The sequence below is a fragment of the Alosa alosa genome, chromosome 21 (genome assembly GCF_017589495.1).
Source record: "Alosa alosa isolate M-15738 ecotype Scorff River chromosome 21, AALO_Geno_1.1, whole genome shotgun sequence".
Lineage (NCBI taxonomy): Eukaryota > Metazoa > Chordata > Actinopteri > Clupeiformes > Clupeidae > Alosa > Alosa alosa.
Window position 1 is genome coordinate 6,747,519 of NC_063209.1, and position 136,969 is coordinate 6,884,487.

The 136,969-nt window shown below is 42.9% G+C and overlaps 15 protein-coding genes and 1 long non-coding RNA gene across 33 annotated transcripts; 7 read left to right on the forward strand and 9 right to left on the reverse strand.

Moving 5' to 3' along the window:
• Positions 1-706: 706 nt before the first annotated feature.
• med19a (mediator complex subunit 19a) lies at positions 707-4,125 on the reverse strand. Its single transcript, XM_048230794.1, has 6 exons — positions 3,771-4,125; positions 3,392-3,514; positions 3,062-3,195; positions 2,850-2,946; positions 2,314-2,408; positions 707-930 (listed from the first exon to the last, which is right to left on the reverse strand). Exons 1-6 carry the CDS (start codon positions 3,988-3,990, stop codon positions 865-867), a joined length of 735 nt encoding a protein of 244 aa, XP_048086751.1. The 5' UTR covers positions 3,991-4,125; the 3' UTR covers positions 707-864.
• Positions 4,126-4,238: 113 nt separating this feature from the next.
• Positions 4,239-16,582, reverse strand: si:dkey-6i22.5 (polyamine-modulated factor 1). Its single transcript, XM_048230796.1, has 5 exons — positions 16,231-16,582; positions 15,964-16,069; positions 15,528-15,628; positions 4,841-5,036; positions 4,239-4,728 (listed from the first exon to the last, which is right to left on the reverse strand). The coding sequence occupies exons 1-5, from the start codon at positions 16,413-16,415 to the stop codon at positions 4,660-4,662; spliced, it is 657 nt and encodes a 218-aa protein (XP_048086753.1). The 5' UTR covers positions 16,416-16,582; the 3' UTR covers positions 4,239-4,659.
• A 151-nt stretch (positions 16,583-16,733) lies between these two features.
• Positions 16,734-20,465, forward strand: tmx2a (thioredoxin-related transmembrane protein 2a). The gene is made up of 8 exons (XM_048230793.1): positions 16,734-16,952; positions 17,155-17,215; positions 17,398-17,511; positions 17,899-17,975; positions 18,078-18,184; positions 18,367-18,432; positions 18,531-18,660; positions 19,575-20,465. Exons 1-8 carry the CDS (start codon positions 16,764-16,766, stop codon positions 19,752-19,754), a joined length of 924 nt encoding a protein of 307 aa, XP_048086750.1. The 5' UTR covers positions 16,734-16,763; the 3' UTR covers positions 19,755-20,465.
• A 1-nt stretch (position 20,466) lies between these two features.
• Positions 20,467-31,575, reverse strand: zdhhc5b (zinc finger DHHC-type palmitoyltransferase 5b). 2 transcript variants are annotated; one of them, XM_048230791.1, is made up of 12 exons: positions 30,989-31,575; positions 28,351-29,494; positions 28,130-28,251; positions 27,778-27,935; positions 27,425-27,597; positions 26,855-26,957; positions 26,321-26,412; positions 25,883-25,991; positions 25,623-25,731; positions 25,408-25,514; positions 24,171-24,895; positions 20,467-23,559 (listed from the first exon to the last, which is right to left on the reverse strand). In XM_048230791.1, exons 2-12 carry the CDS (start codon positions 28,488-28,490, stop codon positions 23,433-23,435), a joined length of 1,965 nt encoding a protein of 654 aa, XP_048086748.1. In that variant the 5' UTR covers positions 28,491-29,494; positions 30,989-31,575; the 3' UTR covers positions 20,467-23,432. The 2 variants fall into 2 exon arrangements, with proteins under 2 accessions (XP_048086748.1, XP_048086749.1); XM_048230792.1 differs by lacking the exon at positions 28,130-28,251.
• Positions 31,576-31,782: 207 nt separating this feature from the next.
• On the reverse strand, positions 31,783-34,857 carry clp1 (cleavage factor polyribonucleotide kinase subunit 1). 2 transcript variants are annotated; one of them, XM_048232286.1, is made up of 6 exons: positions 34,709-34,857; positions 34,076-34,362; positions 33,859-33,966; positions 33,297-33,416; positions 32,942-33,079; positions 31,783-32,661 (listed from the first exon to the last, which is right to left on the reverse strand). In XM_048232286.1, exons 2-6 carry the CDS (start codon positions 34,358-34,360, stop codon positions 31,963-31,965), a joined length of 1,350 nt encoding a protein of 449 aa, XP_048088243.1. In that variant the 5' UTR covers positions 34,361-34,362; positions 34,709-34,857; the 3' UTR covers positions 31,783-31,962. The 2 variants fall into 2 exon arrangements, with proteins under 2 accessions (XP_048088243.1, XP_048088242.1); XM_048232285.1 differs by lacking the exon at positions 34,709-34,857 and adding an exon at positions 34,503-34,677.
• Positions 34,858-35,723: 866 nt separating this feature from the next.
• LOC125286938 (selenoprotein H-like) lies at positions 35,724-38,177 on the reverse strand. The gene is made up of 5 exons (XM_048232287.1): positions 37,945-38,177; positions 36,968-37,097; positions 36,729-36,871; positions 36,461-36,578; positions 35,724-36,082 (listed from the first exon to the last, which is right to left on the reverse strand). Exons 1-4 carry the CDS (start codon positions 38,162-38,164, stop codon positions 36,472-36,474), a joined length of 600 nt encoding a protein of 199 aa, XP_048088244.1. The 5' UTR covers positions 38,165-38,177; the 3' UTR covers positions 35,724-36,082; positions 36,461-36,471.
• Positions 38,178-41,442: 3,265 nt separating this feature from the next.
• LOC125286019 (selenoprotein H-like) lies at positions 41,443-49,809 on the reverse strand. 4 transcript variants are annotated; one of them, XM_048230662.1, is made up of 8 exons: positions 49,255-49,809; positions 47,210-47,938; positions 47,047-47,107; positions 46,516-46,617; positions 44,351-44,447; positions 42,664-42,793; positions 42,350-42,523; positions 42,135-42,252 (listed from the first exon to the last, which is right to left on the reverse strand). In XM_048230662.1, the coding sequence occupies exons 1-6, from the start codon at positions 49,288-49,290 to the stop codon at positions 42,781-42,783; spliced, it is 1,038 nt and encodes a 345-aa protein (XP_048086619.1). In that variant the 5' UTR covers positions 49,291-49,809; the 3' UTR covers positions 42,135-42,252; positions 42,350-42,523; positions 42,664-42,780. The 4 variants fall into 4 exon arrangements, with proteins under 4 accessions (XP_048086620.1, XP_048086619.1, XP_048086618.1 ...); XM_048230663.1 differs by lacking the exons at positions 44,351-44,447; positions 46,516-46,617; positions 47,047-47,107; positions 47,210-47,938; positions 49,255-49,809 and adding exons at positions 41,443-41,674; positions 44,064-44,332 and having other exon boundaries at positions 42,350-42,492; XM_048230661.1 differs by lacking the exons at positions 42,135-42,252; positions 42,350-42,523; positions 42,664-42,793; positions 44,351-44,447 and adding an exon at positions 48,296-48,343 and having other exon boundaries at positions 45,074-46,617; positions 49,255-49,295.
• A 136-nt stretch (positions 49,810-49,945) lies between these two features.
• On the reverse strand, positions 49,946-51,212 carry mif (macrophage migration inhibitory factor). The gene is made up of 3 exons (XM_048230670.1): positions 50,983-51,212; positions 50,602-50,774; positions 49,946-50,140 (listed from the first exon to the last, which is right to left on the reverse strand). The coding sequence occupies exons 1-3, from the start codon at positions 51,088-51,090 to the stop codon at positions 50,074-50,076; spliced, it is 348 nt and encodes a 115-aa protein (XP_048086627.1). The 5' UTR covers positions 51,091-51,212; the 3' UTR covers positions 49,946-50,073.
• A 234-nt stretch (positions 51,213-51,446) lies between these two features.
• Positions 51,447-58,974, forward strand: si:dkeyp-121d2.7 (zinc finger protein with KRAB and SCAN domains 8). 4 transcript variants are annotated; one of them, XM_048230664.1, is made up of 7 exons: positions 51,447-52,662; positions 52,898-53,073; positions 53,284-53,395; positions 53,787-56,417; positions 56,724-56,833; positions 57,375-57,435; positions 57,737-58,974. In XM_048230664.1, exons 1-4 carry the CDS (start codon positions 52,374-52,376, stop codon positions 54,782-54,784), a joined length of 1,575 nt encoding a protein of 524 aa, XP_048086621.1. In that variant the 5' UTR covers positions 51,447-52,373; the 3' UTR covers positions 54,785-56,417; positions 56,724-56,833; positions 57,375-57,435; positions 57,737-58,974. The 4 variants fall into 4 exon arrangements, with proteins under 4 accessions (XP_048086621.1, XP_048086622.1, XP_048086623.1 ...); XM_048230665.1 differs by having other exon boundaries at positions 57,375-57,422; XM_048230668.1 differs by having other exon boundaries at positions 51,448-52,662; positions 53,790-56,417.
• LOC125286023 lies at positions 52,983-60,149 on the reverse strand. Of its 2 annotated transcripts, none has more exons than XR_007192118.1 (4): positions 60,070-60,149; positions 57,331-57,417; positions 56,720-56,794; positions 52,983-53,100 (listed from the first exon to the last, which is right to left on the reverse strand). It is a non-coding gene; the product is annotated as an uncharacterized LOC125286023 (long non-coding RNA). The 2 variants fall into 2 exon arrangements; XR_007192117.1 differs by lacking the exon at positions 60,070-60,149 and adding an exon at positions 57,499-57,693.
• On the forward strand, positions 59,906-64,735 carry LOC125286021 (zinc-binding protein A33-like). The gene is made up of 6 exons (XM_048230669.1): positions 59,906-60,523; positions 61,496-61,591; positions 61,908-62,141; positions 62,288-62,310; positions 62,489-62,604; positions 63,484-64,735. The coding sequence occupies exons 1-6, from the start codon at positions 60,017-60,019 to the stop codon at positions 64,032-64,034; spliced, it is 1,527 nt and encodes a 508-aa protein (XP_048086626.1). The 5' UTR covers positions 59,906-60,016; the 3' UTR covers positions 64,035-64,735.
• A 4,165-nt stretch (positions 64,736-68,900) lies between these two features.
• Positions 68,901-77,560, forward strand: cabp2b (calcium binding protein 2b). 6 transcript variants are annotated; one of them, XM_048231544.1, is made up of 7 exons: positions 68,901-69,002; positions 70,397-70,684; positions 76,493-76,523; positions 76,621-76,755; positions 76,842-76,951; positions 77,056-77,203; positions 77,320-77,560. In XM_048231544.1, the coding sequence occupies exons 1-7, from the start codon at positions 68,916-68,918 to the stop codon at positions 77,343-77,345; spliced, it is 825 nt and encodes a 274-aa protein (XP_048087501.1). In that variant the 5' UTR covers positions 68,901-68,915; the 3' UTR covers positions 77,346-77,560. The 6 variants fall into 6 exon arrangements, with proteins under 6 accessions (XP_048087501.1, XP_048087504.1, XP_048087502.1 ...); XM_048231547.1 differs by lacking the exon at positions 68,901-69,002 and adding an exon at positions 69,065-69,130; XM_048231545.1 differs by lacking the exons at positions 68,901-69,002; positions 70,397-70,684 and adding exons at positions 73,957-74,523; positions 75,011-75,160.
• Positions 77,561-79,434: 1,874 nt separating this feature from the next.
• spdl1 (spindle apparatus coiled-coil protein 1) lies at positions 79,435-85,815 on the forward strand. Its single transcript, XM_048231684.1, has 12 exons — positions 79,435-79,519; positions 80,028-80,202; positions 80,365-80,541; positions 80,869-81,063; positions 81,464-81,613; positions 81,720-81,818; positions 81,956-82,066; positions 82,258-82,398; positions 82,840-82,943; positions 83,207-83,394; positions 84,313-84,592; positions 85,420-85,815. The coding sequence occupies exons 2-12, from the start codon at positions 80,041-80,043 to the stop codon at positions 85,574-85,576; spliced, it is 1,764 nt and encodes a 587-aa protein (XP_048087641.1). The 5' UTR covers positions 79,435-79,519; positions 80,028-80,040; the 3' UTR covers positions 85,577-85,815.
• A 605-nt stretch (positions 85,816-86,420) lies between these two features.
• sil1 (SIL1 nucleotide exchange factor) lies at positions 86,421-92,258 on the forward strand. The gene is made up of 9 exons (XM_048231685.1): positions 86,421-86,995; positions 87,112-87,247; positions 87,364-87,472; positions 88,024-88,129; positions 88,209-88,397; positions 90,205-90,326; positions 90,481-90,577; positions 90,725-90,889; positions 91,457-92,258. Exons 1-9 carry the CDS (start codon positions 86,894-86,896, stop codon positions 91,817-91,819), a joined length of 1,389 nt encoding a protein of 462 aa, XP_048087642.1. The 5' UTR covers positions 86,421-86,893; the 3' UTR covers positions 91,820-92,258.
• Positions 92,259-92,266: 8 nt separating this feature from the next.
• On the reverse strand, positions 92,267-94,493 carry si:ch211-195b11.3 (uncharacterized protein LOC100334344 homolog). The gene is made up of 4 exons (XM_048231690.1): positions 94,361-94,493; positions 93,370-93,407; positions 93,003-93,112; positions 92,267-92,527 (listed from the first exon to the last, which is right to left on the reverse strand). Exons 1-4 carry the CDS (start codon positions 94,407-94,409, stop codon positions 92,473-92,475), a joined length of 252 nt encoding a protein of 83 aa, XP_048087647.1. The 5' UTR covers positions 94,410-94,493; the 3' UTR covers positions 92,267-92,472.
• Positions 94,494-96,570: 2,077 nt separating this feature from the next.
• csnk1a1 (casein kinase 1, alpha 1) lies at positions 96,571-120,844 on the forward strand. Of its 4 annotated transcripts, none has more exons than XM_048231688.1 (11): positions 96,573-97,356; positions 97,729-97,835; positions 103,880-104,006; positions 104,134-104,232; positions 106,850-106,933; positions 109,486-109,625; positions 110,476-110,554; positions 112,413-112,487; positions 113,258-113,364; positions 113,867-113,979; positions 119,296-120,844. In XM_048231688.1, the coding sequence occupies exons 1-11, from the start codon at positions 97,234-97,236 to the stop codon at positions 119,301-119,303; spliced, it is 1,062 nt and encodes a 353-aa protein (XP_048087645.1). In that variant the 5' UTR covers positions 96,573-97,233; the 3' UTR covers positions 119,304-120,844. The 4 variants fall into 4 exon arrangements, with proteins under 4 accessions (XP_048087644.1, XP_048087645.1, XP_048087643.1 ...); XM_048231686.1 differs by having other exon boundaries at positions 96,574-97,356; positions 113,867-114,015; XM_048231687.1 differs by lacking the exon at positions 119,296-120,844 and having other exon boundaries at positions 96,571-97,356; positions 113,867-114,020.
• The last annotated feature ends 16,125 nt before the right edge of the window (positions 120,845-136,969 follow it).

Genomic DNA, 136,969 nt, shown 5'->3' on the forward strand with positions numbered 1-136,969 from the left:
TGCCCCATTGTTGTTCCATTGACGAGCTTCTATGAAAACTTAAGAATAGTGCGGACCAATCCAATGGTCCGGGAGGGCTTTCTACAACAATGTACCGATGAGTAACGGCGCCTTCAGGTAACCTGAGCACGCTTCGGTTGATATTGTGGCTGTTGTACACATAGACTATATATAGAACTTCTAGTTCTATATACATATGAAGTTCTATATACAGTCTATGGTTGTACAAGATAGCCTAGCCTACTGACAGCCCAATAACCTTTAAAGACTAACAGAAAACAGCATTTGTTGAGAATCAGAACCACAATCAGCTTTATTGGTCAGGTTTGCGTAAACAAACAAGAAATTTGTCTCCGGTTAATCTTTGCTCTCAGGATGTGTTGGCCACTAGGATTCACGGTAGGCTATTTTGTTGGTCTGATTGGTTAGGTCTATCCAATTGTGTGCAGAGGCATTTTTCTCTCCTGTATCAGTTGAAAAACGCCCTATAATAACAGCCCAATCAAAGATTCTATAGTTATTCTAGAGCTAGCTTTATCAACCGTCTCTGTCCCAATGCTCCGATTCCAGACTCAAATTCTGAATAGAATTTTGAGTTGGCTACGTCAGGCTAGCGCTTACCCTACCCAAATATCAATTCATTACACTGCACATATTGTACAAAGCCTACCTGAATTAGAGGATATATAAATACATCATCCAAACATTTGTTATCAAAAGTTTATTAAATCGAGTTGACTGTAAATACAGTGATCTGTACAATGATCTATAATGATTCTCTTCATCCATGTCACAAAACAGTCTCATATAATACACACGCATCCTCGCAAACACACACACTAGTCGTCTCCCTCTGGTTTCTGCCTATCTCAGGCTGTTGCTGCCTGGCTGGCAGCTGGTGAGGCCGGGGTGATCAGGGCTATGGCGGTTCTGAGGTGAAAAATCAGCAAGATTAGGCTCACAACAACCTAAAGAACTTAACAGGATTTCAGCAGGGTCTTATAAAGCCTAAAATTCAATAATATGTAAAAAAAATAACAATAATATTATGTACTAGATATTAAATACTTTTATCGCTACCTCTAGTAGTAAATTAAACACTTTAGTGGCATAGGTTGTGTATTATAGTTGCTTTTCTCAACAATACAGATATATAACAATGTAAGCAACTACATATGAGATCAACATGCAGGGCTCCCACCAATTTTCACTGACAATTTCAAAACCTTTCCATGATTCTTCAATAACCTTCAATGGAATTTCAATTGACTTTCCTGCTGAAAAACAGCCTGGCTAAGGCGGTTTGCTGGTTGACCAGCTTATTAACCAGCTTGTTTGACCACCATATGATGGTTGACCAACTAGACCAGCCCAGCAAAACTCTGTTGAAAACATACCCTCAGCTGGCTTACCCAGCTTACAATGGTAATTCTGCTGATTTTGCTCAAGATGGTCATTTTATCTGCTGTTGCTGATCTTACATTGCTGGTTTAACTGGCAGCTTATGTTGGTCATTCTAGCAAACCAACATGACCATCTTACACCAATAATGTCAAGCTTGGCAAGCTGGTCACAAGTATGAGCACCTTAAACCAGCTGTATCCCACATGACGGGCTTGTCACACCAGCATTACCAGCTTTCTCACATGGACGAGCCAGCATGTCCACCTGGTGGCCCAACCAGCTACACCAGCAAAGACCAGCATGAGCTGGAAGAAAACCAGCAAAGACCAGCAACCAGCTGGTTTCTAGCTCTTTTTTTCAGCAGGGTTTTCTTAGAGCGCACAAAATAATTTTCAGGGTACAAAATAATTTACTCTACACCACAGGTGTGGCAAATTATGAAACGTGACTTAAACAACTAGATTGGATAACATGTGTTCTCTCCCCTACCTATGAAGGAAGCGATCAAATTCTGACATGATGTACGCTATTTCCTTCCTACGTCCCTAGTATAACATAATGCAATGTCATGACTTTTCCAAAACTTTTAATGGATTTACTGAATTTCATGATTTCTCCACGCCTGGGAAATGGGATTTCACAATCCCATGACTTTCCCAGTCTTCCATGACCATGGGAACCCTGAACTGACAACTGATGCAAACTTTGTAGCCTGTATAAAATTCAGTTTGTTTGCAAATATGTTTACTTTGTTAGTAATTCGGAAACTATGATTTGATTAACTATGATTGGCCTGAATCGGTCTAAAATGTCATCCATAATTGTCTTAAAAAGTCTTACATATAACTTGTTGAAATCTGCACAAACCTGGATTTAAGAAAGAATAGTTCATATCTGGCATTAGCTCACCTTCTTCTTTTTCTTGTCCTTCTTTTTCTTCTTACGGTCAGGATCATCATCCCTCTTTTTCTTCTTCTTCTTCGGATCAGAATCTGAGGGTGTTTCTATAGAACGCCAACAAAATGTTGATTAGGCCTCTATACTTCGCACAAGTTTGAGACCACTGATCTCTAGTGGTTGCCTGGCAGTACTGCAATTGGTGAGTCAATACAACTGCTAAACAATATTTGTATCAAAATGAAAGCACAGTTGTAAAATCAGTCACATTTCTTGTCTTGCATTATATTTTGCATTACATTTTTTGCTAGGGCAGATGAAAGCCCTTTGAAGACAAAATGGCCTAAGTTTCATTATTATCTTATGAATGAGGTTTGTGTTGTACAGACTTTTTTTGTAAGCAATACAAATTTCATCTTAATTGTCTCAAGAAATAAAACCATCTAAACCTACACTGTCAGCTTAACATAAACGACCAGTCATCAATTGCTACTGCGAAATGCCTTGGATAAGCATGTTGTCTGTGGTAAACTTGAAGGAATAATAACCTGGTGGTATAGGGTCCTGTGGCCGATGGTGTCTGTGCTTGTGCTTGCTCTTTTTCTTTGGAGGTTGAATATGCATCAGTCTGTACTGTTCAGGAAGCTGGACAACACACCAACACAAGCACAAACAGTGAGCAAAAAAACAACAAATAAAAAAGGGTCGTGTAATGTTCCTGCCTGAAGGTAGGAAAGTATGTGTGTGTGTATGTTTTTACCGGGCCAGTGTGAAGTCGGAAGCCAGTTAGTAGATTTCCAGTCAGCGGACTAAAGGAGTTACCACACACTGGTGGCTTCTCTATTAGAGACCTTAGTGAACTTCCATCCTGCACGCCAGGGACATCTATCATACCTGCAAGATATCACAAGTATGACCTAATATGCCTGAACTGCGCATTGCATTCTGTGACAGATGTGTTTTCTCACACACACAGGAAGAAATGTACATGGGTATGCAAAAATAAAAATTAATTTCCATGTAATCTGTCACACAAATTTGACAAGCTTTGTTCTTAGGGATGACTAGACTGTATGGGGATGACACGTACCTGGCAGCTCCGGTAAAAAGTTGCTGAGTTTTTCTTTGACTTTCTTTCCACAAAATTTATTATATGCATGCTCCAAGTTATAATGTGTTATAAGGTTTGTGTTTCCCGTCAGATCGTTGCCGACTAAAAATAAAACACAAGCAAATATGTCACAATTAATTGTATGTTTTGATTACATAGTAGCGGTCTGCACTGGATACTTCCCACGGTTAGCATTTCACATCACAATAGCTGCTAACTAAATGTTCTCACAAAAGCTAACAATCCCTTCTACTACTTCATCGTGCTCAAGTTTACTCACGATAGAACAACGTTTACTTTTAAAATACCGACAGGATTAGGGGAAAGATTACTTCTAGCTGAAGTAGTAAGTCTATACCTGGCAGTTCCCGAAGCAAATAAAAGGGTTCATTCATGACACCAGGTTTCCGCAGAGCAGGCCCTTCATCCCCGTGCTGTGGTTGTATCTGAGCCGGCATTGACACTTGGTTTTGCGGAAGCGGCGGCGGAGGTTTCCCTGGACCAAAACCTATTGCCGAGGAGCCCGGAGGTACTTGAGTTTCGCTTTGGCCAAATAATGTGGAATATATTTCGGTCATAGCTGAAATAATAATACCATTTAACCTGACATAACAAGTAATTACAACCAACACTTCCAGACGATGTCCCACAGACTGCGTTCTCTTGAGCTACACTCTACGGTCTACCAAAGATGCCTCCTCGACGATTCCAATTTTACCGTAATACAACGAATACATAATCATGTTGACCTCATGCTTTGACAAATGTATGATTTCCCCCCATAAACATGTGCACAATGCTCTTATTTGAACTTCATAATAACCTATTTCACCGTAACACAGGTTTAATAATGTAATAGAGCAAAATACAATTATATATTACATGATCTGAACATACAATTTTCTGATCAGAAAAAGTCATTACATTTCTAAAAACCCTAAAGAAAAGACACAATAGGAGTCATGAATCAGGTATGTCCAAAGTCAAACAAAATAGTTAACAAGGAGATATAGAGGAGACATCTTGATTAGTTCAATACATCTTATTCTCATGGACGGATTATGAGCCACTGAATCAAGCAATGACAAAAAACACGTTTTGATCAGTGGCTTTAGATCGAGTTTTTGTAGCTCAGACAGCAATTCAAAATTGGGACACAATCTTAAATTTATTCAACATAAATACAAAAACACAATATACAACATAACAAAAATCTTCCTGCTTCATATTAGAAAAATATTTAAGATTTAGAGTCCCTCAAAGGTCTCCTCTGGGCAAAGAGAAGAAATACAGGTCCCCAGATCTTCAACAGAAGCCTGAAAGGAGATAAGGGAAGGATAACTGTCGTCAGATGTAATATGATAACAATATGATGTCATTATTTTGATAATCCAGTTGGAGGTTGCAAGCTTCTATTTCAGTGCTCACCTTCCAGTCATCCACTGCAGCTGCAATGCGCTGCTCTGTGTTTGCAATGGCGATCCGGCCCTCTCGCACCTTCCCAGCCAGCGCGGCGTTCTCTTTACAAAGCTTCTCCAGCTCTCTCTTCATGTAGAGTTCCTGCTTTTTATAATAAGGAGTCAGGAAGCTACTGATGTCCTGTTCTGGCACACCACTGGGACGCCTGAAACACAGAACCCAAACAGAGTCAGCCAACTGGAACAACAGTTAACTCAAAGAATCAACAAAGGGCTGCTTTCAGTTCACATGACTATAACAGCAAGTCAAGTCAAGTCGGCTTTATTGTCAATTCCTTTACATGCACTGGTCATACAAAGAATTGAAATTTCGTTTCTTACTTTCCCATGCAGACATAGACATACTTTAAATACAGACATAGACATACTTTAGACATAGACCTAGCCATAGACAATAAAAAATAAAAAAATATATACAGACATACCACATACAGACATTAAAGTGCGAGACTGAAATATAGAACATATATCAAAATATAGAACATATATCAAAAAAAGAGGTAGTTGTGTTGTAAATTTACAGTCCTAGCGTAACATTCTGACAGAGTAGTAGTAGCAGCAGCATTGTGGCAGAGTGATAAATAACATTGATAACATTTACATGAAGTTTAAACTTGTGCTTGTGTGTACTGTATATTTACATTGATATGCAGTCATTTCAAGTATATCAGGCTTGATATGAAGCAGCAACACGTTAGGTTGCGCTGTCACAGTGCAGTTCCACAGGGCGGTCCTGGGGGGGGTTAGGGTAGACAGGATCCTAGGTTCCTGGCTGGCTGGTGGGTGGGAGAGTGGGTAGAGTGTTCAGCATCCTGATTGCTTGGTGGATGAAGCTACTTGCAAGTCTGGTGGTGCGGGAGCGGAGGCTCCTGTACCTCTTTCCAGAGGGCAGGAGGCTGAACAGTTCATGTGCAGGGTGAGTTGACAATCATTAGTGCTTTGCGGGTGAGGCGGGTGGTGTAAATGTCCTGCAGGGAGGGGAGTGGTGCTCCAATGATCCTCTTAGCTGTGTTAACAATGCGCTGGAGGGTCTTCCTGTTCTGATCTGTGCAGCTTCCGCCCCACACTGTGATACAGCTGGACACTATGCTCTCGATGGTCCCTCTTTAGAATGTGGTCATGACGGGAGGCGTGGCACTTTCCTTCTTCAATTTCGCCAAGAAGTAGAGGCTGCTGGGCTTTCTTAAGCCAGTGATGCTGTGTTGGTGGTCCAGGAGAGGTCGTCGCTGATGTCCACCCCCAGGAATTTTGTGCTACTCACTCTCTCCACAGCATCTCCGTCGATGGACAGTGGTGGCAGTTGTTTGTGGTCTCTCTGAAAGTTGACAATCTCCTTGGTCTTGCTGACATTCAGCAGGAGGTTGTTGTCTTTGCACCATTTAGCCAGCAGGTCTACTTCTCTGTAGTGAGCCTCATCGCCCTTATTGATGTGGCCCACCAGTGTTGAGCCGTGAGTGGTTGTACAGTCATGTGTTAGCAGTGTGAAGAGCAGGGGGCTGAGCACACACCCTTGCGGGGCTCCTGTGCTTAGGGTCAGAGTGCTTGAGGTGTTGTTCCCGACACGTACTGCTTGTGGTCTCTGCAACAGGAAGTCCAGCAGCCAGTTGCAGAGGGAGGTGCTGAATCCTAGCTTGTCCAGTTTGCTGATGAGTTGTTGTGGTATTATGGTATTGAATGCTGAACTGAAGTCTATGAACAGCTTTCTTCCATGAGTCTTTATTGTCCAAGTGGGTGAGGGCTGGATGGAGGGCAGAGCAGATTGCATCCTCCGTGGATCGTTTGGCTCGGTATGCAAACTGGAAGGGGTCCAGGGTAGGGGGTAGGGTGGCTTTGATGTGTGACATGACTAGCCGTTCGAAGCATTTCATGATTATGGGCGTGAGTGCTACAGGACGGTAGTCATTGAAGCATGATGGTGATGATTTCTTTGGCACGGGTATGATGGTGGCAGCTTTGAAAAGTGATGGGATGACTGCTTGCTCCAGAGAGGTGTTGAAAATGTCTGTAAAAACATCCTTCAGCTCTTCTGTACAGTCCTTCAACACTCGGCCTGGTATGTTGTCTGGGCCTGCTGCTTTGCGTGGGTTAATGGTGGCTAGTGTCCTCTTCACGCTGGCAGAGGACAGGTACAGGGGTTGGTCGTGGGGGGAGGTAGGGTTTTCTGTGGGTGAGTGTCATTTTGTGCTTCAAAACGGGCGAAAAAACTGTTCAGGTCATTTAGCAGAGAGGTGTTGTTCTCACAGCTCCGTGGCACAGGCTTGTAGTCAGCGATGGCCTGTATGCCCTGCCACAGGCTCTGTGCGTCTCTGCTGTCTTTGAAGTGTGTTGTTATTTTGTCTGTGTAATCCTTTTTTGCCTTCCTGATGCCCTGGGACAGGTTAGCCCTCGCTGTTCTTAGGCCAGCTACATCTCCAGCTCTGAAGGCTTTGTCTCTGGCCCTCAGCAGTCTGTGGACGTCTCCTGTCAGCCATGGCTTCTGGTTGGTCCGAGTGGTGATGTGTTTTATTTCTGTAACATCATTGATGCATTTGGTGATGTAGGAGGTCACAGTGTCTGTGTATTCCTCAATGTCAATGTGGTTGTTGTGGGTGGCAGCTGTTTTGAAAATATCCCAGTCTGTTGTTTCAAAGCAGTCCTGAAGTTGTGAGACGGCCCCCTCCGGCCACACTCTCACCTCCTTCAGAACTGGTTTGGTGACTTTTGCTCTTTGTCTGTATCGGGGCAGCAGCAGGATGCTAATGTGGTCTGACTGTCCGATGTGGGGCAGGGGTTTGGCTTTGTAGGCTTTTTTCTGTGGGGTGTAAACAAGGTCCAGGGTGTTTTGTCCTCTTGTTGGAAAGTTTACATGTTGGTGAAATTTTGGTAGTACAGTTTTGAGATTGGCGTGATTGAAATCTCCAGCGATGATTGTGAAGGCATCCGGGTGTTCACTTTGTTGTTCACTGACGGCCCGATACCTCTCATTCAGTGCCATGCTCCTGTCACTGTTTTTGTTGCTGGGGGGGGGGGTGTACACCACGACCAGCAGAATCGCGGTGAATTCCCTGGGGAGGTAGAAGGGTCGGCACTCAATGATCATAAACTCCGCCAGTGGAGAGCAGTGTCTGTGTAGCTACTACCGTAGCGTCTCGGCACCAAGCATCATGTGTGTAAACACAAACTCCTCCACCACGTTTTTTGTCTGCTAGGGCTCTGTCAGCTCGATAGCACGTTAGCTGCTCCAGAGGGGGTATTCCATCAACCTCGCTAAAGGCCAAACCTGGCTTATTTCGATAAGTCTCGCTAATTTTAGTGAGAATTCCGTTCCATTAATGAGGTTAACGTGAATCCCAGTTTGGTAACCATGGGAATTTATGCCACAGAACTAACCTGCTCCGTAGCAGCAGAGAATGTCTAATAAGGGGAGAACTGCCACTCTCGGAAAACTTCCGGTTTCTGAACTGGTTGCAGTTCCTTCTGTGGTTCCACATGAGGGCGCTTGTCCACGAGTGCAGAATGCATGGAGGTCTATGGAGCTATACCCCTCAAAATCCACTTTTCTCAGGATATAATTTTTTTTCAAGTAATTTGAGTATTGTATTCGAAAGGGGAGCCAAAGAAAATACACTTGGTTGAGTATTATATTTTTTTAAAGTCACTTAATTGTTCTTAAAAGCCTTTCAAATGTGTCAATGACTTCATTCATTAGCACAATGCTTGCGTGTTATGTGCAACAACGACCCAACCTGTAAGAAATCAAAAGGACATAAGTACTCGTTCATTCAACTTTTGACCTATAACCCATGTTGAAGTTATACAAGCTACAATCAAATCTGAGATTTGTCAATGACAATCAGGTGAAAGAGACAATTTTAGCCGTCTAGCTCCATTGACTCCCATTCATTCCGCACTCATGGCGATCGCCCCCAGTGGAACTCTGGTGGAACTGCATCCAAAATTCGGTACAATGGGACTTAATACGGAGTGGCAAGGCTCTCCGTAGACGGGCTCTGGTAGCAGGTTAACTTTCAAGCTAAATTAAGCTGTGTTGCAAAAAAAACCAATCAGTCGGAAAACGAGTCCAAAAAGATGGTTCCGTCAACCTGCGCTCTCGTCACCTGTAGCCTATGACTTCAAAAATAGAAGTAGGCCTAAATGTTTTTTTCCGACAGTGCACCAAGCATGGATTTACACATTCACTAGCTCCAAAGAATGTATGAAGATTATTGTTTTGTTCTTCATTTCAATAAAGAAACTGTATTCAGCAATTTGTCATTTATTATTAATCTTCAAGCTAGATGTGACATGCTTGAAATCATAGACTTTTGCGAAGTCTTGCCACTCTTTGCTACTAAAGCATGGTCCATTGTCACTCATTACTGTATGCGGAATGCCATGTCTGGCGAAGATGGATTTGGCATGTTTAATGACACAGTTGGACGATGTACTTGAGAGTAATGCCATCTCAGGGTAATTTGAGAAATAGTCAATTACTACTTAGTCCTTTCCTTTCAGGTGGAACAAGTCCATTCCTACTTTGTGCCATGGTGTTGTTGTCACATCAGCTACAGTCATTGGCTCTTTTGTTTGTTTGTTTCTGTATTTCTGGCATGTCTCGCATCTGCTTATCATGTTGTCAATGTCTTTGTTAAGTCCAGGCCAGAATACTGTGTCTCTTGCCCTTCTTTTACATTTTTCAACACCTAAGTGTCCTTCATGTATTCTCTGCAGTAGCTCTTGTCTAAGTGTACGTGGGATGACTATTCTGTTTTGTTTTAACAACAGTCCATTAACTACACTCAGCTCACCTCTGACATGGTAGAACTGTGGACAGGATCCTGCAGCCCATTCATTCCGCATGTTCTCCATCACGCGCTGTAGCTCTGGGTCTCTTGCCATCTCGTCGATGATCTGCCGGGTCTTGGCGTCGGACACAGGAAGTGTTGCAGACACCGTGTTGACGTGCACCTGGACATCTTCTTCAGTCGTTCTCGCACAACCCTTGACAGGAGCTCTTGACAATGCATCAGCGAGAATGAGGTGTTTGCCTGGTGTGTAGATGAGTTCAATGTCATACCTCTGCATCTTCATCATCATCATCATCATCATCATGCGCTGTATCCGTGGTGACATTTCATTCAGGTTCTTTTTCATTATTGCAACGAGTGGACGATGGTCAGTCTCAACCGTGAAGGTGGGTAGGCCGTATACGTAGCTGTGAAACTTTTCAAGACCAAACATTAATCCGAGACACTCTTTCTCAATTTGTGCATATCTGCACTCAGTCTCTGTCATAGACCTATGCTACAGGTTTCCAGCGCTCACCTTCAGCTTGTAGTAGTATTGCACCGATTCCATCTTTCGAAGCATCTGTAGACACCTTGATTCTTTTGGTTGGGTCGAAGAGTGTCAGCACAGGTGTGGCAGTGAGTGCTTCTTTGAGCTTTTGCCACTCACGCTCATGGTTGACTGTCCAGTCGAAGTTTTCTTTGTGGAGGAGCTCACACAGGGAAGTTGTTTTTGCTGAGAGATTGGGTATGAATTTCCCGATGAAGTTTACCATTCCCATGATGCGTAGAACACCTGGTTTGTCTGTGGGTTTTGGCATGTTCAGTATGGCGTTAATCTTTTCTTCATCTGGCTGTATGCCCTGAGCTGAGAGCTTGTCTCCGAGGAACACGATCTCTTGAGCAGCAAACTGGCATTTGTTTTTGTTGAGCTTTAATCCATTCTTCTGTATTCGCTCTAGAACATTGGTCAGTCTCTGATTGTGCTGCTGGATTGTGGACCCCCATATGATGATGCATCTACATAGGCTCTTACTCCATCCAGGCCTTCGATGATGTGCTCCATTGCCCTATGAAAGATTTCAGAGGAGGATATGATTCCAAAGGGGAGCCTCTGAAAACAGTATCGTCCAAAGGGTGTATTGAACGTACACATCTTGGTACTGCCCTCATCCAGCCTCAGTTGCCAAAAACCTTGTGACGCATCAAGTTTGGAGAAGTATCTGGCGCCTGCCATCTAGCTGGTGATCTCCTCTCGCTTGGGTATTTGGTAGTGTTCACGCTTGATGTTTTCATTGAGGTCTTTTGGATCCTATGGATGCGTATCCTCAGCTCTCCACTCTTTTTCTTTACGCAGACCATGGGATTAACCCACTCTGTCGGTTCTTCGATCTTCTTTATCACTCCAAGCGCCGTCATCCGCTCCAGCTCTTTCTTCAAGCTGTCTCCGAGTGCCAGTGGAACTCTTCTTGCGGCATGAACAACTGACCGTGCGTTGTCTTTCAGCTGAATTTTGTATGTGAATGGCAGCATACCAAAACCTCTGAAGACGTCGGAGAAGTTCTGCACGATCACGTCAGCAGAGTCAGGTGAGTCAGTCATGCTGGTGTTGATTCGATACACCCTTTTCACGAGCTCCAGGCTTTCACAAGCTTTGTCCCCTAGCAGTGAATCGAGTTCATCAGGAACAACTGAGAATAGCAGGTGATGCACTTTGATGCATCCTTGACTGTGACTTTCAGCTTGCATGTGCCTAAGCACTCAATGCTCTGTCCATTGTAGTCTTTCAGTGCGAGTGTTTTCTTCTGTATTTTTGGTTTTTCTCTCATCGCCTTCACATCTGACACCTGTATCTAGCTTCAGTGTAATTATAGTCCCATTAATTTGCAGTGGTGCTATCCATTTGTCTGATTTAACAGCATTTATCTGTGCTTTTGGTTCATCTTCACAGTTCACCATGGAAATAAAGAATGTGTCACCTAATTCTGTATCTTCCACAACATTCACCGATTTTCCTCTCTGTTTCTCTTTTCGTTTTGAAAAACACTGTTTGGCAAAGTGATTCTTGCCCTGGCAGTTGCTGCATTGCTTGCCGAAAGCAGGGCATTCTCTGGGCTTATGCTGTGTGCCGCACCGTTTGCACTGAAACTGTCCCGTTTTCTGTCCACTATAATTTCCTTGACGTGCATTGTGGTGCTTGGATATGGCGCCAACGTCTGCCGTTTCTCTCAGATTTGTATTGCTAGGTGCTGCTTCACTGAACGTCCGTACATGCTTTTTGCTAAGCTCGCTAGCTTGGCCAATCTTCACTGCTGCACATAGCTTTAGTTCAGTCACCCTTAGCAGTCTTTCTCTAACCTTCTTATCCTCAATTCCAGACACGATCTGACCCCTGATCATTGAGTCTTTGAGAGTGCCGAAATCACATGACTGTGCTTTTATTTTCAGGTCTGTGACAAAGTTGTCAAAATTTTCTCCTGACTGCTGTAGCCTCGAACGGAATACATATCTCTCGTATGTCTCATTTTTCTTAAGAGAGCAATGAGCTTCGAACTTGGCTATCACAGTGTCAAACTTTGATCGGTCTTCTCCCTCCTCATATACGAAGGTATTGTACACTTCAATGGCTTGTGGCCCAGCTACAGTTAGCAGTAAAGCTACCTTTCTTGAGTCCGGTTTGTTGTCCAGCCCCGTTGCCTCGATGTATAGCCGAAACTGCTGCTGAAAAGTGCGCCAATTGTTGTCGACATTCCCGGTCAACTTCAGGTGTCCCGGTGGTTTCATCTAACCTGACCCTAGCCAGATGAATTTCGTTCCGCTTAGCTCCGCCTAGCTTCACTCACATCCATCTGGGACCTCTTCCATTGAGAGTGATTTCTGCAACCGACTTTATGGTTCAGCCAATCAGGACGCAGGGCGGGAGTTTCATAGATGTGACATAGCGTAGAAGCGACTGTGACACTGTTATTAGTGTCACGGGTTGGCTTCGATGTGAGTGGTTGAAGTTGAAGACAAGTGGCTTATTCAATCATATGCAAGCATTTTTTGATTAGGCCCAGCCTTCTGAAGCAACACTTCAATGGATCGGTTCCAGATGGATGAGTGGAGCTAGGCGGAGCGAAATTCATCTGGCTAGGGTCAGGTTAGGTTTCATCAACTCCATTGTCGAATTTCTTGGCGATGGCGACCGTCTTTCGAAACCGAAACTCACTCACTTTACGTCTTTCACTCCTGGTACCATGTTTTGTTCTTCATTTCAATAAAGAAACTGTATTCAGCAATTTGTCATTTATTATTAAAAGACGGAGCATCTTACATGCGACTTCACTGTATGATCTCCATGCTAAATCTAATCTGTAATAACAGTAATCACTCATTAATAGAACCGGTACTGACACCTTGTGGTAAGACGTGGAATACAGATATCACCACAATTATACGATTAAAAATGTTTTAACTTCACATGCGTGTGGTTCTAGGAATCGTGCTACTCTGCGTCACTTACGTTGGGTGGTGGTGTAACGTGCAGCGAGACGGCATAGGAAAGGAATTACTTTCTTGTGTGTTCGCTTCCCATACAAAGTATTAAGGCTACGTTGTTTATCACCTTGATAATGGCATTTTTAGATATAATCTTTGATGAAAGACATATGTCTGCTGATAAAGGGTCATGCACATTTGGTAGGCTGTTCAGTGACAGCTTTGCGGGCTATATTATAGGCTATCTGATGCAAGCCAAACGATAATTATTCTGTAGCCTTGGCAGCTAATAATTAAAACTGCTTCATGAGTCGACGATTGTTCATGAATGTCAAATCAACTGTGTGCTACACAGATGAAATACTAGGCATAAATTGAATTGAAAGCCATTGCATTTCAGATAATTTTATTTCAAACACTTTGGGACTTATGGGAGACAATAGGCTATTATGTTGATACTAATTTATTTTCTGACCACCTACACCTAGACAATAATTTGGAGTGAACTCTTTTAATATAAGAACGTAGGCTATAGATAGTTTTGAATATATGCCAAAGTTGTTTTTGAGTTTATACTATTTATTCATTCACTCGTTTTGTTCAAGCATAGACTGTAAAGTCTATGTGTTCAAGAGTGAAGCCAATCAAACTCGCAATTGATTTCAAACCAATAGCATTGTTATTTTAAATGTATGCGTTCATTATTCTCCAATTTCTGTAGGCAATCTATATCTATGTTAAATTTGATGACTTTTGATGAAAATCCTGTAGATGGCGCTTGCCTGTCGAACAGAAATAGTCTAGTATTGTCTTAATTTTACGACATATTTCGTCTTTTCGTCAATCTACTGTTTTGGTCTACTTTTCTACCTCGTGCACGAGCAGAGATGAAGCTGAACTAAACCTCGCTTGAATAAACGAGGCCAAGATGCCGCTAACTTGAGTTAATGGAACGGCTTCAGCCCCAAGTGAAAGTCTACGCTAGTTCAAGTCAGGCTATTTCTGTTAAGCGCCGCCTTCATTAGCGAGGTTGATGGAATAGCCCCCAGGTGTATAGCAGAGTCGGGGATGTTATCGTTGAGCCATGATTCAGTGAAAACAGTCACGCAGCAATTACTCACTGACTTGTTTGCTTATCTTAGCAACCGAATGTCGTCCATCTTATTGTCCAGTGATCTTACGTTCGCCAGGAATATGGATGGTATTGCTGGGCGAGTTGGGTTGCCTCTCTTGGCTTGCCTCTCTTCCATGTCCTGGCACACCACTTGCGGTGACGCCGGCCAGGTGAAGCAGACGGGTCCGATGTTGTGGTAGGCAGGCGAAGTATTCCCAGTTCTGCCAGCGTCTCTGTTTTTATGTCCAAAACATCGATACTGCCGTTTTCCTTCCGTATCTGCAACAGTTGCTGTCGGCTGTACATGCGTTCCGACGTAGTTTCACGCGATAAACATTCCGAAAAACACATTTTAAAAAAAAAAAAAAAAACACTGCACGTTCAGGAGAAGCAAGGAGTCGCTGCATCTACATGCGCCACTCAACGTGGCTGCACATAATAGTATTACATCATTATTGCATTCACTATCAGTACAGGATAATCAACCCCATAATATAATATCAACAACATATGATATGCAGTCACAACAATGTGGCTCCCTAAACCCACCTTTACTTACTGGCTAATAACACCCTTGTGCATAACACCCTTGTGCACAACACACTTGTTTATAACCCAACACCATGCATAACACCCTTGTGCACAACACACTTGTTTATAACCCATTCTGAAAAATGCGAGAAGTGCACTGCAGCCTCCCTTTTCAGTCAAATTAAGTTGTGACATTTCTGTTTCTAAACATTCTACCTTAACATTTTCAGACTGTGACAGAAATTACACTACATCCCTTCTGTTAGTTTAGTTATCCCACCCACTTTATTTTGGTGGTACAAAACTTAAAAACTAAGAAAAAAAAAAAAAATATTATTATTTCATCACATCCTCATAGGGTCAAACGTTTACATACATGTTCTTAATATTAAGTGGCACTGCCTTAAAATTGTGTAACTTTTTTGTGTAAACCAAACGCTTAGGGTAGCCTTCTTCAAAATGTCAACAATATTATGAAGTACCCCAGTCTCCATTTGCAACTCCATAACATCAGATCTTTGTCACAGTGCTCATCTACAAACTTTAGTCTAAGTGTATGTAAACATCAGACAGCATTTGTATCTAAAAACAATAATTTAATCATAATCATACGCAAAAGGTTGTACTTCATATGGTGCTCATAATCTTATTACATTAATCAAATATTACACTTGTTACAACTTTTTATTACATTATGAACTGTATACATCACTAGTGTTTGCTACTTTAAAAGCAACTAGACTCACCAGGCAGTTTGAGTCTTCTCTTTCGCCAAGTCACACAGTGTGTCCAACTCGTCCAATTTACACTGCAGCTCACCTTCCTCAATCACTCTGTTGATGTCATCCTATTCACACACACACACACACACACACACACACACACACACACACACACACACAGCACAGGAAGACTGCCTAAATGAACAGGAGTGAGTCATGTATTTGTGATACCATAACATTAAACCTGAGCATCAGGTTGAGGGGGGGGTTCTGAAAAGGCAAGGCTTCTTTCCAATCGCTAATTGCTTTGAAATCAGTTGTGTTTATATGAACAAAGTAACTGTAGTATAGTTGTTACGTAAACTTAAGTCAAATTTAACCTCTACAGTTGCAGCAAGAACAGATATCTGAATTAGTTGAGAAATAGTGCACTGACAACGAGTAGGCAAGGCGCACAAACCTGTATGTTCTTCTGGAGACTAGCGACAAACTCTTGATGAATCGTTTTAGTCACCTGGGGATTCTGCTTGTAGAATGGGTGGAATGAGTGCGCAAATCTGTGGAAACTTCAAAGACAAAGGAAATCAAAATATGCGCATCTATCAGTGGTGTTTGAATGCAAGACTTCGCCCATGTCAGCTCCATTTTAACGTTAGGTATGCAGCATACACTTTTATTTACAGGCCACACATAGGTAAACTAATTCACTAAATACTCTGCTTCTTACCTAGCGTCAGCTACAAGCCGTTGTAAGCTTTTTTCCATGACTTTGTTGAAAAGCTTCAGTCTCTTCGCTTGCGGCGCCGAACTGGAACATTTATCTGTGGTGTTCGCCGAAACATCGTCGTTGACAGTAGCCTGATTAGACGTATTTTCTGTCGATCGTCCTTGTTCTACTACATCATCATCCATATTTACAGTGTTATGGCAGATCCTGAAGGAAACAATGACTGTAACTGATCGCTGAACTCATAGACAGATAGTAGGCTACTGAACTCCCGTAATCTCGCGCCAAAACAAAAACACCACCTATCTACGGAAAGTCTTGATGGTCAAAACGCGAACTGGAGAAGAGAAAGGCGTGCGCACAGCTGACAGATTGACAACTGCGCTCAAGTGTGGCCCTCAACACTCCACATTTGTGCCACTCATTCAAACTTGGCGACGCAACAGCTGTGTCATGGCAGCCAGCTATATTACCACTTGAGTCGATCATTCCAGTTCCTTTCGACTAGTCTTTCTCACGCTCCACGTTTCTCAATGGGGTTAATCACTGGAGTGTTTGCTTTCTTATATCAATTACCGCAGATTTATACATGGCTTCTAAAACCCTATTATATAGTATCATTCGTCATATCACTTGCTTTTCTCCTGATACGCAAATGTCCTGGCATTTGCGAAAACCTGCCCTCACAGCGAGAAGACGGCGACTCGTGCGCTTTTGACTGGGTCAGTAAACTTATACCTAATGGACGGCCAGGTTAGGCTACTGTTTGCTACCTACTGTACTGCTACCTACATTTCCAAAAACATTTTAGGCAGACTACTTCATTTCACCGAGCATTGTGGCTTTTAAGACATAAAATGTTAAGGATATAGCCCGAATAAAAGGTGCCATGGAGGCCTGCACTAACTTGCATTATTCTCTCAGAGGGAGGTGGAGATCTTGATGTTTCTCAGTGCCATCGTCATGATGAAGAATCGCAGAGCATGTAAGTGTCAACACCGAGGTTGAACTCTTAGGCCCATACATCACTGTGTCTGTTGTGGTGTGTGCATATTTTTTTTGTTATGTGGCTCTTTCGAGTGCCCTGTGGTCTACAACCCTAAGATAAATATTTATTATTAGGTATTTAAAGTTACTATTGTGCCTCACACTCGCTTTATGTTGCAGTTACCGTGGAACATCATATTGGTAACCTCTTACTCTTCAGCAAAGTGGCCAACGTCATCCTATTCTTCAGGGTGGACATTCGATTGGGACTGCTTTATCTCGCTATCTGTGTTGGTAAAGACTTTTATTGATTAGTCTAAATAACATCACATTTGTTTTTATCTTAGTTACTTAATTACATTTGACTTATTACATCTGAATATACATTGTCTTTGACATCTAACTATGGCCCAAAGCATAATGGTGAGTTGAGCATGCAACACTAAGATTATCTGAAAGGTAGTAAACAACTGAGATCATATTTCAAACTCAAGTAAATTTATATAATATTCTGTGATAAATATGCTAAGAACAACTGGCCTTGCTTGACATAACAGATGTCTTGATAATATTTTCAAAAACAGTCACTGTTGCAAATAAGTATTATGATATTTCAAATCACTGTAGACATTTCGTTTCTGCTAAATTCACAGCATAATGTATTGGCCCATCTCTCAACAGTTTTTGTGATGACCTGCAAACCTCCAATATACATGGGGCCTGAGTACATCTCATACTTCAATGACAAGACCATTGAGGTACGTCAGTGCATCAAAAAATGTCCTGATTGGTATATTCAAATTATGCACCATCAGGTGAAATGAAATCTCAAAATCAATCTATCAAACAATCTACCATAGGAGGAGCTAAAGCGAGACAGTCGTGTAACATGGATTGTTGAGTTCTATGCAAACTGGTCCCCAGAGTGTCAATCTTTTGCTCCCGTTTTTGCGGAACTCTCACTCAAGTAAGGCAATCACACAACACACAAAAAACACTTTGAGTTAAACCTTTTAGGCATAGAGAGTAAATTAGGGATGCTCCATGAGACTTTGACAGAGAGACTTTGATCTTTAGCGGTTGGATGATTGCTGTTGAGCAATTTCCACAAACGAATACATACAAACTCTGCTGTCTTATTTCACACAGGTATCACAGTACTTTTCTGAGATTTGGAAAGTTAGACGTTGGTCGTTATGGAGAAATGGCTGAGAGGTAAGTTACATCTCCATGAACTCTCTCTTCAGATGAAAGGGATGTGCTAGTGTGCTGTGTATACTGTGCTGACATGTTGTGTTTGTTTATGTCCACAGCTATAAGGTAAATCCTTCCCCACTTTCCAAACAGATGCCCTCCCTGATTCTTTTTCAAGATGGCCGTGAGATCATGCGGCGTCCTATGGTGGACAAGAAGGAACGAGCCATATCCTGGAGCTTCACTGAGGTAAGCTCCTGTTTGCTTGTGCCAGCTCCTCCATTATCTTAAGGAATCCATATTAGATCAGTTGATATAACTTTTAACATAATTAACATGACAATAAACACATCATGATAAAGTTAAAAGTCTCACGTTTAGATTTTGATTTAATTTAAATATGTTAGTTGTATGATACTAGTTATTTACTCTCATGTTTTCAATAAATGTATTAACACTGAAATGAGCCTATAAGCAATTTTAGATGAATTTGTTCTTCAGTATTAAACATATTCAGCTGGTTTCCTGTACATGGACTTAAAAAGAACTTCAATGGAGGTCTTCATTCAGTAAAAAAACTTCTAGTCTTGGACTAGGCTCAACCCGGCTGGAAAACCGGCTCGTCAGCGTTTACAACGGCTAATTTGTTGACTGTTAATGGTATGCAGATTCATGCATATCTCTTGAAGGAGTATGCTGAGAGTAATGTAAGAGCAATGTAAGAGAGATCATACCCCATTTTATAGAGCAGTGTCTGTCCTGTAGGACATCCTACTGTAGCCTGGTGCCTTTCCTACCAATTTTACTGTGTTGTGTTCACTGACCACGCCGAGGCTTACTAGATTATGATAAGACTATGCCCTTCATAATTATCGCCACCCTTGGTAAAGTTGACTAATAACAGGTATGCAAAATAATCTTTTGATGATTTATTGTAGTCTCACAATGAAAACAATAAGGAAAAATCCAGCCTTGAAGGGAAGCATTGCAGTAGTCGATACCTTTTCGCCGAAAGGTGACTAGTTTGCAGGTATGCAATAATTATGGAGGGTACTGTATATATATGGCCAGATTGTCAGCTTGTGAAACTTGCCAGTTGTCCTCTCTATGTCTTAATGCCAACATACTACACATTTGTTTTCTTGTTCATGTGTATTGTGCAGGACAATATCATCCGAGAGTTCAATTTGAATGAACTTTACCAGAAATCGACGAAGCTCAGCAAGGGGCGAGATGAGCACGCTCCAGAAGCAGAGCAATCCTCAACTCCCGAGGACGGGCCTGTCGACCCAGAGCCAATCAGTGAACAGTTCGAGGACATGGAATCGAAGAAGGACAAGTAAAAAGATGAACACAATATATCTCAAGCAATGCAAGTGGTCAGAGGAAGATTAGCTGAATGATACTTGACTGAAGACTCACAGGAAATGCAGTATTATTGTGTAATCGATACGCTGGACGACGAAACACCTATCTGCCTTTATAGCCTCTCAGTAACAATCAATGCACCGCTGTCTCAGATCTCAACACTCGTAAGGAGTATTTTCTTGTCCCTCTATTGGGTATTAATCTGAGGTCTGAGGGGCGTATGGCAAGATTACTGTGTTATCGAGGTAACTTCAGAAATAACTACTGATCTCAAAACAATATCTCATTTTTTGAACTATAGATACTCAATCAAGTGTTCCTTTAGAGTTCAGTGATTACTCTTTTAAGTTACCTGGATAAGTCTGTAAACCAATAACCACATTTTATAGTAGAGCCCCTGGTATATTTAATGTTTGTGTTTTCACACTAAATTACAAGCGGCCAATTGATGTGCATATCCTGTTTGAGGAAACGTGAACTTTGAGTCATCCCTGATGTTCTGATCTGCCTTTGACCTCTGATGATAAAATCTTTTGCTTGTGAAAACAGCTTAAGTCTTAATCCAGAAACCAAACATGTTTTTATATTTACATGCAACATGTACTAAGATAAAGAGACAGCATCTCCCAAGTGGTTCAATAAATGAACAAATGGAAGTTATTTTAAAAAAAGAGACAACAAGTCAAGTCAATATCTTCTTGTCTTTATTTGTCTGCCTCTGCCTTGTCGTTATTTGTCTCTGCCTCATGAAAAAAAAAACCTTCAGCTCCAGTAAAGGGTGAAACAATCCTTTCAAAATGCCTCCAGTCCATGCTGTCTACCCCCATAAGCTTTGAGTTGGAACCAGAGCAGTGATCACTAACACATACAAAGCTTCACATTTGCCAGTCTCAAATGGAAGTGTGCATCTAACATAAAAACATTTTAAAACACAAAACGTTTCAGTGGTCTCAGCTGTCTTGATCATTGAATGGAATTTGTTTTCCATTTTTGTTCACAACTGTAAAAAGGGATTGCATTTGTGTGTGACCACCACTTGCCAATGATAATGCAACCTCTCATCTTAGTTCACAGCCCTAAGAACACTTATAAGGCGTCATAAGGCCAGGGTGGAGAGGTTATTAAGCTACCATGGAAAAAACAGTCATACAATGTCTAAACAAATATCTTAAGCTTGACTATGTCTTCTGAGGTTATAGGGCTTGAATCACATAATTTTCCTATTGGCCTGAGTCAAACTACACTGATTAAACTCTTCCACCGAGCTTGAATAACGCCATTAACTTCAAAGAAGACTTTGAAAGGTGAGAGTTAAGGGTGAGGCATCTTATCTTTAAAGCTAATGTTAGGTCAGGGGGCCATTTGTGATTGCTGCAGAGTATGTTTTCTTAGAAATGACAGCCTACCAACATTTACCATCCTCACACACAATGCTGGACATTCCACAGGAAAATGCTTCCACAGACTGGACAAACGTTCTGATCGTATCAACAAAGTCAAACAAACACACACTGTGCAAAACACACACCTTTAACGCCACACAAAGTGAGCATTACTCCCACAACGTGTAATGTGCATCAACATTATACACTGTAACAGGGTACCTCAGGAAAAGCAAACCCAGATGAGCTCTCATGCATCTCTCCACCCTGTCTGTCCTTGTTTTGTTCAAGCTCACAGACATGCAGCCTCATACCCCTATACAGTAAAAAGTAACCTCTTAAGTCAGCTGGCAATGTTCCAACATCATACGAAGCACTAGCCCTGCAATGATACAACAGTAAAAAAATACATCTAAAAAGTGCACAGCAACATTATATATTCTACCGTCACCTTCACATTACTATTATTTAATTCACTCTCCAATCAGCAAAGGACCACACAGCATAGCTCACACATCTTATTCTGGCTGTTCATTCTTGTAAAGTAATAGGAAATAATGGCTTAGATTGGGAAACAGCATTGGCCAACCACAATGACAAAGAGTTGATGAGACAGCGTGTTTTTGACACTGGCAAAACAGTTATTCCCCGTCACATAATAACACAACACATAATTTGATGTCTTTTAGTTGAGAATTCATGACGAACCAAAGTACCAAATACTTTCAAAGCCATATTCTGAGGGCTGTGCTGTGACATTTACCACTCAAGTGTTGCACATGCTCCTAAACAAATGCTCAAATTAAGCTCCATTGATTTGTGGGATTCTCTGAAATGAATGAGAATGCTACAGCTGCTAAACCAGGAAGCATTATCTGATTCACAGTTCCAGCATGTTTACCTCAGAATATGGCCATTAAAGTAGGGACCGAGCCCGCTAAGTAGGTGCGGCAGGTCTCCTTTCTCGAAAGCAGAGGAGGAAGAAATGAACTGATGTTAGCAGGACAGGACAAGTGTTCACCTCTAACAATGTCACTTGGGACAATGCACAGGCTAAAACTGTGAAATGGGGAACATGCATCAAACATTGCACACACGTTTTGTTCTCAAAATCAATTTGACCAAATTAGACCAAATTAGACACGCACCATGTACAGTTCTATTCCTTTAAAAGAGCACAGGAGGTACATTGGACACCAACCATGCAGATACAAATGCTGAAATTCAAATAATTCCACTGCTGTTTAGATTGAGAGAGTATGCCAATATATAAAACAAACCCCTTACCCCAAAATCTAGTGTTATATACAGGCATTATGAATATGGATAAGACATGTTAGAACTTTTAACTTCAGGGCAAACATAAATGTGAACAGTGTACGATTTCACCTCACCTATAGTGCTGAGTTCTTTGAGAGCAGCACAATTGTTCTTAATCTTGCAGTTAAGACAAAGGCGCAAATGTTTTTACACATTCTTCAGGACAGACATTTTGCATAAAATCTCCATGACGAACATTCAGTTATATTCCATTAAATCCTTTTTTGTGCTGTTGAGCCATGGATAATATCAGTCCCATTGACTATATGTGCTGTCCGTCAAAATCAAGATCCCTGATCATACCTATCTCTTTGGCTGAGATCTCAAACAGGGTGTACGACAGGCTGATACAGCCATCAATCAAATTATGAAAAGACGACCTACCCTAAAACAATTGCACTCTTTTAACCATTTATCTTCTTTCCTGATTCAGTTGCCACACACAGTAACTCTTTTAGATAGATATTTGTATAAAATAACATTTGAAGACAAAAAAACACATACAATAAAACATAATAAAAATCTAAGAAAAGAAGAAATAAGCAAAAACAGAATTCAAATGAGTGGACCTCCAATCAATCAAAGCTCCTGTGAGCCTGGTCCTCAGCTGATCACTGGCCATGAATCAATGTGCTTGTCCTCATAGCGTCATGCTTCACTTTGGTCGACATCATACTGCTCATCCCATATATGGACCCAATGATCTTAACACAGATATAGATTTCATTTCATATGTATGCATATACCCCACTTCATTTGAACCATTCACTGGCTGAAAAAAAAAAAGTCCTTTTTCTTTTTGGATGAGCGTTGAGTTCACCTCCAACGCCAGTAGGGCAGGAGTCTTTGATCAGCTGTGCCAGTGCAAGTTTACCAGCCTTCCTTCTTCAACAGAAGGACGTCAGAGGCAGGGTAGGAGATCAATCATGTGATGTGACATGGCCCTTGGTGCTACACTGATATCTCATAGGTTGTGCCCCCAATGCCAGTCACCTTCTTCACTTCATCCCCTGTTTTAAGGGCGGGGTTAAACGATGAGAGAGTGCTGTGATTGGCCAGGCTGGGTCGAGTGGTGGAGCTGGTTGGGTGGGTGAGAGACAGACGGGTTTGAGGGTTACCACAAACAAAAACATTGCACCTCCCGTAGTCATGGCGACAACACTGATGCCCCTACTTGTACACACAGACACGCCTCTAAGCACATTCATTTCCTCCCTACAAGGGCACTCACTCCAACTACAACACACTCACACACACATTCACAGATATACAAGGACACACAGATGCGCGCACACACACACACACGCACAGCCAATGCATGCTGTGGAAATAAAGGATGGTAAAAAATAGAGGAGAAAGTAAAATAACGAAAGCCCCACAAAATTGAAGCGCTAGTGCAGATGGTTTGACCACCACTGGCCATACCTGACCAGACTGGAGATGATGGAGGGGGTGCTCTGGCTTGAACGACCAGTCACGGCCAGATGAAAAGAATACAAAACTATAGCTGCGTGTCTGTGTTTTATTGCCATGTTCCAAATTAAGTAATGAAAGTTAATGATGCAGAAAATATTATTAGAAAAGAGTCATAGAAGAAGGCAGACACTGTGAGTGACAGAGCTAGAGAGAGGGAGAGAGGAAGAGTTCACAGAGTGGAAAGAAAGGCTTAGCTTGTTGGCCGCTACTCACTTTGCCACCTGGGTCCCTCCCCCAGCTTTAGGAGGGCGGCGCTGGACCGTGGCTCCGCCCGTGTAGGACAGTGATTTGCCCAGCGCGGACGGGAGGGCGGAGCCTGGCGGAGGAGAGCCCAGGGAGCGAGCACGAGGAGAGTGGGGCAGGGCGAGGGCTTGGACCGGGGGCGGGCTGGTGGGGCGGAACAAAGCGCGGTGGGAGGAGTAGCTTAGGCGGGCGGGGCAGGCCTGGAGAGAGCCTTCCCGCTGCTGAGCGGACAGGAAGGGGGAGGAGTATCCCAGTATGGGCGGGGGCTCCTCGCCGACTGGGGCGGGGCTCAGCGGGCCGCCGGGCGGAGGTTGCGGCCTGGGAGGGGAGAGCTCGGGGGCGGCCGACTCGAACTCGGGGCTCTCGGACGGCGTGAGCAAGCTGTCGTAGGACAGGCTGCCGTTGCGCGTCTGATTGGCCAGGCTCTTGTAGCTGGTGGAGGTGGTGGTGCCCTCCGAGAGCAGCGGGCCCAGGGCGTTGTGCGCCGTGTAGGCCGAGCGCAGGCTCGACGAGCGCGAGGCCGCCGCCGACTGGAGCAGCGTGTCGGTGAAGGAGGGGTAGGAGCGCCCGCCCAAAGTGGAAGCCCCGCCCAGCCCCCCCGGGCCTGCGCCGCCACCCCCGACTCCCCCACGCCCACCCGCCCCCACCCGGCCAGAGAGACTGGGGTCGGAGACACAGCTGTCTCCGCGAGTCATCTACGAGAGACACACATAGACAGACAGAAGAGACAAAGGCAGGCTGAGTAGACAGACTAGGCAGGCAGCTGGAGACCCACAGTACGGGAGGAAAAGAAAAAACAAGAGGAGGGGACACTGGGGGGGCGGGGGGGGCACATCATCCCGGTACAGTAGGAAACAACAGTTAAGGACAGCAGAGCAAACAGGGGGAGAATGGAAAACAACACAAGTCTACCAGATCAGAGTACCCAAACACAAGCACTGGCGCTCTTACAGGTGACGACACACGGACACATCCCACGCACAACAAAACACTGATCACAACCAAACGGGCAACCACACACTGACACTGCTCGAGCCTAGCACTTACTGATCGACAGACTGGCGGTAAAACGATCAAAAAAACAAGAAGACAATAAAAGAATTTAATGATGGGTCTGCGGTGCAATGCAGAAATGTCTCAGTGTACCTGCCTTCAATAATAACAACGATGTTTACATGTTAACATGAGTGCGTGTGTGGCTGTTTACCTTGGTCGAGTGCGCTATGGCAGTGTGGTTCCTTCCTGGGCTGCTCCTAGCCGGCCGGTACTTGTTCAAAGAAGGGGTGGGTGGAGCTTCGTGAAGCAAGCTGCTCTCTGATAGGTAGAAGGAGGAGGACAACTTACCACAGACTGCCTGTACTACCTACTGTGTGTGTTTGAATGCTGGTGCACGTTCCTACATGTGTATGTTCCTCCACCTACCCTCAGTGTGCGTCTGTGACAGCCCTGGGTAGCGGAAATCAGGGGGTGGGGGAGGCGGGGGCTCTGCGTCTGTGGACTGGCTCTCCATCAGCTCCAGACTGCTTTTCGACTGAGCAGCACAGACACATACACACACACACTCAGGTTAGAGAGGGTGCAGAGCAGCAACAGCAACAGTAACAACAACAACAACAACAAAACACATCACATGGAAGTGTTGTGCATGGGCACATGTATGTGTCGGCCTTGTGAGCGCATACCTGTTGAATTCCATTGTCCAGCGCCTTATCGGTTTCATCTTGAGGATGTGGTCGCAAAAATGGCGGCTGTATTTCAAGAGAAACGGACTTCCGCAAGCGACCCAAATACCTACACACATGCACAAACATAGTAAGACAATCCATTCTGAAGAACACTTAAATACTATTATAATATCTGAAAGATTTAATAAACCTAAAACTCTAAATAATTACTCGACACATTACATCTGTCAGAAAAGCTGGCACACACTATGTGACATATATCTTCAACGTACAGATAAGGCAGCACATATCTGAAGAAAGTAGCTAACAAGACTGATCCAATCAATCAAGCAAGTAAGTAAGTAAAGCGCCTAACAAGAACAATGGCACCCTGTATTAGCCGAGTTACAAATGGGAGATGTAAAGTTGGTCACTGGAGCAGAGATGTTAATTGACCTGGGAGCCTGGGAGCTGCACAGCACGTGGGATATATTCCTCAAGCAGCCTTTGGTGAATGGGTTCACTCCACCCTTAAACTTCCCCGTCACCTAATAAGACATGAACAAAGATGGGAGAAAAAACATATAGATTCCATTCAGGGCTGTAATTCCAGTCATGGAACTGGAATTTTACACATAAGCTAACTCTGCTGTTCAGAGGTGTTCATAATTTACTATGTAAAGTATTGTACAACTGATATGACAAAATGCAATTTCAGTTGTTTTCACCAACATTGGTTCATGCGATGATTGTTGATTGCCTGGTATTTTTTTTAAAGGCAAACTTCTCACCCAGCTCTCTTTTAAAAAAGAGGAACAATCCAAATGAAAATCAACATCAAATATGAACTAAAACATTAAATACACCCCTTTTTCCATTCTGACCTCAATTGTTTAATCGCTTCAGGCCTCAAGTTATGATGATGCTGTGGTGTAAGAAACGTAATCAAGTAAACATCTTACACCTTCAAACAACTACACATACACAGACCTGCTCATTGGTGGTTCGTCCTCGTGCTACCAGGACAATATGGAATCCCGTCAGCCCAGCAACTGGGATGAAGAAGAGGCCGGCCACACACATGACTGCTATACTGAGCCACACAGTTAAGGAACATTTTCAAATACAAAAATCAAGTATGCAAGCTTGAAACATCCCTTTCTCAAACTCTCACACAGAAAAACAAACCTAATTAGGGTCTAAAACAAAACAAAATCAAATGGCCTAAATATGGAAAATAATTGAATTGAATTTGGAGGTGATTCATACAGGAAAGTGAACTGAACATAGATTGGGTTTAAGATGGGAAGCATGCCTTATTTGCCACAGATTACATTGGAGCTCACAATCAACCTATTCTCCTAACAAGTAAGGTTTAGGTCACCTCTGTCCAAACAAAATTATGACAAGTAAACATTTATAACAAACTAATGGAACTTTCAAAATACTAGCTTGAACTACATTTCAGGAGCTACATCAAAAACTAAGTCACTAGTCCTTTACTATATTCCCTATATAACATTTGAATATAGAGGGGCAATTCCAGTGGGAAAAGGATACGTGACGGCAGACTGTGGCGTGTCCAGCTTATGAGTGTGGTGGAGGATGTACACGAGGCTGAAGCCAAACACGCCCATGATGTGGACTGTGAGTGACAGCAGGAACAGGAAGAAGTGGCGGTAGTTCCGTCTCCCGATGCAGTTGTTGACCCAGGGGCAGTGGTGGTCGAAATCCTACACACACACACACACGCACACACACACACACACACACACACACACACACACACACACACACACACACACACACACACACACACGCCTGCTCTCACAACAACGGTCTTTGGGGACTTTAATCAGAATGTGGTGTGAGTTTGGGTGTGAAACTGAGTTTGTGTGTGCGCGCGCTCTAACCTCGACGCAGTTGTCACAGACGGAGCAGTGCGAGCAGCGAGGGGGCCTGTAGAAACGGCAGGTAGAGCACCACTTCATGCGCACCTGAATCCCCCGCACCTCCACCGTCTTGTACAGTGGCGCCCGGAAGTCATCCTCCTTGTCCTCATCCTCCTCCGCTAAATGCACACACACACACACACACACACACACACACACACACACAAGGAGACATTACATTCCAAGCAGTGCAAATCAGCTCAGCCTGCAGGAAGAATTAGGAGTTATCTTCTTTTTTCCATCAAAACAGACACATGCCAAACACAAACAAGCACCACACACATATGAACACACACAATGACGCATGCTGTACCTCTGGGGAAGATGCCAGGGTCCATGAATGTGGCCATGCAGAAGTTGGACAAGGTGAAGAGGAAAATAAGTGTATTGTAGAGAGGGATGATGGAGGAGTACACCTCAAACAACCAAGGACACCTTGAGAGAAAGAGACAGGAGTGCACATGAGTGGGACTGAGCCAAGTGTTTAGTCCGGCGATGTGTGACAAGAGTGTGCGTTTACGGCTGAGAACTCACGTGAAACACAGGAAGAGTGTCGTCGAGCCCACCAAGAATATGGTCGCCGCGGATACAGGGACATAGCGACTAGGGCGAAATGGGCGGGAAGGGGAGGAGGGGGCTCCTAAAGCCCCACCCATGCTCAGACCAGCCGGCATGGAGAGAGAGAGTGAGAGGTAGAGAGAGAGAGAGAAGGGATAAAGGGGTAGGATATGTATGTGTGAACGAGAGGGTCAACAAGACAAGAAACTATGCCCTTTGTGTTATGAGAGTGGAGAGTGTTGGCATGGTCAAAATCAAGGAAACACAGAGGACAAAGGAGGGGTGAAGTAATCACTTCAGAAAGGACAGAGAGAAGGATTAAGTGTTTGGGGTAAACAAGGAGAGACTTCACATCCGTGTTTTATGTGTCCAGGAAAGTGAGGTTGTGGCACTATTAGAGTAGGTCAGAATGTGTGCATCTGCAAGTTAGCAGGAGATATACAATGTTAGACAACTATTCAAGATTAAAAAAAAATTAATTGGCAATAAAAGAAATAGCTGCCACTTCATTCAAATAGATTTCTGCATGGCTTCATTGATACTTAGATTGATGTGAGTACAAAAATTAAATATTAGTCTCTCAGCTGATCAAAGACATCACAAAGGTGTGCTGACTTGAGTTTTGCTGTTAGTCAATGCTTGATAGATGTGGTGCATTCATGTATAGATGCATTTGTATACACAAAAAAAAAATGTTTGGCAAAATGACCAAAAAATATATCTTCTTTAAAAAATTACTATAAAACAATAAAATGAAAAAGAAAATAATAATAATAATAATAATTAAAAAAAACGTAAGTTATTCTGCGTCCTTGCTCCAGTGCAATTGCATCAACAAAAAAGACTGTAGTGCGATGCTAGTCATTCCAGCCTGGGACCCCCTCGTCCTCTTCAGAGCTCCATGCTGTGTCTGTGTCCGAGTTTCTGTGGGTCCTCCCCGTCGACCCAGCCAGTCTCCACACACATCACCAACCCATGGGCACACTCCTGGGGCCCAAACCATTTTACATCTGCATTGTATTCCATTGGGGCCTTTCTCTGGCTGGTAAACTAACAGGTCAATGGCTGCTAGGGAACACTGAGGTGACTGTTCCTCCTTGCATTGGCCAAGGACTTAGTCCTGTAACACAGTAAGTATATGAGAGAGTACATTAATGCCAACCTCCATGCAAGGCAATGTGCCCCCAAATCTTGAGCGTTCATATTTCTCAAGAGTTCGGTTGTATGCAAAACAGTATAGGAACATGGTATGGATGGGAACTAGCTCCCCACACAGGTTTTCCAGGTGTCAGTGCCAGTAGGGGGGAGGTGTATCTTTTACACCACGTTCTCAAATAACATACAACTTGCAAAGTTGTTCATTCAAAAACGTTGCAGTAAAACTCTCTTTCCTAATCTTCACAGGACAAAACATGTAAACTGTGACTCTTGTCACAGCATACAAAAAAAAAACAAGAAAGTCTCTGCGTCCAAAATGACATTCAAGTACGCGTTACGAGTCTTTGTTGAAACCTGTCCACATGCTGATACGTTTTCCACTACAGTGACAGTGACTCACCGAGGAAAAGGGTGTGCCTGTGCCGCTCAACATCGCACACTTACTCACACAAACCATGCAATCTTTATCAGACTTTCGATCGCGTTATCTCTTCGTGTCACCTCGGAGTAGGGAAGCTTTGCCTTCGCTTAAAATACATTATCACGCATAACTAGCCTAGATTAACATGTAATTTAATTGGACCAGTCGATTCGACCACCTAGTTTATGAAAAGCGAACTACTCCTTGGGCAAACATGTCGCCTGTCGCCACTGGAGATTAGCCCAGTACCCAGTGGTGGGAGTCAGGTTATCGCCGACACTAATCATTTAGATGGACGAAATCCTGTTCCCCATGGACGCTAATCCTGGCGTGTCTCTTGCAGGTGCTCATCTGAATGACACAGGGGCCAAGGGCAAATCCCACCTCTCATATTTCCTATCTGTTCCTATTAAATCATATAATGAAACATGACAGATCTGTTGTATGGACAGTACTTATATTATTACATCCAGGAAGCTATTCGGCACGTATAAGGTTAAGGTTAAGATGTGCGGCAGAGGGAGCACATCAATCCATCCTAGATGACTAGCTAACGTCAAATTCAGCCGTAACTTCGCTAACATTAGCTAGCAATACCCCCATCGTTAGCAAACAGCTAAACTTCACCTGATTTCCCCCCTAAACGTTGAAGAACCCGAGTAGACGTTTCGTCCCCTGGCCACTGATCTAGGTCCTCAACTCATTTCAGTTAAATAGTTTATCAGTTAAACACCAAATCCTCACTAATAACCATGCTACTGCTAAGACAACCATGCTAATCAACCTTACATTAGCTTCCATTACCGAGGTTTAGATGTTACCCATCTGCCCATCTGGTGCCTTTGCTCTACACATTATCCTAGCCGACAGAGACGTCAGTTGTAATATACTGAATAATGGCCATATGAAAGTAATAACGTTAACTCCAAGATCAAGATTTTATGATGGCAAAATGTCAGTTAGTAGAGTACGTACATGACATGTCAATAAAAAGAGCCGATGGAACAGCAGTTGCATTAATAAGGAAAACATTACCTGACAAGCACCGCAGGTGAGTGAGACAGTCTGTGTTATGCTGGTTGTCTTCTGCAGTTCCGCTAAAGTTAGCTTGCTAGCAGCTAGATATGCTAGCTAACTAGTTGGCCCCAAGTAGACAATCCTGAGACTCGTTCTTCCGATTTCAGTTATCGCCAAGAACTCCCGACCCACGATAACAATTTAAGTCCACAGCAGTATCTGATGTTTGGATCGCAGTGAATTACATCCCGAGTGAAACCAGTTTTCCAGAGAAACTACTAAATCTAGAGAAGCCCGAATTACTCTTCTCGTGTGAGTGGCCCCACGAAATCAACAACTGACGAGGGATGGTAGACCACAGTTCTCAAGTTCAGCGTTACTTCATTAGCATCACGGGCGATATTGCTTCTTCAGATGAAGAAATACATCTAACCCGTTTTTCCTAGGGTAGACCCTAGAACTGGCCTTTTCCGGACTGTGCAGGGGTACTTTCGCTCGCAAAAGTCATCACCACACAACAGGATAATCTACCCCTTCCGGTGGTAATTTAGGAAATTGTTCCTAAATTGTGAAGTTTCGCTACGTAGACCGAGGTCTATGGCTTGAGCGAGCATATGCCCTCATGCGGCAGTGAGAGGCAATGTTACCATCGACTCCTGACGTTCAAACCACAACAGGGGGAAGGTGGGGCACATCTTATTCCCTATGGTACCATTTCTTTTGAGAAATACAAAACAAAAAACACACAGAGACAACATCAAATATCAAAATATTTTAATAAAATCAACTATTAGTAAAAGACACAGAAAAAATACTGTACAAATGTTTTATGCAAATCAAAGAGCATGACAACCCATCACACATGACATGAAGTATTTAACAGAAATGAAGGATTGCTTGACTTAAGCATTTTAAATTCATATCTTAAGTCCCAATATGGGTATTAATCTTTTCCACCTGCTCCATAGTGGACATCCCTTTTCTATTTGTTTCTACTTCAGGTCGATAAAGCGAATGTCCATTATCAGTAGTGTGTGCCTAGGCAGGGGTCTAGGTGCAGGTGAAAGAACAGTCATCACTTGAGCCTGTGTGTCTACTGCAGTCACCACGATGAAGCCACACACAGGACTCTCCAGCACCCCACGGCCCCTTGCTGAGGTCCCGTCTCCTGTGTCGTCCTCAGCGCAGCTCACGCTCAGGACATGGTGTGTCAGGTCACGGCCTGGACTCACTGGGACCAGCTTGAGCTGTGTGTCATCCTGAGACATCCCCAATGGCAGGCATGAGTCCGGGATGGACGGTGCACCGATCTTGTAGATGCGCACGTCTGAGAAGCGTACATCGAAAGCGTGCGGGTAGAACGAGGTACCACGGAAGCCGTAGAAATACTCACGGATCTTCTCGTCGCGTGACTCTCGTCGGCAGTCCTTGGAGCGCTCCACCACACCACCAGACTTGGGGAGCAACACCACACGCACAAAGTGGGGCAGATCACGCTTCAGTTCGTTGTACAACCGCTCCTGGTCCAGCACCAGCACCACGTCCACCTGAAAGGCCGAAGCACAATGCACCAGTGCCTGATAGCCTGAGCCCTTCACCCAGCCACAGGTGTTGATAATGCAGCCGCCCACACTAGCCTTCCGGTTGACCTCACAGCGCTGGGAGAACACCTCAGCCAGGGTGGATGTCAGCTGCCAGAAAACAGGGAATAATTAGAGATCATAACAACCATGAGTGCACAACCCCCCTCCCACCCGTATACATGACCAAACACACATGACTATCAAAGTAAGAGTAACACCATTTCACTACCACCATCACCCAAGTAGGAAAAACAACGAGGATGTAACAAAGGCGTTTACCTACAGAATATTAACTATATAATGTATATATGAAAAGTTCAATGCACACACATTCAGAACATTTTGGAGATAGAAAAATTCAACAATATGGATATTGAACAATATGGACCTTATTATAGAGTTTGATGTTAGTTCCAGGGGTTGTGGAACCAAAGTGATAGACCAGAGGAGCCTGGACTGAGAAGCCTTCTTCCACATCAGCTGGGCGCTCAATGCACAGAGCTGACATCGTTCCTGGCACAGACACCTTTTAACATAAACAGTTTTCATTACACTTGTGTACCATTCAATCAATTTGACAGCCTCATGCCATTGAAAAGCATGTTTACTACAGATATTATGAAGGGCTGATTTAATTGACCTGTACACCCACTCTAATTAGGAATAGGTGAAATAATTCTAGTTCTATCTTCAACCAAAAGCATTTTACACAGTAATGAACTGTGCTGACGTAACATACTTACACCACTTTGGCCCACATCCAGCTCTACTAAGGTTGGTCTTCTGCCAAGTCTTACTGCATAGTTCAGCAACAGACGACATACTGTTGATTTCCCGACATCTGTGGGACCAACCACCATGACCTAGACAATAACATGGACACAAGTTAGACGAATGCACAAATCTGACAGATTGGTTATGGTGAGAAATTGTGATTGCATTGGTCAGTTCTTCTCTTTTTGAAGACTAACAAAGGAAATCTGAATTTTGGCCATCACCACAAACATGATAAAACCGACATCTCTCTCTAAGTGTGCCGAGTTAAGTGTAACTGGCTAATGTATGACTGGAACCATCTAGTCTAGTGTGAAGTTTATATGCAGGTTTAAAACAAAAAAAAATTGATATATCTCCATGTCTTTGGTTATTACCAGACAACATCCTCACAAAAAAATGATGGTAGGGGTTTGAAATGAAATTTGATGATGTAGTTAGCCTGTATGTGGTGTCAACACAGCAAAGGAAGATTCCAGCTCATGTTATCAACTTCATCCTATTACGGATGGACATTTTAGTAGGACTCACTCGTGGGCCTCTCTCATTGTCGCGCTCTGCTTGTTGCCTCATCTGTTCCAATGCAGCATGGGTGTTAAGATACAGAAGCATCGGGGTGTCTCTGGAAATATAGGCAACCTGTGGCAACATGAACCCACAATATTAAAATATAGACACTTGTCAAAAGGCAAACAAACAAATAACTGAAAGCATTAACTTAGTACAACACAGCGCATTCATATCTTACCTCAGTCTTCCCCGAGAGGGATACACTACAGCCCTGCCAAGTGAACACAGCGATTTTCGAGCCTGGACCAAACATGTATTTCTTGTTCCTATTGAGTTCAGAGCCAAATATTTCGGCTAATCCAGAGAGAAGTTCCAGCTGGACTCGTTCACCTGCCTCAACCTCGAACCGAAGTTCAGTCTCTTTCTCTAGGTCAAATCGGGTACCCGTGTTCGCGCTGCCTGTCGCTCCACTCGCGGCTCCGGCGCCCTCCTCGCCCGATTTCTCAGGACCTTCAGTGGTCATGGCTGCAGGGTGAGAGCAACGAAGGTGGGTTACAACTCATTTACGACCAAAAAACAAACAATTGAAACGTTAGAAACAACCACAAATAGCAATCGCAATTCCGGTTCATTGTACTTGTAGCAAAAGAGAAAATACTTTATACTCTCAAGCAAAGAGTTCCATGCTGCCATCGCAACTGCAGTGCTAAAAGTGCTAAAGCTCCCTGAATCCCGAGAAGCGACGCTTCATGAACACCGGCGACTAGGCCTACTTGTATGCAAACCAGTATCAAAACTTAAACTGAAGAAATGTTCTAACAATCTGAACACGTCCGTATAGTTTTATAATTCAATTTAATGAAACACTTACTTGGTTTCTTTCACAGCTAACAAACGAACAGACCACCTGCCACAAACAGAGGGCGCTTCCGTCCAGTGTTGATGACGTCATCACAACGCGAGAAACGCTACCTCTCCAGTTGGATACATTTTTGCTACACTTTCTTGACTTGAGACATGTTTCATATATTTGTGTTGCGCTGTTACAGAGAACAAACCTTTTTTAACAACACAATGATACATTGTAACATTGTTTTTTTCTGTCCCTAATATAACTATCAAATTCAAGACGGGAATTTTGCAAAACATTGACAAGTAGAAACCAAGGCACTAAATCTGAATACAATTTTTATGCAGAAAGTTTTTTTTCTCCATTATTTATTTTGCCTTCTTTGTTTTATTGTGTACCTCTTAGCCAGTGTTCTATATAATTATAACAAATGTTATATAAAAAAAAAGATACACTGGTTTAAAAAGTAAAGTTGTTATACCAACTTAGTAAATCACCATGTAGATATAAGCATAACTTGTGTCCACGTGATACAAAATATTCTCATCCTGTCAATCAGTAGCCTACTGTTGAATGAATATTCTGACAAGAGAAAGGAGAGCGAGAGTGCTGAATGAGATGTAAACACTCACATGATTATAATCAGTTGATTGTATAACATGAGTAGCCCATGTGTCCCATGACAATACTGTTTCTTATCTCCCTCTATTGACTCATTATATTTGCTCATCTTGTTTTGTCAACTTGAACTGTACTGTAGTATGTTGCAAAAATGTTACATCACCACATTTTAATCAAGGCCTTACTACTAGCGTTTCTGGCCTGAATTCAACCTGGGAAAACTCATTTTTGGATCAGTAAGATGTTATATTCTGAGTCAAGTACATCCAACTTTTGTACAAATGCTCATTTAGGTGTTAAGTTACTGCATAATTTCACTTATTGTACACTATACAAATTTAATAATGGGGTGCTATAGCTTTTGTGTACATACAGCGGACATTTAAAAAGAGATAAGGACCTGAATACTGACACATTTAAAGTGAACATTTTATTTAAGTTAAAACACCTTCAGTCACATGTTATACAGGAGGAATTCAGTACTGTTACAAACCTAATACGGAAGTTAAAAGAACTTAATGAGGAGTGTTCAACCCAAGGTTTATCAGGGAGAATAGTCAAGTCTATTCTCTTACAGAACAAAACTAAGCCAAAAACATTACCGCAGACAGCAGCAGTACAAACCAGTAAGGAGGAAATCAGATTGACAACCACATGTTAAATACTCATCAGTTCCGAACACTGCAGCAGGGTTATCAAGGGAGAGACTGGGAAGGCATCCTTTTGGTCATTCCCCATCATTACGCATGCAGGTGCTCTGAATCTCATTAGCAACTGCAAAGGACAGAAATCATTTGACAATTTGGTTTATAAAAACACTGAATAAACTAAATTGAAAAGGCCAATAGTTAGACATTCCTTTGGTTGTTGGTTTAACATGGTACAAGGTATACTGAAGACACCAAAGTTGTCATTTTTGGCCTAAACTGATCCTCTGTATGCCTGAGAATCTCAAATAAAAATTCAGTATGCCTGAACTGAAAGCTCCCAATACCACCACCCAGGGTGACAAGACACTTTATGATTAGGTTACCCCTAAATAGCAAACATTACTATAACTTGAATGATGTCTGGCTACAATACACAGAAAAATAATGATGTTGTAAATAAGAAGTTCCCTTTTCAAAGTTAACAGTGAAAGCCAAGACAAACCTTATTGGTCTCTATTTACTGTCTCTTGCCTCCTTCAAGACAGACAGGACTTCTTCAGGGTCAGGGAACTTCAGTTTACGAGGAGGACCCTTCTTAATGCCAGTCCACAGACACGTTTCTGAGAACAGAGTGCGTGCAAAGTTGAGAGATACTGAGAGGAGACATTATCTATGCCACACTCATTGAAATAATAGGACATAAAAATCGCTAATGTGCTGCACACTTCATCACAACACTGGCTCATATTGAGTCCTCCACTCCACATTACCCTTGCCAGCATCCACCAGGGTGATCTCAAAACTGTTTCGACGAGGTTTCTGGGGGTTCAGTTCCACACACAGATCTGGATGTGCAGCCTGAATTGCCGACTTCACCGCGTCAGCATTCCGACCGTACACTCGTCAGCTTTTACTAGAAGAGAATCTCAATCTCACCCAATATTCTGTGCATCACATAAAGAGCAATCCAAAGTTTGCAGTGATGTTCACATCCAGATTCCCATCTTACCAGTGTTCAATAACAATTTTTTGGTCTTCTTCTTTAACCTCCACATCTTCAGGCTTTTCTTTCTTGTTGTCCAAAGAAGTTGCATCTTCTTTTAGATCATGATCCTCTGCCTTTCGCTTAGAACCACGACCTGAACATCAACATGGTAAACACAGCGATAACCACATACATTAGGTCTGAAGGAAACTCATTGTTGCCTGTGAAATCCCCGATTGAGGCGGTGGTAGTGTTGTGGTAAAGGAGCTGCACTAGCGTGCAGTAACCTGAAAAGTTGTGGGTTCAATTACCAGCTTCCACTGTTGTGCCCTTTGAGCAAGGCACTTAACCCCAAATTGCTCCAGGGACATTGTAAAGCCTTGTAATATAGTTGACATATGTAAGTCACTTTGGATAACGGTGTCAGCTAAATAAATGATATATATACAGTTTACATGTATTGTAGCACCGCCCCCTCCTCCCCTTTCTTGGGACTTCTTATTCTCATCTTATTTTCACCATTATCTCGACACTTTGTGTATATTTGATACCTCGAGAAAATAATGCAATAATAAGAGGACAGTTAGTAAGCTCTACTGGTGTTGGGAGCTGTTGGGAGCTTATGTTGTGGTGGAATGTGTTGACCATTTTGGCACGGGAGACTATGCTATTATTTTGACGAAATTACTAGTGGTACAACTAATTGGGCTGTTGTGGGCAAATTAAGAGTTCCTAGACAAAGTTCATATCCAGATAATAACATATAGCCTATAACACGAGATCATGGGGAAATGGGGTCGAAATCTAAATGTAGGCTATTTTACATGATAGCAGTTTAGGGTTTCCATGACCTGGGCCTACTTTACAAGATTAGCACCACAGATATAGATAGTTATGTCACCGCATTGTGGCGTTCAAAAACATCATGCGTGCACATAATTGAAATGGGCAAAGAATCAGATACTCTGAACATAGAGAGTGAGATATTTAAGGGCACTTACCTGTTTTAGAATTAGGTCTAGCCGCCATTAGGCCTACCGCAAGGCAGCAGATTATTTTCGTGTAGCCTAGCTCAATTTGCAACGCACAGCCAAAAGAAAAGAAACCACCGCTAGTATGTCCGAAGTTGACGGCGTGAGTGACTGACGCTGTTAAAGGGTTTTTTCGCGCGCTTAACATAACAATACATAGAATGTCTATGGTCCTCGTGATTGCTTGCATAATTTCACATTGGACGCAAACGCCATCTACCAATCTGGAGTATAATTGTTTTCCAATAAACCCAACTGCCTCACCTCAACCAAAGCCCTGCAGGTTCTGAATCCTCCTCAGGAGCCCTGCTGTTAAATTAGATTTTTCTCAGATTTTCCTAAATAGTTGATCCAAATGATGGTCAGTATAATTTTCATCATAATTTTCATCATTAAGTCATCAACCCTTAAAGTATAATTCGAATTTTATTGAACAAACCTCCCAATGATAACAGTATTTTTCAAAATACTGTTCATTGGATCATTTGCTTGATGATACTCCAAAGGCTCTCAATAGGGTTGAGGTCAGGGGAAGATCGGGGCCACACCATGAGTTTCTGTCCTTTTATGCCCATAGCAGTCAATGACTCAGAGGTATTCTTTGCAGCATGAGATGGTGCATTGTCATGCATAAAGATGATTTTGCTACAGAAGGCACAGTTCTTCTTTTTGTACCACGGAAGAAAGTGGTCAGTCAGAAACTCTACGTACTCTGCCTAGGTAATTTTCACACTGTCAGAGACCCTAAAGGGGCCTAACAGCTCTCGCCCCATGATTCCGGCCCAAAACATGACCCCGCCACCTCCTTGCTGATGTCTCAGCCTTGTTGGGACATGGTGGCCATTCACCAACCATCCATTACTCAATCCATCTGGACCATCTAGGGTTTCACGGCACTCATCCGTAAACAAAACTGTTTGAAAATTAGTCTTCATGCCCACTGCATTCGTTTCTGCTTGTGAGCAATGTTTAGGGGTGGCTGAATAGTAGGTTTATGCACACTTCAAACTTCTTGAGCATCCTACACTTTGAGGTTCGCGGGACTCCAGAGGCGCCAGCGGCTTCAAATACCTGTTTGCTGCTTTATAATAGCATTCTAGCAGCTGCTCTCTTAATCATATGAATTTGTCTGGCAGAACCCTTCCTTATTATGCCTTTGTCTGCACGAACCCGCCTGTGCTCTGAATCAGCGACAAATTTCTTCACAGTACGATGATAACGCATAACTTTTTGGAAAATATCCAATGTTTTCATACCTTGTCCAAGGTAGTGCACAAGATCACGCTTTTCAGCAGAGATATCCTTTTTCTTTCTCATATTGCTTGAAACCTGTGGCATGCTGCTTAATAATGTGGAGATACTTCTTATGTAGTTTTCCTTTGATTGGGCTGGCAAACTAATTATCACAGGAGTTTGAGATTGATTTCAATGATCCAAAGAGCCCTGAGACACAATACTATCCATGAGTTTAATTGAAAAACAAAAAAATATTTATGACACTTAAATCCAATTTGCATAATAATTTGAAACAATTAGAGGGATGCTGGGCGACTGGACAGGCTGGTAAGGAAAGCTGGCTCTGTTGTGGGAGCTGAACTGGAGTGCTCCACTTCAATATCAGACAGAAGGACCTGAACAAACTGATCAACTGAAAGCTGCTTCACCATGTTTAGTTCTAACAGCAGGTTTTACGATCAGATTTTTCTCCTAAGACCTAAGAGGTCTAGAAGGTGTGTACTGCTGAAGCATGTCTGATAGGTATTTAGGTCTTAAGAATTGGAGTAATGTGGTCAGTTCTTTTAGTTTTGGTGAAAACTATAGCTGCTGCATTTTGTATCACCTGAAGCTGTTTGATAGTGTTTTTAAGGCGGCCTGTAACAAGCCCATTTTGCAGTTATCAACCCTGCTGGAGATAAATGCACAAGTTTTTCTATATTACGTTTTGACATCAGTCTAAATTCCAAATGGAAATCTTTATGTAGTCATTAATTTCAAGAATGAATTGCAATCATTGCAAATGTATTTTCCTTATAATAAATTGTATGATTTAATGAAAGGGGGTGGGATTAAACAAGTGTAAACTTCTTCGCAATCCTTTTCAAATATGTTGCTTGGTGCTTTCTGTTTGTCCTTATAACTTTCTTGAATTATAATGTAGCAATGTCATCCATGATATTTGCCATTTTTTAATTAAAATGATCCAATACATCTTCTACAGAGTCTGACAGCTGACGTCTGTGAAAGTGCTTGCTCAAAGAGAGCACTTGTCTGATCATTTATGATTCTCCTTTTTACCATCATAGATCTGTTCTGAGTGTGAGGGGACATAGACACTTCAAAGAACACACAGAAATGATCGGATATAATACGGACCTATAATATGGCCAGGTCTTTAACAGTTGTAGAGACATTCATCACGTTTTCATGCAGCCAATAAACGGTTTCAAATCAGTTTATTGGGAATAAACCAAATATGCATGTGTCTTGTAAACTCCTTATTCTGATTGAAATAAACCGAAAAAGGCCATATTCGGTTTACTAATAAACCGTTTGCACACCCTAGCATAGCCTGTTTTAAATGGAATATTGGGTCATGAAAACACCTTAACCCTTAAAGGAGTACCGTCACACCGGTGTGACGGGAATGTTGGGAAATTAACATTCTAAAGAATATCTGGGTTCATTGAATTCAACATAGAATTTTAGAACCTTCAATTGTTGCGGAACTTAGAACGTTCAAAAACCTACACCTTTAAGGGTTAAACAGAATATGCTCCCAGAAGGAAGAGTATTGTAGGCCTGCGCATGCTCAATTCCCACAGAATTAGGATAAAATGAACCAATTGTCTCACGCACTTTCCTTATCATGGCGAAACAATGGGCACACTTTTGGAAAGACGAGGAGACAATTTTCAGTCAAAGATTTAGCCTACGTCATGATGTTGGGAGTCTAATTTTGTAGGCTGCGTCGCTGACTTATTCGGAATAATGTTGCTATGTAAACAGGAATGTGCTCAAAACGTGACATTCTACTTGCTTGTAAACAGGTTAAACGGAATATTGACATAAACGGAATTTGGGCAATAAACTGATTCAAAACCATTTATTCCCGGCATGAAAACGTAGTGATAAGAGACCCTTTGTGATAACAACATCGAGGGTATGGCCAAGAGACTGTGTTGGCCCCTGTACATGCTGTCTTAGGAAGAAAGTATTGAGTAGTGCAATTATTTCATTGACATAATTGTTTTCAGGATTATCCACATGCAAGTTTAGATCCCCTGATATAATAAGACAGTCAAACTCTATGTAAATAATTGACAGCAGTTCACCTACAGTAGCTCTTCAAGAAAGACTTTAGCTGAATGTTTTGGAGGCCTGTAAATAGTCAGTAATAAAATCTGAAGAGAACACACAAGTATTCAGATGATGTAAAGTCACCAAGTGATGAATGATTGCACTGAAAAGGCATTTTGAAAATGGTTTATTCTCTTCTCTTACTGAACAAAACTAAGCCAAAAACATTACCGCAGACAGCGGCAGTACAAACCAGTGAGCAGAAAATCAGATTGACGACCACATGTTAAATACTCATCAGTTCCAAACACTGCAGCAGGGTTATCAAGGGAGAGACTGGGAAGGCATCCTTTTGGTCATTCCCCATCATTACGCATGCAGGTGCTCAGAATCTGATTAGTAACTGCAAAGGACAGAAATCATTCAACAATTTGGTTTATAAAAACACTGAATAAACTACATTGAAAAAGGCCAGTAGTTAGATATTCCTTTGGCTTAACATGGCACAATATATACTAAACAGACAAAGACGGCATTTTTGGCCAACTGATTCTCTGTGTGCTTGAGAATCTCAAATAAATTCAGTATGCCTGAACTGAAAGCTCCCAATACCACCACTCAGGGTGAAAGTTAACAGTGAAAGCCTACATGGGCGGTGGTAGTGTAGTGGTTAAGAAGCTGGGCTAGCGTGCAGTAGCCTGAAAGTTGTTGGTTCAATTCCCGGTTTCCACCGTTGTGCCCTTGAGTAAGGCACTTAACCCCAAGTTGCTCGGTGGACAATGTGATCCCTTGTAATGTAGCCGACAAATGAAAGTTACTTTGGTCAAAAAGTGTCTGCTAAATGTTATGTAATGTAGACAAACCTCATTGTTCTCTATTTACTGTGTCGTGCCTCCTTCAAGACAGACACGACTTCTTCAGGGTCAGGGAACCTCAGTTTAGCAGGAGGACCCTTCTTAATGCCAGTCCACAGACACGTCTCTGAGAACAGAGTGTGTGCAAAGTTGAGAGATACTGAGAGAGCTGATGTTTCATCACAACTGATTGACTCATTTTGAGTCCTCCACTGTACACTTACCCTTGCCAGCATCCACCAGGGTGACCTCAAAACTGTGGTGACGAGGTTTCTGGGGGTTCAGTTCCACACACAGATCTGGATGTGCTGCCTGAATTGCTGACTTCACTGCGTCAGCATGCCGACGGTACACTCGTCAGCTTTTACTAGAAGAGAGTCTCAATCTCACCCAATATTCTGTGCATCACATAAAGAGCAATCCAAAACAACATGGACATAATAAACATACAGTGACGTTTGGAGAGAGCAATAAGCAAATGGAACACATGTAAACGTCCTCGGCGGCAGTGATGTTCACATCCAGATTCCCAGCTTACCAATGTTCAATAACAATTTTTTGGCCTTCTTCTTTAACCTCCACATCTTCAGGCTTTTCTTTCTTGTTGTCCAAAGAAGGTGCATCTTCTTTTAGATCATGATCCTCTGCCTTTCGCTTAGAACCACGACCTGAACATCAACATGGTAAACACAGTGGTAACCACATACATCAGGTCTGAAGGAAACTCATTGTTGCCTGTGAAATCCCTGATTGGGGCGGTGGTAGTGTTGTGGGGAAGGACACTACGAAACGTAATGTACTCAATTTTACCTTAAATTACCCCTGAAAACACACCAAACCACGTAATTTAAAATAACTGGTCCTTAATTTGTTAAACAGGCCCTTTATTTTTAACTGAAATGCCATTTTAAGGTGTGACCCATTAATCTACATTTAAGGTGTCAAGTCAGAGGTTCCCTTTATTTGTTGCGATTAAGGGGGTAATTAAGGACAATTTAAGTTTATCTTAAGTTTATTTTAAGGTGTTAATTCAGGGATTTCTTGATTAAGGGGGGAAATTAAGGTGAAATTGAAAAAGTAAGGGGTATAGGCTTTTCTCTTTAATCATCTTTAATTTATGCACATTTCTACTTCTCCTTGTAACGACATATGTAAGTCACTTTGGATAAAAGTCTCTGCTAAATATATATATAGGCCTATGTATATGAGGGGTATGTAATTGTATGTGGAATCAAAATAAATAATTTCAAAGTTGGTTCACTCGTAGTGGGCTCAATGAGTTTGACCTCATGTTTGTCAATTATGCTACTGGAGCGATTTAATGAAGTTTTTAATCAAGATTAAATTAAATTCTTTAACACTGGTTTATTTTGGAAGCCCGAAGATACCATTAGTTTACATCCAGTAACAGTCTGTTTACATTAGTAGCACCGCCCCCTCCTCCCCTTTCTTGAGACTTCTTATTCTCCTCTTATTTTCACCATTATCTCGACACTTTGTTCTCCCTCCCTAATGATATATTTGATACCTCCAGAAAACAATGCATTAATAAGAAGACAGCTAGTAAGCTCTACTGGTGGTGGGGCTATTGGGAGCTTTTGTTGTTGTGGAATGTGTTGACCATTTTAGCACGGGAGACTCCGCTATTATTTTGACGAAATTAGTGGTACAACTAATTGGGCTGTTGTGGGCAAATGTTCTTAGACAAAGTTCATATCCAGATAATAACATATAGCCTTTAACACGAGATCATGAGGAAATTGGGTTTAAATGATGGCAGTTTAGGGGTTCCAGCATGACCTACTTTACAAGATTAGCACCACAGGTATAGTTCCGTATTGTGGCGTTCAAAAACCATCATGCGTGCACAACTCTGAATTGAAGTGGGCAAAGAATGAGATACTTTGAACAGAGTGAGATATATTTAAGGGAGCTTACCTGTTTTAGAATTAGGTCTAGCCGCCATGGCCGCTCAGCAACAGATTATTTTTGTGTAGCTTGGCTCAGGCAACGCACAGCCACATGAAAAGAAACAAACGCTAAGCGTATAGAGTTGACGGTGTGCGTGAGTGATGGTTGTTTAAAGGTATTTCTTTGCGCGCCTAACATAAAAATACATAGAATGTCTATGGTACTCATGATTGCTTGCATAATTTTACATTGGACGCAAACGCCATCTACCAATCTGGAGTATAACTGTTTTCCAATAAACCCAACTGTCTCACCTCAACCAAAGCCCTGCAGGTTCTGATTCCTCCACAGGAGCCCTGCTGTTAAGGTGAAAGCATGGACTTCTCAGGGGTATTCCACGGTAGGAGTGGTCTAGAAACAAATTTGTGTAAATTAACTCTGAGTATTGGTTTACCACTTACTCTGAATTAGTTAATTTGCAACAGTTTGTCACTAAACCATGTACTTGGAATACCCCTAAATCCCCAGGGTGCAAAGTTCAAAGTGTTAGAATCTTTGGTTAACATCAAAACTTTGGGCCCAAACCTTGTTGACACTTGCAGCTTTGCAAACGAAAGGTGCACCATGAGCAATATGTTTGAGGCAGAGGGGTGGACATAATACTACATACAAAAAGATGATACATACACCATGAAAACATAAACTAAAACTGCACTAAAAACATTTTAAGAGACTGTGTTCGCCTAGTTACCATCGGTGAGACTTGTCAAGAAATGTGGTGTATCTTGTCAATCACTGTGTGCACATGCAAAAGCAGGGAATATCTCTGTAAGATTCTAACTTGTTAACACAGCAGGAGTGAATATTTCAGTCACACATACAAAGCCCTAGAGACCAATTAATTCCTAGAAATATATATATTTATTTATACATTTATTAAAATAATGTCAAACTGAAAAACTTGATCATTTCCATCAATATTACAACTTTCACACACATACTCTGTCCCCACACTAATAACAACACCGTCTCCATCACACCATACAAAACATTTAATAGAGACACCATCTTGAAATAATCACTGTCTATCCACACATCATACTGAGCAACCAACAAAGTTAGTGGTCAGAACCTTTAAAACATTGCCTATTTAATTTGACCTGTTTTTTTTATTGTTTTTTTAGATGAATCTGTTTGTGCCTTGTCAACCCTCCTTTTGCAGCAAAGGTCTTGTCACAATGAGAGCAGGAATAAGGCTTCAGCCCCGAGTGACAAGTGACATGCTTGACCAGATGACCACGGCGGCTGAAGGCCATTCCACACTGCAGGCAAACATGTGGCTTTTCTCCAGTGTGGTAGGCTAGATGATACTTCAGATTGGAGTTGTATCTAAACCTTTTGCCACACTGATTACACTGGTACGGCCTCTCTTTTGTATGTGACTGCAGATGGATTTTCAGGTGACATTCATACACAAACCCCTTCCCACAATGAGAACATATGTACTTTTTGTTTGGAGAGTGATATTCCCAATGTTTTTTCAGATATGGTAAGGTGGGAAAAGTCTTTGCACAGTGTTTACATTCAAAGACTTTTCCCTTAGAGTGAGGTTCATTTTTCACTTCGAAGCTTTGGTCACTAGGATCACATACTTTCACTTTGGCCGTGTATATCCGTCCACTGCTTTTCTTGGTGAACTCTTTTCTGCTCTTGGTCAAAGTACCTGGACTAATTATGAAGTGTCCTGATCTGTAAACCCTATTTTCAAAATTGTGAACTTTTTTACCTTTTCCAATGTTTCTACTCTTGCCTTGAGGACTATCAGCACAGGTTTTCTTGCTAGTGTTGGCTTCACTGGCACAGACATTTATGTTATGATTCTTTTTAGCTTTTCTTTTGGCTCTAGCTGATACAGTGTTTCCAGTGCTTCTAGTAGCGTAGCCTCTCCGACTTTGCACAACATTCGTCTCATTGGTTTTGGTGCTGATGCTGTTAGTTCTATTAGCTTTATTGCTTCTGGTGATAACTCTGTTTGGCTCCTCCTCCTTAGCAGATGGAGAGTTCAGATTCACCTTATCAAATTCATCACCCATCATTACAGTTATTTGAGCTTCTGTTTGAGTGCTGCTATTTGTGGTCATTTTGACCCCTGTCTCCACAGAATGTGTGCCGTTTATGCTTGGATCAGCACTTGGTCCTTCACCTCCTTCACCATCTTCTCCATCTTCTCCATCTTCTTCATCTTCTTCATCTTCTTCATCTCTTCCCATCCCCTCAGGTTTAAAGTCCAGCTCATCTTTGATGCAAAACTTACCAGTCAGAGGATCCAGAAGGACCCATCCTCTGTCTGGTAGACCTTCCATTTTAGTTAGAGCTACCTTGGCCTTAGCTAGGTATTCTTCACTGATTTCAGTTTGGGGGTCGAAGGTCGCAAGAGAGGAGTAACTTGTGTTGCATTTTATTCCCTCCCTTAACTTACTGTCTGCACCCACAGAGCAGTGTTGAGCAGTGGACTCATTTAGTGAAGTGGGAAGCTTCATCTCCAGTAAATTCGTCACACTTGTGGTATCACAGCAATCCGCTGCACACAAACAATAAAAGCTTATCACAAAGGTATTTATGTCTATTGGCTGGATACTCCTTATTGATAGTCTAAACAAAGCTCTAATACGTATACTACATTTACTCTAATACAAGATGGATCTTCAATGTTTTTACTGCCAATGAAACTATGAAACATCTACAATTCTACTTCAATATACGTTTGTCTTAATCTCTCATAACAGTCCTATAGCTGTCTGTTCAGCGTGTACTCTGAACAAAGAAAACATTGTACAGTCCTAGCATTGTAAAAGGCAAACACACATAATGGGGTCAGACCAAGCCATAAGTGATTTCAGCCAATTGACTGTTGAGGTCAAATATCAATATCCTTTTACCAGAATCGCAGACTCTGCCTTTAACTCTTCAAAATACTGTATCTCCCCTAATTAACAACCCACTCACTCACCATTACATGGATAGTCATGATCCTCAAGGAGATACACCTGGTGTCCAGCTCCCCCTCGGGACTGTAGAGGATTCAAGGAAAGAAGAATGCATGTGATATTACATATACGATATGTCAACAGTTATTACATAGTTACTGTGTCATAGTAGCAATATTAACCCACCTCAGTGACGTCACAAGAATCAGTTCCTTCAACTTGTACAGGATCCTCCAGTTTGAGAACCATGTTGTCAACACTGGTGGTCATCTTCTCATTCATTATGACACCACAATCCTCCATTTCACTTTTCACTCTCACCCTTTTACGTTTTCTTCTTACTTTTTGTCCCTCTTTCTCTGTTTGGTTTTCTTTTCCAGCATTCCCACCATTGTCTGTGAATTCGACCTCCCCTTCAACCCTCACGTCACTTTGGACAGTCTCACTTCCTGTGTCTCGTACTGCTCCAGCTCCTCCAGTCTCAGCATCCCTCTCTGCATTTCCCACTTCATTTACTTGGATGATTTCTAGATCGTCCTCCGTGTTTCCCTTGTTCCCTGCAAACTCTTCAATGAGCTCAGGCTCATTTGTGCTTAGTTGTGTTTCTGTCTCTCTGTTATGTTGCTCGTACTCTGTTACAGTTTCCCTGTGAAATGTCTCTTCATCAGCTTCCTCTGTCTCCTCATCTCCTTCTCTCAGATGTCCAACCATCTTTAGTTTCTCCTGTAATCCATGGATCTCCTGCTCATTCTGTTTTAATTTCTCCAAAAATTCTTTTTGCACTAGCCGTAAAATCTGCATGACAGTGGTATCGAGGAGTGTCGCCATGATATCTTGAAGTTCACAGCGGAATGACATCGTAACATCTGGCATCGTTCCTGTTGCTATCACACAATCTGTCAAATGGCCAGGTCCCTGTCCAGTAAATATAAACAAGTTAGTAAAGATCAACACACCTTATAAATACACACAAATCAGGATAAGTAGTCCAACAGCATCTATCAATTATACAGGTATGTTGCATATTGCAAATACCTTTATCTAATATTGATTCCATTACCCTACTTTCTATTAACTCACAAATGCAAACAAATTTGAAAATGTTATTGAAATCCTCTATACACCAGTGCTGCACACAAATACAAAGACCCATCATAGGGCTGTACAATTAACTGAATTAACTGTGATTATGACTTTCAACAATTATGAAAACAACATAATTAAAATATTATTATTTTGCTACATTCAGTTTCATAACAATGCTGCCCTTACCTATTGAGTTGTCCATACATTATAATTCTGCATAGTAGGCCTGTTTTTCTGTTGGATTATATTTAAAATTCACTTTAAAAATCTAAAGTTTTGAAAGTGGATGAGCTCAAAAATCACAGATTAATCGTGTTTAATAATCGTGATCTCAATATTGAACAAAATAATCATGATAATGACTTTTGCCACAATCGAGCAGCCCTAACCAAAGATGATCTTTCAGTGCAACATAAACTTTGACTTTATACCATAGGCTACAAAAAAACTGATAAAACTGGTATTTTCATCTTTTCTACAACACGAAGTAATTTAATTCTGATACCTTTCACATACAAATCCAAAGTGATTTTTCTTTTCTTGTTTATTTGCCACTATTCAACCGTGACATGTGGACCCTTGACATGTGGACTCAAATCTGCTATAGGGTCCCAATATTCTGATGCTTAAATACACATGGCATATTGAAAACAGATATAGAACCTCCGCGCTAATCCGAAATATTGTCCATGCCATACAGCAAAAACAGACTATTCAAGAGTGTGAACATCTATGTAGACCCAAATGTAGGCTACAAACAAGAAAATTATGGAACATCTATCAAGAACCCTCTCTAGACCATGTTTAATATGTAAAAGCTCCTATTAAAATGAGATTCCGATGACAATAAAGATTGTAGTGTGGCGCTCTAAAAACGTTGGTTAACTTGTTACAAAGAAGTGCGTCAAACACAAAATGTTAGGTGAGTTTGCGTGTGTAAACCATTTCCGGGGAAAATGACACATGTCAGATGTTCATAACGCTATGAAAATAGGCCTACTCGTGCTAATATAACGTCAGAACAAAGGTTGACATGATTCTTTGTTTCTATTTACTAATTAAGTGTTTAAGTCTACTGATTGGTCGAATAACAGAAATGGTGTAGGTGCGGGTACGTCAGGCTACATTAACAGTGACAGGCTTACCGTGTGGCTAGTTTCCTGTTGTAATGATTCTGCCATTAGTTGTGTTGCAACGGTCGACGTAGGCTAGTCGTTATAAAAGTGAGTCAAATAAAATAAAAAAGATTATGGTGTGCAACCAAACACAAACATTGCATTCTAGCAGTTAACAAAGTGGTCTATGGTAGCGTTAAAACGGTAAGTTTGCGCTTTACCGCCGCCAACTGGACAGGAATAGCCTACGACGCTCAAGCGTCTCTGAAATAAATTAATATATGGTAGTGATTAAATTGTACCTGACTTAGTGAAAGGCAGGACTGCATCTTTTTGTAGCAACAGTTAATTCTTCCCTCAACATGTGCAATTCACACACAAAAAGCTAGCGATGTTCCTTTAAACCAATCATCATATTAATTTGTGGACTACAAACGTGCACAACACAGGAATAATATCTGTAGTTTTAAACCTTTTTGTGTTACTTGGCTAAATATAGGCCTATTTCTTGTCTCCAGCTCTTTCTGGAGGAAGTCATACCAATGTGGACAGCGGTTATATTAGTGGAAATTATTTATCTTGCTGTGTCATCATGAGTAGCCAACAAGGTCTAGAGTTCACATTACAACCGTGATCAAACATAAATCAGTTCATCAGAGTGAAGTCTTTTTCATTTTCAAAGCAAGTGCCTTCATCTACTACATTTTACAAAAAGAAATCATTTTGACTCATCATACTTTATTATCATATTCAAGTCTACAGTAAGTGCTGTGTTGTCATTGTGATATCACTGATAATCTATTGCATAACATTTTTGCTTTTAGTCTCATTAAGATGCAGCTTTTTATCTCAGCCAAAGGTGGAGTTGTTCCAAGCAACATTTTCTGCAGCCATATCAGTAAAGTTGATGTAGATCCTGTAAAATAAATGATAAAAGTGCATCAAACGTCTTGCAGTCTACCTTTGCCATAACTGATGCAACTGTGCAAAATACCATCATTACAAAGATTTTTTGACCCATGAAACCTAAAATCTAGGTATTCCTTGAGATGCTTCAATTTCAGAAAGAAACCATAAAAGCATCACTAGCTTCAGAAAAGTGACAACACAACAGTTGTATTCTGAGTCCTCCCTCACCTCCAAGATATGAATTGGCAAAGTGGAGGTCCTAATCCCACTTGACTAATGTGTGTGAAAAATTGTGTAATTTAGCCAATCATCTGCGCAGTGGACAGGGAAACTATTTGCTATCTTATAGTTTGCTTTAGATTATGTTCAAAACAGGTTTGGTTACATTTACATCACATTAGTTTCTATGTATGATTTATCATTTTCATGAACAAGGGTTTTGAAACCCTCCATCTGCCTGTAGCCTACCTGTCAGGCGAGATGCCCAGGTGTTTATTGAGCAGGCCGCACAATAATTTGGAATATTGCTTGTTTTGTGCTCCTCCGATTTTCCCGATGCTGACTAAGGAGCAGAGCGCACAAGGATCTGGCTTTCCACCGAACATCATCATCTGATCCCCGTTAATGTGTACAGCGATATACTGTGAATGAGCACAAACAACCATGAAAAGTCGGTTATAAAGACCGCATGAAAGTTAGCGTATTAGCCTTCATCATGATGAACCAATCATCTCTGTGACCCATCCCAGTTTCTGTAACGCCAACGTGACTGGAGGGATTGGGTTTATGGAGACAGGCCTTCAGCATCTCTACAGATTCTTGTGCGTAATGCATAATCTCAAATCTCACCTGTGCAGGTTTCCCCATCAATTTGGCCAATTCGTCTGTAGCCTCAACCATAAGAGCGGCAGGAATCGCACTTTTAGCCACATTGGTGTTCACCACGAACATCGGCATGATTGCACTGTTGAAACGACTCACAAACTACCGGAATTGTGTTACAAGGCACGGATACACCGCGAGTGACGGTGGTGATCACGGGAACAAACCAAAGGACCAATAGACGTCCTTCTTCGGCTTTTCATACAGGGACTAGACTAGGCTGATATAAACCGACTGCGCCACCATTCGCCTAGGCTGTCACACTTATTTTCCCGCTGACACTATGAGGGGACTATTCATCATCATCCATTCAATATTCATCTATATTATGGGCTATTTGCAGTTTTATGGAACATATTTAAGGATATAAAATAAAATTATATATAAAAAAGAATTAGGCCTAGGCCTAACCATATCTGAATATTAGCCTACATAGTCTATATGCGTATGGATTTATTTAACTTTTTTTTCGATCAATCTAATCTGGTCGTAAGGAATATTTAAAAACTAGCCCACCTCAGAAAATAACACAACAAAGTTGCCAAACGTGCCAGAATTTTCTATCCTTGGGATTTTTATACTGTAGGCATTTTCTCAAATAATTACGGTAACATTTACGCATGCCCACTAGTCAACATCCGGAAGCGAGATTGTTGCGGAGAACGATAAGTGCCTAGAATGAGAAATCCTGAAAAAGGCGAATATATATCGTAGGTTTTGAGGTATTCTCAATTTCGTGAAACATTACTGCATTTTGATGATATCTGCTATCTCGGAGAACACGACCAGGCTATTTAGACATCCCACGATAGACAAAACGGACAACCACTTCAGCTTCAAGGGTCTTGAGATCTTGAGGATCCAACCAACGTCCGCCTGAACAGCTGTTGTCTAAGCTGCCCTCTTTATTCAGCGTTTGTTTGAGAATTTGTATTTAGCATTCATGAAATACTTTGAAATACCATAGATTGCGATCTACGTACACTTAGTGGGCGTAGCGATCTTTCAAGCATGGTGTATGGATGTGTGTTTAACTTCGACTAGATTTGTTTATCGAACTAGCGATAATGTCCTCTTGTTAGCCTTTGAGTAACGGTGATTTTAGAACATCGTTAATGTAAACTTATTGTCATGGATTAGGCAAATACTACTTACGCAGAGGCTCGTACTCGGCGACTGTTTCGACTGATAAGGTGTATTTATGATAAGTGGACGAATCGAGGACCAAAATTCGTAGCTACAATTAGCTCCACGACAACATAGGCTATTGTATTCATACACCGCATAATTTCATAACTCTCTAGACGCTTTGCAGAGGAGCACTTCTGTTCAAATCTGTCAGATATCACAACAGGAGAATGGCAGACTCTCTGAAGACCTTCCAGGTGCATCTCACAGCGGTCATGGACAGTTTAGTCCGTGCGTCGGTGTGTGAGATCACCAAACTCTTCCAGGACACCGTCAACGACTATTTAGTGGAAATATCTTTGAATAGAAAAGAGAATGAAGCCTTGAAACTCAGACTGAGACTGACCGAGAATAAGCTAAGGAATGAGCGCAAGTATGGTCTCAGTTGGGCGAGCCGCCGGGCTGGCCTTATGGCTTCGGATGATGGTGGGCGAAAGAAGCGTAAAGCGGACATGGCCAGTAAGCGCAAGTTTTGTTTTGCATATTAATGATTTTATTGATGAAACTATTTAATTAATTTTCAAAGTACTCTAGGCTTTATTATAACGATTTCTTCAGAAATTGTACTCTTACTGCACAGGAAACTGTTCATAAGTCATAAAATTGTAGGAGAGCTTATTCAGTCTTTCTTTTATTCTCTTTCGCTCGTTCTCCTGATCTCCTCACCACTCCTGCATTTTCTCCCCTCCCCCAGGAGGAAAGGCAGGGAAGGAGTGGAGTGGTAGAGCGTGGGAGGAGGGGGTTGGAGAAGCGAGGGAGGAGGGTAGGGACGTGTACCTCGTTCATCTGCCTGAAGGAGAAGAGGAGGAGAGGGAGGAGAGAAGACGTGCCTCTGGGGAGGGAAAGGAGCCAGCCAACATCAAAGAGGAGGTGAGGAGCCAATCAGGAGGCTAGAAACTAGAGTGTGAGGGAGGGAGGGAGAGAGAGGAGGAGGAGGAGAACCAAGTGAGAGGGGGAGATAGAACGGCTTAGATGCATCACTCCAAGCCCACATAAATCACATTTATATCGTCCAAATAGTTTTGATGTCAGTTATCAGTCAATTCTCATTCTGTTTGACTCCTTGTTTATCTGTGCTAGTCTTCTGAGCGGGAGTCTGGTTACAGACCGGACTCTCTTCGGCTGATCCAAGAAGCTCTACAGATGGAGCCTAACGAGCCAAAATCTACTGGCCCTCACAGTCATACAAATGGTGAGATATGATTACAGTAGGGACGAATGCTGAAAGAATGAGATGCCAAGTAACAAATGTCCAGAAGAAAGACAGCACCTCAGACACACATTCAAAGTCACTCTTGTCTGTCCAACCTCAGCTAAATCTGTTAACTGTCCAACCTCTGCTAAATCTGTCTATAATTCAAAATTACCATTAGTTTTTTGTGGCAACATGGGTTGATTCATGTTATTGGAACTAATGAATAACAATTATAAGGCCAATGAGAATCGCTGGTATTTTTGTCATCTGATAAATTCACAGTGACGGATGACCTCTAAGAATATGTTTTAATGTAGAACATGTGCATTGCTTATGTCCACTTTAATACTATTTTCAGCTGTGAAATCTCCTGTCGTTCTCTCCATAGTAGATCTGGACCCAGCCAGCGGCTCTGTTGGATTGGCTTCTGATAATCGCAGCCCCTCTGGCCTGTCCGGTGCCCAGGAAGACTGGAAGGGAGAACCGGCTTGTGCTGATGGAGCTGAGGAGGGTGGGGCCAGCGTGGACGAGCTAAGTGGCCTCGAGACGGCCTTACGGGCAGAGCGGGAGAGGGAGAAGGCCAGGTCAGGGCTCAACAGCCCAACTCAGTTAGACATGACCGACACCAGGGGTGACATGGAGTATGTGATGAGCCCCAAGTACATCGGCCTGGATGGACTCTGCAGCTCCCAGCAGCAGCCCGCCTCCCCACACAGAGCAGCAGGCCCAGCCACCACAGGCTGGACCAAGAGAACCCGAGAGGCAGTCAGCAGCTCGCCGCCTCTCCTAGAGCAGGGAGAGGGACTACAACTCCCATCAGCCACTGGGAGCCTGGAAGAGGAGTCTGGTGGCGAGGGCGGGGACTTCCTGCATTTTTGCACACACTGTGGTGGCGGCTTCAACTCCACTGAGGACCTGGAGGACCACGCGTGCCCCGTTGGCGGCGACGAGGAGCAGCCATTCCAGTGTGCCACCTGCGGCCGTGCCTTCAGCCAAGCGTGGGCCTTGAAGAACCACGAGTGCGTGCCCAGCGGCGAGAGGCCCCACCGCTGCGAACTGTGCGGCAAGCGCTTCATGCACTCACGCTCTCTGGAGCGCCATCAGCTGGTGCACACAGGCGAGAGGCCGCACCGGTGCCCGCAGTGCGGCCGCAGCTTCAGTCGCCTGGGCAACCTGGAGCGTCACCAGCGCATCCACACAGGCGAGCGGCCGTACGAGTGCGGCGCCTGCGGCAAGCGGTTCAGCCGCGTGGAGTACCTCAAGAGGCACCAGCACATCCACAGCAGCGACCGTGCCGAGGGCCAGGGCCTGCAGTGCCAGCAGTGTGGCAAGACCTGCAGTGACCCGGAACAACTCAAACAGCACCAGTGTTTCTACAACATATAATGCAGCATAACAAACAGGCACAGACACAATCTGCTCCCAAAAAAAAAAAAAAATAAATACAAAAAATGTTGGACATAATGGCAGCCTAATGACCTCAGACATTTCAAAGACCATCTGTACTCTGAAATGGTAATCATACACAGAAAAGGACACAGACTCTCACGCAATTCAAAGGCAACCAGTGCTGTCAAGTTCAGTTTATTAACCAATAATAGTTAAGGACCTGCATCACCTTAAGACCATAGCATACAGAAGTCAAGTGGTTACACGACTGTTGTTTCTTGTATGTAACATACAATTGCTTTAAATCTGTACACTCCATGTAGTAGTACATGTTTCTGACATGCCATAGCATCTTCAGCTTCTGTCGAGAGAGGCAAAAAACTGAAAGAGATTTTTTTCCCCCTTTGAAATTATGAATTTATCGGTCTTGTACAAACCATTAGAATGTGTTGGACTTTAACTTGTGTTTTGTGTTCTATTCAAAAAGACCCTAAGACCCTGTTTGAAAAAAAATAAGATTTTGAAAATTACTTTTCTTGTAAGAGGCTCTGCATTTTAAGCATACTTTCACAAGAAGTTACTGATAATGTTCATTCTTTTTCCTGGATAAAGGCCTTTTCTTGGTATAAATGGATGCTTTATTCATACCCTATCAATGTCATCTCTCTTATCTCTTCTAGTAGGCCATAGAGCCTTATGGAGTGACTACAACTTTCTCTTTTTGTACAAGTTTACATAATGTACTTTGTGTCAATAATAAATGAACACACATTAATAAAGAATGCTACTCTTTTGTGTGGATTTTCAACACTTGTGATGTCAAGCTCAGTAAGTAGTCCAAAAGTTTTAAGAAATATGCTCTGTCTAATTTTTTTCATATTCTATGGGTCCATGTTCAGGCACTTTAGATGATTAAAGTATGTTAATAAGAAATAGTAACGCTGTAGGGTACTGCTAATGTTTGTACACAAAACTTGCATAAGCCTGTCACCAAACCTTAGGCTACATGTAATATTCAATTCAATGTTGCTGTATTAGCATAACTGTAGCCTACAGTGTTGCCAAAGCACAAAACAAAACATAAAAAAATGTACAGTATCAATTAGAACATTGAGGAAAACGAGAAGACAAGACTACAGTGCAACACCAAATTATGTTTTTATATATTTTTCTTGTCTTTATCTGTCATAGTTTTATCATCTATCTATTTTTCTTTTGTTTATAATCTAGTCTGAAAAAGGTCAACGCGAATTACACCGGAAGTCATCGTGATCGTGATGTCAACAAGGTTGAACAAACTGTCGAGTTTTATGTAGCGATTCTCTTGGTGCTCAAATACGTAGGCCTACGCAGGGCATCCATTAACAAACAAACAGCTCATTTGGCACAAACATGAACGAAGACCTTCGTGTTTTTCAGACGCAGTTTGCATCTATAATGGAGATTCTTTTTAGTGCAGCCATGGCTGAAACAGCTAAACTCTACGAGTCCTGTGTTATGGAGCTCCGCGCTGAGATCAGTCGGGTCCAGGCAGAGAACAACACACTGAAATGTCGCATAATCCAAACACAGGAGGGTGCGGTAGACAACTCAGTGCACAGCGAAGAATGGATCTCAGAAAACTGTCACAGTAAGATTTGAAAAGTCATGCTGCTACTGTTACGCTGTACTAGCAGCGACGTTCAGAGATCTTGTTACATTGTATCAGCCTACGAGAGACGACGGGTCTCAAAAAGCAGCTTAGATAGATAGATAGATACTTTATTGATCCCCAGGTTAAATTCAAGAAGAATTCAAAGCTTATGTTTTGAGATAGATTGCTCGAATATTTTTGTTCAATTTGAATGTTCTGAGACAGTAGGTGGTCCGAGTACGCTACGTAACTGGATCGATAACATTGATTTATCATTCCTCGTTTGCCATTTCACTTACCCAGTTGTAGGAAGAAGACCACCGTCAAAGACAACAGAGTCTAGGCTCGCTGAAATTATCATCACACAGGAGCACCTGGAGGGCAAGGAGGGAGTCCCTCTCATTAAAGAGGAGGTGAGGGTGAAAATGATAGGCTGCCTATTATATCACGATTGATTAACCTGCAAATAATACATGCTCCTGTAGTTCATAGCACCAGGTCAGACAGTTGTCAGGGAACACTGAAGAGTTCAGATGCAAACCCCTCTAAATCCGTCTGATAACTTTTCTTTTAAATAAGCATGTTTTATCAGGCTCCTATATGTTTTTGCCTATAAATCGATATTTCAGACCAGGAAGAGAGTTGTATTTAGCGGGTTTTCTAGTAAAATTAGTTGATTAAGGTATACCATGTATGGAGAGCATTCACTCACCATCGTTATCTCATTTTCACAAGATGGCTTTTAGAGGCTTTTGCATCTGAACTCTTGGTATAGACCTTTCTTGTATGTTACTGGATAAAGACATCCTTTGTAATGAAAGCCAAAAAGTACTTTGTTTTTCCTTAATGTGTAACATTACATAATATGACCTTTGACTGGATCTGATGTGTAACATTACGTAATATTTACCTGGAACTGAGAACTGCTCTGGCTATGTGGTCCTCTGTTTTTAGGCTACAGACTCCAAGGAACTCGAAGGAATTTCTCGGACTTCACCTGAGGTACACACAGAGAGTGAGTATGTACACACACATTACAGACACGTGCTAGCAACACCCACAAATGTCCTACACCCACCTCCCTGGTTGCAAGTTCATGTCTGATCTGGGACTGTGTTGTTGAGACAACGCAGGTTATGCTTATACGCACGCACACTCACGCACACGGACGCACACACACACACACACACACACACACCCTCCCTTAGCAATAAATGAGCACCCAGCACGTTGACAATTATTGACAAAAAGAGTAATTATTTCCTACATTGTGTTAATTTATATCACAGGATACTATTCTCTCTGCTTCTCTCCAGCTCAAATACAGTTAACAGCTGAACAAAATGGGGCGTGTAGACCTCCACCAAGTCCCACTGGCGCAGAGTGCAAGACGGAGATCAAAGTGGAATCATCTCCCCAGCCTGTCAGTATGGAAATGAGGACTGTGACGCTGGAGCAAAGCAGCGCTAGTGCAGCGGCTCTCCAAAAAGTCTCCCATAAAGCACATGTGTCAACAGACCCGTCTGACCGTGCTCACCCTTCATACCGGCAGCACAGTGTCAGCCGTGGCCAACCTCAGGCTGCATGCATGGCCCCTGTCTCTCCCACTGGCAACAAACTCACCGTGGATATTTCAACATGCCACTTTGACCATCAGAGTGAGGAGCAGAGTAATTATAACACGAGCTTGCCTTTACCCAACAGACCAGCGTGCACACCTCCTACCTTTAATGGAAGTGCTACCAGGACATTACAGAAGACAATGCCAGTGCGGCATCTTCCCATGAGCTCTTTCCCTGGTGGCGGCCAACACCGCTGTGTGAACTGTGGTAAGACATTTCACAGCCAGCAAGGTCTCTGTGGACACCAGCAAGTGCACCAGAATGAGAAGAGACACCAGTGTTCTCAGTGTGGCAAGAGCTTCCTGTATCAGTCCCGCCTAGCACATCACCTGAAGAGTCACAGCGGAAAGGATGGCTACAGCTGCAGCTTCTGCCACCGCAAGTTTATCTCCAAAGCGAACTTAAACCTCCACCTCGTCTCACACTCTAAAGAGCATCCTTTCGAGTGCAGTGTCTGTGGTTTGACTTTTGGGAACCGTGCCGTGTTCCACGCGCATCTGAAGACCCATTCTGGGGAACCACGCTACACTTGCGCCCACTGCGGTAAGAAGTTTTTGGACCTTGGGAATTTTTCCCGGCACAAGCGCATCCACACCGGTGAAAGGCCATACAGTTGTGAGGTGTGTGGAAAGTCCTTTATCCAGTCGGCTCATCTGAAGAAGCACATCCTCATACACAGATGAGGTTAAATAAACTCACAGCTCAGACTGATAAACTGAGGCTCGCACTTCTAAGATCATCTCACAAATACATACATACACTGACATCATCAGCAACATTTTTCTAAATAACACTAGTAATTTTGATTATAAAATATACAGTACAATTGATTCAGAACTGATTCTATTTTGCATAGCTGTGTTTTTTTTCTTTCTACATTGATATTTGGAGTTGGGACACTTGAATGGCAAAATAAACTAAAGAGAAACTGACATTTTGTGGCATGCTGGTATAGTGGCATTTAGTTAAAAAATGCTGAATTAAAAGGTGGCGAATAATCTATATTTGTATCTGTCATATTAACACTTATGTTGAGTTATGTCATGAAAATAGGCTAAGTCCCTTAAACTGCAACTGCAATTTTAACTCTGGGCATGGCCCCAAAAGTGCACTTACAAAGGGGGTAAATACACAAGTGGAAAAGTGGCTGAGATTCCTGATAAAGGTCTTTAGTGCTAATGTAAATGTAAAAAAAATGATGACTGAGTTTAATGTTTCTTCCTGTGCATCTGGCACGAGGTGAACATCCATCAACATTACTATTACAGGATTATATGATGGCCATTTTCAAAAACAAACATTTCCACTCAGACTCTTAACTCGGTCACAAAAGGTCAACTGACATTCCAACAACTCCTGAGAAAGCTTCTTTGTTGAAAAAGTAGCCTTTAACCTCTGCATGGAGGTGTGACCTTTAAAAACTTGAAGGAGAGAGGTAATGCCCAATCCACAGATGTGAGCAGGTCTATTTGACTTGAGTGTGTACTGACAGAGGTATGACTTTGGAGGATGTAGATCAGGCACACTTTTCACAAAGAATCCCACACTCACCCTCATAACTGACCTAAGATGAATGAGATTGAAGACTACCTGAGCTTAATACAGTTTATCATACAACATCCAGCATTATTCTTTTTTTTTCGTAGTGTAGAAATTATACATTTAAAGTTATTTAAAATGTATTCTTTTAAAGTCTTCTTCAGCTAACTCAGCATAGGTCGGTAGGGTAAAACTGTTCTCATCCGCGTTTTAATGATCTCGTCTGATTTACAACTATATAAATGAAAAAGTCCCCAAAAGACACAGAGACATACTGTAGCCGCTGGGATTGTCTGTTCTTACTCTACATGACGCACGCCCTCCTTCTGTCAGAGATAGTGGCACGAACTCCGCCCCAGGAGGCGGTCTGAAAGTCATGCTAGCAAGCCTGAAGTAATATTTCTCACTGTGAGTATACACATTTCTCAGACGAATATGGATACGGACTTGGAGGGCGCTGCGCTAGAGGAGCTTCATAAAGAACTTACCTGTCCCGTATGCCTTGACTTGTTCCGCGAACCGGTTATCCTAGAGTGCGGTCATCACTTTTGTCGTGCTTGTATTGGTAGGTGTTGGGAGGCAAAGTCTGAAGACGAATCGACTTGCCCTCAGTGCCGTAAGACATGCTCCAAAAGACTGAGACCAAATTCACTTCTTTGTAACGTTGTGGACAGTGTGCGCCGCGCGAGAGCAATGGACGACGCGCGGCCGAAGGACCCCCAACCAGCACAGAGGAATCAATCACCGGAGGCGTCCACCTCCAGTTGTAGCGGTGAGGACTCCGAAACCAAAATTGAACCTGACATGTGTCTTGAACACGAGGAGAAATTAAAGCTCTACTGTGAAGATGACCAGGTGGCAATCTGTCTTGTTTGCGGGATGTCCCGGGACCACAAGACTCACAACGTAATTCCCATCAACGAGGCTTTTGAAAATTACAAGGTAAGAGGCAACTAAAATAACCCTGCACAATTTCTCCTGCATCACTAAACAAATTGGCACACCTTTTATATAGGGAGGATGACATAATAAATACCGACTCGGAGCTTACTTTTAACCATAGCCTATGTCTGGACCCTAAACATATCCAAAGTACTCAGGTGAGAGACCTTTCATGGGCGTGACATGAAATAAGATGTGAATATACAAATCACAAAATCACCTTCAGTGGAGAGCACACATTCTTAAAACAAATGTGTTGAAAACAACACAACTTATGTTGTTTTTAACACATCTCTGTGACCAGATAGGGACAACACAGTTTGTGTTGTGTCTTTTTTTTCCTTTTGTTACACAACATGTGTTGAAAATAACACAACTTGTGTTGAAACCGCTTACCTTGTTTGTTTTTGTTTAACACATCTCAGTGTCCAGATAGGGACAACACATTCGTTTTAAGAGTGCAACAGATTCTCTTCAAAAAAAGTTTTCAAACAAAGTTAAACCACTAATTGGAATAGGCTATGCTACCTGATGTGTCACTTTCAGGGGGTAGCATACATGGAGGAATTTAGTGAGTGTGTGACACTGATCAGTTTCAAAAGATTTTCACCTCTATCACAAGGCCAGTGGATGTTGGTTATATAATATAAACCGTTGGTTGCAAACAAGAGGCTATCACATTAAACTGTTTTTCAAACCACAATTGGATCTGAGCAGTCATCACGCAAATCTTGTTACATTTTATTGGATAAAGTCAGTTACTCTGTTCATTGGACTGCTGCCCAGTATGTAGGCTACGCCAACCTGACAGTCTAGGTCATTGGCTCCCTTTCTGAAGCAGTCTTGTGGCCCACTGAAGCATCTTAAATATTACTCTTTTAGTTGAAATTCCAGTTCTAGAGAATGATTTACGAGTTTGTTAATACAGGCTCTTAGATGATAACTTGTCTTCTGTGTGTCTTAATGTGTTAGGAAAAGCTGTGTCTTGCGCTTGAACGAGTCGGGGAACAGAGGAAGGAGGCCGCTGCTTATCAATTCCAGACAAATGACACCATCTTGCTCCTCAAGGTTGGACCAGAAATGTCTTCAGGGAGTGTTTTTGGGAACCAGAATGTCTGGTTGTTGGATAAGTGTGACATTCTCTGAGCTCATTTTAACCTTAATGGCAGTCCCACGCTGCCTGTCATGCTGCAATGGCAAATGCCTGGCGCTCACTCTATTTTACAGCTGACTTGAAGTAAACAAAACCCCACCCTATGTTTTCAAACAAAATACACAGACCGTATTGGCAACATCTAATGACACTTTTGTGAGTCAGGCCTCATAAACAAACATTTCAAATACTTGTACAATTATGGTAATTAATTATTAGTCTTCTCCCCAGGAACGAGCTGGGGAACTGGATCACCAGATCAGCACTGAGTTCCAGGAACTTCGTGACTTCCTGTCACGACAGGAAGAGGAAATGAAAGCGCGACTCAGACAAGCCAAAGAGCAGAAACTGGGGCAACTGAATGACTTGCTCACCCAAACCACTGAGCAGATGAGTGAACTGGACTTCGCTGCCAAAACAATACACACCAAACTCAACGAGGAAGAGAACCCCAAACTGCTTACAGTAAGGCAAACACAATGAATAGAGAGAACGCTAGAGACATAACAGGAATAGAGGGTAGTGAATTTAGGTGAAGAAAGGTAGACATTAGTTCAAATTAAAAACACAAAGATTGACCTTTGACTTATCTATTTTGGTTTTCTTTTCAGGGAGTTAAATGTTTCATTGAGAGGTGAGTACAGACATGCAGTATCTGAACTTGCCTGTCTGAGCAGCTGCAATGCTGCACAGTAATGAAGGAACACCAACATGTACCCACATGCTCACTGCATATAGGCCAGTTACTCACTACATGTTGCAGTGACCATATAAAGTTGCTTACTCGGGATTCTGTTGTTCCTTGTGATGAGTGCGGAGTGTGTGTTTGAGAAGCCTCAGGGTGTGTGTGCAGAGCTGCCAGAGGGGGAATTTGTAGGCCCACTGCAGTATCGAGTCTGGAAGAAAATGAACTCAGCCTTGAAGCCAGGTAAACACAGACACACACATTCACACACATACACATACACACACACACACTCTCTCTCTCTCTCTCTCTCTCTCTCTCTCTCTCACCTTTCTCTCTCTCTATCTCTCTCTCACACACAAACACACCCACAGTCAGAGGTCAGCGAGAGAGACAGAGACACACACACACAGTCTCTGACACGTACGTGCAAAAGTCAGTGTCAGATGGGCATTCTCCTTAACAAATCATAGCTGGGATAGTGTGCAGTGTACAGGGTTCCCACTCTTAAGTCAAATGTAAAATTCCATGACTTTTCCCTGACTTCACTGTACAAAAAAACTGAATTTCCATGACTTACTATACAATGAATAGTACAATATACCAACCAACGATTTCAGAGCACCCACATAACAGTCAAGAGTATTGTAATGTATTTTGGCAAGTACATTTTAAACTGCTACAGCAAAATTCCCTCATATTCCATGACTTTGCCCCAAAAATGATAAAATTCCCTGACTTTCCATGTCTGGAATAGACTTTCGGGAAAAAAAACCATGATATTCCAGTAATTCAATGAGTGTAGTACAGAATTTCTGTATCCTGAAATAATTTACTCCAGTACAGTATATGCATTATTACATATACATTGTTTCAGTATGCATATTACTGCAAATTATGAAATGAAAAATTCTCAGCTCATGTGTCATTTTTAAAACATCACTTTTTAGAGTGTACAAACTCTACACAGATATACATGAACTCATGCCACTCTCAGAACGTTGATAAATCCAATATTTTTAAAGCAATCACATCTAATTTAATTTATAGGTTTGAATTTTGACATTTAATTTATGGGTTTGAATGGGTTTGAACTTCTTCCTCCCCCGCCCTTTTCCTCAGTGGTGGAGCCAGTGGTCTTGGACCCCTCCACTGCCTACCCCCGCCTCCACGTCTCCCCGTGTGGGCGGAGCGTGAGAGTTGGGGAGATCCAATCAGGTCTGCCGAACAACCCTGAGCGCTTCACCCTCTACAACATCGTGCTGGGCACGGAGCCCTTCACCGAGGGCCGCCACTACTGGGAGGTGGAGGTGGGGGCCAAGACGGCCTGGGGCCTGGGCGTGGCTGCTGCCTCGGTCAACCGCAAGGAGGAGATCAGCTTGTGCCCGGAGGACGGCTTCTGGACGCTGGTGCTGAGCAATGGCAGCGAGTACGAGGCGTGCACCAGCGCCGAGGATTGCCCACTGAACCCCAGTCGCCAGCCCGACTGCGTTGGCATCTACCTGGACTACGACCGTGGCCTGGTGGCCTTTTACGATGCAGGAGATATGAGTCACCTGTTTACGTTCAGTGACGCACACTTTACTGAGCCAGTCTACCCCTACTTCAACCCCTGGCCCATTATCAACGGCCGCAACCGGGAACCTCTCACCATACGCACACCTCTGTTCTAGTGGGCTGTTGAATAGAGCCTCTGACCATACGCACACCTCTGTTCTAGTCGGCTGTTGAGTAAAAACCCCTCACCATACGCACACCTCTGTTCTAGTGAGCTCTTGAGTGGAACCTCTCACTATATGCACACCTCTGTTCTATTGAGCTGTCGCTAAGCCAGCTGAGTAGTTAAACCATGGCAACCCAAGGAACATAGAGTATATCCAACATATAACTGAAAACTGGTGTAACTCACATTAACTCTACATAGCCCTACCAATATGGTGTAGTATATGGCCACAGGAATGAGAGGTGATTTTGATGAAAAATGGTCTCAAATATAGATCAGGTTGTCACCACTTGTCCACCAGGTGCCCTGGCAGCTTTCATTGATGCAGACACTGATATATGAAGATATAACAATGCACAATACTAACACATTTGACTCTTTTTTTGTGTGTTTGTGACTAATATTTGTCATCTGCAGATCCAGATTAGTGTTAGGTGCTGGGAGATGATGCTGGGAGAGGGGGCTAAAAATTATAAAGATAAGTTTGATCTTCTCTTCCACTAGCACTGCTCCACTAACCTGACTCTTGCCAGATGAATTTCGCTCCGCCTAGCTCCACTCACATCCATCTGGGATCGCTTCCGTTGAGAGTGATTTCGGCACGAGATTGTATGGTAGAGCCAATCAGGATGCAGGGCGGGAATTTCATAGATGTGACGTAGCGTAGAAGCGACTGTGAGACTGTTCTCAGCGTCACGGGTTGGCTTCGATGTGAGTGGTTGAAGTAGCACGTCAATAGATGACGGACAAGTGGCTTATCCAATCATATGCAAGGATTTTTGATAAGGCCCAGCCTTCTGAAGCACCACTCCAATGGATCGATCCCAGATGGATGAGTGGAGCTATTCATCTGGCGAGAGTCAGGTTACTGCTCCACAACACCCAATGAACTTGAAGTCAGTGTTTATTTCAGAAATGTATCTGATCATTGTGAAGCTCTTAAGACAGTACCCAGAGCAGACAAACTGGCTTGGAGACACGATTTGCAGGTAGATTAGGTACCTGTTTGTTCTCATTGGATTAACACTTCAGCAAGAATTTTGTGAAATGTTTTTTTTTTTAGAACAACCTCTTGTGGCACTCCTCTGTGTGTCGAAGACGGTCACATATGTTGGGAGGCACACGACACCCCCTGTTGATGACGCAATTGATGACGCAATCACGCATCGCATGCACGGGACACAGACGCAGGGCTATATTCGGGCCCTTAGGTGGCTTGAATAGCCCTTAGAAACTCTGTCCTATGTGATCCACTAGATGGTGCCAAATATGTGGACTGTGTTGCTCGGGATTTAACCGGATCCCATCCCCGAGCTACCAGATATAAAATCAGAATAAACGTTTGCAAAAATCAAGTGATGCAGCAATGTTTACCAGAATTTAATTAATCATTGTCTCTAAAACGGTTTCGATGATGACTCCTCTAATCTGCCTTCCCATGATCCTGTAATGTCACTTGTTCCGTTCCTTGGTATTCTTTCCTCGCGTCACCAAACTAATCAAACTCAAACTCAAGCCTCTCTTTCTCATCTCTCTATCTCTCCCTTTCCCTCCTCTCCGTAATCTGTGTGTTGTGTGGGATTAGAAAGTAAATTGTTTTGAATATTAACTTCTAATCCTTGAGAGACAGGCTGCCGTAGTGTCTAGCTAAACACTTTCATCTCATGCAGGGCAAGATGAGGATACACACTCAGCGCTGTCTGTTACAGACGTGGGTACCGTCTCTATACCCCACACACACACACAGATGGTAAAGCATAAGGTATCGCTGGTATGCACACAATACACACACAAACACACACACACACACAGATGTACACACAGACGTTAAAACATACCACATCCCTGGTATGCACGCAACACATGGATGCACACACGTTAACCTTTTTTATCCACAATCTAAATGGTTCCCTCAAGTGACGCATGATCGCTCACAGGGGACTATTAATTATCAATGACCACCGTCTACTTTACGCACTCCAATTTCTTTCTTATAGTGTCCAAGACTTATACTCTCTCTCCTCCCCTTCTTGCGCGCTCTCTCTCTCTCTCATTCTCCCTCTCTCTTTCAGGAGGTAATAAGATATCATTGTGAGGTGAACGACATGTAGTAACACAAGACCTCAGTCTTACATTACTGTTTTATCACCCGTCAACTCCAGCATCTCTCTCTCTCTCTCTCTCTCTCTCTCTCTCTCATTCTTCATCTGTCATTGTAATTTAATTCAGCCATGCATTTTCTGACATGACTTAATTCAGGTGTTGAGCATGTGAGCCTTAATTACATCTTTATACAACATGTATCCAACATTTTCAATGAGAGTACAAAGAGGCTTAAAGACTTGAAGAGTGAAGTCCGGGGGGCACATTGATTGAGGTTTAACCTGTTGATCAAACAATATGGTTATGGTTATGGTTATTGTATTTAAAAGAAGCTTTTGTCTAATGCGAACTATAGAGCATTAACAATAACAATAGGCCACTTCCCTGTCTCTGTGTTTTTATCATTCTCTTTCAGACTTTCTGTCTTCTCCTTTGTCCCTCTCTCTTTCTGTCTGAGTGTTCCTCTGATTCTCTCTCTTTCGCTCTCTCTATCTACTAGTCTGACTCTCTTTCTCCTTCCCTGTCCTTTAACCTCCGGGTCAGTCTGCCTTCTTTAAATACCCTCCTGTGTCTCTTATCTCTGCCTGTTTTTTTTTCCAGAGACAGATCTCTTTCTTTGCCTCTGAACTACAGCCTCCACCTGTTAATATTTGATAAGTAGGAAGACGTTTTTGTCATTTGGCTGCCATTCTTCCATTCTAATGAACCATTTAAGCACATATCATAGGCCAATCAAAGGCTAACATCATCAGTGCACGACTCAGAGACGCTAGGCTATAAAAAAAAAAACCTACTACAAAATGATAGCGTGTTCTAATATTGGTTAATCAGAGTAACCTTTGGCTTGCTATCATAAATGGCCATCTGTCTCAGTGCTGCAGAGTACTTCAAACATGCACTTAATCTCTGGATATTTATGTTTGCTTGTCATATACAGCAATAATGGAGGTAATGTGATTTTTTTTAATAATATATGAATAAACACATAGGCCTAATATGACAGCACAAAGTAGAGCTCCTATTTCCCATCAATATAGGATTATTACAGTGCATGATGGCAAATGCAGTGTTCCTGAAATGCTCAGTTTTTACAGTGTACAAGGACAAATTTAGTGTTCTTGAAATGCTCGTTATCAAACAAAATCACAGTGAAATTGAGTTGAGCTGGAATTAGCAAAACTGGCAAATGCCAAAGAGGGAATGGGATTATGTAATCATACATTTTCCACAAAAAAACAAAAAAACATTCAGTTCCAATCAGTTGCCCAGAAGCACATTGTAATTAATATATCAAAGCTGTTATTCATGTGACTGCTGTTGTTTCATGCTCCCTGAGTTTAACATTTGACATTGACTCCTGTGTCAGAGGACTGCCAGGGTAAAATGACCTGACAGTTCACCTCATGTGAACCCATAGACTGATGGCCATGAAACAACTTGACATTCATTTTAAATTAACCCCCATGAGTAATATAGCAGGTTTGAATGTGCTGCTTCATGCCCTTCTCGATGGAAGTGTCTTAATGTCAGTTTGAACTGCTGCCTGTCCATGTCAAGGTACCCCCTACAATTTGAATCACAACTGAAATCACAGATTAGTGAAGGGGGGTTGGGGGGACGTTTTTGGAGAGGTGATGCCAGGACTGAGAAAGAGATTTACTGTGGTATGGGGATAATGAAATAAGCTTAGAAATGACTTGTATGGGACACTCAGAATAACCCAGCGGATATTATCAAGAGTATTATTAAATCAGTTTTTTGGACTACTGGATTGAGCCTCATTGCTAGCATGCCAAGTGAGGATGTGATATGTTAATACCTACTGACGTTTAAAATCTGAGGAGCAGATGTCTGGGTGTGCATTTGTGTGAACTTGTGAGTTTGACTGTGTGCGTGTGTGCATGAATGTGTGTGTGAGTGTGTGTGCGTGCGTGTGTGTGTGTGTCTGTGTGGTGTGTGTGTGTGTTTGTCTGTGTGTGTGTGTGTCTTAGTTTACGAGACAGTTGTCTCCACATACATGGCCATTAAGGCATGTTTCAATCTGTAGCCATGTACTGTATTTCTGCATCAGGCATTCATTAAAAAAAGCTGTTTTTGCTTTGCCACACATAATTAGTAGAATACCTGTCCTTTGCATAAATCAACCTCCCCAAGTTCTGACCACAACTCCAGAGGAAGAGGAACAGAGGTGGAGAGAGGGACGTATAGAGTGTCACCTGTGGGAGAGGGAGATAGGGAGAGGAACCCTATACCTCAGCTGCTGATTCGTCTACAGGATAAAACACTCACGCATACATACACACACACCTGGGTGCACTGGCAAGAGGGGAGAGCGAGCGGCCAAAACAACCGGGCAGTTTACACAAACAGAAACCAGAGCGAAAGATAACAGAGTCGGCAGGTAAACGGAAAACGACATCAAGGAGGGCAACGGGAGCAATGGGCAGAGAGTTTAGGATGATGGAAAGGAGACCCGAGCAAAATCAAAGAAAGTCTTCAGATTTTTGAGATTTGATGTCTGTCTGATTTTGGGACCTTCAATGAGCAATAATTCAACCAAGTTTAACTTTCTCTAAAAGAGTTTTAAAAAAGCTAGAGTTTAATAGAGAAGGATAACAGATTTCAGCGGAGGGTAGAAAAGTTTGACAGCAGGACGAAAAAAGGGAGGGGGGTGGAGAGAGGTTAGCTTACAGAGAGGGAGAGGGAGCGTGCGAGAGAGCGTGGCAGGATGTTCATGCTTATTCGCGAAGGGAACGGCGGTGCAGGAGGCAGCGCATCAGGGATAAGCGCTCCGCAGGAGAAATCTGCTAAACAGGTGGGAGTGTCTGGGTGTGTGGCTGCCTGCCTGCGTGCATGTATGTGTTTGTGTTTGTAAAGAGTATGTCAAGAGCATATCAATGAGCTCAGCTACTGAGTGGACAATCACTGCATGGATCTAAACAGGTGGGTATTTTTCTCAAAATAGTTTTTGAGGACTCTCTCTGTGTGTGTGTGTGTGTGTGCTTGCTTGTGTGTACATTTTCCTCTGAGTATTTGGGATTTTTTGCATGTGGCATAAAAGGAGTTCATGAGAGGTAACTTGCTGAAATGAAAACAAACAGGTACTCGTCTGTGTGTGGAAGCATGCGAGAGAGAGAGGGAAGTAGATTAAACAGGTGCTTCATGTTTTAGGTAATTTCATATACCAATGTATACTGTTTTTATTCTTTCATGTTTCTAAATGAGTTTCTGAGGTGTCTGTTAATGTTTGAATATGCATGAATAGCTATTGTATATGTGCCTAAATTCAAATGACATGAGATTAGATCACACATTTGGTAAAAAGTTGCTGTGCAAATGAAAGTGCCAAGGCAGGACATCAACTTAAACTAGTCTAAATTTGTTATAAAGTACTTTTATCATGAGCATTGCAAAATCGGAAATCACATCATAGAATAACTGACCAGAATGAATATATTTCTCTAATCTGTTTATCATGTTTCAAGGTGTATTTCACATAACACATAGAAACTATGGTTGCAGTGATGGATTCTTTATCATAAATGATGTGTAAATAACATTTAACACTAATCATGAAAGTTAATCATGTATTACTTGGATTCTAACAACAGTGACCAGGGGTTCTAACAACAGTGACCAGGAGTGATCAATCCTTGTTACACCAGCCATATTCATACCTAAAATTGAGGCTAGGATTTAGCCTATCAAATTTGATGTTTACAAGAATGTCCTTTGTTTTGCCTGGTTATGTCATCTTGACAAGATTAATTGTCTCTCTCTCTCCTTGCATCTGAGATGATCCAATAATTTTTGTGATGAAGCATCTTGAGAGGGCCTATGTTGTGATTACAGAGCAAGAATAGCTACAGCTATAATTCATAGCCACAGTATGTGAGGCCACCTGACAATGTGAGTCCCACCACTGGTATTTCAGTTAGATGTGAGCAGTAATCATAAATGTTTTTCTACACTTTATACAAATGATTAAAATACTCAGGACACCAGTTTGTAACTACAAAAAGGTTACAATACTCAAAACACCTGAAACAGGTGTTTTTTATTTTAACTATTGGTTGAATCATTTTTGGATCATTTTTTTTTTCCGTTGAGAACTCTGTTGAGAACCCAGCCGTCCTGTCTCTCTCTCTCTTTCTCTCTTGCACTCTCTCTTACTCTCTCTCTCTCACTCTCTCTCGCTGTCTCTCATAGGTTCAAGCCGCCATCAAGAGAAAGGTGGAGAAACAGAGAAGGCGGGAGAGTGAGAGCGCATCAGCCATTGAGGCATTCGTAAGTGGTGCCAGGACGCCAGAGAGAAGACTGAGCCAGTTCTTCCCTGTTGAGAGAGTGAGAGACGAAGAAGAGGAGGAAGAAGAAGTAGAAGACGTAGAAGAAGAAGAGGAAGAAGAGATAATGCAAAACGAGGGAGGACAAGCGGGGGATCAGGGGAAGCCTGACCAATCCGACCTGGTGCCTATTGTGGACTCCGTTTTTGGCCAGGTGAGCGTTTCATTCTAGGAAAGCACAATGTATAATCATAATAGATACGAATTCGCTCATGCTCATCATGTTATCGTGGACAGTTATAACAGTGGTCACCTGTAAAAAATGTGTGCTTTATGTGAATAATGTGTAAATAAGGTGTATTTTAATGGGCCTAAAGTGCAGTTCTCGAACTACATGCACTTTTTCCATGAAGCTTTATAAATTATATCAACAAGGAGCGTATGCTCATCCCTGGATGCTATTGATGTGTAGACCACAGCTTTGCAGGTGCAGATCAGGTTGATAAGGTTAGATACATGGCCCCAAAAACGATGCCTCCCCCAGGGATATTGACAGGGGTAGCTGGAGCCTGTTACATCATCACTAACTTGGCCAAAACTTCATTATGGGCTTGATCCTCCCTTAAGCAGATAAATCCTCTAGGCATCATTTTCATTTCCTAAAGCCTTAATGAAATGTTGTGAGGCGCTCATTATCTAACGCAATGGAAGTTCCTGGAGGTGTTTAACAATTTATACTCTTTGCTTCACACAATAGATCCTTCACACAAAACGCTCCTCCGCATTAAAACACATCTGTCCAAGCCACCTGTGGACTCAGACGAGATGGCATAACTTAATGTCTTGGTTTGACTAACACTATTCAAGAGAATTATAAATACCATGTGAAATGTATCCGTTGTTGTGTCTTTTCACATCAAAGTCTTTCTCTTAGACAAACATTGTAGGGCCTCAATGAGGCAACCTTCTCAGTTTTTCCAACTATTGAGGGAATTAAACTATGTGCCTGCCCTGCCTCAGTCCAGGGAGCTTAGCATCTGTGATACCCTGCATCATTAACCTTTAATCTGTAACTGATATCATGGGTAGACTTGCAAACCAGAGGGAAAGGAAGGTTAGAAAGACTTTTTGAAAAGGAAAAAGGAACTATGAAAGAAGAAAATGTCTAGATGTTTCTATATCAAACCAGAAAAATGTAGAATGGATTAATTAGATTTATTCTATAGATTATTATTAATGGATAAAAATGAAACATACACAAACAAAGTCACATGCATTCATACACCTTTTGACACACATACAGACACATACACACACACATACAGACACATACACACACACATACATACACATACAGACACATACATATACACATACAGACACACACTCATACACATAGGTTACATACAGCTGTGAGAGGTCATATAACATTGAAGACATTGAAGAGAGGCGATGTCAAAGATCAATGCATGGGTTGAAGTTAAAGGCCTCGTGCGACTCATCCCCCTGTGCTAGACATACTCAGATCTCAGTCCCAGATCGGATGTCACTGGGTGTAGCGTTGCCGCGCGAGAGCAGGCTAATCTTACATCAAGCCTGAATCATTAGAGATTAAAAAACTGATAGCTCAACCCACAACGGTTCCCAGCAGAAACCCCATCACGTACACTTATGGTGGATGAGTTCTCCTCCCCATCATTTATTCAGCAGGCTAAACAGGCACGCCAAAGCAAGTGGCTAAAGTGAGCCCATGTTAGAATTAAATGTCAGGTAAACAAATTCTGCAGGCCAGGAAAACATTTTTAAACTTGATCACACGAATAAGCCATTACTGCTTAATTTATGTGATAGAATCCTCATTCCATTCCTTAGAATGAATGTATGCATTTCAATACCATGTTTTAAAATTATGGAGTGAAGGGAGCGTCTGGTACATCAGCAAAAATGTTTGAATGACTTGAGAGACCATCAAATCAACAATGTTGTCCTTTTTATAAAATTACCAGAGGCCATCACCTCAAATGTCAAAATAATGTTACTGTCAGATATGTATGACTCTTCATGTTTTGAACAACATTCACAACAGTCACAGGTTTTTGGTTACAGTAATTGAGGTTACTAATGTAATATTGTGAATAATATAAGTATTGATGCATTAATTTACTGGATCTCTTGACCTTATTCAACCTCAACTTGTTATTGTAAACATGAGGCATAGTAGGATCTTTTTTTTACCTGCTGTGTTGAACTGCTAGAGGATCATTACGTAATAGATGCTTGGGTCTAAAAATGTTGTTTGCCTGCAGAGTGAGTGAGTCGTTCATCTCTCTCATAGTGCCACCTGCTGTCCATCTGTGGCTATCTCTGGCACCTCCTTCCTTCCTTTCTTCCTGCTTTCTCTCTCTATCCTGTCTGGTTGTCTGTGTTTCTAAGTGTATGTTCTTGTCATACTCCATTTTACTAAATATGATGGTTGTTTATATTACAGGCAGTATGGTGAAACTTTACTTAAAGGTTTTTTTTTTTTTTTTTTTTTGGCAGGTTTAAGCAAACGTATCAACACACACACACACACACACACACACACACTGAGTCACCAAACAACCCAAAACAAAAGCAGACTATGTCTGATTACTACTGAGGCAGAGCTGGCAAGGCGAGAGCTTAGATAACAGCTGGTCATCTCTCTGATCCTCAAAATGCATCCCACAATTCCATTTGGTTCCAAGGGTGACCTCTCTGACATATTTTGTTTTTGTTTTGAGCTTAGCTAGGGTGAAAGAAACATAAACACAGATGACCAGGTTACAGAAAATGCATGTATATGTACAGACATATGTAAAACATGTGAAGCTGACAACACACTCAATTTCATTTAAATTCATTTCAATGTCTGTGTTATATCATAGGCCATGTGTGTGTGTGTGTGTGTGTGTGGGTGTGTGTGTGGGTGTGGGTGTGGGTGCGTATGTGCGTGTGTGTGTGTGTGTGTGTGTGAGGGAGAGAGAGAGAGAGTACATTTCTGTCAGTAAGTGTTGGCTTCTCTGTGTGCGTCTGTGTACGTGTGTGGATTACTGTGGATTACAGACATGCTGGGCAGGTTATACGGAATAAACCAGTAGCATAACAGTAGACCTGGACCAAGGTCTACACACACACACACACACTAGTCACTTACGCACATATGCAACTAGTCCCCTCTTACTCTCTTTACTCTCTTTCTCCCTCCTTTACTCTCTCTCTCCCTCCCTCTCTCTCCCTCCCTCTCTGTCTCTCTCCCTCTTTCTATCTCCCTCATCTTCCTTCCCTCCCTTTCTTGGCACTCCCCTCCATGCTTTTCTCTCCCTTCTTTTTACACTTCTGTTTCAATCTCCTTATCTCCCCCTCTCCACCCCCTCCCTCCACCTCTTTAATCTGAGATGTGAGGATTAAAAAAGCCTCTCGTTTTCTCCTTTAATTCTCTCTCCCTCTCTCTTTCCCCAAGCTCTTACCCACAGCTATTTCACCCATCTTGTGAAAGCAGTAATTTCCAATAACCCTCGAGTAACACAACAAGAGAATGAGATAGAGAGAGAGAGAAAGAGAGTGAGAGAGAGAGATTATTCAGTGGGGCAAAAGAAGAGATCGTTGAATAAGTGGAGAGGAGGATGAAGAGTGACTGTGAAAGCTGTTGTGCAGTGAGGCATAGTGTCAGGATAAATACATTTGATATGTCGGAAAATAGGTCACAGGTCTGTAATTAGGGGATTGATTGGTGGCGTGGCGTGGCGGAGTCGGGACATTTTCAGTCAATAGAGGTTTGTATGGTTACTTTGGTCTGTTAGTGGTCAATAGATGAGTGTGTGTGAGCTTCATTAGCGCTGGACTACGAGGTCTTTGCTCAGTTCAGAGGCTAGATCTTGAGGCTGCCAGTGTATTTGATCTTTGAGTTTGGCATAGAACAAAATTAAGACAAATTAAGACAGCGGCAAAGTGCAGGGAGGAGTTACCTCTAGGATTTGTGGCATGGGTAACTGCACAAAACCTTCAATGAAAGACAAAATTCTCAAGAAGGTAAGGAACAATTCATATATATAATATTTATATGGTAAACTGTATGATTCAGTATGTGATTAGGCAGGTGGTATACAACCTGCAAAGGCACACAAAATACTGAACTACTGTATATTTTGGAACTTTATGAATTGGAATTGGAACTTGGTACTGCAGTACGGAATGTACAACTGTTAATGTACATGCGGGCATGTATGCAACTATGCGTGTGTGTTTGACTGTTTGTCATTCTATCTGTGTGTCTTTATGCCTTTTCACATTTATACACATTTATGAATTCTTGGATTTGGCAGCATTGGAGGCATCACACAAGACAAGGCAATACAGTTTCTCCATGTAACAGTCTGTCTGGCCTTGTCTTTGACTTTCATCTTTTGCTGTTAGCAGTGTATGAGAAGGAGCGGTCAGCTTTTTCACTAGTGTTGGTGAGCTGGGTGTGACTGGTTGTTGTGTGTTGATGTGTGTACTGCTGCTCCCGTGCCGAAAGGGGTCGGTGGAAGGGAGCAGGTCCAGCAGTGGGCCACACCCCCAGGGCCAGGAGCCCCTGTGTGCTCTGGTGCAAAACTGCACAATGCTCCACAACATCGTAGGACCAGCATGCATCTTCCTCAGGCAGGGATTCGCCCAGGCCCAGCTCGTATGTAAACAGCCATAGAAACGCCACGTACACTCCCGCAGACAAACACACACACACACACGATCAATCATAGTTTTCAATCTCATACATCTCATAGCTCTCTCGTTCTCTCTCTATCTATCTGTCTATATCTCTCTTTCTCTCTCTCAAACACACACACACACACACAAACAAACAAACACAGAGACACTGTTTGTCCCCTGTCATCATCTCATGTAAAAATGAACAACCATGACATTATCTCATCATCATCACGTCAACCATCACATTGCCATCTATTAGTGGAGTCCCCTGAATAAATGAGTCAGGAAAGGTTCCTGGTCAAGCAAAAGAACTGAATCACTAAGAAATGTATCGGGAGATTTTGGAGACTAAACGCCTCAGGAAAGGACATTTATCACCGCAATCTTCTGCATTCACATGTTTGTCTGTGTGTTTTTAATTCAATGGTCCTTTAAAAGTCATCAGTGCAATCCTCCTAATGCCTGTTGTTTTTCCAGTCATGCTTTGTTGAATGGACATAGGTAAAATGATCTGTTCTGTGTTTGTCATTCTCTTTACTGTGACCATGCTCCTCCTCCTCCAGGGGTCTGTCAATGTGATTGTCAACTAAATGCTGTATATTTGTCAGACTGTTTCAGAATTTGACTCATACGGATCAGTTAAAGTTCCACTCCAGCTTAATAATACTTATAATACTGTTAAAGCTCTGCTACCTTTGGTTATATTAAACCATAAGTCAACAAAGTTTACTAATGAAAGACCTGTTCTGTGATATCACTGGACAATCAGAGGTGGGTCTCAGCATTTGGTGCTCCTGCGCCCTTTATTACAATAGCAAAATACAAATATTTATTTTGAAAATATACAGTGTGAACTGTGTGACCTGTGTTACCACATACTGTGAACGAATACAGTAGAAGAGTATATGGACAAATAGGCAAAGAGACGGCAGAGTGAATTCCTCAGAGGCAAACGGTTTGGAATGAGCATCACTGGGTCATGCCCTTCCACAAGCTTTGCTTGCAATATTCCCAAATCTGGGATTATCTAGTATGTTTATGACTGTGTGTGGAGTACACCGTGGCGTTTGTCATGATGATGATGGTGGTTTGAGATTATGAGATTGGCTGAGCCCACCTTCCGTGCCCCTGCTCCCAAGGCCTCCGTGTTTTATATGAAATTGGAATGAGCTCGCTAGAGTGGAACTTTAACTGAGGGACGGAGAGAAAGAGATCGAGCAAAAGAGATAGATGTGTGTTTTATTAAAAGGAGACAAGGAACGTAGTGTATAGCTAATCCTTTTGCCCTGTCTTTTTTCATTCTCTGAAGGACAGAGACTTACGGCCAGAGGAAATTGAAGGTACAACACAACAGCCCCTCTCTCGCTCTCATTTCCTTTTTGTCCTTGAATCAACAAGCCTCACTGTACTGTCCATGTGTGTGTGTACTGTGTTTAGAACTAAGGGAGGCCTTCACAGAGTTTGATAAGAACAAGACCGGCTTCGTCAACTGTAAGGACCTGGGAGAGTGCATGAGGACCATGGGGTACATGCCCACCGAAATGGAACTCATTGAGCTCAGCCAGCAGATCTGTGAGTGACATCATCTTTATGAGACACAAAACATTGCTCGTTTAACCTGCACTTTGACAGGGCTTGACTTATGTTTGATTGTGCAGCTGGAGGTAAGATCGACTTTGAGGACTTTGTGGAGCTCATGGGGCCTAAGATGCTGGCTGAGACGGCAGATATGATAGGGGTGAAGGAGCTCAGAGATGCCTTTAAAGAGGTGATGCACACACACACACACACACACACACAACTTACAGCTTTAGGCCTGTAGAAGCTTGCATGCATTTGTACAATATATGCTGACCATTGCTCTCACTTCAGTTTGATTCCAATGGTGATGGAATGATCAGCCTGACTGAGCTCAGAGAGGCCATGAAGAAGCTGATGGGCGAAACACTGAGCCCGCGAGACATCGATGATATCCTACGAGACGGCGATCTGAACGGAGACGGACTTGTGGACTTTGAGGGTATGCAGAGCAGGGAAACCCGTAGACACTCATTTAGTATTATACCGCCGCCACGGTGCCTCTCTTTTAGTGCATGACAAAAAGTGTGTTTATGACTCCCCTCTTTCTGATTTCAGAATTTGTCCGGATGATGTCTCGTTGACTGTATCAGTCTATATCAAGATTAATATATTCTTTATAACCATCGCTGATGGAACATGTCTTAATCACTGGACAGAGAAGTATCTCTCCTGGTTCTTTGGTGTCAGCATCAGCAATAAACCAAGCTTTAACTCCGGAAGAAATGGAGGGAATGTGACGATGTGTCGGACTGTTATGTCATCCTTGATAAGTGTTTGGCATACTGTAAATAAAGAATGCTGCTTGTAATTTATATCCCGTTGCCATGTGATCAGTCAATTAGATTAATACTGAAAGAATATTCAGCAACACTAAGCTGTATCAGTGCTACTAAAAACCATGCTGTAAAACTGACTTCTCAACCTTTTCATTTGCACAGACATCTCAGACCAGGTCACCTTCATTTGATTATGCCAAATCCAGTTACGTGACATTTAATTCCATTTGATTTATTCAATCATGAACTGTTGTACTATTATTAGAAATGTCCACATGAGACATTGTATTTGACCTTTTCTTCAGGTTTCTCCGTAACACTTGTATCTATAATGACATGAACAGGTAAAGACAACAACCCTAGAAGATTCACTATGCTTGGGCAAAAAGGACATCACATTTATAAATGTTTAACAAAAGTATGTTTTCACAGAGACTAATTCTTGAGTAATCAAATTTCAGAAAAGGAGGGAGTCAAGTTATCGGTCTGGTGAGACATGTTATTCTTTAAAGACATAGTTCAGATGTGTAGCCTACTTATACTCAACTTATTTCGGGTGGCATGCTGCTATGTGTTAGTACATCTTTGACCAGCAGGTGGCAGTCACACCATTTAATAAAGACTCTTTAAATAAAAATAAAAAAAGTTAAAAATAAAAAGTCAACAATAAGGAACCGGTGAATGACTATTCAGTAGGCTATAATCTATTCCAAATATATTATTAACAATATATTCTACTATACTATAAGACACAGGGACTTATACTGTATGTCCAGTAGAAGAAAATATGTGTTCAACAGACTAATAGTAGGCTATAGCTATGGCCTACTCTTTGGGCAACACATCCAGAGCAAATAAAGACTGGGATGAATGCAACTGACACAGGATCTTACCATACTGCTTACATGAGTTGTCAATCCTTTTATTTATGGTGAATGTGGACATGTCAGCCAATGCGGTCCTCTGATGAGTGTTTCCTTTGTCGGCCTTCCATCAACCATCCATTTAAAGGGAAGAAATCACATTGAGGTATGTCTTTTTCAGGTGAACCCTAGTCAAGAAGGCAGCATACAAAACACAAAAGACTTACACAAAATCAAAACAATCAAAATCAAACTAAAAACTGCACTAGACAGAGTAAGCTTGATTTATAAATGACTTAAGGATCAATTAAAGAGATGAAGAGCTCCAGGTTCAAGTGTTTCTGTAGCTCATTCCATGCAGCTGGAGCACTCCTCGGCCTGCAAGGATCAAACAGTGTGTCTTCCCACATAAAGGGAAGACCAACAGTTATTTCTGCAACTGGCACGACTTATACATCTCAGTGCAGAATGATACACAAAATCACATTACTGAACTGTCTTTGGGGCATGTTTATATCAGATAAACATCCCCATAATCTAATAGGCAAAATGTAGACTCAATTAGCTTTGTTGTGCTTGCTATAATAAAACAGAAACTATTCCTAAAATAAAAACACTTTCACTTTTGTTATTTTGAGTAGTCGTACGATGTGCAGTTTAAAAGATAGGTCGTCCTCCAAAATCAGATCCAACGGGGCTTATCTGTATTAGACCATAGACTGTTTAAAATAGGATTAAACCAGTTCTTGATTAAACCTGTTCTATTTGTCTAAACTAAGTTAAAGGTTTTGGTCTTTTTCTTCAGGTTCGTACCAGGTTAGTACAGGTCCATATCAAATGTATTGCATTGCATGATGAAGAATTTAAGCATGTTAGATAAGCATTTAGGCATTTACAAAATAACAAATTTGAGTGCACAATGTTCTCCGGGAACCAATCACGTCGGAGATCTGAACACGCGAGAACATCAGTCGCTGTGCCCTGCACTTTTATCTTCTCGCGATAGTTATGAGACTGGTGCTGAATTCAAATTGAACCTTCAACTTTTTGATTGCCTTCCGAGCGAATCGCCAAAAGCAGCAGCTGACAATAAACCACCACATTGCTGCTGAAAGTGTAAGTAACCTTTATTGTATAATGGCAAAAACATACAGTTTTATGAAAAATCGTATGGCTAGATTTTGACTAAGTTATGGACGTTAGCGAGAGAACTTAATGGGCTCTTGTCCAGCTGTAAGTAACGTTACTAATATTGACGTTAACGTTAACGTTTGCTAACTTGACTAGAAAAGGCTAATATTAACCTCACTTTGTCTAAAACAAACTATTTAAAACATTTTGTCGTTGCTACTGAGAGCTCCATTTCCCAACCTATTTTACTTATGTAGCACAACAGGTTGTGTCCGCGCGATGCCTACCTACCTCTTCTATTCCCACATGAGGTGGCATGAACGGTGATGTTTTCACTGGGGAAAATGTTTTAGGTTGTATTTATAACTTCAATGATATGCTTATAAGAGTGAGGTTGGTTGCATAATTTCATGTGAGGTGATGTCACACCATTACCTCACTGGCGACCTTTATCAATATTATCCTTTTGCCATGATACTGTTATTCTTTCAAGGCTCTCCTCAAAGATGGCATGCAGCTCAGATGTGCAGCGGCTTCAGCGGAAGCTGAACGAGAAGGAGGAGGAAGTGCAGAAGGCTGCCCAGTATGGCCTTCAGCTCCTGGATGACCAACTCAATTTGCAGAGCAAGTTGGAGGACCAGCGGGTAGAAATGACCAATGCTATGGAGGTGACGTTTCGTTGAAAACATATCAACTGCTTTTGCAGAGAGTTGCTATAAATAAGAAAAAATGCTGAAGTGTTATGAATGTCAATTATGCTGTAGGAATCTGATTGTAGCTCATACCAAGGAGAGAGGCTAACTGTTTCTTTTCACCATTCTTTAATCCAGACTCTGGAGCAGGAGAAATATTCCCTCCAGCGGGAGGTGGAGCTGAAGGCACGCATGCTGGCCAGTCTCCAGTCCGAGTTTGATGAGGTCAAGAAACAGCATAGGCACCTCCTGGAGCAGCAAGAATCTCAGCTTGAAAGGAGCCATGCCCATGAACTCAGTGACTACAAGAACAAGGTCCGAATCCTCCACCCAGTTTTCTTTTTTGCAGACAGTTCCTAATGCAGTATGACATATTTCAATGATCCTCTGTGCAGAGTGAGAGGCTATCCTACTCATAGATTGCATTGTGTACATATTACTGTTTACAGAAATTAGGAATGTAACGATACGTTCAACTGACGATTCAGTGCGACTCATGATTTTCAAGTCACGATAAGATTTATCACAACAGAATAAGCTGCAGACAAATTATGACTAAAAAAATGTCCGTTATGGCACTGTATTGCGCATACACTGACCAATGCATCAGCCATTAAGAACGCCCTAATGGCTTTCCTTTAGATGGAGCGCATGATAGTGGAGCGGGACGAGGCACAGCTGGCAGAGAAGCAGCTGCGACACAAGCTGGAGGTGCAGGCCGAGGCCCTGAGCAACAAGACCGAGGAGCTGCGCGCCCTGACCGAGCGAGCCCACGAGACCATGTCCTCTGAGATCTTGGAGCTGCAGGTCCAGAGGATGGACATGGAGGCTGCCATGGTGAGGACCTGAGAAAAATGCTCTAAAGGTTTGCCAACCTGAGGATGGACATGTGTTTTTGAATATGTTTAGTCACTATAGTTTGATCATGTTGGCTCATATGGCCTGATTCTTCATACTCATGTCCCCTCTTCTGTGACCTCAGATGAGCAAACTCGGCACACTCAGATTCTAGAGAGCTAGAGATTCTAGTTCGTCCAGATGTTTAATGAATCTTGAAGGTAGTCTTGCCAACTTTTTAGAAGTGTTCACTGTTAATTTTTAACTATTGTATTGATTTGTTTTGTAAGTCGCTTTGGACAAAAGTGTGTGCTAAATTCCATAACCGTAACCATAAGTAAGCAGTGAGGTCAATGCAGGCCCCTATCTGTATGTAAACTGTGTGCTTTATGCTTCGCAGGCTGACTTGAAGATGGAGCTCCAGGAGTGCCAGTACAAAGAGCAGCAGCTGCAGCTGGCGAACACCAGTCTGCAGCGGCAGGTGGAGCAGCTGACGGAGGAGAAGGAGGAACGCCAGAAGGAAGCTGTCTCTTGCTACAACGCTCTGGAGGTACACGGCACAGAATGACGATTGCTGATTTAAGTATTTTAATTCTGATCATTCTGAAGTGTGCTCACCACAGTATTTGTTCATAAAACTCATTGTCGGTGTGTAGAAAGCACGTGAAATCAATCAGGAGCTACAGATCCAGCTGGACCAGCTGCTTCAAAAGGAACAGGATCCAAATAGCAGAGGAAACTCTCTCTTTGCTGAGGTAGAGCTTAACTGAGGATGTCTTTTTTTCTTTCTTCTTCTTCTTCTTCTTCTTCTTCTTCTTCTTTGCTGAGCCTTCATGTTGCTTGGTGTGCATTGGTGATTGTGGTCATGAGTGTGCTATTGGCCATCCCTCAGGTGGAGGACAAGCGAGCGGAGATGGAGAAGCAGTTGATCAGCGTGAAGGTTCAGTACAAGTCCCTGCAGCAGCAGCATGCTTTCTCTAAGCAGCAGATGCATCGCATGAAGGTACACTTCACAAAGTGCTGTAGCTTTGCTGTGTGGTCCTCTCTGTGTACACTGAAATGGTCTGTGGTGGAGTGTCTGCCCAGGAATAGCAATTTTGTGACCATCCACAGCTGAAAAATGTCATTGCTGTGCCATGATCTGTTTCGACTCACTTTACTAAGGAAGGTTTCCCCATTGTTGATGCGCCACAGGTGCAGATTGCTGCCCTGATGCAGCTTCAGGGGTCGGGGGCAGACCCTGAGCAGCTTGAGCGCATGCAGTCCATGCTGTCGCAGAAGAACAAAGAGATCGAAGCACTCATGACCAAAGTGCGGCAGCTGGAATCTGATCAGGTTAGACTGCTTTTGGCTGACAGCTGTCTCTTGATTCCTGAATGTGAAGTGCCCCTGTGCGAATGACGATTCGATATACCCCTTCATGTTCAGCAGCAGAGTAGTTACTTTCAGTTAAGACAGTGCTTGACACAATAAAGCAGATTAGTAATACGAATGTAATAGAACAGCCTAGAAACTACACTGTTGTCACTAAAGTTTGCATGACATTTAAACAGACAGAAGGTGTTGGTAGATGGTATACAATAAAAGATCTGTTTGTTGAAAGACTTCACATTTTAGCAGTTAGTGATGGCCAGCTAGGCTATTCTTTCCTTATAGGTGTCAACAGTTATTGTATAGGTGGACAGGGTGGAGGTAGCAAACATTCCCAGACAGACGTGACTCCTGGCTCCTTACTGAAGTGTGTGTCTTGTCTGGTGTTTTTTTTTTTTTTAACAGATTAGTCTGAAGGCTATGTGCCCATCTGGCCCACCTGCAGACGGTGAAACGCATGACGACACCTACTACACAGATCTTCTTCAGATGAAACTATCCAATTCTGTGTGAGTTACGAATGTCACCCAATTTCCATACATTTATCCAACTTAAATGGGTCAAGTGTCAAGTTAAATGTACCTGCCATTTGCTTGTTGTATAATCTGACATTATAATTGACAATAGAGATGCTGAAATTGTACTTGTACTTTCACATTATTGTACTTTAACTGTAACTTTATTGTATCTTTAGTCACTTTGGATAAAAGCCTCAGCTAAAAGACTAAATGTAAACAATGTTAATGTAAATAGAATGTGTTTATTGTTGTAGTAAGGATTCTGATCAGCTGAAAAAAGAGCTGTCCCTGGAGAGGATGAAGTCTCTGTCGGAGAGCCAGAGGGTGCTAGAGATGGAGAGAAAATTGTTCGCCACACAGCAGGCCCTCAAACAGAGCCAGGGGGACAACATCAGGCTGCAGGTCAAAGTGGAAGAACTGCGTCTCAAATACGAGCCAAGTGGTAACTTGCTTGCTTTGATAACATTCATTTTTGTTTGAGCTTGACCTCAGGAGGTCACTGCTAGCACACTGCTGTTTAGAAAAGCATATGCACAGCCGGAACTTTATATAACATTCTGCAAGTATTGTTTACCACAGCGTTTTTCGCCTGGTAACACGTCTGCTTATGTGCTTTACTACACCACAATTTGTAACTGAAGCACTTCCTGCTGTGGTGTTAAACTGTGGGGAACAAAACAGTCTCATGGTTGTGAAAAAAGAACTGATGAACTCTGAATAGCAGCGTGTGAAAAGGTTACACAAATAGCAATCACTTTATGAATATCTCTCCCTCTCCATGATGTGCATAATACATTCATTAATGTTGCAAAGGTGACTGGGTTTTGCTGTCATGTGGCAGAGTCATATGTTTGTTTCTTTGCCAGTGTTGTTATAGATGGAATAATGAAACCACACTCAGAGACTGCTGCTGAAATAGTGTTGTAGTAAGATAATCCAAAACACTGCCTTAGGTGGACAGACACTGAGAGACAAACATTTTGGACTTGGACAGCCCGTCTTCAGTGTTTTTAAGTTAGAAACTAAAGCATGGGAACGCTGAAGATGAGCTAAGTCCGAAACATTTTTATCTCTGTCAAGGCGTCCATTCTAACGCCTCGTACACTGTTTTGGCTTATTTTAATATAACACTGTTTGAGCATCAGCCAACACAAATACGAATACACAAGCTGTAAAAAAAAAGGAGCAGACACTAACCTCAAATGAACCCTTCTCAGTTTTATTGAAACATTTTATTTGGTATTGTAATTGTTAGTATAGTATACAGGATAGTATACACACCAATTTTGCCTCTAAGTCTATTTAACAAATTGCTAAAGCGGCATGACTTGGAACTAATGGAAGATCTGTGTGTATTCAGAGGTGGGTAAAGGCCGCGTCCAGAAGCGCAGGCGAGAGAAGCTTCCAGTCGATCTCCACGCTGAAGGCCCTGTGCCGAGCCAAGACGCCCCCCCTGCCATGGAGACCGAGCTGGCCAGCCGCCCAGAGGCTGACCCCTCTAAGCCAGAGCCAGCACCAGGGCCCCCCCAGTGTCCTCTGCAGCCTGCCAATGCCCCGCTCCTAAACCCCACGCAGCCCCGGGACAGCAAGTGTGTGCGCATCTCCGACGAGCCGCCAGTTACCATCCCAAAACCGCCCAGGTCAGTGCCCCTCTCCTCCTCTTCATCAAACTCTTCCTCCTCCTCCTCCAGCCAGGCTCTCTGCCAGCCGATGTCTTTCCTGTCACGGTGTGTCCACTTCGCCCTCTTTGTCTTCTTCCTCTTCCTGGGATTTGTGAGGACCCTCGCTCCGCGTCCTTCACTGCCCTCCCTGCCCCTGCCTTTCAAGGGCCCTGCTGTTGTAGGGAAGAATACTTGCTAGTTGTCCCGCTGAGCCCCTGCAAAGACTGCTGCCAGGACAGGGGTTTGAGTGACTGAACCATTGGCCCATCTTTAAATGGGAATCTGAAGATCAGGTGGTAAACTGAAATATAATCCAGAGTTCACTAACAGCGCATGTTTTAACATTTGGAATGTTGCCGTCTTTCTTCCCCCTCAGTTGTTTGTACAATGTATTTGTATCTACATTTGGTGTAGAATTGTTTCTTTTAGCACAAAGGTACAATGTATAATATTGTACACAGTGCATGTTACTGATCTAAAAGCTGTTACTTATACTCTAAAGTAAACCCATTAATGTGAACTACCTTTTGAGTCTATTTGGAAAAGTAGTACACATAAAGGCATATGTGTATTACTTAATTAATACTACTTAGTACCATGAAAGATCATATTACTCTCTGAAAAGGCATAATCAGTTTTTCATCCTTATGTCCATATACATTTTGCTTGTATGTGCACCTGTGTAATTTGCATCTGTTGGGGTGGTGGTTTAAAGGGGCCTGCAACAGTGACCCTTTGAGGCATCAGTCTGTTGGAGAAAGGACTTTGGTTATTGCCTCAACACAAATTAGGTGGTTTTTCTGTAGGTCCCCATCAGAAGAGAGCAGTGTGACAGAAGAGATGGACACCAGGCAGGGAGAGGGGGAGAACTGGCATGGCGAGAGGAAAAAGAAATCAAAGTATCCCACCCCCATCCATGCTGTCCCACATAATACAATGCAAAACCAATGTGCCCAGCAGTAGTTCTGAACTATAACTGATATTGGCTTTTTTACTTATTAGATATAATAAATTAATAAAACAACTACAAAATTGTTGTGCTTCATGTGTTATTTCAGAAAATTCAGTTTGTGGATCACAATCACAAACGGCTGTCTTTCAGTACTGATGCAATGGGACAACCACATTGCCAAGCGAAAGGCTGCATGCAAGGAAATTAGTAATTCATTGTGTTTGCTGATTATTGCTGCAAAATGACACGATAGAACACGAACACGATGGTCAGATCCAGAGAATGTCTAATAAGGGGAGAACTGCCACTCGGAAAACGTCCTTTTTCTGAACTGGTTGCAGTTCCTCCTGTGGTTCCACATGAGGGCGCTCGTCCACGAGTGCAGAATGCATGGAGGTCTATGGAGCTGTACCCCTCAAAATCCACTTTTCTCGGGTTATAATTTTGAATATTGTATTCGAAAGGGGAGGTAAAGAAAATACACTTGGTTGAGTATTATATTTTTTAAAGTCACTTAATTGTTCTAAAAAGCCTTTCAAACGTGTCAATGACGTCATTCATTAGCACAATGCTAGCGTGTAATGGGCAACAACGACCCAACCTGTAAGAAATCAAAAGGACATAAGTATTCGTTCATTTAACTTTTGACCTATTACCCATGTTGAAGTTATACAAACTACAATCAAATCTGAGATTTGTCAACGACAATCAGGTGAAAGAGACAAATTTAGCCGTCTAGCTCCATTGACTCCCATTCTGCACTCATGGCGATCGCCCCCAGTGGAACTGCAACCAAAATTCGGTACAATGGGACTTAATACGGAGTGGCCAGGCTCTCCGTAGACGGGCTCTGGTCAGATCGGAAAGTGATAGAAACACGCGCAGTCATTGCGTCATTTAAGGGGGAAGTTCGGTTTTTGTAACCAATACCAGAGCCCGTCTACTATCCTATTAGACATTCTCTGCCAACACTGAAGCACGCACGACAAAGTGTACACTCCTCCACTTGTGATTGGTCCTTGCGTTTTGTGATGACTGGCGGTGTGCTACGTCTGTTTGATTCGCTATTCAACTGCAACCCTAAAGAAAAAATAAGTTTTATCTAATCCATATAGTGAGTAGTTGGGTCTACTGAGGAATTTGATGTAAGTAAACTGACGTTAACAGGTTATGTATGTGTAATTTCATCACAGGATCGCTTCCGTCATGCAACAGCTGTCATCTCGAACTGCATGGTTAGCTTCACGTTAGCTTAATTAGTGCCACATCTTAATCTAGATATATATTTTAAAGCATTAGTTATCTAGAAATCCTCCTTTCCTGACATCATGCCACTCGTTTGTGGGAGACCGAGTAGTTGTAGTAAACTGAGGAAATTGCTGGTCTTCTGGATACTGGGCCTGCTAGTCGTCTTCGTCGTCAGTGATAACGTAAGTTAAACCTGTAATTAAATGACTCCTTCTCCTCCTTCCTGACCATCGAAGCCTCGATAACATCTCTCAAATAAATATGACCATGCTCAGCGCGACATTTATCTACACTGCAGTCTCCTTCAGCCTTGTCAGTCGTGGAGGATTCAGGGTCAGACGGTGGTGATGAGGAGGCCCACGTGAACGATGAATTTGACACTGAAGATCTTGAGGTGTTTCAGCCCACCAACCAATGGCAGACTCTCAAACCAGGCATGTTCTCTACAAGGCCAAAGTCAGATTGCAGCTTCTTGAAACGAAATCGTCATACCTGCTTTTTTGGTGGTGGGAATGTCACAAATTTGATTTGTGTTTCACATTGTATTCAGGTCAAGCAGTTCCAGCAGGCTCTCACGTCAGGCTGAATCTTCAGACAGGACAAAGGGAAGCCAAGCTGTCAGAGGAACAGCAGGCCAAATACCTCAGAGATGGACAGAGGTATGGTGACTAATTGCTGAAATTGTCTTTCCAAAAAGTGAAGAGAGTCTTGAAGACTACAAAGGGGCAGCATTGGCCTACTGGTTAGGGCTTAGGGCTTGGAACCGAAGGGTTGCTGGTTTGATCCCCGACCTGGAGGAAAAATGTGGGCGGGGGAAGTGGTTGAGCACTACTCTTCCATGCCCATATCCACGGCTGAAGTACCCTTGTGCAAGGCACCTAACCCCCTCACTGTACCCCGAGTGCCACTGTTGCAAGGCAGCTCACTGCTCCTGGTTAGTGTGTGCTCATTGTGTGCTTCACCTCACTGTGTGCTCTGTGTATCTCACTAATTCACGGATGGGATAAATGCAGAGACCAATTTCCTTGTATACACAAGTATACTTGGCCTATAAACCTGATTTACATTTACAAAGCACTTTGATTGTAATCACTCCTTTGTAATTGTAGTTTCACAAAAACAAACATAACTGGTATGGTATTATGGAACATTATTGCTTTTAAGTGGCATGGAGCAAGATCTAATGGACATGATTCATTTCTTTCCTCAGGGTGGTTAACACTAAGGCCCCATCCTTTACTGCACAGGAGTTGAAGGAAGCCCTGAAGATGCTCAAAGAGGGGGTGGATGACTCCACCAGCCCACAGAGGCAGAAGGTATGACTATGAGTAGAATTGTGAAGTCTTTTCAGTTCCCTTGTGGGCAACAGGAAGCTCTTTAACTGTTGCTATGTAGGAAGAAGAGGCACTGAAGGCGAAATTCCGTCCCCTGGATGAGCTGAAGAGAGACCTGGCTGAGCTTGAGATGCTCGTGGAGACCGACGTGCAGATCATGCGCAGGTTCATCACCCAATTCAACAGTTCCAATGCTACAGTGGAGCAACGGGTCAAAGCTCTTCTTGAGCTGGAATACCTTGTCCACCAGGTGAGCTCCAGCAATGTTGTCAGGATGTCCAAAAAAGGACAGAAGGCTCTTTTACAAACTTTTTAACTCTTCGAGCACAGCCAAGTCTAGTCTAGTAAAAAAATATGCAAACTTTGTAATAAAACAGGATAGATCCAAAGGTACAGTATAAGTAATTTGAAAACATTAAGACAATTGTAAGATATTGCTGATGACAAACTTGCAGAGGGATAAGAACCTACTTCACAAGGGAGTTTTAACTGCCTAACAACAGTATCATTCATCCACACAAGGAGGCATTGCAGTTGTATAAACTTGGCCTGAAAAGACCAAAAATAACAATTGAGTTAGTTTGTTAAGTGATGTGTTTTTGTAATCTGTTTGATAACACACAGTGTCATAAGCCATTTGAGTTTGTTTTATATCTGCACTATAACAAGAAACATTAAACACTTTCAGATGTGTTATATGTCCCAGACACAAATTTCTTTGGAAAAACATGATTGTGAAAATGTTGTACAAGATTATTCTTACCCCTAGCAAATATTGATTTAATGTTGATTTTTCTCTTGACCGATATGTTTGTTCTGACTGAAAACGACACTGCCACATGCCAAAAGGTCGTAAGCATTTTTATCTTTTTTAACATTTTTATGAAAAATGGCGTGTCCAAAATTATTCATACCCTTTTTAAATAATCAATGGAAACATCTTTATTTGCCATCAAATCTCTCAAAATGGTTCTTATAATACCAATCAGGCAGTCTGCCAAGAGACCTGCCTCAATAGGCGGCATTGGACCATTAAACCACACAATGATCCAAAACATACAGCCAAACAAGGCAAGAAATGGTTAACCGAGAACAATATCCAGACCTCAATCCGTCAAAAAAGTGAGGCCAGAGTGATGGCAAATAATCGTTCCTGACTCAAAACGCGGATTGCTGTTAAAAAGCTGCGGTCTAGAATCAAAGCTTTGCTTTGGACAAAAGCGTCTGCTAAATCCCATAACCATAACCATAACATGACGAGACTTGGTAGGTATTATAAGAACCATTTTGAGAGTTGTGAATGCAAATAAAGGTGTTTCCATTGATTATTTAAAAAGGGTATGAATAATTTTGGACATGCCATTTTTCATAAAAATGTTTAAAAAGATAAAACCGCTTTTTTTTTTATTCCATGTTTGTCCCACATTGTCTTGCAACTTTTTGTCATGTGACAGTGTTATTTTCAGTCAGAACAAACATATTGATAAAGAGAAAATCAGCATTAAATCAATATTTGCAAGGGGTATGAATAATTTTGTTCTTAACTGTATATTATAATATATTTGTTGCATGCGCATGAGGACCATGTCCTGTTGTAAAGCTGTCTCCCGCCTTTTGCAGTTGCAGCTTCTGGTGGTGAAACCCACTGCTGCTTTGCTCCCACGAGATTACGATGTCCCATATTAGTGTGACGTCCTGATAACGCCACAGCAAAGAGTGACACAATCTCTAATTGGTGTGCAGTCTGTAGAGTTGTGTGGTAAACACCGCCAGTCAGTTCTGCACAGGCCTAGTTTATGTTGAAGGAACCCATTCACTTTACACATAATTGGGTTGGATACCGAATTGACGGCCATTTATAGATGCCCTGTTGTCCTAATTGGCTGACTTTAAATGGTCCAGACATTTTCCCCCTCAGATTAGACTCCGGTACAGGCACAGAGAAAATATATTTTAGTCAGAACATCTAGTTTTATCATTAGTTTCTCCATTCAAAAGAAGAAGGTTTCAAATTCTCGGTCGGTACATCACTGATCAGCCATCTCTTATTTTGGTAGGTGGACAATGCACAAAATTTGGTATCTATGGGTGGAATGAAACTGGTGCTCAACGCTTTAAATGGCTCAGACTTAAGCTTACAAGAGAATGCAGCTTTCGTGTTGGGGTCAGCTGTGTCCAGGTGAGGAGGAGTTTCATTTGCGTGTGTCATGTAAATTATCTCTCATCATTTGAGTATTTGAACAAGAAGCATGCTATTCTTAAGCTGTCATTTTTGTGTAATGGCTCTGGGGGCGTGTTGGGTGTGTGTTTGAGCGGGCTTGTCCTGTTTTCAGTAACCCAGCTGTCCAAGTAGAGGCCGTAGAGGGTGGGGCTTTACAGAAGTTATTGACTTTACTTGCCACTCCTCGTCCCATCTCTGTCAAGAAAAAGGTATGTTTTTTGGATATGGGTGGCTATTGCTTTTACGTAAATATTTGGACCAAAATGTAAGACATGTATGTTAATGTCTATGTCATGTCTACATCATGTTTCCTAGTTTGCCACTCTTTTCACTGCTGTCTTTCCTTATAATTTTAGGCGTTGTTTGCTGTTGCTTCACTATTGCGTCACTTCCCCCATGCCCAAAACCATTTCCTTAAGCTGGGTGGAATGCAGGTGCTTGTCGACCTGTTTCAAATGCCTGGAGGAGAGTCTCTGCGCATAAGAATCATCACCCTAATCTACGACATGATCATTGAGAAGGTGAGGTGGAATCTGATCCAGACTACCCCGGAAATAAAAAACATACTAATTCCCACAAGTGCTAGCCTGACGAGCCAGACCCACATTAAAATGTAGGGTCTGGGCACTTACCGTTCACAGTGCTCAGTCCGAGGGGCGGGATAATCAGTTGTCTTTCAAATTCCCTCTGCACGCAATAGGACAGCGGCAGCGTTATGAGTCCCATGCGTTTCCCACCAGCGGAGCTAGTTGGCTAGTTCAAACGTTTGCCAACTTAATAAAAGCTTAACTCGTGTCACACTTTTCGCCAACAGCAACATCCATCTTATTTGTTTTCAAGTAGCAGGGAATTCAAGCCAAACCGTTGCAACTCTGCCATCAATCATTATGTTAAGCCCACCTAACAACTCTATACACGATTTCATTGGCCTGGTTAAGTTTCGATTTCTGGAGCTCACAAGCCAACAGAGAGTTGCTAGACTAGCCCTGGCAGCAAATGTAATCTGCTGCCGCTAGGGGCACGTCTAGATTTCTAGGCTACACAAGGGCTGCTCCTAACTACACAGTCTGGTTTTTGTACTCTTCTAGGAATTGATGTTACAAAGTGGCATGGACCAGATTCCTGACTCCTCTTATCAGGAACGTCTGCAGCAGTACGCCCAGGTGTCCTTGTTACCTGTCCTGGCGGAGCAGGGATGGTGCCGCTTCGTGCCTGAGCTGCTGGACTCCTCGGAGCACGATTGGCGGGAGAAGGCGCTGAGAACCCTTCTGGCCATGATGCCCCACTGTCAGGCCGATTTTCGCCAGAACTATGCCCTAAGCCATGTGCTCAGTGACTTGCAGAGGCAGTACCGAGAGCTGGCCCTTACAGAAAAGGACTTGGGAGAGGAGGAGGGCTACTTTGGTGAAATCCTGATCCTACTGGACACGGTTGTGCTGAACGTACAGTGACCCTAAGCTGGAAAGTGGACATCACTGATTGACAATTTCTTTAACCTCATGGCCACAGTTGCTGCTAAAAACCACTATCTTAGAATGAGCATCTGTGGTTTTCCCACGCGTCAGATTCCAGCCATTCTGAAAATAACTGCAATCCCACTCTTCTTCTGGGAGTGTGATTTTCATGGAATGGCTAACGCATAAAAAGTCATAAAGCATACATTTGCTGGCCTCAGATTGTTTCATTTAACTGAATGTATGTTGTATGAATGTAATGTATGTACTGTACATTTTCTCTCATACATTTGGACAGAGAGAGGACTCCTCTACTTTTCTGTAAGTCTTTTGTTTGTAATGGAGAGAAGGACATTTCTTGTATGTTGCCTGTCTCCCTCTGACTGTGAAATACATGTCACATTTTCAGACAGTAAAGTAATGAGTGAAAACATTGTGGAGTGCTACTGTTAAGTAAATTTATTGCACCTTACCATACATGTCTTCTTAGACATGCTCAATGAGGTTACAGAGCTAAATCGAAAAGCAGAGGACTTTGGAAGACATAAGAGGACTTGAACTAAAAAGGATGCTGTCATTTCCAAGAAACTTCAGTAGTAAGCGTTTGCAGTTATGGCCTTCATCATTGCTGTCCATCAGGAGACAGATGTTTATTCAGCCACGCATGCCCCCTTGTACATGACACGGACATCCTGCCTCTTCTCCCTGGATAAAAGATAGACGTGGGTGAATCAAATATTTAAACATGCCACTGAAAGGGTCCCATCAAGGCTTTTCAAAATGAACCAAACTGTGTCAGACGTGTGTCATGATGACTTATTGAGATCATGAGACCTCTCCCTCCTGAAACTGGGAGTCTCATGGGTGTTGTCTGCCATTGGAGCAGCTGTACCAGCACCTCCCACTCTCACACTTATTTCCCAAAATAGGACACCGTACACTTATAAAAGAACTTATGGCAAACTAGTGATGAAAAGTCAACAACTCCAGATAAAAAAAAACTTCCAGACAATGGTGTTTTGATGTAATTAAAGTAGTGATGATTTGACAGCAGGGGGAATGATGAATAATTCTCTCTGTTTATGACATGTTTATTTAATGTCTGTTCCTGTTTCTACTTCATGTGCTATGCCACAGTAGCTGTGCTTCAGTGGGGTGATTTTTTAATTGAAAGGCTTACTTGTTGTCTTGGCAGAGCATGCACTCGGTGCTGTATGTGTGGCCATCGTCTCCACACACAGGGTTGTATTCCCGTGAGCATGCATCGCTTAGGTATTGAGCACAGTCTGCCTGTGGAAGACAAACATCTTTTTTGACGCAGACAATATGGTGCGAGTGGTCTACTTCATTTCCTTTCTGCCCATATTTACTTGGCAGAGTAGGAACACATCAAACAGTGACAAGTGTGTTTACGGAAATCAAACAACCTTGAACCAATATATTAACTTTGTGTCTCTAAAAACAGGTCTTTCTAGTGGAAAAAACGTCTATATTATGTATGACATCAGATGTCCAGTTGAAATGTTGCTCGGCGTGTTTACACTCACCTCTCTGGGCTCTGGCACAACATTCTGGGCCAAAGCAACTATTAAGGCAAAAAAGAGGGAAAGAGACTGAGTTGTATCAAGACTGAAGGATGACGTATGTTTTCCCCTTTAATGTGGCAATATAGTTCTACAACAAAAGACAGGGGATGATGTCAGTGACTCCAAGGAATGTTGTTGGACAAACTGTCTATTGTTAACTGATCTGTTGCATGATAATGATAATCAGATTCTATTTTAACACTCCAAAATAACCCTCATGACACACCAACACTTTTTTTTCAAAACCTGATCTTCAGGAAGTCAGTTTTGTGATGCCATAACATGTGTTGTGTAAATGTTTATTATACTATAGCCAAGTAAATATTAATCACTGAGACTAATAATGTGCCCATGAAATTACAATGTCTGATGGTAAACTTTATCTTCTTAATAATGCTCTATAGAGTAATGTATACATTGTTATGATCTTTGATGTGATTTTGCGAGACCATTGTTTTTTTCTCACTAGTGATCTATACGATACAAACCAATGTGACACTTTTGGTAAACAAGGGATTTTGACAATGTGACAGGTGGCTATGATGGGGAAAATATATAATCTTACAAACCTTTGTTAAAATCACTGTTCCTACCCATCATTGTCTGTAGGCCACTTGAAACAACAAGTACCTGCGACAAAACCTAGCCATGTAACTTTTACATGAACAAACTCACTAGGAAGTAAAGTCTAGAAACTCACACCTGCCTACTAACTTCTTGTTAATCCCTTTACTTCTACAGTGTAATTGTTTTAGCATTTCCAGTGACCAATTTATTTATCATACAAAATAAATTACACATCAATGAGGTGAAAATACCATATAAAGCAAATAGTTTGTTCTTAGATAGACAGATAGATAGATACGTTATTGATCCCCAGGGGAAATTCAAGGTCTCAGCAGCATACATACAACACAAACACATTCTTTAACAGCAGAAAACACATTCTTACCAGACAGGTAAAGGATCATTGAAGCACAGAGTACGATTGTGAGCTTCATGTTGGCTTTCAGGTTGTGATACAGATACTGTGAGATTCAGCAGGTGTGTCTTGTATGTCTTCCTGCAACACTATTTAAAATAGTGTGGACTGAAGTCCAGTTGTTGCTCCTCCCACCACCTCCGCTTTGAAAACCTGCTTGGTGACATAACCCACAGCATATTGTTTCACACCATTGCCTTAGTTTAGGACGCTTTAGACACAATAGTTTGTGATGAGTGAGGAGAAAGCTGACAGTGCTATGAGGTGTGCTTTTTTTTTATCGCTCTAGCTTGTTCTTTTGAATATTTCACCATATCATAGTGTTGAGAGTGTTTAAAATTAAATAAATAAAAAAACAGAGCTTATCTTTCATAAATAAACCATGAAAAAAAGAACTTCTTCCTGTTGTGAAAGATTGCAATTGGCAAATATGTAACGCAGAAGAATAACTTCCCTCAAGCATACAAAAGGTTCATAACTTTGACCAAATGGTAAAGAGAACAATAGCCATTAAAGAGAAATATTTTACTTGACATTTGACAGGACTTGACAAGAACAAACAACATAGGCTACCAATTATGCTTATCTTAGGGCCTCATAAAGGTTTCCTTTTAAAACATAATGAGACATTCCATCCTGAAATGTTGAGAGGAGGAAATATTTTGATCCTTTGATTTTTTCTCCAGGAAATAACTACAGAGTCTTTTGTTATGTTCAAAATAATGATGTCTTTATATGGCTATATTGCCTGAGCCTATAACAGGGAAATGATCGGTCAATAAACTCAGTGATATGAAATGTTTTCATGTTGACAGTTGACAAGTCTTTTAGGTTCAGGAAGCATTTTCAGTGAGTCTCTGGGTTCACTGAAACTCGTGTGTATTATACAGAAGTCAGTTTCGGTTTCTCAGGGATTGCACTGGTTTTGCCTCTGTGAGCCCATCAGAGCAGATAACATTATCATATCTATTTCCCCCTTCTTTAACCACTAGCTATTAGTGTCATGTTTTGACTTAGTTGTCCATTTTTGGTAGGCTTAGAGTATATCTCAATTTTTACTTCAACCTCTGTTTATAGGAAACTGTTTTTTAGTGTGAGTAGGCCTATCACCTACCCTATTTTTCAGAGGGAGCTATATTGTATGCTATTTGTATCTAATTGTGAAAGATTTATTTTAAAAGTTATTTGGACTTGATCCACCTTCTGTATGACCACTCAATTTGTAATTTGCAAAAGTAATGTAATCAAATCCATGTACTGTTATACCGTTTCTTGACATAGCCTACATAAATAGCAACCTATCTCACAGGTTATCATCGTTATAACAATATTATTCACTATCACTGCCAAGTGTTGTTGGGGGGAACCCAAGCAAATAGATCTGCCTTCCGTGTGCTGAATGATGACTCACCCCAGCTTAATGTTGTTAACAGCAACACCTTGTTGTGCAAGTGGAAGGTCAGCAGAGCACATGACAAGGCCGCCACCTAACAATCTATAGGTGGCAGCAGTGCTCTTCGTTAAACTACCACGTTAAATATTTTGCTGTCCGTGAGACACTCAGCTACAAACTGCTTACAGATTAAATGTAGTGGATCGAGAAGGACTAGGCCTCGCCTCCATCATCCTATCATTTTCCATTAACTAAACGTCTGTCTTACAGATTATTAACTTTCTGCACTAGGCTTTCGTGTTTCAGGATGTAGCTTTTCAGAGGGCTCAGTTTAATTCAACTAGCCTGTGTCAGATAAAAGTTTTTAGTTTAAATTCTAAGTGAATTTATCGGCTTTAATTACATTCATCTTTTTATGCTGACCCTGGAAGGCATTTGCAATAGGTCTTCTCCAATTGCCAAACCATGTTTATGCAGTTTGTGTGAACATTTGGCAATAGAATGTCTTATTGATTTTTTTTAAGAACGGGAGTGACCGTGTTCGAAGTTCGAATATTCTGCAACTTTGTTTTGCTTGCAGAGATCACCCATTATTAAGAGGCAGTTTCAGGCCTACTACATACAGTGAACACAGGGTGGACAAGACTATGTAAAACTGGCTTATTGAACACAACAATTACAAAGAAAAGCTTTCGCTCTTTTTTTACATTTCATGCGCGCTCTTGTCTGCTTGCTTCCGCAGGCCAATGACGCCACAACCCCTCCCCTGCCTGCAGCTGCTTGGCTGACTCCCTCTCTGCTCCCCCGCGCGCTCCACCTTCGGTGAGAAGAAGTCAAATCACCTCGAGACGGTCGGTGGAGTGACAAGATGGCGGAGTGAGTGGGTTGCTCTTTGGAAGGAAGAAGCGACTCGTTTAATTCATAAAAATATTAATCGAAGAGGGAAGATTAAGTTTAGTTCGTGGGTAACATCGGACTTTCGACAAACAAAGGGAAGGCATCGCCCCTCACACCGAGGTGGTTCATGAAGGAAGAGTCGTTGTCGAATTGCGAATTGCAGTTCTGCTGGTGTCCTTTCGATTTCTCGCTAGCAGGCTAGCTAGCTGGCTATCTTGAAACTGGAAATACTGGACTTCTGACAAAGCCATCCGTTTGGAGCATTTTCAGGGAACCTTGATGTTTTGCTCGATTTTGACGGACTATTACAAATATAAATGATATTAATGTTTTGTGTTTCTAGAAATAGTTGGCTAGTTACTCGGTAACAAATATAGAACTGGCTAGCTAGGTCGTTTGCTAACGCTAGCTAGCTACATTGTTTCAAGTGAGAGTCGTCCACGACAAACAAGGACTGAATGTTCTGATTACCGAAAGGCCTAAGGGAAGCACCGGTTCAGTCCCATAATAACAAAATTTTAAACTGATCGAGTGTTGCTCGTGACTCGAGGACATGGCAAGCAGCAGCGGCTCTAAAGCCGAATTCATAGTCGGTGGGAAATACAAGCTTGTTCGGAAAATCGGATCTGGATCGTTTGGTGACATATACCTGGCAATCAATATTACAAATGGAGAGGTAAGCCTGCTGGTCTCATCATTACTATAAATAAAAAAATAAAAATCTAGTTATTGTACTATGTCTGGGTGGAAACGATGGATCTGGTGACCTGTGCTAATGGTAACGTTACCTGAGAGGCTCTTGGTAACGTTACGGTACATCTCAGCTAACATGAAGTTAATGTTAGCTTGCAAAAAACAGCGAACTCACAGTTCGCTGTATTTGAACACATTTGCTTCTGTCGACTGTGTTGACGAAATTATTTATTAACATTTAATGTTTTTAGTTAAAGTGAAACGTTTAACCATCACAATGTTCTGCATGTTCGATTGTTAAGTTTCTCGATCAACCACTTGTAAGCAGGTTTCGATGTTAATCTTTTTGTTGTAGGAGGTAGCAGTAAAGTTGGAATCCCAGAAGGCCAGACACCCACAGCTGTTATATGAAAGCAAATTGTATAAAATACTTCAAGGTGGTGTCGGAATTCCACACATCAGGTAAGACATAAAATTGGATTTACAAATTGGACGTCGAATTCCTCTGGATTGCGATATCGTTCAGCTAGCGTGCCTAACGTTAGCAGTCGTTTAGTGAAATTGCATAGTTCAGGTGGGATTATATAGTTCGGCTGGTTTCGGTAAAAGTGTACCATTTAATATTTGTGGTTATTTGATTATTTACTTTGCCTGAGTTATCAGGATTTTGCTATGCTTCTATGCTTGCTATACGAAGCTATGAGACTTGGGAAGGTTATAACGTCATTAGGTTGACTTGCTTGGGTATATTAGATCAGTTGCAGTGGAGCACTGAAACAACGGAATATTTTTGCGTCTAATGTGTTTTCGAGTGTTCCACATGATGAAAGTGTGACACTAACGTTGTTGTTGCACGTCCAGTTGTGCCAAGTGGATGTCTTGCTAACGTTAACGTTACTCTGGTTGGAAATGGCCGCTCCTCTTTTGTTGTGTTTGTTCCAACATGTCCTCCTACTCGGTTAGAAAATGGCGGCGGCCCAGTGCGAGCGAAAACAACTTTCGGGGCCTATCCGCATTGTCTCTCAAGGTTACTGAAGACTGGAATCTATGTTTATTTAATGCTAAAATTACTGTGTGGTTAATAGTTTGTTCTGTCTTATGTATTGCAATGGATGCAAGATATTCGAATTTCTGCATTCGAAACCCCGTCAATCGTGATTATCTTCCGGGATTAAACGTTACGCGTAGGCTAATCCACAGCGCTACCGCTAAAACGTATGTTACATAGAATTGATGTCCTCTGTCTTGGTGTTTGCTCTCCTGTTCCTGTCCTATTGATACAACTGATTTGTGTGTGTGTGTTTTTAATACATAGCAAGATTAAAGTGTGTAGACGCCTTATATCTGAACACACTTGACGTGAATATGTCGGAAGTGTTCCTCGCAGAATTCAAATTTCCGTGGGATCCTTTTTGGGTTCATTACAAGTGAATAACAAACCCCACCTTATCCAGGCCAGGTGAAGACTTCAGTTACGGTCTCTGTCGCATTGGTTAGCCTCCATAATTTCTCACAAGCTAATAGCTGGTAATACGTGTCTGTATTGTTACTAATGTTTAATTTAATGAGGTATACAAATGTAAATGTGTCTGACTTTTAGTGAATGTCGTCCTAAGACACGTTATTTAGGTTAGTTTTGAGGAACTGATGGGAAATGACTGACTAAACATATTGCCATCTTACTCTAGTTTGGCCTATATTTGTAAGTATACATTTATTTAATCTCCAGAGAACAGAATTTGCACCCTTAATTCATCCAGTATTAAAGCATACTGCAGTCAGTGTCTGCATCTGGGTTCACTGATAACAAATCCACATCAAGTATTGACATGGGGGAGGGGGGGGACCCCACCTACTGTGTGCTTGCACTTTGGAAATCCACTAGGATACTGCCCCAACCCAATGGTACTCTGTGCTTAATTACTAACTGCTAGTGGGTCACAGATCATGTCCTAAGTATCATCATTGAAAATATAAGTATATTTTCCCCCTTTTGTCATTTAAACTTTTATGTGTAAGAAACATCAATCATCTGCTTTAAACAAAATGGCTAGCAACCATTAAAGTAATTGCCACAAACTTTTGTTGTGGTTGTTGACTTTACAGCTGGCTTTAGGCTCAACATACCACTTTGGCCCACATCTCCTCAGATAGTCAATAGACACAGACTTCAAGAAGTTATACACTGTGTTGAGCAGTTGAACTTCAATCTCAGCCTTCCTACTGTGGATAGTTAGCTTGCCAACGCAAGCTAATATGATAACCTGCCACTTAAGGTTATACATTGCCTCTTTCTTGGCAACTTTAACAAATTCCAAGCAAACAAATTAGATTATCTAAAGATAATGCTTGCTCCTGGGACATATACGAAAAACCAAGTCCCCTTGTGTTTTTTCAAGTTTAGCATAGTCTTAGTACCAAAATATTGGTTCTTGTGACATCCATAGTATGTTGTATTAATTGTGACTGAGGCTTTAGGTACCTCCTTCATATGCTTGTCTGTGTTCTAGCACAGTGTTTCACTTAGAATGAGAGATGTCTGTTCTGCGGCTAAGACTCAAAAATATTTAGCCAATGTATATTAAACATGGTTTAAAAGGATGTTAAGCGAAGTTCAGTAGATTGGTGGCTTTGTGAAAATTAGAAATTGAGCTTATCCTCCCTGTAATGTTCTGTGATGAGTGCAGGTGTTCTGAAAACCTGTAAAAGTCTGTTTCTTTTCATGTCAGATGGTTGGACAAAGTGAGATACAGGAGGTATGATTTGGCATTTAAGTTACTTGTTCAGCCAGCACATTGCAGACAGTTAAGCTAGGTTCAAAGGCCAGTGACGACATATTAAGAGTCCTGCTAGTATGGAGAAGTCAGTTAGAAGCATAGAAGTTTAGCCCGGAGAGGTGTTGGGGCCCCTTTGGGCAAGACCTATTTTCTGTCTGTAAATGTACATCAATTCATGGACTGTATCCTTTTTAGAAGGCATTTCAAGACAATTTAATCAAATTTATTGGACTACCTAGTTCAAATTGAGTAGTTTGTTGGCTATGCTGGAACAGTCTTTCATATTCACTTCCTCTAATGCACAACACTTTTTGCAAAAGCTTTGTTTGAGGTTAGGCCATCCTTAAAAATATTTTCGTTTGCCGTAACCCGACCGACCCTATCAATTTAGAACCGACCCAAATATTTATTTATTTTTCCTCATTTAGTCCGACCGACTTGCCGGTTGTAAACTTGCGTTAATACCGACCGATTGTTTTTTTTTACTCTAAACAACCAATGCAATAAAATAAATTTCTTTTAGTAGGCCCAAGTATTGTGAATATAAATTGCCTACATGCAAATGTGGCTCACTTAAAAAAAAAACCTGTGGCGTCATCTCTACACCATTGGTTTTACGCATGTCACACTATGGCCTACAGCTTCGTTTCATTCACACAAACTGAACGCTTTTACTTGGCACGAAGTTCTGGAAGAACTGTGGCCAGATCTTTTCTCATCCCTTCTCCCCCTAGTCTAACGGTGACGGAGTATTGAAATTGGTTGTGGTCTATTCAGCATTTCTCAAAATATGGGTCCGCAACATGGAGACTGCTGGTCCGCGGAGTCGTGGAGTGAAATTAGGGCCGGTGCTTCATCTGATAATTTTCTGCGCAGTTGATCAAGAAACCACGTATCGACGAAAAAAGAAAACAAACGTTTCTGCTATCGATGTCATTAAACATGGAGCCCTACAATTAAGTGGTGGTATGAGCATTCATTCAATCTTGGCGTCTCTTGCAAGGAGAGAAACTGAAACTAATCGATAACGTTGGTATCAAAGCTCCGCTTCAACCTGTTGGAAGGCTATTTATTTATTTAATGAAACCTGATAGAATGACGTTGTTTTTTGGAACTTCCTTAGAAACAGAGCAGAGACTGTATAATACACTGTATAGCATTGAGTATTGTATAGTCAAATTTCAATATAACGTGGCCAAGAGCTATTGTAGCCTTCTTTCTGGGTACATGTAGATGAGCCCTATGACCCAAAAGTCTGCCATGACCGGGCCTCAGGTCAAAGAAGTTTGAGAAAGGCTGGTCTATATAACCTGCATCAGAATGAGGTTTGCAATGGTGCGCCTGAAGGCACGGGTTGAAGACCCAGTCAGTTACGTCACGATATGCACATTTGTGTAAATTCCTTCCTATGTAATCACCATGACCAAAATTGTACTTTTTTTTTTTTACTTTGAATCTTGGAAAAAAAAAAAAAAAAAAATATTGACCTACCTACCGACCCATTTTTAAAAAATTTTGGCTGTTACTGCAAACAAAAATATTTTTAAGGATGGCCTTACTTGTCGTCACTGAATACTCTCTATAGTATGGCAGATTTCCTTCCTCAAGCAGAAAAGGAACCCTAACTTCAGCGCAGTGAGCATTGTGCTTTACATACAGCACATTGTTCAGAGCAGACCAGAAGGCTGATCAGGGAAGAATGTGTCGCTGCACTCGATTTTAAAGGAGCAGGAAACATGTCGGTGCTGGGAGAACCTGCTAAACAGGCTGCCCCTCCTCCACTCATGAATCATTGCGCTGCTTGTGTGCATGGAAAGGAGCACATTGAGGCTGTGCTCTTTCAAGGCTTAATCAGGCCAGCCTACTTCACTTCCAAGCTATAGTATAACCAGTTCCACATTGGTAGTTAAGGGTTTACAAAACCCTATCTTTCTTTTTTTTTTTTTTCTCTGATGGGCCCTGGTAGTTGATAGTTGGTGGCCTCTTTTTCGGCGGGAGGGGGGAGACGTTGAAGGAAATGAGTGTCCCACAGAGAGGTCTGCTGTTTCCTCCAGAAAAATCTTTTCAAGTTAGAACTACTCAGTTTGTTTACTCTCAGGCAATTGTTAATTGTCCAGTGGCATGGACATTATTGCATGGTGGTCCTCAATGCTTGGCCTCTATTCCAAGTTTGGATTTTTTAAACCAGTATTGCAAAAGGTGCCATGTCATATTTCAAAATTGGCCTTTTATAAAATGATTACAATTGGCAAAAACAATACTCTTCTTGTCCTAACATTTTAATGAAAAATTGTCATGTACTCATCAAACACTGGAACACAAGGTTATGACCATCCATATATTGCGTATGATTCTGTGCAACAGCATTGCTGTAGTTGATGCCCATGTTACCCAGTTACTAGGTCTGTCTTAATGAGCGTTGAATTTGAAATGGCTGCCATTCCAGGCATTTGGTTAATGTTCTTCCCTTCACTGGCTATAACGAGAATACAAGACCGTTTTACAAATTCTATGTATGACCGGAAAGATGGGATTTAATCATAGCAGTATAGCAGGGAATTAAAAGTGAAATTTTACATTGAGCTCTGTTGATTGATGACATTTGTGTGAATGCTTACCGCTCTGTTGCTAATGGACTTTGAGGCATTTTACACGTAAGCTTAGCCTTTTGATGTTTGTCTTTGAGCTTCAGTGCAAAAGGTGTGGCCATGGGAATGCAAGTGAAGGCGACTGCGTCGGTTGGGAGTGTCTGTTTGCCTGGTCAAAGTACTGTCAGTTTCCTGCCTTACCAGTGCAGACATGAGATGGCCACTGATGCTCTTTCAGTTTGGTTAATGAAATGTGTATTGACGTGACGGGAGAGACTTGTTGCCATCACGTTACCTTGTCTACCCTGGCTCCTCCCCCCCCATAATAATGCTTTTGCCTGCGAGGCCTTGCTGGTTGCCTGGCGACCGTGCTAGCACGGCGTGCGATGGGAGGTGTGGGGACTAGCGCTGACCTCTGGAAGCAGTGCTTAGCGGAGGAGCGGCACGGCGAGGACGCCTGGAAACTAAAACCTCTTGGTTAATGATGAATGAGTCCCGGCCCCTGCTCCACCCCTCAGCTGCACTGCCTCTCCCATAAACCTGCTACGTCAGCACACTGCTGTCAGCACGCTAGCTCAGGAGAACTCGACTCAACAGACAGGTGTTTTTTTTTTGTTTGTTTTTGGGAGGACTTCTGCTTGGTGCTATGTACACTTTATGGCTAGACTGGCATGTTGGCAGAGTATTGTGGGAAGAGGAGAGGTGTGGTACTCTTGAGCCCTCTTATATTCTATCCTGAGGGGTCAGTCAGACAGGGGTTTTTTCCCCTTGGGGCTATGCCCAAGAATCTCCACTTCAGTGCTGCATCATTACTGTGTGTGTTACATGACTCTTAATCTGATTCTATACTTTAGGACATATTCTGTCCATTTCTATGTCCTGATGTATTTTTCAGTCAGTTTGCCATTTTAGTATTTTTCAAATTAAGGCAAACAGTCACACTTTGGTCAAAGAAAGGCTGCAGTTTTAGCCTGGTTGGGACAGCTATCCTAGCCAGTTCACCACACCAATAAGCCGTTGTCTGACAAAGTGAATGTATTTTTAGTGCTGGTCATCGTAGGATCAATAGTGTTTTAATTGATGCAGCTGTCCAGGAGAGCGATGGTATTGGGGAAATGACCATGGTGCTGGTGTGTTGCAGGTGGTATGGGCAAGAAAAGGACTACAATGTCCTAGTGATGGACCTGCTGGGGCCCAGCCTGGAGGATCTCTTCAACTTCTGCTCCCGCAGGTTCACAATGAAAACTGTTCTAATGCTCGCAGATCAGGTAAGTAACACTTCTGGGTCGGCCGTTTGGGGTGGGGGGGGTGGATGTCACACTGGCTCGAACAGTTGGTGTCAACACACAGATTTTGGTTTGAAATGTAAATCTTTGTCCTCTTGTGTCTTTGCAGATGATCAGCAGAATTGAATATGTGCACACAAAAAACTTCATCCACAGAGATATCAAGCCAGACAACTTTTTAATGGGCATCGGCCGCCACTGTAATAAGGTAAAATAAGAACCAACTTTCACCCCTTCAACCGTTCAGCTACACAAGGACCAGTCTCTGATCAGGATAGTCACTATTTTCAGCTGACTATCGTGATCACCTATATGATCACAATTAAGGCATTGCTTACGGGTTCAAGTCCCTTTAACCTAACATGGCATACCACCAGGATTAAAATCAGACACCTGAATCATAAAGGTACACCGTGATACAGGGACACCGTGATACCCAGTTTGCGGTTATCCAAGGTATCGGCAAGTGTCCGTGTGACGTCCTGCGCTTCAACAGCGGCTTCTCTGGAAACAAACAGGTTGCAGTGGGATTAAACAAGAAGGCTTTTGCATGTGACTGTCATTTTATTTGTTCTCCCTCTCGAAGTTGTTTTGTTCCGAATGTACCTGAGGTTGCCTGATTTGTATTTTGTTACTCATTACTTTGAGCCCTTGCAGACAGGCAACATTTGGCAAAGTTAAAGCATGATGATGCACATTTAAATGTGGCATACCAGCACCATCTCTGGTGGTCACCCTGTGGGTCACTTAGTATGAAATGAAACGCACTGGTACTCTTTTCGTACCAAAGCAGTGAAGCCTGTATTACCATTTTTGGCAGTGCTGTTTGGAGTAAGTGTTTACCATTGTGTGTCTGTGTGAATGCCAGCCTCAAGCTTGTTTTATTTTTGTTAATTTGTTCGATCTTTTTTTTTTTTAAATTTATTGCATACACTTATGAATCTCACCCCTTTGTCACACTAAATATCACTGGTCAGAGAAGAAGCACACGTACACCCTCTCTCACACCACCTGATAGGAAGGCCTTGGTCTTGGCTCCACTGAAGCCTTGAGCGGGCAGTGCTCTGGACGCCGCAGACAGGGGGGACCTGATTAGACTTAGGCTTTCTCTTTTTATGTCTGTCTTTTTGTGTAAAATCCCACACACTATCCTCTGAAGTCAAAGGCCTTTCGCTCAAGCGCACTCCAACCCTCTCTGCTTTTTACCTGCTGTCCCTCACATTGGTGCTTACCATAGCCTATGTGTCGCCCAGAAAGATGTGTGTAGTTTCTGTGGACAGATCAGATATTTACTTAAACATAACCAAGATTCTTAGATTCATCTTAACGGTGGTTCTTTGGGGTTATACAGTTCTTAGATTCATAGATTTCCAAATTAGAGCCAGAGCCACCATTTCTCTCCAATTTGAAGTAATTGTGGCAGCTGCTTGTAAGTTATACAATTTGGTAATATTAATGGTATGTGGTATTGCTAAATAACCCAGTATTTATTCAGTATTCTCAACCCAGGGTTGATACTCCTATGGAATAGTGTGGAGTTCCTCTAGTGAATATGCCTAGCTCTTCACCCCTCTTTCCCACTTCTGCCAACGTTGTCTGGTTTGACTTTGATAAGGGCACCCAGCTTGGCATCATTAGGCTAACTTTGCTTGTTGTGTTGCTTTACCCAGGGCCGCTCTGTAGGAACATTTTCCCCTCCTACCCCACCCCACCCCACCCCAAATGCAAAGCCGCAATTTTAAAAGCTGTCCTCGTATGTCTTGCACAGCTGCTGAATCCACAGAGCATATCGACGGCTACTGCACACTTTTCTTTCTCTCTTCCACTCTCTTTCTTTCCCTCTCTCACTCTCCCTCTCTTTCCCTCCCTCCCCTTCTCCATAATCCTCACTCTACTCCTGTCTTTATTTTCTGTCAAGCTTCTCCCTTCCCGATTTGGCCTTGCCAAATGCCAGCAGTATTCTAGCCTCTTCCTTACTGAAGGTGTGTCTTTAGCCCATGGCCCATGAAAAGCTTTCATTTGACCCCATTTGCTTCCTCTGTTGTCACAGGGACTTGGTTGGGCAAAAGCAAGTTTGTTGATGGCCACAGTTTTGTTCTTTTGTTTTTGGTTTGGTTTCTGTTAAAAGCTTCTCATGCCTTAAAAGAAATAGTGACTAATAGAGGGACTGGCTGTAGAATTTGCCCTGTTTTAACCCTAGTTGTGCCAGCGAAGTGGACCTCATGCCATCTTTCTCTTAGGCATACACTTTTGCTCTACACCTGAAGTGACGGTCCCTTATAGTTTTGTCATATGTGGCATGGCTAGTGTTAAAGTCTGCAAAGTCAAAAAAGTGAATCAGGCTTGGAAACAGTTTGTCAGATAGAACAGCATTGGAGGGGGGGTGGGAGGTAGGGGTAACCATAAATAACACATGTGCCACTATGGCTTTGGGGGGTGGGGGGGTGGGGGTAACCCAACGAGGCAAGCGGGGGTGGGCGCTCGCATTTGTTGGAGGGCATCTCTTCCCCCACTTCCCCTCCCTCCCTCTCTCTCGCTCCCTAGCCTACATGCGGGCTAAGCCAGGGCTGTAACTCAGCCAAGGCCGACTTCCAGGAAGGGGTCCGGTAGTGGAGCAGAGCTCTCTCTCCCTCTCGAATCTGTAGTCAGTATCCCTAGCTGGTGGACGAAGGATGGCCGTGGGCTTTCTCTTCCCCCTCCCTACGACCTTCTGCTGCTCCTTCTCCCGTTCTTTTTCTGAGCCTTGGTGTTGCCTGTCTGCGCTGGCCGTGTGGGGTTGTCAGCAATACTGTTTTGATGCACTGCACCCTCTATTGTTTGTTCAGTGTTTAGAAACTCCAGTGGGGAAGAGGAAAAGAAGCTTGGCTGTTAGTTCTTCTCAGGACCCATCTTTCTCAGGATTAAACCAGGTCTGAACCCTCCACCGCCTCCTAATACAACCCCACCAAAGTCTTTTCTATTATTTTGGTTTCCTTTTTGGAATCCCCCCTTCCTTCTACATCATAGCAGTGTTTTATTTTTTTCGGTTTTTTTTTTCCTTTCTTTTTTTATTTGATCTGTAACCATTAACACTTGTTGGCATTAAACCAGACACACATGCTAAACCAAAATAGATTAACTCCTAATCCAGATTGAAGGAGTCTGCAGAGGAAGAGCGTTGTGCCTTGTGTACAGAAAAGGTGAAGTTTTTTTTATTTATTTATTTTTTGTTGCATTTTTGTTTTCCGTTTTTATGAGTGACCAAGTTTTTCATGTTAAAGACGCACTACTTCACTTGTTCGTACTTGTCCATGCACATCAACTCCACTGTGATGTCACCATGTCCAGCTAGTTCTAGGTTCGGATGTCCTGTAAAAGCAGAACATGGCGATCACTGCTGCCCCCAGAACAGTAGGTTCGAACCGTACATGAACAAGAGCGAAGGGAAACCGGGTACTAGCACACATGCAGGCAGCAGAGTCCCATCTGTTGAAAGGCTGATAAAACAATGCCATCCCCTATGAGTCCAGCCAGGCTGAAGAAGCCCCTTAAACCAATAATCCGTGTGGCATGGGCTGTTTTCTCTCCACTACCTGTAGAGCACACAAAGAACTGGGCCGAGCCGTTATAAAAAAAAAATAAATAAAAAAAAGACCTCGCCATGACTTGCGCATTGGGTCCTTCTGTGGGTGCAAGAGGAGGCGAGCGGATGGGGGTGGGGTCGGGGGGGAGCCTGCTTTGAGGTGATCCTTCTCACCCACCTCCCCAAACCCCCCAATAGGGAACGAGTGCAGTGGAGCTGGTCTGAGCCAGCTGCTGAGTGCCAGAGAGGGAGAGTCGGGCGGGCGAGTGAGCACACTGACGTCATTGTCTGCCGCTGGCCTGTGGCCAGAGGCTCAGAGCAGAAAATGGAGTGTGTTTGGAAAACACAGGCCTGCAAAGTCAGAATGGGCACTGGCTAAAGGGTGTGGTGAGGTTTGCGCTCGTTTCCTGATTACATGGCCTCAAAAGATTTTCTTTCTCGCCATGTTTTTTTTTTCTCTGTTTTAAACTAAGTCATTACTCCTTATTATTACAGATTTTTAAACACTGGGGGTTCTTGTGATGTGTGTTTTTTTGGATTCTTCTGAGACAGACTACCACTGCTACAGCGCTGTTATATGCGATTGTGAACGCTCTGCTTGTATTTGGCTCCATTCTGATTGGTTTCAGAAGTTTCTAATGCAAACCACTTTTCCATGTAATTTTTCTTTTAGTTTTCAGAAGTTGTTTTACTAGCAGTTTCTTGGGCTGCTTCTCTGAAGGCCTTTTGCCGGAAGTGAAACTTTTGGTTACAGCTGAACCTATTTGATATACTTAAGCTTATCTAAACTAATAGCCTCACAATTGATCATAAATGGGGTTTTTTTTTGCGCAGCTCATTGACCTTTTTCTCTGCGTAGATTTACAAACAGATTTTATTTTTAGCTTTGTCTGAATGAGGGCGAACCAGTTTGCAGGCTCAGTGTTCAAAAAACACATGACAGTCCAGTCTTAAGAGATCTTTCTGTATTTGACCCACTTCAATAGTGGACCTTATTGTTAAGAGGGAGCTCCTTAAATACAAACTCCTCTACCCCGACACTCATGTTCTTCTGCTTGGAAAGTGCTATTTTGGTTGCCCTTGTAACATTATTTTTAGCTGCAGGAAGGCTCCATACTTCATTTGTGTTTCTATGAGAATTGTTAAAAACAAGGCAAAAGCAAGTGATGTTGGAGCTGGTCATCCAGAGTGAATAAAATGTGCATTTCATGTCTGGTGGTGGTGGCTTGTGGCACACTTGAGCGTGTTGGGACCTTTTTATTTTTTTATGTATATACCCCCCACCCCACCTCGATAGAAGCACCCAAATGGAACTTCACGGATGGCGTAACTAATTTTCTTGACAAGAGGAAATAAGGTCTGGATCGCCCTGGCTGAGCCGAGCAAGCACAGCACGCTTGACTGAGTCCATTTCAATACGGTAGCGGCCCCCACTGCTGTCTCGGTGGAAATGAATGAGTTGGGCCAATCGAGGTTCTTTTTTTCCAAGGTCAGTTGGAAGAATGAGTTGGGCCAAGGTGTCCTCTCCCAAGGGCCTGTGGCCTGATGGAACGTTCAGATTGCAACCTGTAGACATCCATTGCTGATGAATGCCACTACAACACTGAGATGGGTTTGCATAGAATCTAGGGGGTGTTTACCATCAATCTTATTCTTTGTTGTAAGACCCCAGGACTGACGATTATGAAACCATTATGTGCCTGAGTGGTATGCTAACAGATTGGGATTGGGGGCCTGGCTGTCAGTGAACTTGGTTCTGGGCCCTGCAGGGCAGAAAGCCTAGAGAGGAGACTCCGCTTGACCCCATTACTAGAAATAAAATTATTTATAGTTTGTTTTTCTCTTTTGAGGTCGAGCTCCATGTCTTAAACATCAGATATTATGTTGCTTTTGTTACAGTTGTTCCTCATCGACTTTGGTTTGGCCAAAAAATACCGCGACAACCGGACGCGACAGCACATACCCTACAGAGAAGACAAAAATCTCACAGGCACAGCTCGTTATGCCAGCATCAACGCACATCTGGGCATTGAGCAGAGGTAAACACTTTTCTTAAGGTGATGATGCATGGGGCAACTTTTTCAGCAATGTTGCTGGGTAACCACATAAATGATTCCATGTTTTGTGATTGGATGATCTGATCATGGTCATTTTCCTACTGGTGATTTAAAGTAACATGCCAATGACAAACAATACTCAGGAAAGTAGTTCGTCAAAGGTTCAAAAGATTGCCTTGCCTCAGCTTGATACTGTATGGAGTATTTTCCCTCAGGTAGTGACTCATGAATCCCTCACAAAGGCTCTCTGGAAATTCTACTCGGCACTACAAGACATGCATATTTTAGTCATAACTGATGCGTTTCTTATACGGGCACTGACCGAAATTTTTAATCAAACATTGATGGCACAAATCTGGTGTTCTGTCTGTGATGTTCTTATGACCAATCTCACTTAGAGGCTGTTGCAGCAGACAGCAGCTCATCCAATTGCTCTCAATCCTCTATTTGAGGAACTACTGTCCCAGCACTGTGGTGATCTGATGCCACAGTATTAGGTCAGCAGTGTCACGGCTTGATGCTCCGGCAGAAGGCGATGACTCTCCAAACTCCGCAGACCAGGGCTCCTTGTGAGCATTTCTGTGATTTATGGGCAAGCGGTGCTGGCATGCCCTTTACCAGCAGAGTGGCATGTCGCTGGTCAGCAAGTTAATTTAGGGCTCTGAGCTGCTCTGTTGCAGCCTCTTTGCCCAACCGCCACCCTGTGCGTTATCAGTCATATTTCAGTGGGATGTTAATAAGCACATTTCAAATGCCTTGCCCTTCAGCCCGGACTATGTTGTTCATGGTGTGTGTGGTGAGGTGCATCATTAACGGTATATGTTTCCAACAGTCGCCGAGATGACATGGAGTCGCTAGGATATGTGCTGATGTACTTCAACAGAACCAGCCTGCCCTGGCAGGGACTGAAGGTATGTCAGGCCGGTACTCCAGGGCTTCCTGTCCATTATATGAGGAGACCACTGGAGCTCTTACTGCTGATGTCTGTCGTGTGTGTGTGTGTGTTCGAATGTGTTTTTAATAGGGCTGTAACTTTACACCAACCTCACGATCCGGTTTGTATCACAATTTTTGACCCACGGTTCGATACGAATCTCAAATTTTTTTTTGGTGGGGGCTAGACATTTTATTAAATAACATTTTAATAGTCTCCCTTAGAACACCAGAAGATTACAATATATCTTTTATTTTATATCCTTTATATTTTTTTGAATGACTGATATTTATGATGGCACATTTTATGCCGATTAGCCTATAGCCTAGGCCTACTATTTTTTTTATTACAACTCTACCTCTTTAATTCAGCTGTCTGGTTGAAGCCTGGAAATTTTGTAAACAAAGTAGCATAGTTGGCTAGCTTAGCCTATCATAGTCTACTGATTGGACTGTTCAGTTTCCCCATGTGTGTTTTAAGTTTCAAGATGATACTTGTTCTCTTTGGGACAGGCCCTTTTTGGAAACGTTGGTATTGAGATGATCAGTCAACTTTCAATGCAAGAGTTTTAAACATGTGCAGCAATGATAGCTAATGATGCTAAACGGATTTAATAGTAATTTAGCTAGTCGTCTTCTATGCGTCCTTGCTTTCACGATTGTGAATGTTTTATTTAAGTCGCGCGTGTTCATTGAGTGAGAGTGAGAGTGAGAGTGAGGGAGGGAGCGTGAGCGAGAGCGGGGCAAGGAGAGGAGGTTTACTTCTATACTGTTTGGTAAAGTTGCGCACACAGTCTACAATGAAAGCAAGGAGAGGTATGAAATTATTATTTTATTTTTTTTTGGACAACGTAGGCTACCGATAAGTAAAGCGGGAGATGTGGATTGCTTTTGCGGCCGTGTAAGCTGCAAAGCAGTGCGTGAAACACTAGAAAGGGTGTGTCGCGATTCTGCCTTTTCACACTGCGACACAGTATCGTGGATATGAACGTCGCGATTTCGGGTTCGAATCGTATATCGTTACAGCCCTAGTTTTTAATCTGCTTGAAAATTATTAAAAGAACACTAAACATTTTTGAGGCAACATGCTTTTTTTCAGAGGATTAATTGCCCTGGCTCTTTTGAACATGTGTGTGTGTGTGTGAGATTGTCCTTAATTAAGCAGTTAGGGTAAATTAAGTCATGCCTGCAGGTAAGAATTAGGCTGTAACTGATCATCATAGAGACGATCAGTTGATAGCTGCAGGACTTGGGTTTATCATAGTGTTGTGTAACTTTAAGTTGAGCGGTGCTGAAATGGTAACTGGAGACAGGCTTTCCCGTTTTCCGGCTTTGCACTCCCCTGTGCTGTGAAATCGTCCTGATGGGGGGAGGCTCTATTTAGCACAGGCAAGGTTAAATAATGGCGCAGTAGAGCCCCGTACTGTGTCTTAATGTAATTAAATGGAACATCAGCTAGCCTGCATACCTTGGCCTGATATTCAGAGCTGGAGGAAGGTCATATCCAGCAGCGCTGGGGTGGTGGAAGGAAAGGCTGTGGTTGTAAAACAGAGTGCTTAAGCCCACCTAGCCAACACTGAGCACAGAATTAGGGTGGAGAGAATAAAGTAAAAAGGCAATTACAATAGCAGTTTCCCTCTAGGTTTCCAGGAATCCAGATCACCCCAGCGGGTGGTGATTTAAGTAATCTAAGGTTATTTGTGGGATGCGGTACTTAGCATTTCGCCCTGCTCTCAAATGCTGTCTCTATATTGCTAATGCTGTGATGTGCTGCTCCACTGGTGCTCCGAGACTGTGCTGGTAAACACATTCATTTCTCGCCCATATGTTCCACAGGCTGCCACAAAGAAACAGAAGTACGAGAAGATTAGCGAGAAAAAGATGTCAACCCCTGTGGAGGTGTTGTGTAAGGTAAGGACCCGCAGGCCTTGAGCCCACCCCCGTTGCTGACGACTCCAATCCCGAGAGCCGATTACAATGGGCTGTCACCGTGACCGACGGAAGTGAACAGACCTTTGGAAGCCTCCTGAATTTTGCCCACACTCGGTGATTGCAGTGTAGTTTTTGCTCTTTTGGAATGGAATGACTTAGAAATGTCAATGAATGTAAGGGAATGTGAGAGCTTCACTGTCACGGCCCAGTGTGAGTAAAGGGATCAGTTGAGGGATGGCCCAAAGGGGTTGCTCTAAACCCCTGAGAAGTCGCAGGCCATTCCTGCATGACAGTTAAAAATGGAGGGTATAAATGTCAGCCTAATCCAGGCTGTAAATAGGCTTTAGGGTTTCTGGAGGCCCTCCTAGTTAAAACATGGCAGCCATGACCTGCAAAGCACTTTAGCCGAGACTCCATCTCCTCTGTGTGAACCGCTCAGGCCAACACCTCACGGCCCCACTGGCAGGGACACCTTGCGTAATCTCGTTCACTTTCTCGAGCTCTGCGAATAGTGTCTCTCTGGGTTTACTAATCCAATATAATGCTGTTAAGAATGGAGTTGCCTTATTCTTACTCAGCGTTTCACAATGTGCCAAGGAAACATGTTCTCATTTTTGCCCACTCATTTGAACCCAACACCAAGACTGCGAAAGAATATTTTTTTGAAGCTGAAACGAAAGTTGATTTATGTTGGTGATGTTTTACAGACCAAAAGCAGAGGAACAAATGTGTCTTTGTCTGGTTTACAGGGTTTCCCAGCAGAATTTGCCATGTACCTGAACTACTGCCGTGGGCTGCGGTTCGAGGAGGCGCCAGACTACATGTACCTGCGTCAGCTCTTCCGCATTCTCTTCAGGTGCTCATCACCTCCTGCCCTTCCAGGCCTGATTCTAAGGCCATGCTCCAACACGCATTTAGTTTGACACAGCTCACTAGTGTGGGAAAAGGGTGAATTCTTTATGATGGGGAATAAGGAACTCCATAGAGAACTGAAGAAGTAGTCATTCAACTGAATGTGTGTGTGTGTGTGTGTGGTCTCTACCCAGCTTTCCTGACTTGACCTACCTTTCCTGGCCCTGGTACTTTAAAGGATATAAGCTTTTTAGTCAGTGACACATTTTTAGACCACAAGAACACCACAGGGCAAAGGGTGCATTTGTGAACATGAAATTAATTTTTGAATACGTCTGTTCTCTGCACCAGTGGGACAAAAAGTGTTTTCTGTGTTCTCTCCCCCTTGATGGGCATTTTTGATGTTGCATTCTATACGTGTTGACATTCTTGATTTGCTTTTCTATGTGTAGTTTACGTATCGACGTTCTTTCTCAATGGGTGTGTGTGTTGTTGTGCTTCCGCAGGACTCTGAACCACCAGTATGACTACACATTCGACTGGACCATGCTGAAGCAGAAAGCGGCCCAGCAGGCAGCGTCCTCAGGGGGACAGGGGCAGCAGGCACAAACCCCCACAGGCAAGCAAACTGACAAACCCAAGAGTAACATGAAAGGTTAGTAGCAAACAGCCAAGCGACGTTTTGAGTGCAAAAACAGAAGACACCAATTGCTTTCATTTGTTTGCGCAAAGAGGTTAAATGCAGAGAAAAAAATATATTTATAAATATATATATATATCTAGAAATGGGGATTCGGAAACACCCACAGCCAAAAAAAAAAGTACTGTAAGATATAAGACGTGGTGTTCTAAGAAGGCACCCAAAAAAAAAGCAAAAAAAAAAAAATTCAATTGGTCTGTCTTGCAAATGCAATGACGTCCTTGGGAAATTTGACTACTAACTTTGTGCCAAAGTGTCTATTCTTCTGGGCCAATGGGGTGACTTCATCAACCTTCTTATGTGGATGTAAAACAATCATATAACGATCCCCTCTGTGAATTAACCCCTTTCCAAATGGGATATGCGATTTGACTTGAGATTTCTGGCAACCATTGTTTCTGGATCTAACACTTGTTAATCTGCTTTTTTGATTTTTGCTTTTTTGATTTTTGCTTTTTTCTGCCATGGCATATATTTTTTTTATTTCTTTTAAAATTATAGTGACATTCTAACTACTTTCTAACACTCATCTGTTTGTTGGTTGGTTGGTTTGTTTGTCTCGTTAATCTTCATGTCTGGCTATGGGGTCTTCATCAGTTCTATCTTCAAACTTTGTCAGAGATGCTGTTGTGATTGTGTTTCATAATGTGATGTGTTTTTTGATTGCAGTCTCAGGTGCTTGTGTTGTAAGAGCAAGCTGGAAGGAGAGTCCTGGGTAAACTGTTATGGAGCCATTTTCGAGACTGTAATATAAATGAATGAATTGGATTACATCAAATTGTGCATAATTTTATTCGTAACACTTCTGCACACACAGAGAAGTCTCTTATCAGGGCTCTACAGTGCGCCCATTTCACTCGCACATGCGAGTAAAAATGATGCCGTGCGAGTGCAAAAAAATAATTAGGCGCACTGGTGCGAATGACTTCTAACCAGGTCAATGTTTGTCTGCAAAATACACCGCAACATCGAGAAACATTACTGGTGCAAACCATAGAATCACGTCGCAAGTGCAGCATAAAAACTACACCTCCTATCAACGTTAGCAGTTTCGCTAGTAGTCGCTTCTATCAAATCCAAGAGCGCGCAGAAAAAGCGGCAAGTTAGACTAGCCAGCCAAGATGCAAAGATTGAAGAAATTAGTTCTTCTATCCACCGAATTCATCGGATATCGGAGGAACAGGATGAGATTCTGGGCTTTACCTATGCATGACTGTCTCCCCTCATGCAAAAGGCTGAAGTTGTACGCACAGTGTTTGGGTGAGAGAATTCAGAGTTGACATTCAGCACCTACCCTTGTTGCTCTGCATACAGTGGATGAAGGGGCAGCTAAGGCAACAATAGAAGCTGTGGTCATCTTAAAGGAGCTACAGCATATGCAGGTCTGGCTAGCGCTTGCAATGATTTCATACTGTCCACTCCAAGATCATCAGCAACAGCTTATGGTCTTGGTTGTCCACACTTGCCCCCTCTCCCTTCACTGAAGTACAGAATGTTTGGCTAAGGTGATGGAGGCCGTAAGCTATATGTAGCATAAATACATTGATGTGATATTTACGATATTCATGTAAGATATTTAGGCTACCATTAGTGTGTCCATGGTTGTCTCTGGCTGCTAACTTAAGTAGGTATATGTGTAAGACAGTACACCGGTGTACGGCATAGGTGTTGACATCACATCAAAATGGTCTTTCTCACATTTTGAACATTTTAAACTGTAATTCTTGCACATAGCACCTTTTAATGTCACGTCTGTTGGGCTGATTAAAATGGCTTAATCTCGTCTGAATGAAAGCAGCCTACCGTGTGTTGACTGGGTATGTTAATCCCCCTGTGTGGGGGGGGTTCTGCTTTTCCCAAGAGGAATGATAACCCTGACAATAGTGATGTCAGGCAGTCACTGAATTCCTTATCCTGTAGGCAAAGCTAAAGCTAACAAAGACATCTATGATCTAGTGACGTGACTTCACAGACAGAAAGGTTTCCGCATTAAATTATACTGTAGGTGATTAGGCCCTAAATCCATTTTGCTTATCAGCCAGTGCCGTCACCTCCAGAGAAAGGCTTTGAGAAGCATGAAATATGAATGTGGGAGCCAAATGGGGAGTTCAGGGTTTTTTGCACTCTCCCTCCCCCTCCCCTGTCCTCCTAAGACTCATCCCAATTGATGGCAGCACACAAGTGCAGTGAGGAAAGGCTTGTCTATAAATAGGATTTGCTGATGACGTGGTATGAAGTCTAATCCTTTGTATGGACCCTTTCAAGAGTTCCATTATCAGCATCATAGTTGGCCCCACAAGACTTCCTTTTTAACATTCCATATGTTATCTTAATGCAGAGGAAGTAGATTGGGGCCCAAATAGAACGTTCAAGCATTGTTTTTGTTTACCTTGTTGAAAGGGTCCATACACTGCCTCTGTAGGAGTCCATGGCCCCCATGCGCACACTGAAGCAAAGGCTTGCTTAGCATCTTGTCTCTTTAGTGCAGAATTTATAACCAGCCATAGGAAGGCTTTTTCGAGACATTTTAGCTGGCTAATAAACAAAACCTGACCACCTTGTTTTGTTGGTAGCTTGTGTGCAACACTGCTCTGGCTCTAAAGGCTGCAAAATGCCCTCAGTCAGGAGTTGAAGTGGCAAAGCTCTTGAGTACTGGAGCTTGAAAGAATTTTATTTGCAGGGGATTGCTGGTTTCTTGGATACCAATTTGGCTTGGCCATTCTGTGAGTCTGTTAACAATGGAGACATTGTTGATGTGAGCTCGCGTTTCAGCCCCCTCTGCGTTACACAATTACCAGGCATTTAAATTATATTTGTTTGGAGTTGGCCACATCAGCATTATTTGGCAAGGCCAGAGGAGTGCCTACAGTAGTCTGCTTGCTTCAGTATAATGGATTTTCCTGCCCTCTTTCAACATCACGTATCATCTGAGTCTTGCAGAGCCTCCATGTTTGCGTGCTGCCTGGCTCAGTGAATTGATATCCCCTGACCTTTCTGTGTGTGATGGGGCAGCCCTTTGAAAATGCTTTTAATTTGATTTGGAATTCAGGTACATAGATCACTTCCTGTGCACGGACTAACTCGCTGCACTCAGATATATTATCAATTAAGCATTCGACTGGTTTGGATTTTTCAAACTGAAGGGCAGTATTTTTTTTTTGTTATCCAACATGTTGTATTTACCTGTTGAATGCTGCCAAAGGCAATATGCTAAATTGCCTGCCGGAAGCTAATAATAAACCAACATGGCGCGCTTAGGTGGCCTTTTACCTCCTTCAGAATGTCGGGACTATTACATCAGAAGGGCTCTCCTCACCCATGAAATGGAACCCAGACACTTGAAACGTCCAGGATCTGGTGGCCGAGGGAAAAGCCTCCTCTTGACGTAGTGAAGGGGAGTATCCAAGTGCATGATCCACGTTGGCACACAAGTCTCCCGAGCAAATGCGTGAAAATAATTCGCCTGAACCCTTAACAAGCCCCTTGAAGGCTCTGCTCTCTCATACATCAGGCTTAGCTCTGTCATTGGCTAGGCTTTCATTGCCTCTGCTTTTTTGTTGACTTTGTACAGTCTTTGCCTGCAGCAAAAAAAAAGAGAAAAGGAGCTCCTTTGAAATTTCACCACATTTGAGGGAGCTGCTGCTGCAACTGCTGCTGCCTTTGTGGTTGCTGGAACAGCACAGAGGAGTGATCCAGTCATTAAAGCACCCCGGCATAGATGCCGTCATGCTCAGGCCTGACTGGGCCGGGGAGGGGGGGGTTGCACAGCTGAAGGTTTCTTCCTTCAGAAGTGCCAGTACGTTGGAGGAACTGGAGAGTTATTAGAAAAGTTACTGCAGCAGCACTACTTGTGTATTAATATCGGCTGTAAAGCTCTTATCACGCACGTGAGTCGCTCTACGAGCACAGCCTGCTTAGGCTTATCTGCCCCATTGACTTTATAAGGCTGGTCAATTTGCAAAGCTGTGGTTCTGTGAAAAATGTATTCCGCTTGGTTTTGCTGTGAACAGAAATGCATAGATTTTGCCATTAGTGTTTTACTGTTAGTGGAAAGAAGAGTAAGAGTTTGAATATATATATATATATATATATATATATATATATATATATATATATATATATATATATATATATATATCAGTTGACTTGGTTTATTTGACCTTTTTTTTTACTTACTGACTGTCCCTTCCCAATGAATAGAAGCCCTCTGTGCTAATACTTTGTCTACACACCACAGACTAATTAATGTCAGTATGGGGCCACGGAGTGTGATCCATTTTGAGGCTCAATTCCTTTCCCCAGATTGGAACATTGTTCCAAGTCTGTTTGTAGAACCACCTAAAGCAGGCACAGAGTTTCTGGCAGAAGGAAAAGCTCCTGTTTAAAACCTACTTAACCCACTGAAGAGCAGGGTAAGAGATTGCTTGAAAGGGTGAACGTATCTACTTATACACCTCAGTGTACAAGGCTAATATTGTTCTAAATGTTCATGTAGTTTTTATGGTCATAATTGTTGAATCAAGTGAAACGATTTGTATGAAACTGACAGGATATATTACCAAGGCATGTGACTAAGACTGTCCAGCCATGAATTGTCTCTGCTGAAGCATGGAGACATGTGGGCCATTAGTGTGCTTGGATGTTGCGATGGAGAGTGTGCAATGGTAATGGAGACCTCACACTCACGGAACTGGCTCCACTGGTCAAGGTGACCTCTCCACTGTGGTAGTTCATGGAGAGTGCACCATTTGTAGAATTCTGGCTTAGGCCTCAGTATTGTTTGTTTATCCATTCTTTCTTGTAGCTTTTTGAGCAGGTTTTATCAGTGGCCGTAGAGTTTCTATGGTATGTTTCTGCTCAGACGTAGTTATTCATTATGAGTTTTTTTTGTTAAACTTGACTGGGTGGGTTTTTGGATTTTAACCAATCATTGAGCTTGTGTGGTGAGCCATGTCATGGACGTTGTGGGCCTAACTTGACCGTGTAAATGTTTGATCCTCCCCAGCGGCCGCTCTGCAGCACACTCCCAGGCTTTGCTGCAGAGTGAGACTGATGACTCTGCACTTTTTTTATTACAGGAGCAAACGATGCTCTGCTGGGAGGGGTTTGGCCCTCGCCAATAAGAGAGGCTCAACCCTGTTAAGATGCTTGTGATCGCCTGACACTTACCCTTGTCCTCCCTTTCTCTCTCTCTCTCTCTTTCTGTCTTTCTCCATTCTTGTTCTTGTTTTGCAGGTTTCTGAGCATTAAGACAATGTATTGAAGCAGAGCAGAGAGGTCGTAGCAGGATTTGCCTTCCAATCACACCCCGGCATCTAGGATCAAATTCACCAGACCCTGCCAGGCATTGTGGGCAACCCTTTCCTGTTAAAATGAACATTGTTGTTCCATATACTATATATGTAATCGGTATATATAGATAACATGCTCAGCATATATCTATATATTGGTATGTATATACTATATTCACACAGAGAGAGCAGGCTTGGTATGGAGTTCAAAGCTGTAGCCTTTTCTATTGTCCTGTCCCTGAAGACTTCTTTTTTTCTTGTGTTTTATCAAAACTTGCAAAGGAAAAAAACTTAGAAAATGGTTGACTCACAGAGGATATAATTGTGCACATGCCAATGTTTTCCCCGAGCTCTCTCCTTCAGGATGCGGCTGGTGGGAGGCGGAAGCGGGGCTTTCCTCACCTGTCAGCTGCACATCACGGCGCCCCCCCTTCCCCCGTAGTCACGCCGTGTGGCTCCACCCAACACTTATACATCTGAGATTTAATTTTTCTTCCTTAATTCTTTTTTTTTTTCTACATCCTCAAGTAAAATGAGAACATGTAAACTTAAACCTGTTTCTGTCACAAATGAATCCTGGGTATTACTAAGCAAAACATTGGGTTTCTGTTTTCTTAATTAAAAAAGGTAATTAAATTTTGCCTGCTGATATGTGCTAGAAAAGCTTCTAATGTGAAGAAAAAAAATTCTAGTGACTACTAGGTTTCTCTTTAGAACGCTGCATTAACTATATTGTACTTGGTATTCTGAAGTCTAAAAAAGAAAAAAGAATAAAAAAATAAACTCCACAAAAGGATATTCATTACAAATTAGGCATCTCAACTAAACCTGTATGTTAATTGCTTAGATGAAAATTGTATGCATTGATATTTTTTTCTCCCCTGTCATTTGGAAGTATGGGTGTTTAATTGATGCGCATAACCATCCTCCTGTTCATTTGATTTGCAACAATGGCCTCCATATTCTGTTTTGAGACACTGATGTGCTCACGTCACCCCTACCCGTTATCATTTTTATATGCATATATATACACTTTTTTATCAGAGGAAAAATTACTTTTTCAGTTTTATAGAGTTGTCTTTCCCTGTTTTGAATTGATCATTTGGGGAAAGGGTGTTTTTGTTGCTTCTTCCTGCAGTGAAGCAGATCCTCTTGTAAAATATCTCTGGGACTTTCTCTGCTAAACTAAATTTGTTTTCTCTCGCTGCTTTTTAGAGTAAGCGACCTTTTGCTCTTTTCTGTTAGTCTTTTTTTTTATTGCAAGAAAAAGTTGAGGGTTTCTTTTCTATATATTTTGGGGATCTTGCAAAAGAAGGAAGATCCATTTTGAGTTTCTCAGCCTTTAGTCACAACCAGATGCACACTTGGCTGTCTTCTTTTTCTCCTTATTACCCCCCTGACCCAGCTGAAGGCATCTACTGCTGGACATTCTATAAAAGTGTAATTTATTCCCTTTTAGCATGTCAGAATAAATTAAAAATGACTTCTCAGAACCACTGTCCCAGTCTCTGTAATTTGAAGAGAAAACCTAGAGTTCTCACCTTAAGCCCTAACAGCATTTTTTGTTTTTGTCTTTATTTTTCTTACTCCATTTGTTCCAGTCTTGATATGTTTACCTCTCAAACCACAACACAGCCCCAGGCATGGTAAAGCCTGTATCAACTGAACGAGAGAATTGTGAGCCTTGCCACATTGAGCGCTAATGCTTTGACCTGAAATGTATTTTCTTTTTACATTTTTCATTTTTCTTCCCCCATGAGGTTTTGGTTGCCAGCGATACAGAGGGGTTTTTGGAAATGGTCTAAAGGTGTTCCTGTTAACTAGATCAGTTCCTGTAAACTGATTGTAGGGGTGGTGGGTAGTTGTTAGGTGCTTGTGGTGATGTTTTAATCTTATGGGATTTATATCTGTAAATATTAAAAAGGCTTCAAGTGGCTATCGTGGTAATTGGTTCAATTAATTATACCACATTGATATATTTAACCTCCCAGGTTACAGCAAGGACAGATCATTCATGGCTTTAAAAAAAAAATGTGCACAAATGCTGTTTCACTGGTGGTGTTTGCCTGAAGTTGGGGCTGCTTAGCACAAAGGGGGATTCCCTGTTTGGTAGCAAATTATGATCCATACTTACATTTGGATATGCAGAGAGTACAATGGCACAGGCATGCTCCCTTTAGGGAGTTTGCGAAACAATGGATGTAGTGGCGTTATACAAGGAAATTCTTTTAACACACACACACACACATAAATGAATGCTGTGTTGTCCTAAAGCATTTGTCGTGTTGTGCTTACCACCTTCCTGTGAACTACAATTCACCTTTCAGTTGTATTGTTTAGTCGGCTGCAGCCATCACAAACCCGTCAATTGAATTCATGGTGCTCAAAGCGCACCAACAACAACAGTTCACACGGGGAGTAAAGAGTAAAACATATCTGGGCCTTTGTGGTAAAGAACCTTGGCTAACCATTTGGGAAGATGACCCAACATTTATCCAACTAGGCACTTTTAAGCAAAAGGCAGCAACAGGATGTCAAGACTTCTGTCACAAGTGTCACAATCCATGGGTGTCTAATTTGGGAGCCTAATATGGTTAAGGCTTTGTCATCCCCCAGCAGGCTAGAGAGCATCCCTTGGGAGTGGGGAGGGCGAGGGCCATGACTGGGCAGAACTCTGGCCGTTGGAGGGTGAAAGGGGCTCTGAATGCTCCTTTCATCTATTGTGAGGTCAACCTATGGGGAAGCAGCTGCCAGCAAAGACGAGAGGGAGGCCCCCAGACAGCTTACCAGCTGGACAATAGTGGCCACTGAGACAATCAGCGTCTGGAGGCAAAACACATACCTCCCTGTGTGCACTTCTAGAGCTTTTCCGCCCTCTGCACTTATAGAGCAGGTGGCTGCACGTTTTACTTCAGTGACACTCAGGTAGCCCCACCTCTCCACAACAGGGACGCCATAGCCTGTGTTCTTCACTTGGTAATTACTGCAAACCCAACAGCTTAATTCTCATGTGTCTTGAAGTGGGGATAATCTTGAGTTCACGGCCCTTACGGCAACCTACTATGCCAGCTCAGAGTTGCTCCGAGTGCATCCCAGTGGTAGCCCATTTGAGTGAGGCATCACGTGCACAGCAAGCCTCCTGTCGGCTGCTGGTGAGGCCGCTGCTGTTTCTGCGTAATGTAATCCTATTCCTAAGCCTTAGCTCGCCACAACCCCCATCTATTTTACTCTAAGCAGCACACTATAAGGCACACCCTGCCTCACTCATTTCTCATAGTGCGTCCACACCATTTACTAGATTTATTCAGTGGTCGTTGGAGGGGTAAATCCTGTGATGGGAGCTGTGTGTGAAGTGTCGATACACACAGGCTGCTCAGCTGTGCGTGGGGGAGGGGAGCTGTGACAGGAGGTGGGGTCAGCTGAAAGCACTCTCCAACTGACCATACGTTAGTGACAAAAATGGTTGTGTAGCTTCTGGTTGCCTACCAGGCTGGACAACAGAATACGTCACGTCATAGGCTACCCTCACGAGCATTTCTGTTGTGGATTATCCACTTGTAGGCTACCTGTCAGGAACTATATGCGACATCATTGCTAATGTTCTTTCAGTGTATGATATGCTGCAAACCTCCACGTCAAATTACAGTATTTGGGAATACATCAACCAAGAATGTCATGTCAGAGGACAGTTGTAGCATGGCCTATCAATCATATGGTTTAGGTACTAGCTGTCTCTCCCAGGAAGGTGGCACCGAAGGCACAGAAAGAACAGACTGTTTCGTCATTTAAAAGTACGCAAAGATCCAGCCGTTTATCAGCAGGCCTGCCAGTAGCCTTCCCTAAAGTATACTACTGTCAACACAACACAACACAAGTCTTTTGCGATGCCTTGCCCTTGGCTATATGGCGGTGCGATTATCTAAACAAGACGAATTCCAGTCCGCCTAGGTAGAAATGAGCTAGGGCAAGATAGCATATTTGAGTCATGCAGTAGCATAAGACTAGTTGCAATGCAGTAGATTAACTACGACACGTTTATGAGCATCTAGAACGCAACCGTTCTCATGCGATAGATAGATGAGATAAATAGATACTTTATTGATCCCCAATGGGGAAATTCAAGAACATCCAATATTCATGCGTGGGCATAGTGAGGAGTGGTGGTAGCGCATGATGCAGGCATGACCGCCGGTTCCCTTTTAAACTGTCCATTTGCAGCTGAACTCACTCACCTGAACCGAGCAAAACCTTTCGCCTGCCGTTGACCGCGCCCCAGTGTGGCGCAGATTGGACACTACAGCGGCTTTGTTGCAGCTGTAACAGACAAAACTATCGAGTTTCGTGCCGTTGTCTTTCCGTCAGCTGGTGGCTGACCTCAATACAGTATTCACAGCCATAAAATTAGATGCATAATAAGCCGGCCAAATGAAAACTGGCAAGGAAATCCACTCTAAATTATACATAAGCCTCGTCATAGCACGTAGGTGGGAGATTGTGTTGCATGACCTAGTAGTAGACCTAACAGGCCATCCCTTTATTCTTAGAAATAAAGCAGGGTAGGCTTTATACTGTCCTGTTATTTGAGGTGGCTATAGTAGCCTAGCCTTTACAGTCCTGCTGGTTCATACTTTAAATGTAACTCTGTTCAGAAGGAGTGATTTTCCCTAATGCTTTGACTTCAAATAGGCCTACTCCGGCCTACATCCAAGTATAGACCATAGTGCTGTCTTGCCCTTTTTGAAAGTGCTCTCATTAGGAATAGTTTTAGGAGAGGCTACAAGAAGGTGAGAGCCCCATCCTGACATCATTGGATACATCTACCTAGGGCTAGACCAATGTAAACACCCAAGAGACCTGTGAGGTTTCATTCAGAAGCTACACACTGTTGTTAACCAGTCTACTAACCCTTACAAAATCAGTAGACAGGATTATGTCCTGACAACTTGATTAGAATGGGCTGTGTAGCATTGAGCAAACCCAGTTCATGTGAAACTAAATGAAAAAAAAAAAAAAAAGACTTCAGGCACATGTTTAAACTTTGGCACGCCCTTAAGGCAACAGATACACTGTGTTTCAGACCTGTATGTACTGCTATATATGTGCTGTCAAATTATTATTCATGCTGGGAAAAGCTATTGTCTACATAGGACGAAATATGTAGCTAAAGTACAATAATTTTATGAGTCAGGGTGTGGGAGGATTCATGACCTTTTGCTTTCAGTCTGCATAGTGTGTCAGATTAGTGACTGTCTGCAGAGTTGAGTGACACTTTCTGTATGCCCCCACACACACACACACACACCTCCCCTTACAGCTCTAGTTCTGTTGAATTGTGAAATATCTGAAATTGTTGATGCTGCCCCTGTTCAGAAAAAACAAGGGAAGCAAAGTCATTGGAGAAGTTAATGTAAATCTAATTAATGTCTCATTCAATTCAAACATGACAGCACATGTGTGGAATAAATGTGCCTCAGACAATTGTTCTGCATGTTCTGCAAACCTTAACTCTGACTGGAAAAAAAAACACATGTCCATACAAGGTGAGGTAAGAAACAGCTCTTACACTACTTTGAATGAAAGGATGGTAAGGAGAAGAGAAGTAGGCTTAAAGGCAGAGATTAGGTAAGACCAGACCAGACACACACTGCAATGTACAATGTGGGTCTGATCTGAAATGGACACTGTATGACATCCAGCTTTGGGGAACCCCTCTTCATCTCGTTTTCCTGGTTTTAGAGTAGTTTTTAGTGTTTTAGTAAAAGCAAACTCTTGTATTTCTGGGAATGAGCTTTAGATAGTCAAACAGTGCATTCATACTATTAAATATGTCTTTCTAATGTATGACTGATAGAACACAGAGACATGTATACTCTCTCTCACAAACACGCTTGGCTTGGTGCTGACAGACAATAGTTCACTGAGTCATAAGGTAAGATTTATATCACACCACAGCATTGGACACACCCAGGGCAAGGTGCACTGAAGAATTCAGGTAAGTGTGTATGTGCGTGTACGTGTGAGAGAAAGCGAGAGAGATGATTGGCCTTTTTGAAGTTCTGTGATCCTCCATGACTCCTTCCTGGCCTGCCACTCCCTTCCTGTGCGTCATCTGGTCATGTCTGATCAGATCTCTCCACCAGAGGATTTGTCTGGTGAGAGACGTGTCCATGCCCATGCTGCTCTTTCAGCTGACATTTAGGTGGAAAAGCCTGTTCACCTGGTATGTGAGGCTATACCTCATGCTCACCACTACCACCACCAACAACAAGGTGTAAACTTCAGCCATTAATTGTTGTCGCTTGTTTGCTTCACAACTTCTTTGTGTACTCTGCTGTCCCGGGAAATCTCATTTTCTCTATGTAGACTTTTATACAGTATATGAACTGCACCATTTAGCTTGGTCTTATCAATGGGGAACTCCTGTATTATGTTTGACTATGGCTTCTTTTAACTGTAGATAGAGGCCTAGTTCTTACCTTTTTCTCGGAAAATGGCCTCTTCTTGGTCCTATCTGATATGTGTTTGTGTCCAAATGTTGACAGATCAAATAACTTTTGTAAGATTCAATTGAGATCAGACAAACAAACATTTGCTTTTCAAATATTTGTAAACATGTTGGTTATGAAACCCAACCATCCATCCAACCCACCATCATCACTGCACAAAAAGGAAAGAACACGACCCCCCGCTTATAATCTCCCAGCTTGTTTGTGTTTATTAACCGTTCTCCCGTCGGTCAGGGCAGCGCACACAGAGACGCCCTTTGTGTGCGCTCGGAGGTCAGCTGGCTCCTGGGAACATTGAGAATCAACACCCGAGGATTCCAGTATCGGGTGCTTGAGGTAAACGTGAGGGGGTGGAGATGGTTGGGGGTGGGGGGTTTGGGTGTTGGGGGGACCTCGTGTTCCATCTCCCATTTCCCACCTGCCTGCTTTGAGGAATGGGATTTCATGCTCCAAACAGTGAATGCCAGTGAGGAGCCTCGGGGCCGATCTTGTGAGGAGCATGTGGGACAGGGCCAGTGTGACTGCTCCTTACTCTGGAAAAGTGTATCTATCTGTCTGCTTGTGTGTATGTGTGGGGGCGGGTGGGAGTCTATGTACTACATTCTCTCTCTCTCTCTCTCTCTCTCTCTCTCTGTCTATCCCTCTCTCTCTCTGTCTATCCCTACTTCCCACTGCATGCCCAGAATCCTTCTTTTACTACAAAATTCCAAAGGGAACGCTCACAGATCCACTCAACTGTTCACACTGGGCTGTAATATTCAGCTGTCGGCTGCCCACGCAGCTCCACCGCTGCTACACATTCAATGGTGGTATTGATTGTAGAGGGGCTCTCAAGAATGTGAACATTCTCCCTCTAACTCGCCTCTGTGACTCATTTTGCATGTGCATATGGAACATCTGTAGGGAGAAGCAGGCAGCTATTTTTACTTTTCACAGCAGGGGAATCAGGCGAGCTTCTCTGTCTCACCACTGAACAGTGGAGAGTGCTTGGTGGAAATGTCCGCCACATTTGCCTAAGCCCTTTGAATATATATATATGTATGTTCACACAAAGATATTTGCCTCATTCTCTTCACGTGAGTCATGACAAGCTGTGGTTATGAACAGACAACCACATCCTGTTGAGTCTTCAGTGTTTACACAGACTTATGGGCTACATATATGGTTTCCTCTGTGTATAGCAGGCTATAGGATAGCCACCATGACCATAAGAGAGGGGAAGCATTTCAAGACCTCCGGCTATACCAATCCTGAATTCCAGTCATCTGGCCTAGCACGTGTCAAAAGCTGTTGGACTTCCCTAATGTAGTGTGGAGGAAACCATACTATGCCACCATGTGGACAACATTTGAACGTGTCTGGTTGTGATATTCTCCTATCACCTAGATGGCGCTGTTTTGTCATTTCTTTTAACCAATGAAGAAAATGTACTGGTCATGCTCATGTTTGAACAAGGGCCATAAATACTCAAATGCAAGACTTAACAAAGCTTTGGGGATCATTTATTGTCATTTTTACAAGGAATCCTGTAAATAAATTAATATACAACATATGTAGGCTAAAAGCCTATAACATGCAAAAGTATATGGTGCATACATGGTGCATTCAGACATGATGTCAGGCCCCAACCCCAAGAACAGTATTTCCAGGAATCCCCCTTGTTTATTGCCCAAGGGATTCCTGGGAAAACTGGACCCCGGGGACAGGGAAAATTTATACTCTACACAATTCCATAAATAGAGATATATGACACTGGGAACATAAAATAATCCAAAGAGCAAAGCAAACTATAAGGACAGGGTACAAATCTTTTTTTGTGTCAAGACAAATAACAACAAATACACTTTATTGCTTTCTAACCAATACTTTTTAACTGAGCATGTGGTTATGTCCCAACAATAACGTGGGAACTGACTTAAGCCTTGATCAGGGTCCTGGTGTGTGTGTGTGTGTGTGTGTGTGTGTGTGTGTGTGTGTGTGTCTGTCTGTCTGTCTGTCTGTCTGTCTGTCTGTCTGTCTGTGTGTGTGTCTGTGTCTGGAGCGGCTGCCCTCCCTCCCGAGCTACAGTGCTTCATCTCAGACTCCCAATTGACCAGAGATGCAGCACTGCACCTTGGGCCGGACGACCAGGGAATGGGTCGCCATCTATCCATCCGTTCCACGTCTTCGACATATCTTGGACTGTCCAAACCTACCTGTGTGTATTTTTGCCCTCTGGACACCAGGATTTCCTGGACTTGGCTTTGATCCTCTCTCACTCAGTTCACTTCACACCTGTTTCATCCTGACCAACCCCAGGGCATTTGGACTTCCTAGTAATAAACAAAGACAACATAGATGTAATGTCTACGTTTGCATGGTAACATACCATTTTCAAGAGATGATATGGTTGTGTGACCACTGCTAAGCATTAGTCAGAGCTGACCATATATAAAAGAAGACCAGCAATGTTTACAGAGGAAGTTGAGCCACCTAAAGGAGAGGGAGCTGTCATTGGCGGAGGGAGGAGGGAGTTGTAAACATTGTGAGACAGGACAGGAAATGGCTTTGACCCCTGTTTGCCTGTATGTTTAAGCACTGCTCACTTCCTGTTGCCCGTGCCCCCAGCTCCACACAAACATTCCTCCCCGCTCGCCATTCTCACACTCCTCTTCTCCTGACGCCCCCGTCCCTCTCATCCCTCCTCTAAAATCCATTCCAGTTCTCTCTCTCTCTCTTTCTCTCTCTCCCCCCTCTCTCACACATACACACACACACAGCCAGCAGCACCTGGCTCTCCTTTGTATGAGTATAAAGCTCTTGCAACCGTGTATAAAGCTCTTAAGTCTTAACCAGGCAACCAAAATAAAGATATTCAAGTTAGATTAGATTAGATATTAACAGCACAACAGCAGAGCTAAGAAAGCTAGCTGTTTAACAAAAAGCACTGTATTACAGTTGTCGTCATGGTATTTCTTAACTTGACATTCTCAATTCCCTTGGGCCCAGCGGGAACTGTAACTGTGGACATTTCTCACAGTGGGACATGTGAGAGGCCTAATGGGCTCCCTGAGTGAGTGTGTGTGCTGGACAGCTGCCTGTCCTGCTGAGACACAGAGATGCTCTCCCCAAGGCCGCCTGCGCCACTTTGGCTTGGGTCGGGCCGCCCAGCCCTCTCTCACCAGCCTCAGGGCCGCAGCGTGCCAGACCAGAGCCAGTGGCATCGGCCAAGCGAAACCCCCACACTGCGGGGCGCCAAATTCCACTGAACAAACAAACCGCACGGCCGTGCCCCCGACTGCGCACCCGACCAACTTTCAAAAAGTGCTCGGGGGCCACAGAACAGCTCAACCAGCTCACGCTTCCTCTCAGATCAGTCAGGGATCTCCCCACAGAAAGCCACAAACCTCAGACTATACTAGCCTAAAACCACCATACACAGTCTACCAGCAAGTTTCCCTTACAGCTCACAGGGCCCTGACAAAGTCCTTAATCTGCCCTTCAGGGCTTAACAGTCAGTCAGTGGCACAAAAAGACAAGAGAGGGGTTGTAAGGTCCACATGCTTCTCTGCCCTCACCGCGTCACTCCGCACAACACGCCGCAGAATGCGGGGGCCACGCCTCTTTGTAGCGGGTCATTTAGTAGGAATTTAGAGCAGCCAGGTCCCTATGGGGGGAAGAAGTAATGGGACATCCTGCCTCCTGAAATCAAACAGCATCGGCAATGAAGGCAGAAAGTAAATCAGGGCACCATTCACTCGCTCACTCTCAGCACGGCATTAAGAAACAAAGGGCTTTAGCTTTCATTCACATTCAGGGAGCCACATTTAACTATTGCCTTCAGCCAAAGATATATATTTAAACGACGCAAGGAAAAGCCGAGTGCCACTCAAACAGATAAACCATTCAGAGTCATACTTGTGGTATCTGACTCAGTCAGGAAATGACTTGGATCTGATGGCTTAAGGAAAATTATAAACACATTTCCAGTCGGTTAATTCCACATAAGTGGCACTTCGGCTGAAAAATATCGGGGAGCTGCCAGGTCGGTGAGCCTCACTCTGCCCCGCGTGGTGCAAATGACGCTGTGGTGTCTCGAAACCACAAAATAATATACAACACTGAAAATATACGACTGAGCTTAGCTAGTCAGAGTGGCTCAAGCGTAGCGTATGGTCTGGGTGCTAATGCTGTCGGCTAATCCAGGGAGAGAGGCCCTGTTCCTGGGATTGGTTATTCCAACTTAACTCCGCAGATTCTAATGGCATTCACAGCTGAATGCGGCGGTGCAGCAATGACTTGCAGGAGGAGTGCCTGACGAAGCTGAGACCTCAGCCGCATTGTGCGCGCACACACACACACACACACACACACACACACACATAGAGAGAAAACAGCAACCCAGCTGGCAGGTTAACAGACAAGCCTGGTGGAGCACTTAAGAGCCCCCCTGCTTTCAGATAACGCTGTGCCGCCTTCCTCTGATGCCACCGCAGAGGCGGCAGCGGCGTATTTTTGTCTCCTGGTGACCCGGCGGAGACGAGGGCCTGAAATGGACAGCGCTGAATGGAAGTCTAATGGCTGGCGCTCAGGGCCGCTCCGTCCTGTCCTATCCTGTTCCCGTTAAAAGTGTCCCTATCTCCTCTGAGCTGGGCCAGCTGCCCGTGTATCCAGGCACCCTTCTCTGCTCTGCTCTGCAGGAGGTGTGTGTGTGTGTGTGTGTGTGTGTGTGTGTGTGTGTATGTGTGTGTGTGTGTGTGTGCACACCCTGTTTGAGCGTTGCTCACCTCTGGCCTGGGGCGTGCCGGCTGCTCCAGTTGGTCCTGCTCCCATGGGGCTGCCACTCTTCTGTAACCCCCTGTGAGTGGGTAAGCAGAGAGAGAGAAAGAGAGAGGGAGAGAGAGATGGAGAGAGGGAGAGAGAGAGATGGAGAGAGGGAGAGAGAGATGGAGAGAGGGAGAGAGAAAGTTTTTTAGTCCATTCACACTGTACAGTAACTTTGGTCTACTTTCCTCCCCTCACACACACAGACAATGACAGGCTGAAACCCAAGCTGCATGTTGTTTGTTGGACTTAAATACTTGCTCTCGTTCTCTATCAATAATGTCCACTAAGCTTATCAATTATTGTTGTCAAATTTGCAGTGTCTCGGGGGCTGCTATGATAAGCACAATGATAAACACAATAAATCTCTCAAATTTAATTTTGGCAGAGGCACTTATCCCATAGAAGGAAAGCAAAACAGATATGATGAGAGGGGGAGGGGGAGGGGGTGGGAAAAAAAAGGAAGAATGTGAAAATTCCCAAGTCATTTTGAGCCTTTTCCAAGAAGTGAGAGCTTTAGGTTGTCTCAAAATCCCTCTCTTGGAATCTCCCACCACCTCCACCACTAGTTCCCCTCATACCCCATGACCATATAAGGAGTTTCGAAAGGATTTTATTTTGGGATAACGGAAAATGTAGCTGCGCTTTTGATAAACATTCACTCCTTCAGCCTCTTACGGCCAGTGATTGTGGAAGCAGATAGTTTGTCACTGCTCTGTGCACATTTGCCCCTCCCCACTCCAGCAACCCCCCCTTCTCCTCCCCCAAGCCTGCATACATTCCCTTTTCTAGTCACAGTCTGCCACTGACAGACATAAAAGGGAAAAGAGAGGCTAGGTGAAGAAGAAGCCAGAAAAGTCTGCAGCGGCTCCTGGAAAAAGCCACTCTCTGTCTCCGCAGCCTACTTTAACTAGAGTGCATGGCGGTATGGACAATGTTTAACACCTCTTGGTTGAGAAACTGCTTGGAGTTCTCTTTTTTCGGCTTTGACAGTTTGTTTTCACACAAAGGCCATACACTCTCAGTGAAATTCTGGGATGCTGAGTGTGTGTGTGTGTGTGTGTGTTTGTGAGAGTGTTTGTGTATGTGTATGTGTGTGGCGGCCCTTTGAGGAAGCACAGGAATTCTCTCTCATTTTCTCCACAAAGGGAAGATTCAGCAAACACACAACACTTGTGTATGTGTGTGTGTGTGTGTGTGTGTGTGTGTGGGGGGGTGGTTGTGTGTAGTGTATGTGTGTCCCTGCATGCGTGCGTAAACGTTACTGATACCAGCATGCATGTTTAATAAGCGAGACCCAATAATAAACATCTCTCCCTCCACTCTAAATCCCATTTCCCAGGCCTGAGTTTCCCACGTCGGGTGAGGAGAGGAGCCGCAGCGGTGGGGAGAGGCGGCTTTCATTAGAGCAGCGGGAGGCGCATCCTCCAGGAGTCGGGGTCACTCCAGAGAACACACTGCAGCGAGCGCCGTGCCTCCCGTCCCCCAGGAGCACACTGCAGGGGACGCTGCGTCCCACACACACCAATTAGCCTCTCAGGGGCCTGCTCAGCACCGCACCTATTTACAGGGTCACAGGGGAGGCACATCCCAAATAAGAGGGGACACAGTGGTGTGTGTGTTTGTGTGTGTGAGAGAGTGTATGTGTGTGTGTGAGAGAGAGTGTGTGTGTGTGTGTGTGTGTGTGTGTGTGTGTCTGTGTGTGTGTGTGTGTGTTTCTGCATGTTTTTCTGTGATTTAAGTGGAGGGTTTAGGGTTTACTGATACTGTAGTAATTGCCTCGCGATGCTTTGGTATGCTATACAATGGAACACACTGGGGTAATTTGTCCAGATCAAGTGGAATGTGAACGTAAAACTGTAAGGTGGTCAGCAGATCAAAGCAGCCCTGGCGGAGTCAGAGGCCAACAAACTGTTATGTCAAAAGAATTACCGAATACTTTGAAATGTCAAGAACTACAGTCGGACTCCAGGAGCCAAGATGAAGAGGCCTAATGGTAAACAGCTGATCATGAAAGGAGGGTGTATACACAGTGTTAGCCTGATAGAGGGGAGCCCATCTGACCCGATCGACTGATTACCTAAGCACTACCAGCTTTGCTCACGACACAGGGCCTTGGCTGCTCTTGTAAAGTCTTAACCATTCCAGCAGATGTCCAAAACAAAAAAACGAGATGTGAGTGGACGTGCGTCTCTGAATTGGCCATAAATGTACATGACTGTACATTGTTTCAGGTGGCGGTGACGCGGGCGAGGGCCAAACATTTATACTCTGTTTGGAGCCACTCAGCGAGGAAGCCATCAGTTGCGAGAGGGGGCCTGACGTCTGGGCGACTGTTTATGCTAGCATTTCACAGTTGAGAGAGAGAGAGAGAGAGAGAGAGAGGGAGGGAGAGAGGGAGGGAGAGAGGGAGGGAGGGAGAGAAAGAGTATACAGTATACAGACAGAAAGACAGCAGGAATGAGGAATGTAAGAGTGTTAGCGATAGAGAGAGAGAAAGAAAGAATACAGAGAGAACAGCAGAGAGAGTGAAAATTGTTAGAGAGCTAGAGAGAGAGAGAGAGAGAGAGAGAGAAAGTATACAGAGAGAAAGACATGGAGAATTAGGACTCTAAGAGAGCTAGCCATAGAAAGAGACTGTGATGGTATAAATTGTGCAGCGGAGCTGAGCCGGGCCAGTGGCAGAGTGCTCACCTTCACAGCACAGCATAGCGCAGTTCCGCACGGCAGGCAGACGCTCTGTTTACACAGACACAGACACAGGCTCTGGACCCTGATAATGGAGCGAGCAAATGCTCCCGCACGCCCAAACATTGCCTTTTAAGGCCCCTTCTCATTTCTCCCCATCTACTTAAATCATCTCAACAGGAAACGTGAGGGAAGGAGGGAGGGGGGAGAGAAAAGGAGAGAGGGAGAGAAAGAAGGAGAGAGGGAGGGAGGGAGGGAGGTATGACGGGGAAGGCCTCCCTTGTTAGTTCCCCTTCTCCTCCCCTGACAGACTCGGCCTAGATTAAGGGACCTAATCTGATCCAAAGCCTGGACGCTCGCTCTCTCCCCCTCACCTCTGCTCCTGACCGCTCACGCCGAGAGGAAACTCTAATTGGGCTGTGAAGGACACAGAGCAGCTCTGAACCCGCCAGCCAGCCAACAAAATGGGCCTATTAGGCAGCCTCAGTAATTCCCCCAGTTCAATTACTAACCGAGAAAAAAAAGAGAAATTGCCTTGGTGTAGTCTAATGTAAATTCTCTTGTCATGTAAAGAATGTCTGTCTAGTGAATGCATGTCCATTTCCTCAGGATCAAAATGCACTACATGTACAAAAAGTTGCTGTTGTCTGGAAAGCTTATAACCTTCACGAGAGACACTAGGGGACCTATGAATCCCGCCGACTCCTTGAGGCTGATTTGAAAAAACCCCATGATGCCACTGTTAAACACAGGATTCTCTGTGCAGGAGAGCATGGTCCCAAATTCTCAGAAAACTGGTAGGATACTGCTCGACACTGTGTGTGACTTTGTGCATGTAGCCGTGATAGTGGTGGCCAATCAAAAGAGGCTGTGAAATCAAAACAGTACACAACACACAGCAGTTCCCATAATACAGCCAATACAGCCAATATTGTGTTGGCATTACAGTTTAAAAACCAACAGTTAAATAAGCTGTTTACAACTCCACTAAAACAGAACAAACTGATAGCTCTTCAAGAGTGCTGTGGTGAATAACTTAATACTGTGACGAAAACAACTCTTCAGGTGGCTTCTTCCTAGTGTAAACAAATTGTGGTCTAAAGTAAACATAACTGAAGTGTAGGATTTTGTGTATAAGCGGAATAACCAGAATACCCAAATATTATCTAATCACACATTCTTTTGTATCATAGGGCATTTACCCGGCTTTTTTATAACCTGAAAAGGCATTGACGGACCCCACAAAGCATTCCTTGAATGCACAGCATTGGAGCAGTGGAGCGTATGGAAAGCAGTTTGGCTCAAGGGATGAGAGGGAGACAGAAATGGACATCCTCTCCTCTTATGGCCAAGAGTTTGAAGTCCCAGAGGCAATGACATATATGTGTGTGCTAGCTGATGTGGTGGAACCGAAATCACAGAGGACAGTGTTGGTGTTGGGCTGGTGCTGTGAGGATCTTGGCCATGAGCCATGATAAGGGCTTTTTTTAAAAAGAGAGAGACCTCGGACAGTCTCCGGGGAGTGTACCCCCCCCAGCCCCACCCCATGTGAAAGTGACCCTGGGAACGGGGGTCCCCAGAGGCTTGGGGAGGGAGCGAGTGACACGCGGGATGGACCAGAGGAGAGGGGCGAGCCAGAGGTCATGTGAAACTGCTCTGGTGTGATGGCTTCCAGACTTTTGACTCCTCGGAAAACAAATAACGCACTTCCTCTCCCTCCCTCCCTCTGACCACCGCTACATCTCTCCTATATCTGACCCATCCATTCATCCATCCACCTATCCATCTATCCGTCTCTCCATCCCTCCCTCCATCCCTCCATCCTTTCCATACATTCATAAATCCATGAGATGCGAATGGAAAATCATGGACAGACAGACTGCAGTAAAAACACTCCTCGGCCCTTACAGAGCAACCAACTATGTGTGGGCCCGCAGTGTGTCTTTCGGCAGTTTGGTTTTGTGGTAGAAGGAACAGGGCACGTACGACATGCTTTGGGCCAGCTGCTGGATACAGATCGTCACTGATTCATGTCTTAGGGACTAGCGGCCTATATGCCTATCAACAACTTAGTTAGCCACTCTTCTCCAAATTAAGTTGAGTTAATGACAGTGAAAATGACACTCAAGGTGGAACACTTATGACAATGGCAAAATAATATTAAGATCCAGGCTGGATTAAGGGTAATTCAACCTTTCTGCTTCTAGTGGCACTTGCAGTTAAAGCTCACTAACTGTAATGGCTGATTCTGCATGAAATGTGTTGGAATTTCGGGGGGCTGGTATGCGTGTGTGTGCCTGTGTCTAGGTCATCACAGTGGCATCTAGCAGCCTCCTACACAAACCTCCTCAAAACGTCCACCAACAGCTGCGTACATCTGCTTGGCTTCTCTCCTACTCTCCTCCCATGGCAAGTCTTAAGCTAGCTCACGACTCCTCACACAAAGAGACAGCGGAGAAAAGACAGGGAGAAATGAAGCATGCCTTATATAGAGGTGCAACTTCACTTCAGCATGACCATCTGGTATCATGCATCTACTGTCATGTCATAGGTCAGTTGAACAACTTACAACTGTCACAACTGTATGTGTAAAATGAAAGTCTCAGTCTATCTCACATGCATTTTGGTATATTACATCATTGCTTGATGACACACAGCTTGATACTGGCTCTGTATTTCAGTTGCTAAACCAACTCAGCAAAAGACTGCTGCTCTTTGTAACACTCCACGGTCTGTGCAATGTCAGTGTGGCCTCTCTCCTGTGATAAGAGTGACAGGAATAACCCACTGCCCTCTCTTACTTTCACATCACACTCTAGCCCATTAAGACAAGCACATATCAGTCATGAAACATTCATTTAGTTTTTAAGATGTTATTGTAACTATTCTGTTATTTTTCATTATGTATAGCATCAGATCTTACCCTAGATGAACCTTTACTAGTGAGAAGTTAAAAGCCTTCTGTATGGGTTTGGAAAGTCTGCCAGTGCCCCCTCCTGAAGTCGGTTCTGTGGAATCTTATCAGTCTGTCTTTTTCAAACAAATCGCACACCCAATTGGCCATGCCGGTAACTATCACAGCATGCCCTGTTCCAGAGTGCAATTTCTTCCAGACTCCAAGGCACTGTTATCTACATCAGGAGGGGAAGGGAAGGAAGTTTCACAAGCCCTCAACACACACACACACACACACACACAAGTCCTACACCATCAGCCAGCCTCAGTCGTTAACTCAGTATGACCACATAACTACTGCCACGATAGATGAGGTGCCAAAATGCCATAGCAGAGATGCATGCCATCTGTCCCCAGTGACTAGAGGAAGAAAAAATAACCTTGCCCACCAGCTCGCCACACATGCTTCTTACCACAGAGTTGATGGTTTAAGGAGAGAGTGCCATAACGACTTCATACGGACACCATTTCCCCCAGACAGGAAATACATCATACACTAGCTCATGCAGCATCTGGTTGCAATTGTGTGCTGGCGTGTGATGGTGAGGTGGACTTACCTCCCAGTGCTGGCTCTTTCGGGGAAGGTGTGCCGCTGGACGCCGTCCTGGTCCGGTGGGCTGGTGGGCCGGGCAGCCCTGGCCTGGTGGCGGTCGCAGGAGGTGGTCG

Bases quoted from the DNA above. Each gene is read 5' to 3' on its own strand.
- sil1 (XM_048231685.1), top strand. From the start codon at position 86,894: ATGCCACTCGTTTGTGGGAGACCGAGTAGTTGTAGTAAACTGAGGAAA. The intron at 88,130-88,208 runs GTATGACTATGA...GTTGCTATGTAG, and splicing joins CCAGCCCACAGAGGCAGAAG to GAAGAAGAGGCACTGAAGGC. The intron at 90,327-90,480 runs GTGAGGAGGAGT...TCCTGTTTTCAG, and splicing joins TTGGGGTCAGCTGTGTCCAG to TAACCCAGCTGTCCAAGTAG.
- med19a (XM_048230794.1), bottom strand. From the start codon at position 3,990: ATGACCGAAATATATTCCACATTATTTGGCCAAAGCGAAACTCAAGTA. The intron at 3,515-3,770 runs GTATAGACTTAC...TTTTATTTTTAG, and splicing joins TTTGCTTCGGGAACTGCCAG to TCGGCAACGATCTGACGGGA. The intron at 2,409-2,849 runs GTTATTATTCCT...GGCGTTCTATAG, and splicing joins ACAGGACCCTATACCACCAG to AAACACCCTCAGATTCTGAT.
- spdl1 (XM_048231684.1), top strand. From the start codon at position 80,041: ATGGCATGCAGCTCAGATGTGCAGCGGCTTCAGCGGAAGCTGAACGAG. The intron at 81,819-81,955 runs GTAGAGCTTAAC...GCCATCCCTCAG, and splicing joins GAAACTCTCTCTTTGCTGAG to GTGGAGGACAAGCGAGCGGA. The intron at 82,399-82,839 runs GTTAGACTGCTT...TTTTTTTAACAG, and splicing joins GGCAGCTGGAATCTGATCAG to ATTAGTCTGAAGGCTATGTG.
- zdhhc5b (XM_048230791.1), bottom strand. From the start codon at position 28,490: ATGCCGGCTGGTCTGAGCATGGGTGGGGCTTTAGGAGCCCCCTCCTCC. The intron at 27,936-28,129 runs GTACAGCATGCG...GTGTGCATTTAG, and splicing joins CCCTGGCATCTTCCCCAGAG to CGGAGGAGGATGAGGACAAG. The intron at 25,515-25,622 runs GTAGGTGGAGGA...TCTACCTATCAG, and splicing joins GTCACAGACGCACACTGAGG to AGAGCAGCTTGCTTCACGAA.
- mif (XM_048230670.1), bottom strand. From the start codon at position 51,090: ATGCCGATGTTCGTGGTGAACACCAATGTGGCTAAAAGTGCGATTCCT. The intron at 50,775-50,982 runs GTGAGATTTGAG...GCTCATTCACAG, and splicing joins TGATGGGGAAACCTGCACAG to TATATCGCTGTACACATTAA. The intron at 50,141-50,601 runs GTAGGCTACAGG...TTTATTTTACAG, and splicing joins CTGGGCATCTCGCCTGACAG to GATCTACATCAACTTTACTG.
- LOC125286019 (XM_048230660.1), bottom strand. From the start codon at position 49,290: ATGGCAGAATCATTACAACAGGAAACTAGCCACACG. The intron at 47,939-49,254 runs GTAAGCCTGTCA...TTTACTGGACAG, and splicing joins AACAGGAAACTAGCCACACG to GGACCTGGCCATTTGACAGA. The intron at 47,108-47,209 runs GTGGGTTAATAT...AATCCTCTACAG, and splicing joins ATTCTTGTGACGTCACTGAG to TCCCGAGGGGGAGCTGGACA.
- si:dkeyp-121d2.7 (XM_048230664.1), top strand. From the start codon at position 52,374: ATGGCAGACTCTCTGAAGACCTTCCAGGTGCATCTCACAGCGGTCATG. The intron at 52,663-52,897 runs GTAAGCGCAAGT...CCCCTCCCCCAG, and splicing joins GCGTAAAGCGGACATGGCCA to GAGGAAAGGCAGGGAAGGAG. The intron at 53,074-53,283 runs GTGAGGAGCCAA...TATCTGTGCTAG, and splicing joins CAGCCAACATCAAAGAGGAG to TCTTCTGAGCGGGAGTCTGG.
- tmx2a (XM_048230793.1), top strand. From the start codon at position 16,764: ATGGGGTTAATCACTGGAGTGTTTGCTTTCTTATATCAATTACCGCAG. The intron at 16,953-17,154 runs GTCAGTAAACTT...TTATTCTCTCAG, and splicing joins ACTCGTGCGCTTTTGACTGG to AGGGAGGTGGAGATCTTGAT. The intron at 18,185-18,366 runs GTAAGGCAATCA...TATTTCACACAG, and splicing joins TTTGCGGAACTCTCACTCAA to GTATCACAGTACTTTTCTGA.
- cabp2b (XM_048231544.1), top strand. From the start codon at position 68,916: ATGTTCATGCTTATTCGCGAAGGGAACGGCGGTGCAGGAGGCAGCGCA. The intron at 69,003-70,396 runs GTGGGAGTGTCT...TGTCTCTCATAG, and splicing joins AGGAGAAATCTGCTAAACAG to GTTCAAGCCGCCATCAAGAG. The intron at 76,524-76,620 runs GTACAACACAAC...TACTGTGTTTAG, and splicing joins ACGGCCAGAGGAAATTGAAG to AACTAAGGGAGGCCTTCACA.
- LOC125286021 (XM_048230669.1), top strand. From the start codon at position 60,017: ATGGATACGGACTTGGAGGGCGCTGCGCTAGAGGAGCTTCATAAAGAA. The intron at 62,142-62,287 runs GTAAGGCAAACA...TTTTCTTTTCAG, and splicing joins AGAACCCCAAACTGCTTACA to GGAGTTAAATGTTTCATTGA. The intron at 62,605-63,483 runs GTAAACACAGAC...CCTTTTCCTCAG, and splicing joins GAACTCAGCCTTGAAGCCAG to TGGTGGAGCCAGTGGTCTTG.
- csnk1a1 (XM_048231686.1), top strand. From the start codon at position 97,234: ATGGCAAGCAGCAGCGGCTCTAAAGCCGAATTCATAGTCGGTGGGAAA. The intron at 106,934-109,485 runs GTCTGAACCCTC...CTTTTGTTACAG, and splicing joins CTTTCTCAGGATTAAACCAG to TTGTTCCTCATCGACTTTGG. The intron at 110,555-112,412 runs GTATGTCAGGCC...TATGTTCCACAG, and splicing joins TGCCCTGGCAGGGACTGAAG to GCTGCCACAAAGAAACAGAA.
- si:dkey-6i22.5 (XM_048230796.1), bottom strand. From the start codon at position 16,415: ATGGATGATGATGTAGTAGAACAAGGACGATCGACAGAAAATACGTCT. The intron at 5,037-15,527 runs GTGAGTCTAGTT...TCTGTGTTTCAG, and splicing joins GAGAAGACTCAAACTGCCTG to GCGTCCCAGTGGTGTGCCAG. The intron at 4,729-4,840 runs GTGAGCACTGAA...ATCTCCTTTCAG, and splicing joins CTGCAGTGGATGACTGGAAG to GCTTCTGTTGAAGATCTGGG.
- clp1 (XM_048232285.1), bottom strand. From the start codon at position 34,530: ATGGCAGCATGGAACTCTTTGCTTGAGA. The intron at 33,967-34,075 runs GTAAGATATGAA...ATGTTGCCACAG, and splicing joins CCCTCTCGGGGAAGACTGAG to GTTGCCTATATTTCCAGAGA. The intron at 33,417-33,858 runs GTGAGTCCTACT...GTTATTGTCTAG, and splicing joins ACAATGAGAGAGGCCCACGA to GTCATGGTGGTTGGTCCCAC.
- si:ch211-195b11.3 (XM_048231690.1), bottom strand. From the start codon at position 94,409: ATGAAGCTCACAATCGTACTCTGTGCTTCAATGATCCTTTACCTGTCT. The intron at 93,408-94,360 runs GTAAGAATGTGT...TTGCCTTAATAG, and splicing joins AATGATCCTTTACCTGTCTG to TTGCTTTGGCCCAGAATGTT. The intron at 93,113-93,369 runs GTGAGTGTAAAC...TGTCTTCCACAG, and splicing joins TTGTGCCAGAGCCCAGAGAG to GCAGACTGTGCTCAATACCT.